Source organism: Aquila chrysaetos, chromosome 3, assembly GCF_900496995.4.
Source record: "Aquila chrysaetos chrysaetos chromosome 3, bAquChr1.4, whole genome shotgun sequence".
Lineage (NCBI taxonomy): Eukaryota > Metazoa > Chordata > Aves > Accipitriformes > Accipitridae > Aquila > Aquila chrysaetos.
In genome coordinates, this window is record NC_044006.1 from 61,633,433 (window position 1) to 61,777,611 (window position 144,179).

The 144,179-nt window shown below is 43.7% G+C and overlaps 1 long non-coding RNA gene across 18 annotated transcripts; it reads left to right on the forward strand.

Annotated features, from left to right (window-relative positions):
* The first annotated feature begins 2,526 nt into the window (after positions 1 to 2,526).
* LOC121233164 lies at positions 2,527 to 87,571 on the forward strand. 18 transcript variants are annotated; one of them, XR_005932014.1, is made up of 15 exons: positions 2,550 to 2,908; positions 4,040 to 4,259; positions 6,345 to 8,384; positions 8,710 to 9,181; positions 14,835 to 15,032; positions 34,924 to 35,165; positions 35,726 to 35,841; positions 54,259 to 54,448; positions 56,831 to 56,912; positions 63,607 to 63,741; positions 66,909 to 67,328; positions 68,951 to 69,125; positions 71,964 to 72,518; positions 86,246 to 86,514; positions 87,187 to 87,564. It is a non-coding gene; the product is annotated as an uncharacterized LOC121233164 (long non-coding RNA). The 18 variants fall into 18 exon arrangements; XR_005932016.1 differs by lacking the exons at positions 86,246 to 86,514; positions 87,187 to 87,564 and having other exon boundaries at positions 2,527 to 2,908; positions 6,345 to 7,724; positions 8,284 to 8,384; positions 71,964 to 74,711; XR_005932013.1 differs by lacking the exons at positions 86,246 to 86,514; positions 87,187 to 87,564 and having other exon boundaries at positions 2,527 to 2,908; positions 6,345 to 7,205; positions 8,284 to 8,384; positions 71,964 to 74,711.
* The last annotated feature ends 56,608 nt before the right edge of the window (positions 87,572 to 144,179 follow it).

The window sequence follows — 144,179 nt, forward strand, 5'->3', positions numbered from 1 at the left end:
CCAGCTGGAAAGCAGCTTGGCAGAAAAGGACACGGCGGTCCCGGTGGACACCAAGCTGAACATGAGCCAGCAATATGCCCTTGTGGCAAAGAAGGTCAATGTTGTCCTGAGTTGCATTAGACAAAGCATTGCCAGCAGGTCAAGGGAGGTGATCCTTCCCCTCTACTCTACTGGTGAGGCCACACCTGAAGTGCTGTGTCCAGTTCTGGGCTCCTCAGTACAAGAAAGACATGGACATACTGGAGAGAGTCCACAATGAAGGGCCACAAAGATGATTAAGGGACTGGAGCATCTCTCCTATGAGGAAAGGATTTGGCAGCTGGGACTGCTTAACCTGGACAAGTCTGAGGAGAGTAATCTTACTAATGTATATCAATACCTGAAGGGAGAATGAAAAGAAGAGGGAGCCAGGCTCTTTTCAGTGGTGCCCAGTGACAGGACCAGAGGCAATGGGCACTAACTGACATACAGGAGGCTCCCTCTGAACATCAGGGAACACTTTTTCACTGTGAGGGTGACCGAGCACTGGCACAGGTTGCCCAGGGAGGTGGTGCAGTCTCTATTCCTGGAGATATTCAAAAGCCATCGGCAACTGGCTGTAGGTGTCCCTGCTTGAGTAGGGGGGTTGGACCAGATGACCTCCAGGGGCCCCTTCCAACCTCAACCATTCTGCAATTCTGTGATTCTGTGATTATATTTGTTTTTAAGTCCTTGCTCATGTTTGATTTTTACATGATTACTGTGTCAGGAAAACCCTTTATTCAGTTGCATCTGCAAAATGTGCTGCAAAATGTTGTCCATGTTGTCCCACTTTGTGCATAGAGGAGAGCAGGGTTTACTTGTGCAATGGATGAATTTTCTATTTTTAAAAAATCTGGCCCATTGTTTTGCTTCTACAGCAAATCATCAGAGCGTCTGAGTCCATCTGCTTTTAAGAATCCTTATTGTTCCTCCGGGAACAATAAACAGCATGCTACCAAGAACCCATGAAACTGGATTGTAGTTTTCATGTATTTCTGTTCCCAAACAGACAAGTAACCAAAATGTTTGTGTGCAGTAGAAGTGTCGCTCAAGAGTTTGTTTGGAGGTGTTGGGTATCTCTGGGCTTCCTGTGGCTGGCAGGGAATGGGGGTCCTAACATAACCTTGTACCTGTCAGAGAGAGCTCCTCCCCACATCCCAGGGTTTGGCATTAGTAACTTCCCTTCTTGGCCCTATTAGGATGGCAAGAAACTCCCTCTGACCTCTGGAGGTCCAAAACACTGTTCCTGGGACAGGTCCTCCCTGTTCCATTTGGCTTTGCCATCTCCAGACAACTGCCCCGTCTTAGCCTCACTCGGGTGACCATGAGCTAACATGAGGTGAAGGTTTATTTCACCAAGGGGGTTCTCATCACAAACTCAGAAAGAGAGTCAGAACCCCCAAAATGTGAATACAATCCAAGTCAAGGCTTAACCCCCAGGCTGCCTAGTGCTGCTCACCTGTGGCTTCTGGGACCCAGCCCAGCCCCACAGATTGACAGCAGGTGGGTTCAGGGGGCTCCTTTCTCCCTAACCCCTGCTAGCTACTGAATGAATGAAATGAACTACATGATCCAAGGGACTGACAAATGCTGAGATGATGTTCTTGTTTTTTTAATACCGCACACTATTTAACCTCAGTGACTGATGGATGTGGGGAATAGATGGGACTGCTGCTGAAGGTCAACACCCTCAGGCCCTCAATTAAGGCGTCTGAAGTCACAATAAATTTTTCCAGGCAAGCAAAATGAGAGACAAGTAGTTCCCAGGTGAGGATCCAAACAAATCAAATGCACCTTATCAGCCACATTGTAGCTCTTTATGCATCACAAGGAAGCAGAAATAGCTCAAACACATGAAGTAGTTTCCAACTATCTGTAGTTACCTGGGGGTCTTTGACTTGGTTCAGTCATGAACGCCAAGAAGTTGTGTTTGTAATGTTGCCAGCCACTAACATGGGAGCAACTCTGCGGGCACAAATTGAAATGTGACCTAATCAGAGAGCTGCGGGAGAAGCAAGATGATTAAAAAGGAGGCACACTGGGTCTGACGGAGATCAATGCTGACAGGAAAGAAAAAAGAGATTGGTAGTCTCTTAAAGCTTGCTTAAAATCAGTCCTGTCCAGTTGGGAATGCTGGCGTGAATGCAGCAGTGAGTTCTGAAATGAGATGAACAGTTTATGTCAAAATAATGCAACAAATTCCAGCCCCAAGTAAATGTACAAACCCAAGTTCTGTGCTGTGCCTGAGGCCCTGATCCTGCAGACAATTACATGCATGAGAAAGCCCAGTGAATGCAGGTCTATTCATGCATGCATGAACACTCACAGGATTGGGGTTTTATTGTGCATCCCCTACAATCTACTGGATGGGATAGACATCAGCCTGAACTGTGGCCCATGTTTTCTCAGGGAGAGTTAGAAAACTAAACAAAACACATAACAAACCTGAGGCACATTTCACATCTGAGTCACTGAAAGTTTGTACATGAAACACATGTATACAAAACTGGACAAGTTTATTTTCCACAAGGCAAGCTAAGGTTTTGTATTTTTTTTTTTTTAACTTATAAGGAAAGGGAGGAAATTCCTCCTCCTCCCTTCCCTGCCCATACATTTCCCTCGTTCGTGAGTCTTTAGAAGGCTATGAAACTGCACCAGGAACAAACAAGGACTTTCTTTAGTGAATAAATATTTACGACAGCCAACTTGGATACCTAAGGCTGAGGCTGATTTCTCTGAAACATGCACCAGAAACTCTCAGGGCTTGATCCTGCCCGGACTGAAACATGCCTCCTGGAGCAGCAGCTGCTCCTCATAACACATGTCTGAAATCTTGAGCAGGACCACAGAGCACTTTGATGGAACTGGGTTGGCCAGTTTGTGCTGGGTAAGTCAAACATTTCTACATGTGCCATCAGAATGAATCTGTTTCACTTTACTTGGTGTCCCGGATCTAATTCTGTATGTAAGGCCACTTGTTTGTTTGGCCAGTGCTTTCCTGGGGCCAAAAAGTTGATCTCTGAAGTGTGAGCTTGACGTCAGTGCCAACAAAGGCGAATCTCTTCCTACAGGGCTGATCTTGATGCTGCAGTATTAGTGGTACCTCAGCTGGGCACCTGGGGAAAATGCTGGGGTATGTCAGGGTTTTTCCTGATGTCCTTGGTCAGTTCTGATTCCTGGGTAGTAAGAGCATTGGGATCAAGGGAAAAAAGAAAATCTTTTTTGTTTGAGGTAGAACAAAAGTTGCACAAATTAAGAACTTGAAATATGAGCCTGATATAAGGCTGCTGGTAATAAATAGAACAGAAGATCATTTGGCAAGTCCAAAACTGTAATGTAATATGTTCCCAAATGAGGCATATTTGTAAGCCTACTGGAATGCCATTATCTGAGGAGCCCTCCTTTTTATTTATGATCTTGACTCTCCACAGCATATAATTTAAGGTCTCATCGAGTTGAGTAAAGGGCACAGGATCAGCATTCACAAAACATGAGATAACTTCTCAGCTCTTTCAGTGAATGACCTTGTCAGCCAACCCCTGTCACTTTGCTCTGTCCACCCTCTGCTTCTCAAGGAGGAGGGTGAGCCCTGGGTCTGGTCTGGTGGGTCGCTCTGTTTGCATGGAGCTTCATTTCAGCTCCCATTGCTAGATATGATGGCAAACCGCTCAAAAACTTACAGTATGTTTCCTGTAGATTCTAACATCCCCAGACTCTCTAGATCTCAAGCCTGGGATCAGATCTGGGATGATAATGCATAAAACTGCCTACATAGAGCGACCACAGTAGAAAAGGCGAGAGGGCTACCTGTCTATGCTGGAGGCAGTCCTCTCTGGAAGGGCTAGTTGCGCGAGTCTGAAGTTTCTTGTTTCATTGTTTTGTCTATTTGTTTTTCTCCTTAGTATAAGTTGAGTTGCTCAATAGTTTAAGCAACAAAGATTTATGGAGAAAATAGATTGTCCCAATTCCTTATGAGGGAAAATATCACCCCAAGTTTATTTCCACCTTTACTTTCCAGCTGCCTCTGTTTTCTGTGCACTCAGATGTTTTGGCCGTGGCTTGGAAGCCCAGCCCTGCTGCCACATGAAAGCTCACAGAGCCAGGAAGGATCTCATCACATTGAGAAACTGAATTCGTAGCAGAGCTGGAAAAGCCTCTTGGTTCTGACTCAAAACGTTTCTAGAATGGGGTTTCAGGGCTTACGCTGGAAGCGGTTTGCTGCAGTCAAGCTGTGCAAGGTGCCGCCAAATGCCTCCTTGTCCATCCCCTCAGTGCCAGCTCATGGGCGCCAGTGCCACGATCACATGCATCTCCATTTCACTGCTGCTCTTTCTGTCCTCTGCTTGTCACTGAGCATTTGGTTAGCATAAAGGAAGGGGCCGCATCTGCCCTCCGTCAGTGCCCTTACGTCCCCCCTCCCCACCCACCCACTCTGGCAGCCGGTGCCTTCCTCATTGCACCAATTATATAATGAAATATAGTGAAAATATAGTGAAAATAATGCTGAAAAGAGCAGCCCCTCCCAAGTTATCACTGCGAATGTGCCTGGCTCCCTTCCCCTGCAGCTAGCTTAGGTGTCTTCAGTGCCCTCCACCCCCACCCTTCACTCCTGGGTGTGCAATCCCTGTCAGCAAAAGCCAGCAAGGTCCCTCCGTGGCAGGGGCACATCCATGCTGCAGCACAGCCCCCTGCCCCATGTCAGGGCTATGCCCGGCCATGCCTTCCCAGTGCACCCACGAGTTATGCCTTTGAGACCGGGCTGCGGATTTCCACATGCATCTGCTGGAAATGTGGCTTAAATATTGAACCTGCCCAACTCCCTTCGCTGAGAGAGCTCCAGTGGCAGTATACGGTTGTGTACACAGGGATAAAATCCTCTGTGGAGGTTAGCGTGTGTGCTCTTTGTGGGTAACAATTTTAAACATTAATTCCTCCCCACTTTGACTTCAGAGGTGCAGGTACCAGCTCCCAGTTGGAGGCTCTGCCTCCCCTCTACCCTGCCCTGCCTGTGACTGCTGAGGTTTGCACTGAGGCTGATGTTCAGTTTAAACTCTTGGTAGAGAAACACTGACAGACAACTTATTTCTCCAATAGTTAAAGGAACATGGTAAAACAGTTTGTTAATCGAAAAATCAGTCCAAACTTTAGAGCATGATAATTTAGTGCAGATGTACCCCTTGGATACCAAACACTGCTTCCCTCCCACAACGCAACATACTTTCTGCCACATTTGTCACTGAAAAGCTTTCTTTAAAAAAGGGAGAAAACAGCTAGGTCAGTCCAAAATGTGTAGTTAGTTCTCCTTTAACTCTGAAATGGCAGCTAAATGACAGAAATACTTTAAGAACTAGAGAAAAGCACTGTAAATCCCCTTCTCACTCAGCAGGTTGTTACTATGGAGTGATACAACTGCAGGATACAAGACCAAAATAAGAAAACAAAAAAAGCCAGAAGATAGTAATGTGAGCCAGCTTGTTCTGTGTATTAGCCTCTGTCCTGCTGTAACATCCTCTTCCTGACATTTTCAAGCTGAAAAAAAATTATACAGTACAATTAGATTATTCAAACTTTCTGATTATTCCAAGTGGGGTCATTGGCTCCCAGCATGAGTTTCACCAAGGAAATTCTCCTTGCCCCTAACTCTACTTATCCTGGGGAAGTGTACTTGAGCTGGATGCACAGAGAGTGCCTTGTTCTGCAGTTTTCAAAGCTTTTTTTTTGTTATGCATGTGCTGCATGCTGGGAGAGGAGTTGAAGTGGGAAAACAGGACACTTCATTTGGGGGTAGCACCCCAGCCCTGCACAGGTGGAGGTGGTCCATGGGCAGGAGTCGCACGGCTTTGGTGCATCTTCTGTGGCCCACTACGCACTGGAGAAAAGCTCATATTGACTGAGTGTTCCTGGCTTGCTTGCTTTCTTACTCACCTATGCAACTCGGATGATTGCTAAGAGGAAATGTGGGTAGTAGCATTTGTTTAAAACACAAAACAAAACCGGAAAGCTCCCTGACCAAATGCCCTTCCCTCTTTTAAGATAACACGTCAGAGTGAAATGTACGGTTAGCTTTACTTTTTCTCAGCTTAAGTGCATACTTGCCTGTTGTCTGCCTACCGACCATGTCTAGTGTAAAAAATAAACCAGCTGTGCTGCCACTCTGATAGGTAGCAGTCCAGGTTTGCCTCTGGGCAGATATTTACTGCTACATCTGGCTTTGCTTTGCCATATTGTTAACCTCCCTTTCCTTTCTACATTTGTTTTTATTAAATTTCCCATCTGAATCCTCTAGTTTGTATTTCTAATGTCAACAATTGCTTTTATCACAGATAATAACTTCCTCTTACAAAAGCTGTACCATCCTACATGCATTTCAAATTACATTTTATGGACAAACATTGAAGTACAGTTATTGGCAGTGCATGCAATTGCATATATTTATAGTAATCAAATTCTAAGGTATGAGAGCCAAGAAGTAAGTTGGTTGCCATTTTCTTAATCATGTATTTAGTTGACAATGTAGTTAGTTCTGCTAAAGCTTAATGAAGTTTGCATTGTGATATTGTGATGTTTATGAAGTAAGTTATGTGGTATGCTTAAGCATGCTATAAAAACAGTTATAAAAATACAAACTCTTCCTTTAACTTGCCACAATAAGTAAAATCTGAAATCACTAGAAAGGATAAACATCTATTGATATATAGATTGGAAAAGGAATCTGGACATCTCCAAATAAAGAAGACAGATTATTTTTATTAAGTAGGACCGAGAAATCGTATCTTGTCTCTTTTACCCATACTGCCACAGGCTTTATGCAATTCATTGACCCTTTTGGAGCTTCATCTCCCACATATACAATACATCACAAAAGGACTGTGAGATGGAGTAGTGCTTGTAAGAAATGTTGAGACCTTCTTTTGGAAGGTACCAGAAAAGGCCTTGTTTATGTGTTTGGTTCATTTTGGTTGGGAATTTAAGGTGACATAGCCATTTCTGGCAATCCTCCTGTGGGTGCTCTTCCTCTGGAATAAAACTGCCTTACCAGAAATGGTCTGGATCCACTCCACTAACTTGTGTTTGCTTCTCTGGCATATACTAAAGTGAAGAAACATGGGATATCCATAATCCTCTGTTTAGATGTAGCATCTGTTAGCATGGACAGCTCAGGAGAGCAAGGAGCATTGCCTGAGGTAAGCATTTAGTTTTCTTTCCAGTTAAACATATCCATGCCTACTTTGCTGCAGAGGAACAGTTTCCTCACGTCACTCACATGGGCTTGACTTGTCCCATACTTTTTTGGCATCTCCAGTAAGATTTAGTGTATTCCCTAATTCCACTGCTCCATATAAAAGTTTCTCAGTGACAGCTCTTTTCTGAGACATTTTAACCACTATCTGGCTTCCTCGTACCCTTTGCAAAGTATTGTGCTCTATTGCTAACGTAGTCACCATGCCTTTAAACAAAACCCCACCTAGCACTGAGGCTCTGTCTGAGCTTCCCGGCAGAGCCTGGGAATGTGCCTCCCTTGGCTCACAGACACTTTCTACAGCATCTCATCCCCAGCAGTCACATGAGCAGTCCTGCTCCATTTTCTCTGTGAGCTGACAGGACTTCGACCATCAGATCATCATGTTTAGGAGGTGCTTTGGCAGTCAGCTGTTGGATGCTCATGGGAGCATGTCTGCAGCCAGCACATCTCCTCTTAGCTTGTATGTAGCTTGCAGAGTTGAAGCTTGCAGCTCAAAAAATCATCTTGCTATTGTATTTTCTCCCCTCAGTACTGTTACAAACTGTGCCCTTTCCCATGTGGTTTTTTTTCATGCAGACATTTTTCACATGCTTTCTCAGATCACCTCTGGAAACCTTCTTTACCTTCTTATCTACTTTGCTCTGTATCAGGTTTTCTGGGAACACCATGGTTTGTGAAATAGCTTAACGTGAAAAACGGTCCCACTGGCTTTCAGGCTGAATCCTTTTGTTGACAGTATCTGGAGTATCCATTGCTCTGATAACTAATTCCTTGTTGCTCTTCTAACACTGTGCTCAGATCACTGCACAAACATTAGACCCATTTGCTGCTGTATGCCACTCTTTGTGGACCCTGATCTTGGGCTTGACATAGTTTTATGCTTTGGGTCCCTTTTCTGGCTATTGCCTGGTAAATTTGAATTGCAGAAAAAAAGAGTGAAAGTCAGTTCCAAGTCTCTGGGCAGTCTCCTGCTCTGAGCATCTTGTCCTGGAATTGATCCCATCCTGCTCTCTGAAAAGGTAAATGGCTCCACTCTGCCAGAGTGCATCTAGATGGCCCAGTGGGAGCACAGGAGCTGAGTGTCATCTTTGAAAGCCTGGCTAAGGAGCGGGTGATGGAGGTACCACACAGCTCATGAGCTTCTTTTCCCTTTTCACGCATGCTAGATCTGTCACCCCACTGTACAGATTGTGCACATCAAGGCCAGCCACACCATAGGGAGCTCCGTGATAATGCTGACATCCTTGTACTCAGCGTACACCTGCCTCTTCCCCCCATCCTTTACAGTCACTCCTGTTCCGTGCATCTCCCCATCTGTGCTGGCTCACCACTTTGAAGGCTGTACTGGGAAGCCATCTGAGAGCAAATCCAGCTTTAGAAAGTAAAAAAAAGATTTTTTTCTTACATTTTTAAAAGCTGGATCTTCTTCTTAATCTGTATTTCAGCTTGCCACATGAAGAGTGGTGCTGGCACAAAGTCAGGGGCTGTGCAATACGGCGCCAGAGTGGGAATGGACACCACATTCGGGAAAACACCCAAAGTTGATTTTGCTGCATGTTTTACATCATGGACCCACGGCCTGTGCCAAGCTGATCTGCACTCTCTCTTCTAAGGTGAAGAAAAGTCTCCATCCTCTTAGCAGCTTCCAGCATTCCTGGCCATGTCATGCAGCAGGATCCAAGGGCTTTTTGACATCACTGGGAAAAAATGAATCCTCCCTTCTAGTGCTTTCTGCATTTCTGTTTCTATGCTCTCTGAAGTCACCGGTCTGGATACTGAAGTGTATGTTCTGCTTTGGCAGCATGTGAGGGATTTACAAGAGGAGCAAACTCTCCATTTTGCTGATGACCTTGGGGAAATGGGAGTGGACGGCAGGTTGCTGCTCATTGTCAGAGAGTTCATGTGTGCCTCCCCAGGGTAGGCTCTGCACGGGAACAGCCTCTGTGTGTTTAGTTTTTGCTTAGAATAGATGCGTAATAGATATTTCAGGAGAAAACACTTGTTAATTAGAGGTGAAGCCAGAGATGGGCAGACTGGGAAAGGTCAGAGCTCTGGAAAATGTTTGTCAATTTGAATCTGTCTAAAATTGGGCAAAATAAGTGTGTGTGTGGGGTTAACTGGATGGTTTGTTTAGAGAAGTTAGGCTTCCAGGGTTTTCAAACCTGGTGTAACTGGGAGGTGCTCCTTTCAGGACGCCACTAGTCCTTTCCCAACCTACACAGGGTTCTGTACAGTGCCAAGACTTTGGCCAGATCATTGCCTGGGCTTTTCTAGCCACTTACTCTCTAAAACTCAGTTCAGAGCCTTCATGTTACAGCCCAAGTAGTGGCAAGGCCCTTTCTGTTATATGTGTTTGAATAACAGTACATTCATTTGGCTTGGCTTATGTGCTATCCTGTCTCTTAGCTTGTGCTGTGTTTGCTGATACAGTCGATTCCTTTATCCAGTTCCCAGACCAAAGATTGTCCCAGCTGAAAGATGCTCCTGAGGTTTGCAAGCAGCCAGGGAAAGATAACTATTTAGAGAGAAGCAGAGTATCAACTCAACAGGATTGAAGAGTTTTAGCAAGTGTTTAAAATTTGCTTTTCTAAACTACCTACATGTAGTTTTGTATGCTCAAAAACTGTTAGGCAGTTATGAGATACATTGGCTGGGTGTAAAGTTAAAATTGTGCTTCATCGTTTCAGAGACACATTAGAAAAACTTGTGTCTAGGCCTTTTTTTGCACAATTTGCACAGTCCTATCCTGTCTGATTTAGTTGCCTCTGGCTAAAGAGCCTAGAAACACTCTCCTGGCACCTCCAGGAGTCTCTCATTTCATACAAAAACTACCATGCTTGGGAAGATCCAAGTGCATGACTTTAAAATCAGGTTCCACAATTGTGTGGTGAAGGGAATTCAGAGGAGGACACAAGGAGCCAAGAACATGACTGAAGCAGTATCACTTTGAATCCAGAGGGAACACTCGTGATATTTGCTCAGTTTTATATTGGAGCCAATCTGACACAGCTTGTCTGTCAGTTGTGATACAAATTTAAGTTTTGTTTTAAAACCAGTTAATTTATTCTACAGGTTGAAAATGCTTCAGCCAAGTTGTCTTCATTATGGAAGCAAATTCTTGACACATCCTAGCTGATGATGGCAAAGAGACAAACCCTTTGCTTTTTTGTTTTGTTTTACTTTGTCACAAGAATGTTTGAGAAATTAAATTCCCGTACCTAATGAGGAGCTAGTTTTCAAACACATCTCTGCCTATCTCAGAGCATTGCTGCTCAGGAATCAGGAAAAAAATTGTGTACACATCAGAAGAATAAAAATGATGCTCTTTTTGTTATTTTTCTATGGCATTTTTACTGTGGAAGTTGAGTTAATATTTTCCTGCCGAAGTGCCCTGCTGAGTCTGGAAGAGCAAAGGCAAGGGCAGGCAGCAGTGCTCCCCAGGACAGTGAGGGATTTTGCTCACTGGGCATTTGGAGGTGTTTGAAGTGCAGGTACGGGTGTACGGGACCCATTGGTATTGGCCAGATTGGTGCCTCTCGCTGTAGCTCCGCCGAGGCTGGTGACAGCCACCATCCCTCGAGCAGCCGCAGGGACGCTGGTGGGAGCGTGCGGTGTGCTGATGGCTGGGGTGGGCAGGGGGAGAGAGGAGTGAGGTGCAACAGCTCTTTAAATTTCCCGTGGAAACCCAAGCCTTCTGCCCCCATGCTCGCCCCCTCACCAAGGGGGTCACCACAAGCAGGGGGCTCTTCATGAAGATCGTTGATTCTCTGAAACCTGCATCTGTCAGTGTACAGCTTGTTTGTGTTTCAGTGAATCCTGGGTCTGGTAAGCATGTTTTATGGGCCCGCTGTTGCAGTTGTTATTGCTAACAGATTTCCCACCGCTGCATTCAAGCAGGGGTATTTCATGTCTCTCTGCAACTTAGGATGATGTTTCCCCTTGTGAAGGCTGCATTTCGTGTTGAGACATTTCCAGCCTGCTGTCAGAAAACATGAACATTTCTAAATCTCCTTGTCAGGATAACAGCAGAGGGAATGCTGAAACGGTGACAGGGGGGAAAAAAAGCCTTCCGGCCAAAGACTCTTGGCTGGAAGGTCATCTACACTACTGCTTTCATAAACAGTCACACGCAACCATGAGCTAATTTAGGTGGATAAGAAATAAAACCATGTCTCTCTTCATAGCCCAAGTCTTCACATCACCCATTGATGCCAATGAACTGGGTGAAGTCCAAACTCATCACTTGGGTGGGCCTGAGGAGCTCATTCAGAAACAGCTGTGCCTTGAGAGCCATCATGGTCTCCTGCCTTCTCACAGTCCCCTCCTCATGAGCCTTTGGTCAAGGCCATTGCAGAGTTGTTCCGTCCCTCTGGTGCAGGACCATGACCTCACCTAATGGTACCTGAGCCTAGGCACTGCATGGTGGTTTCACCAGGACATCTGAGTAGCAAATTAATACTGGTGAGAACCACCTTATTTCATTTTATTACCATGCACTGTTGAAGCTTACAGCTAAGTTAGATATCCCAGACTGTCTTTATCATCCACCAGAAAAACTGGTGCTTCTAGGGAGGTATTTTGGATAGAAGGAAGCATGTGGAAGGAGCTCAGTGCTGCTCGGCCAGACACAGATATCCATGCTGTGACTAAGTCCCAACTAATTTGCAGCTAGTTCTCCATGCATTTCAGGGGAGGGAGACTGGTGACTCCAGTGGACGGTCACTCCACTGTCTTAGATACCTCCCTTGCACTGCCCACGGAGGTAGCCAAGACGACCCCGGCAGAGTGAGCACTGAACTTTCAGATGTTAGATAAGCTCAATCCCACTCCATCTGCTGATACAACTGAGGGATGCTGCCGTTGCCTCGCTGTAGCATAGTCCATGCCAGCAGGGCTCTGCCTGTGCCTTCTGGGAGGTGTCACCATATGAACTCCCCACTGTCCCTTTGGGCTTGAGACTCCTCTGGAGAAGGCAGTGCCATTCTCAGCATAGCATTTATGGTCACTCCTCTGATCAGGATTGGAGAGAGGCGAGCCCCATCTCCAGCCCTCCATGGGAGTTCTTATGTTGCTCTGGGCAAATCCTTCAGCTGGGGATCAGCAGAGACATCTCTCATGGGCTGTCAGCAAAACATTGTGTCAAGGGTCCTCAGGGTCCCCCACAGCGAGGCAGCGCTGGACACCAGGGTACTCCCACGCTGGAAATAATAGATGTTCATATTCAATTAGATGTTAACTTAATTCCAACTAAGATACTCACTCAGGTCTTACTTCTGCAGAGCCAGAAGTGGACTTGAATGTTTTTCCTATCATGGAGTGAGGCAGGTATAGACCAGGAGACATCTAGTCTCCAAAGCAGAGGGAATCACTTAAAAATTGCTGATGGGGGTAGAAGCTGAGGCGGTAGAAAATGCTGGACTTTGCCTCTGGATAACAGTTCCTGTGTGCACTGAGGGAGAAGGTTGTGTGTCAAACTTGCCCTTCTGCTTTAATGAAAAATGCATTAGGGTGGCCAAAACATGAAGAGCTCTGTAAATAAAAGGCAAATAGATAAGATGCAATTTCTTATGATCTCTCCAGAGCCACATTGTCTCATCTTCATCATTTAATTACAGATGTAAAGTTGAGTAAGTTGCCAAAGTAAACTGTCCTGAAACAGAACAAATATTCTGGGCACAGAAGCAGTCTTTTGATAAGGTTTTGCATTTATCTGTGAAAAGAAATTTGAAGAGATTTGCTAGCAGCATTTGTTTTTTTTGTAAACTATGTGCACTTCTTTCGGGGTTTGTTTACTGGCCTGGGTCCACTATCTGTGTGTCAAGAGCCCTTAGCAATATTGTTATATTTTGACAGAGCCTTTATAACAGTCATAATGTAGTTGCTGTATTTTGAATCACCTTGCACGTTAACTAAACAATTCAGAATGTATTTGTCACAGCTTGCAAACATTTCTGTAAACAGTTGACTTAATTTCTGCTCACTCAAAACCATATTCAACAACTTTCCTCATTATTTTTGTCTGAAACTCAGCTTGAAAGTATTGCTCTGAATTAGATGTTGGGGGAATAGGTTTGAAACTTTTTCCTGCTAGTTCATTAACCCGGTTTAATAGATTCCGTGGGAGATTATTTTCTCTATACAGTGGTTATTTAAGCAATAGTTTCTATTTTTTCAAAATATTTATAAACCAGTAAGTTCCTCTGATATATTTATTGGTACCTTGGAGCAACTTATTGCACATATAATGGAGAGGAATGGATAAAGTTACATCTATTATAAAACTAGGGTATTTTTATTTGTACTTTAAATACTTTTGTGCAACTTCTGAAGCTGGTGTACAAAGGAGAGGGTTGTTCTCTTGTACTTGTTTATCTTTACTTTGTTGTTAGTGAATTCTTTCTGGTGTCATGCTTTGTGCGTGGCTGAAAAAAGTCATTAGGATTAGAGTCAAACATTAACCTTGTGACCTTCTTGTTTATATACCTACTGTAAGTCTGTTCTGCTTGTATTTCTGCAGTTAGTAAAAGCAAACTTGTGTGCACAGTCCCTGGATGGCAGTGGGCAAACTGAAATGTTTGTCAAGATCACTGATACCACATCCCTTCAAAACCAAAGCTTCAAAGGCATGTCAGTGGCTGAGATTAACCGAGAAGGTGGCTTTTAAAATGCATGTGTCTCTCTCCTTTCAAAAATAGTAAGCTGACAAAAATAGCATCTTAGCCCAAGGCAGTGATGCACAGTACAACGAATGGAAGACGAACACACATTTTAAGATCAGCCCAGCTTGGTAATGAATACAGACTATACAATTCAAAGAGAAAAGACGTACCATCTGTTCCTGTCACAATCCCAGAGACAATGTACCTGGGAAAAACTGAAAAGGGCTGGAAACCCCAGATGCTCCTGTTGTTTTTGCAAAGCTGTTGTTCTCACCATTCCTTGGGCTTCTTGGAACGTGTCCTCTCCACCTGCAGGGGAGGGAGATCACTGACTGGTCTTAGGGTGGAAAATGTTTGAATGCAGCTACAGTGGGTAATACCAAAGGATGGTGCCTTGGCTTCTTCATCAACTTGTGTAGGTGTCAGGATTTCCTGAAAAACAGTAAATTCCGAAGGTTGTGGAAATCTTTTAGGCTTGTCCATTTTTACCAATAAAACCGAATAGGAAAAGATCAATGTGCCACAGTTCCTCATGAAGCCACGCTGCTGAGGGATGCTATTGGGGCAGGGGTTGGGCACAGATGTTGCTGTGGGGCAGAGGACCGCAGGGTGCTGGGGGACTCTGGTCCCACCACCAAAGGCTGGGTGCTCCTCCCGCTGCTGTCCCAAACAGCTTCACTGGTTCCTTGGCTCTGCAGCTGCAATGACCAAATGTCACGGTCAGGTCTGTCTCTTCTGGGACTCACTCCGGGGTCACGAATTCCCGGTGAGTCTATCTATCTGGCACAGCTGCCAAATTAACCCCTGTTTTTGTTCCACTTGTGTCTCAGCTTGCATCTGGGGAAATGGAAGGAGGAAGACAAAAATCAGACCTCAGCTGGTCTAGCATACTTTTTTTTATGTTGTGGCAGGCAGCACTGGATCATCATGCTCTGGCTTGTCAGAACGGGCTTGCTTGCTGGCTCGGACGTGGCCAGAGGAGACGCTGGTGCAGAGATGCACTCATCAGCCAGCAGCTCCTCACTTGGGGATGTCTCACGTGGACCTGCTGGGAGCCTGGCTCCCACCTGGCTGCTGCAGCTCAGTGTCACTCTGCACACCTTGACTAGGTACCTACAGACACAGGCTGCTGTCGCTGCATTTAATTTCATTGCTTGTACCAGATGCTGCATCTTATCTCAGTGAAAATGAGAGCTAGACTCCCCCTCTGTGTGCCTGTCATTGTGTGCTCAGAATAAAGATTGCTGCTGGTGAGAAGGCAGCTGCAAGGCTGGTGCAGCCAGCCAAACCCCACCAAACATCCCTTCTTCCCTCTTCCCCTAATTTGTCCGTCTGACTCGGCCACCCCTTCCCTACGTGCGGCTGTTGCAGCTGCCTCCTTCCCTGGCTTCCCCTCCCATCCCAAGGCAAATGCATCTTGCTCTCCCCCTTTCCTCCTCTCGTGTGCATGCTCATACGTCAGCTGTGCCAGATTCAGAAAAGAATATTTGATTGCAGCAATGTCCTTATGAGAGCAGAGTGTTCTGTAATTCCATTATCAAACACATCATGTGTTTTGATCACATAGAAAATTAATTCAGTCCATCAGTGCATGTTTATTGTCAGTACAAATCTCAGCAAGACTTTTTTAGAAAAATCCCTAAGAAAGCACTTTCTTTGTAAATTGGTACATTTTAAAATTGATACTTTTTTGCAGTCAGTGAAAGCCTCAGTACTGTTAAGCCCCCAAACACTTAACAATCCTTGCAGATACCATTGATGGCATGGCAAATTTTGAACACATCCTTGGTGGATATGAAATACAGTTATCAATGCAGAAAGTGTTTGAGTAGGGCTCCTCCATGGAAAAGTAGGGTAAAGCAGAGATAACTTGCTAGTAAACAGTAATCTTTGTAAATAATTATTTGTGCTTTTCAATGGATGAGGGATACTGTCTCCAAGGTAGGCCCTCCTTTCAAAGTGCAGATAGACACAAGCCCAGCCTATTCTGACCCGGGAAAAGACCTCAGAAAGCCAGGGGGATGTAAACTCAAACTAAATTTTTGCTCCACTGGAAACCAAACAATGATTTTATATTATTTTCTTGTTTTATAGGACCAGCTTCTGAGACATTCAGACCTTGTTTAATTTCTGCTCAATCCCCAGCAGATGTGAGAGTGACAGATTAATTACAAAAGGGAGAAGTCTTTAGGAGATGACAGATGGCTCTTAACTGTGGACAAATTTCTCAGGGATGCAAAAGAAAAGGACAAAAGAGAACAAAGAGCCAGCCTTGAGTTAAGAAGGTACTGATGTAAAATGGAGCTATGATGGCAGAGCAGGCTGTGCTTGGGGAGCCTATGGATGTGCAGGGAGATGCAGAGATGGAGGGGACAAAGAAGGAAAATTGCTGGAAACAATAAGCCTTGGAAACCACTGCCTGCTCTCTGTCCCTGTCATGTCCTATCCTGCCCTGTCCCGCCAGGGTCCTATTCCTGAGCACTCGTTCGGCTCATGCAAAAGCTTTTATTTTTACTCCTTACTACTCTTTAAGACTTAAATGGTTAACTCCAGTTCTGGGTCAGATGTTTACTCTCCCAGTTAGAAAATGGGAATACTTGCTGTGTGGAGAAAATGTTTAGATTATATAGGCAGACCTCCTGTTTGTGTAAAAACAAGAAGAAAGTTGGTTAAAGAATGGCTGTTAATCATGTGAATGAGATAATGTATAGAGATAGTCTAGGTATGTGTGTATATGTATGTTTGTGTGTAACCCCAATGTAGCCCTCCATTGGGATCAGACTCCTTTGTAATCTTACGGTAACTTTATTGGAATGAGAAAACAAAGGAGAGTATTGTTTTCTAGCAATACTTTAGCATTGTAAAGTAAATACTCCAGCAAGTATTTACTAGCAGGAATACTATTACCATGGTTAATGAAACTGTAATCAGTAAATGGAGCCAGCTGCAAACATTGGGCTTTTTTCCCTTAAATTGCCTAAATGTCCTAATATGCATTTTAATCCCTCAACAAAAAATATCTATTTTTAAGGCTACAGAGTGCAAGGGGGCCTATGAGACCACAAGTGCTGTGCTACAATCAATAATAAAAATGCTATATAAAATGTTAGTGGAAGGTATAAAACTTCACTTCCGATATGGAGGTCTAACATTTTCTAAGTGTTTTGGCTTGTTAAAAAGGAGCATGAGTCTCAGAAGTGCTAACTATTGAGAATATTTAGGGTATGTTGTAAGTGTCTGTCGTATGTTCCCAATAAGCAGGCTATCAAATAATTGACCTGAACACTAATGGCACCCTACATTGATTGGGCAGAAAGGCTGAAAGATGCTCAGTAAAAACACGCAGATGGGGACATCTCCACAGCACTGTCTGTGCGTGGCCCCCAGCCCCATCTCTGCCACCACTGAGGGCAGCCCCTGGCAGCTTTCTGACTGCTCGGGATAAACATCCTGAAGAGGATTTTCTCCAGCTTTCTAACACAGTATTTCCCAGCAGCTGCGTGTGGAGGTGGCCTTGGAGAGCAGGGACCAAGGCTTTGCAGCGCTGCAGGAACCGCCTCCAGGAACTGTCCATTTCAAATTTAATTTAAAGTTTCTCTCTCTCTCCCCCAGCCCCCAGAGTCCCCCATCCTACTGCTGGGATATGTTATGGCCCTATGGCTCTGCAGAACTTTCGTGCAAAGCCTGCATTTACCTGTGTGGGTAATAGCTGGCTGTGGGTTAAATACAAATATTTTTCAGTATTGTCCTAAGTGAATTTGAGGATGGGCGAGGGACCGTTCGCATGATCTAACTTCAGACATCTAACACAAGTGCTCTCTGGAGGAGCAGAACTCTCTCTGTTGGACTCCAGAGGGAAATGAGGATCTTAAATGTAGGGGCTTTAGCCTGCACTCTCATCAGAATTCTATGGTAGGCAGTTGGAGTAGCTCCCTCTGTGAGAAGTGTCCCAGACATCTCTAAATGCATCTCTCTCTGGTGCAGCTTTAATTGCATGCAGACAATTGAGTGCTACATATCAACTCATTAATGTTGCTGGGGAAGGAGAATAAACTTTGCAGCCAAGAGTAGTTTCCCTAAAATTGTTTCCCAGTGTAGCTCCCTGCATCCTTGGTTGTGTTTATGAAAAAGCATTTTTGTTTACATGGAAAAACAAACCACAAGAGTTTTCTCATCTGTCATCTCTCTGTTTCTGCAAGTACACACATGTCCTTGGTAAGAGCCCTGCTCGGGCACTGGCTGGGGTTCAATGACAGCGTCGTGTCTGCGATGAGCAGTTGCGTACCACCAGGCGGAAGCAGCTGATGCAGACAGTTAACAAATAACCCATAGGATTGCTATGGCTCATCCATGGCAAATCCAGCACCCAGCTAAGTCTTTCTACTAACTTTGGGAGGGTTGATGCAAGCTCTTCAATTGCTTGCAGTTAGTTCATTGAAAATTAAAGATGGTTCCAAAAATGGTGATAACAAGGCCAAATTTCCCGCTATACGCAAGTCTTGCAAGTGGGGCACGAGACCCAGCACCATATTTTCCATTTTTATTTCCATGATCTCAGACCTTTAAATATGCATCAGTGAGACATCACATCACCATCACGAATAAAGACGCTTGTTTGTCTGAATCATGGGGGAAGGCTTGCAGGAGAGGCCTCTGTGATGAGAGGTGCAGAGCCCCAGGCGCACGCACGCTCCCCGGCTCTCGGGCAATGGCTGGTGAAGGGATGACCATCTGCTTGTGGGGCACAGCCAGAGCGAGCGGTTGGCCACATACAAGTAGGAGTCTCATGTTAGATTCAGCTAGTACTCCCGGTGACACAAAACCTGTGTATTACACCTCACTGCCAGAGGTGCGGGCAGGGGGCTGTGGCTGCGCCAGAAGCTGGCGGATGCTGTGGGTGAGGGGGAAAGTGGGACAGCAAGGCAGGGCTGGCGCTTAGGGCAGAGCCAGACGCCTCTTCCCTGAGGGGTGTCTCACCAGGGTGGCCCTGGGGATGACACACTGGTTTGATACTGCACTGCTGTGTGAAACTCTTTTCTCGTTCCATGCAACTCCTTTGACAGTCCTCAGCAGCAAGACCTTGAGAAGAGGGACAGAAAATGTGCAGAAGGTCTTTTTTTTATTACTTGATCTCATATTTGCTTAACTAGCTCTTAGGAAGCTGTTCATTGTAACCAGTATGGAGCTGATGTGCAGCAGTGCGTGTCCCTCTGGTCACAGCCTGTGTTGGCAGTTTGGTCCTGTGCGACCTGCTCCTTTCTGTACCCTTACCATCAAACATCCAGCTATGCTGCAGCCTCAGAAAAACCACATACCTTGTTTTTTGTACTCTTCATGCTTTAGAAGGAAAACTGTTTTAGGACTGAATATGCCCAACTGAATTCTAGAAGAATAATTTATATTGAAACAGAAGACGTGGGTAGAAAGAAACTCAAAATACACTAGTTTTGGCTAGAAATTGTGTTGTAAGTTGTTTCAAATCAGAGGTTATATTTTGGTCCAGTTTCAAGTTACAGAATATGGTTTAATGTGTCTTATTCTTTCAAAAATGTTTAAAAGGCATTATTCAAATATGTCATGCAGTTCTTTCGAGTGAATAACATGCATCTCTGATCACCAGGGTATGTTGCAAGAGGACATTTCTGAGTGCCAGCCAGCCATGTTACTTAATGAAATAATTTTTTCTTTTAAGGCTAATTTACATTTCATGCTTTTGGCTCCTCAAGTACATACTGGAGGCAGAACTGGCTGTGCGCCTTTAGCTTTTCCAGACTACAGAGAAATTAAGAGACAAGTGGACAAAATAAAAAGAACAGAAGAAGGAAATATTGATAATATAAAAAACATGAATAGGATGTAGCACGTGTGGAGGAAAGCAAGGAAAGGGGAGAAACGAAGACGGGGAGAAGGAAGGGGAGGTGATAGTCTCCTCAGCGTGGGCAGGGGAAGCCTGATGGCCAGACAGCCCTACCCATGGGAGGGAAGGAGCTGCCTGTGCTGCCGAGGAGGGTTAGCAGGCAAGGAGGGAGTTAGTGTGCTCCCTGGGGTATAAATATCTTTCTGTAGATGTTAGATTCTTTTTCCTCCTTCTGTCACAAGAACTTGTGGCGGTTTGGGACCTTCTCAGGGTCAATTCTGAACTTTCTAAACTTTCTCTCTGTACAGTTGCTGCTGAATTTTGCTGTTTGCCACCCAGACTGTTCCTGTGCCCCACGCTGGTGGGTCCACTTCTGCATTAGAGAGGCAGCGTTTCTGCCCTGCTGCAGCCAGACTCTGGGTCCATGGCATGGAGAGAAACTGGCCTCAGGGCTTCCTCTCCCCACTGCTCCGGGACTTCTCCTCCCTGGGGCTGGCTCCCCCCCAGCAGTGTGCACCAGACCTGCCCACAGGCTTTGCAGCAGATGGGGAAAGGAGCTAGAAAGATGGTGAGAAAGGTCTGGGTGAATATATGTGGGCTTTCACTGTGCAAACAATCCCTGCAATGCTGGTCCATGGCTGCAGCTGCTGGAGGAAGGCACTGCCAGCACCTCTGTACCCCTTTGGACATGCTGGCATTAGTGGAGTTTGCTCCCAGCACTGTCTGAAACTCCACAGCTCCAAAACAATAAGCCTTGTCCTCATGGAGGAACACTACCAACTTTCTCCGTTTTAATTACCCAGTCTTCTCCTTCGAGCCTCCAGCCCTGTGAGCCATGTGATGGAGTCGGAGTCCCAGCCTGCTGTTCAGAGAGAGAAGGAAAAGCTGTAGCCCACATGCTGCAGGGAAGAGCTGGGAATCAGGAACCGTAACAGGCAGCGTCGAAAGGAGAAGCCCTTGTTTATTTTGAAAAATGGTGAGAGCTTCAAAACACCCAGGAACTTTGGGTGTCTTGGTGTTAACAGGATTGTAATTCAATATGGACATAGAAGGCACAATAATCATTAAGGGTCGGGTGTCCTCTGGGATGCAGCAGTTCAGACACAGAGCTTTGAAACTACAGATAATTTGAGGCTCAAAGAGATGGCTGTAGGCAAAAGCTCAGAATAGTCTTTGAGTTGTTGTCATCGCATTTCCTGCATCCTTTGTGCTGAATCCGAAGCTTTGGTGATACATGAAAGAGCCACGTCCTGGCATCGTGCAGGGAGCTCTTATTTCAGTCCGCGGGACGTACTTTCTGGGTGCAGAATTTATCATGATGGGAATGCTGGGCTGGGAGGGCTCACCACGTATCCCCAGGAGGGTCAGCCGCACCCAGCGGATGCTCATCCACCAGAGCTCTGGCCGGGCGTCTCGGAGGAGCTCGGCCGCAGGGGAGGTCACTGCCGCCTCCTTCCCTGGCCGTGCCGGCGGATGGGCTCCGCTCCACGGCCCAGGCACCAGGGCGGGAGCATTGCATCACATCCCCCGTTTTCTGTCTAGCCTCTCTCTTTCCTCACTTCTTTCTCTCTTTCTCTCCCCCGCTGTTCCTTGGTTTCATCAAATCTCAGAGGGACGTCCAGTGAGCAGCGCCGCATCAGCGCCAGCGCTTTGTGGTCTGAACTTTTAGAGCTCGGTGGAAAGACGATGGCTTGGGTTTGGCACCGGTGCTCCCACGTTTTGCAGCCATAAACATGTGGAGCTGATGGCCGGGAATGTCTGCCAAGGGAAGGTGAGCATGGTGAGCAGGCACCCCTGCCGAGCTGCCCACCTGGGTGACGGCAGAGCTTCCCGGCCAGCCGCCGGCGCTCTCTGCAGCCACAGGGGTGAAGCAGTAGGACACAGTTAACTGCTAGCAGGGACATGTCAACACATGGAAGCATTTATGCCCATTCTTTAAAAAAACCCCAAAAACAAAAACTCAACTCTCAGTTCACAAAGTAATACCACATTTTTCCTCTGACAGTGTTTTTATTCAGGACATTTACAGTTAAAATGCTGCTGGAAGTCCAATAGGAAAATCAAATTGAAGATAACTCTAACTTAATTATGAAGGCAAAAATGCTTCTTTTGAAAATGTAAACATGTTATTCTATTTCCTTCTAACTGAGTCAAACTAATGTTCCATTATGTATATATATTTCTCCTTCTGACTGTGTTGTGATCGTTGGTTATTTTCCTGAAGTTCACTGTCACCTGAAGAGGTATTTTCCTCTTACTTCTCTAAGTTATTACACAGGTCTTTAGAGAAGCATTCAATCGCAGCTCCTCTCCTTACTTTTGCCCTTTGAAACTGTTACTGAACATACTTATTTTAAATAATGAAAACCAATAAAGAGAATCTAAACCATGCAAATTACCCCTTATTCTGACATGAGCTACAAAATATTTCTTTTGCCACGAATTTAAAGTAATGTACCCTCTTATTATGCCAGCAGTTGTTACTAATTTGGTGGAAAGAGCTTATTTCATGAGCTGTTTTACAGATCTGGCATCTGCATTTCACATATATGACCATGTAACAAAACAGTCTATGTTATCTCATTATAGCATCTCAAACATGGATTGGGCAGGGCTTGTATTAAACAACGGCTTCTTCATCATAACAGAGCACATATCAAACTAATAAGATGACCACTTGGCACTTAGTTCCACCTGGCAATTTAAATGTGGGGTTAGATAAACACTACCAAACCCATTTCTTTTTCTTCCCGCCATTCTTTTGTGAACGTTTATTTGCATAAACATGAATGCTTTGGAGATGGTCTGAACTGAAAACTGTACCCATGTTTCAGTCCAGCAATTGCCCAGAATTTGTTTTGTGCATTAGTTTTTCTGTCACTAAGATTTGCCTGAACCAGTTGTTATTATCTAATTTTTAGCTTCTTTCATTAAAGCAGTTTCATCTTAATTTTTTATTAAAAGCACTGCTGGTCAACCCCAAGTCCTAAACTTCAAGGTTTCTGCTTTCCAAGAAAAAGGATGAGGATTCTCAGCATGCATCACCATGGTCTGAGTTGTGCCTCCTCCGCAGACCTGCTTTGTGACTCTGAGTGAGACATTCACTGCCATATTTTTTGGCATAGGAGACCTGCAGGAATTCAAACATCACCAGGAAACATTGTTTTGGGCTCAGGACTGCCTGAGGTGATGTCTAACAGCCCAGGTAGAGACTGGGCCCTTGCCTTGCAGGTGCAGGACACTGTTGTATTATCTCTACTCTATTGTAGAGATAATATATTTTTTTGCTCTGGCTCATCACAGCATTCATATTGTGCATAAGCTTGTGATGGAACCATACCATAAACAACCATGAAATCGCTACAGTGGCAAAAAGTGCCCCATGGTTTGAATAAAAGCACATTTGAAAACATCTGTAGGCTTTTTCACAGTAAAGCTTTCAGAGACAGTTTGCTTCTTCTTGCTTTTTTATCAGTCATGAGTTAATCCTACGAGGAAGAGAGGGAGAAAAAGCAAAACAGTTCTACTGCCCGACAAGACAGAAGACCACAGCGGCTCTGAAGACTGAGGTCTTGACCGCTCTTTCATCTGAGGTCTTCTCCAAACCTGAGCTAAGTTCAGTGACCAAACCCATAATACCTGACTCGGCTACCTAAACCACTTGTAGCTAGACTCTTCTCTCTTAATTAGACCCAAGTGCTCCCTTGTTCTCCTAACGAGGTTCAACTCTAGAACTCATGCTTGTACAGGAGACCTAGTTCCACTTTACTAAAGAGACTACTCAGACTGCAAGACTGTACGTGCTGGTTGAGAGGTGCTTATGGTTTTGTCAAGAGAGATGATAAGCAGACTTGCTGTAGCACGTTTACTCTTCTGGTAAGTTTGTAAAGGAAACAAGCTTGGTAACTCAAGAAGTAGCAGTGAATTTACAAGCTAGCCCTTAAATGGGGTGGGTTAGATGCAGAAAGCTTAGTAAATCAGATGCAATCTCTCCTAATATTGATACAAGATCCAGGCCTCTGCTGAGGAAGCAGGTGCTTGTGTTAAGTTCATGTCTTCTCAAGTCAGCGTTTAAGAACGTTCCTTCAGTTCAGAGCCTCTGTGAGTGCTGCCTGGAATGGGACCCCTGCGGCACCTGGGCTGGCAGCACTGCCACTGTGGTCGCTGGTCCTCCCAGGGGACCTGCTGCTGGTGTAGGTGCCAGAAAGCCTTAGAAAGGCAAGGTCTGTCTGGTAACGTTGACAAGATGACCGTTGAGTCAATGACATTTCAGATTCATTGGCAGTGGGATGCTGCAACTGGTTTTTGACAACTCCACTAACTCACTGGTCTCAGGAACATGAGTTTTTAAGACACTGGTTGTGTTACAGTCTGTGGTTACTCGGTAAAAATCCAAATGTTGAAATAAATTTAAAACACCTTCTTTTCATCCTGAAAAAAATATACATATAGTTGAGCATTTTGGGTACTCTCCATGCTGTACCCGTCAGTACTTTTACCAAGATAATGTCCCACACTGAGGGGTGAAAGCAGGGAATGAGTAAGCCATATTAATACACTAAATTACTGGAAAATATGAAAAACGGCAAAATGACTGGATTGAAAAACTCATGGCTGGATCCAGCATAACCAGATTGATATTTAATTGTTTGCATGGATCGTGAACTGCCCATAATTGCCAGCTGGTGTCTTCAGACATGTCTGGGTCTTCATGTGCCTGGCTTTTACACCAGGGTTTTTATTGGCATGCAGAGATGTAGAGGTGGTGGGATTTGGATTTGGATGTGAGAGGGAAGGAAAAGAAAATCACAGATTGGTACGTTTCTTGATACAAGCCTGCTGCTAATTGGGCTTTTTAAAGTAAACTTAGGGATAATGGAAACACTCTAGGATGGGGCAGGAGTAGTTTAATTAGCATCTCCTGTGAACTCTAGTGTTTCCTGCAGCCTACGGACTCCATAACAGCAGATTGTTTCAGACTAAGAATTGCTTCAGATTCATTGTTTCCTTTCTTTCAGCAAAAAGCAAGAAAAGATTGGATGCCCTCAGTCTCTTTTAGGACCCATACGTGAATTTTCCTATTAGAACTATATATTTCAGTGATCCAGGAATAGTCATTGAAAAAAATCTTTCAAGCTACCTTTTCTGTGATCACAGAATTTTTGGGTTTTGACAAAATAAAGCCTCAAGGGAACAAGATAGGAAAGTCAATTAAAAGTAGAATTGTTTTCAATTAAACAAAAAGGAGAGAATTCCCTACCCCCAAGTATTTTTGTAATCAGTACAAAAAATCCTGGTTGGGGGGAAAAGTGGGGAGAAATAACTGTGAGTGATATACTGCTGTTATTTTTACATTTCCTTAATATAAATTCCTTTTTTAAACTCACTACTTTAACTTTTTCTCAGTGTATTTCCCTTCCATGCCAACCTCTTAGCAGACCTTCTTAATGACAGGCCAGTCTGAAAAGGTTCAGATATGCTCCAGATCCATTTCACAAGTGCAGGACTTCTTAGAAAACGTCATCCTTTAGAGCTTGGGGAATGCAGCTGGAAATATCATGAAGGCATGGATTTCTTGTGGGATTTCTTTGGATTTTCCCTTGGTCAGGCAAGTGACAGGAATGAACATTTCTCACTACAAGCTGTAGGGAAGCTGTTCCCAGTCATGACAGAAGCAAAACAGTCAGGAATAACTAAAAGTGAGAAAAAGCAAGGAAAATAAAGCTTAGCTGGATTTCCATTGTTGTGGTACTTATGTTTGAATCTCTTTAATCTGCCCTAGGTCTTAAGTTAGCAACTTTTGAAATTGGATTATTTTTTTTTCCTTGCAGTTTTTATATGATTGTTTTCCTGATAATTTTTGAAGAATACATCAAGCTATCTTTATTAATAAAATTGCCCAGTCTCCTCAGTGCTGAAATAAAGAACATAATTCTCTGCCTTTGACCTGGGAAGTATTTGTGGAGCCAGTTCCCAAGACTTCAAAAAAGAAGACTAAAGATAATAAAAACATAAGTCAACATCTTAGGCTTTCCTTCTACTGCTTCATTGCTACTTCAGTGATCAAAAGGAGAAAAGTCATTATTAATGTTTAATCTAGCTAATACTCTCGTGGTATTCCAGTTTGACTTGGCTCTGTTTACTCTGCTTGCTTTGCCTGGGGTAGGCTGATTTTTGCCATGAATCCGTAGTCACAGAAAGAAAAATTATTTATTGGTTGTGATGGATAATAATAAAGTGAGACCAAACCAGGATGAGGTAAAGAATTTCATTAAGCTGGACATGTTAGAAATAAAATGATGACTTGAGGAAAAAGACTAAGCAAGAGCAAGCTGGAGCCTGGCTATAGAGCTTTGATTTTTATATTATTTCAAAAGCAGCTCCGCTTTCAAAAAACATAAGCAGGGTTCAGCACAGCCATTGTTCTGGGAGGTATCTTCTAGTCCAGATTTGGATGCTTGTAGCTTATTTTGAAACACTGCTGCATTGTTTCTAATGGTGAGGCTATGATTGTTCTGGGCTAGGAAAATCTCTTGTGGTTATGAAGTTTTGAACTGAAGAAACAGAAAGCTTTCCCAACTGAATGCTATGAGGGATGGGCCTGTGATGCCAAGGCTACCTCTGACCCCTGTGAAATCCAGGAAAGAGTGGTTCAGGATGCAATGCTGACTGCCGCTTGTGCATGGGATAATTTTGGGTGAGGTGGCTGGTGCCTTGCCTCAGCAGGATTTTCAGGAGACGTTAGATGAGATTCGTCAGAACATAATTTAGCCTCCTAAAAGCACAGTCCAAACTACCTTTCTGGACTGCCTGTGTGCTCAGGCTAGTGAGACTGGCACCTCTGAAAGGCAAGCACACCCAACTGGAATAGGCACCTGGGCAGGGCAGGGATGAACCGCTTTTCAGAGGCTTTCTGTTTTCCTGGCTGGAGATGAAGCCTAGATAACTGGCTTGCTTAGGTAAGGACCAAAACGTATTTGCTTAATCTGCAGGTGTCTTGCATATGTGCAACTGAATGATTTGCTTTTTTTGAAAATGGGGATGCGCAAGTCAGTGTTTAAGATTTTTTAAAATCCTGACATAAGATAAAATTTCACCATGAGGTGCCTGTTGTAGCAAACTGTTGATGGCCCCGTTGATGCTATGTGGGCATGGTGTGATGGCCAGTCCAGGGACAACTTGTGCTCTTCCTGATGCCAGAGCCAGCTCAGTCTTGGTCACAAATGGCAGATCCTAGCCCAGGGAAGTGTTCCTTTTCTCTGTGGAAATGGAAGATAGCAGAAATATATCAAGTCCTTTAGGTCTTCAAGACTGAAAATGTTTAGAAATTGTGCCAGCTCTGTTTCCGCTCTGCGGTCTGCTTTTCCCCCTTGGTATTCATCTGCTATCACCTCCTCTCCTCTCCTTTCCCACTGACCTTCTCTGGAAGCATAGCCAAGGCCATCAGTTGTGATCCGCAGTGGTGGTGAGTGCACAGCACCACAGGCTGCACAGAGAGGGATGGATACTCAGCACTGCTCAGGATTAGGCCCCTACCATGAAACAGCCTAACAGCTTTGGCATTTATTCTGCCGTGTGAGATGACGCATCTGTCCTTAGCTGCTAGGCTGCAAAATACTTACAATGTTTTCATTAAGATGAAATGTATAGGGAGCACAGGGAGGGAGTGCCTGTGCTCTCACACTGGATTAGGCTAATAACCCTGTACACTGTTTAGGTATTTTGTGTGTTTGTGGCGCTTATGATATTAACTAGAAGTCCAGACAGCAAAGCCCCAAGATTACATTTTGCACTTTAGCTAAGTATTTCATCAGAAATGTTAATAATCTCTCGATTAAGCACTTTAACAGCAGATTAGGTTTAACAATGGGGCTTTTGCAGCCACAATCCTATCATAACTACAGCTGCAAGACTTGTGGCTGGGGGAAAATATTTCTTATTAACCCTCGCAGCAAAACTATTTAGGAGTTACCTATACGATTAACATGTTGGTCCGAAGTATTTTATTTTGAAACTATCTGAAATGACCATGGTATTTTAAATGTGCAGCACTCAGAAGGCTGAGGAACTTGCTCTGTAATTGGGGTCCCATGTCTATTCATTAAGAACAATAAATTTTATATATTGAAAGATTTTTGTCTGAGGGAGTAGAAAGTGATGAGTACAGAGACACAGTTATCATCAGTTTATATAGCATCTTGCAATTCTGTAGGTTCTCAAAGACATCTCACTTGCCAGGCAGGAATCAGAGCTGCTTTCCCACTCAGAGAGTGGAGTAAGTCAGGAAAGGCTCAACTGCCACGGAGGGTCCTCAGTTTGGAGATGTACTGCTGCCAGGAGGGGAGAAAATGCTGCTGAAGGGTGTGCATTGATGGGTATATCCTGAAACACCCACAAACTTCCACTCAGCACCAGTACAGCTTCAGTGACAGCACTGTGTGCCAATGTGGGACATCTGGAAAAGAGCAGGGAGAATGATCTGAAGAATACAAAAATGAACTAGACGAAGGATTAAATCAATTAGTGGTGTTCAGCCTCAAGAAGAGAAGAACTGGGGAATGGAAAGAGGAAATAATCTGCTCTCTATGCCTGTGCTGGATAACACATACAGTAGACCTGAATTACAGCAAGAGATAGCTTAGGTATTGGAGAACTTCTTCAAAGCCATGGTAGCCATCTCTATGAAGAAGTTAGCTGGCTGTCAGCTGTGAGTTGTTCCTGCCTTGAAGCAGAGGGCGGACTCGGTGAGCGCTGATGAGCAAGCCCTGTGGCACTGAGCAGGTGCCCTGCTAGGCTGCTGCTTTTGTCCCCATGCTGCTCTCACCCTGTAGCCTTAAAAACCAGCACAGGCTCCCAGAGCACTCTGATGAAATCAAGCAGAAAAAGAAGTAAAGAAAGACGGATGCCTTAGAAAATTCTCGAAGTCACTGACACTTCTCACAGTATTTAACAGGCAACAGACCTAGATGTCAGAGAAATTAGACATACTACGATTCTGTGATCCTTTTCCCAGAATGTGTCAATAACACATTAAGAACCACTTCAGAATAAGGAAAGAAAAAAGAGGCATTTCTAAAAAGGAAACAACCTTCAAGCTATTTCTTTTACAGAACAGAGGTTGCACATATGCCTCAGGATTTTTCCTAGATCCATGCGGGGCTGAAAGAAATGACCTACTTTTTAGGAGGGCAAAAGATTTTCTCCATGCTATCTGACCTCAATCCTCAATGACCTTTTGAACTTGTAGTTATGTGTCACATTTGGTGTACTCCTTGACATTCTTTTTTTTCCTGTATTTAAAAAAGTGGGGGGGGGAAGTAATGTTAGCTAATGCCCTCGTTATAATGATCAAGAGACAGACAAACTTCATTAATGGATGGGCATCAGATTCATTTGCTGTCAGCATGCATGAGAGAAAAGATTTAATATTTCAAACCTTTAAGCTCTACAAGAGAATGTATCATTAAAACATGGTTCACTGATCATGGAGTGCTTGGAGCTCTGTAGGAGGACTGTGGGTGTTTTAGACTATAGAGAATTGTCTGATATTATTAGTTTTAAGCAGGCCAACACTTACTGTGACTTGAACTGTTAACGCTTCCTTTTCCCTTTGTTTCCCTGTTCTGTTCTCTCTCCAGCATTGTTAGTGACAAAACAGGAGACCAGAAGCTGTAACCTGCTCCCTGTCTCTGGGCATTAATCAGCTTAGGGTAATAAATTTAGAAATTTATCTGAAAATAAAGGAACCAACAAGAGCTATTGACATTAATTCCTTACCTAGCTGCTGCTTTTGAGCTAACATCCAGCTTTGCTGTTGCTTGTTAAACAGCAGTGCAAAAAACCCCACAAGATGATAAAAAAGAAATCTTATTACGTGGACAGGTCTTCAGCAAGTGGTCGAGTGATTTAGTTGGAGTGTTGTGCCTTGATGTGGCTAAAAGGAAAATAATGAAGCCAAGCAGGGGGTCAAGAGCAACGCGAAACAGTGATTAAAGCTGTTTATATCTCTTTGTTGGCATGGATACAATCAAATAAGCTCATTAGACATTTTGAATTGCAGAAACATAGCTCAGAACGCAGCCTGAAATAATATCTGCTATTGCACTTGTGCAGAGCTTCCCTCTGTGCTTTGCCAGCTAGTTTTAGCCTTCCGATAGGTGATACGTTCTTTTAAAGCAATAAATGAAGTGAATGCAGATACGTTCAAAGATTTTTAAGGAATTCAGAGTGGACCTGAGTCTGATGTTAAACAAAATGCATGTCAGATGTTAAGATACTAGGGGGAAAATACTGAAGGTTACCTTTAGGAAAAGTTAGTTGTTTTTAAATGGGGCCTTTTCAAGGTAACTTGAAGAAATGAGATCTTCCCCAAGCACACTCATGTGTGCTGAACTACTTACACCCTGCTGGCAGCCTTGCCCTTAAGGGGTGCTAAATTAAACAAAACTCAGTGCTAACATAGTCACTGTCCAAAGGTTTGCAAAATCTATCCCAGGACTGCTGAAGTACAGAGGGAGGAGGGAGTGGTGTCCGTGTGCTGCTTAGCTGAACTTTGAAAGCAGAGGGCTTTTGTACTATATACTTTAATTCCACTGTAAAATTTGTGCTCCTCTTAATTATGCATCCTCCTCTGTCCTTTGTATGCTCTGTGTGTAGGATTGGGTCTAATTTGTGACTGTTTTTGGAGAGCTGGTGAGACTTTTGCCAGCAGTCATGTAAATGAATAACTTTAAGGTTAAGCTATTGATTGTAAAGACCATAAAGCTCAAACAGTGCGTTCTCTTCATTCATACTAAGCCACTCATGCATCTGAGCTCACTAAGAATTAGACTGGGGACTTTGCTGCTTGTTTCCTTTAACGGTAGATGCAGGCTAACATGAATACTACAGATGGTTGTAAACTGCGCAGTCATGCATCATGGTAAAAGATGCTTTGTGTTTGAAGAACAGCAAGGGGATATAAGGATGAAATTCAGGTATGCTGGATTCTGATGAATGGGGCTATGTCTAAGTCTGAGGAGAAACCGAGACGCTTGTAGGGTTTTCCACAGTGTAGTCTGGGACTCTCTGCAAGTTGTGCAGTCTTTCAGAAGTGTCCACAGCGTTTTGGGAAGGGGCACCTGAGCTCACTGCCTTTTGACAGATTTACCTGCTCTACTTTCATTTCCCAGAGCTGATCTGAAACACAGATTTGAAATGATTCTAAAAAGTGATGCTTACAAGGAATGCTGCATGGACTTCCATTGACCACATCTAAGTTCCTATCCACCAAAAGAGAGCCACAATTTTCAGGCTCTGCAGGAGTGTATTAAAACTGATTTTGACTAACAGCTGCAAAGTGGTAAAAAGGAGGGGCTTTATATACACACACATCTAAACAAAGCAGCTGTATGCTGGACTTATGACTTAAATCAGTTCCCTACACCAGCAAGACCTAAGAACTGTACCTCCTAGTACAGGCTGCCAGGTTGCTATCCTGGGTCAGATTTTCCTCTTTCATGACCAGTAATGGTACAAAGCTAGCTTGAAACACTGTGTGGGCTTCTGCCTAACAAGTTTCCAGATTTTTTCAATTAATTTTTATTAAATATCTATGTGATTGTTAGGCCTGGAAGGCAAATATGGAGATGATTGCAGCAACCGTGAGAGCACTTTCTCCTGCAGAATTTACGGAGACCAGAAACTTCTGCAGCTGTGGGTGCTTGAGCTCCAGCTGCCTTTCTATGACATAAGAAAAGACTCATTTAAAGATGTGGAACCTAATCAAGGCTCAAAATCTCACTATGCCTGCAGGCAACCCTGTGCATCTGACTTCCTTCATCATCTACTTGAGAACGGACAGTGTCACAGTGGCTGATAGCTATTCTTTCAGATGGGACAAGCATTTACAGAGGGACGATCTCCACCTCTGGCAAAAATGGGAGATTCATGTGTTTTTTAGGCTTTGAGAAACTTTCCAAATTTAATACAGGCACTTCCAAGGGAAGCTTGGGACAACCTGACTCAGTGGCAGGGTTTCTGCTGTGCAGAGCAGCTAGATCCCATGCATGGGGTTCTGAGCTGCAGATGGCTCCTGGCTTGTGTTCCTACACCTGTCCTCCATACTGCACTTGTGCAAGGCTGATGCACTCTCACTTTGCTTCCCTGCGTTTGGGCCATTTTCTGCTAACCAGCGAGGTCCAGCCAGCAGGGGAAAGGCTGCGGTGCTGTGGCCAGGGAGGTGTTCACCTCCTGGGACCTGGTGCTCGGAGCACCCTGTGCCTGGAGCGCGCTGCAGGATGGTTCCTGTCCGGTGGCCGGACCGTGCTGCATGTCCAGGAGAGCTGATTGCAGAGAGATCTGGAGAGCCAGAACCTCCTTTCCCAGATGTCAGGTGAGAAGCCAGGGGGAGGTGTGGAGGGCCCAGAGCAGCTCACTTTTTTCCTCCCTTCTGTGGGATCTGAACCCCTTTGGCAGCAGCAGTGTGGTATAACTCTATCTCTGTCTGAGAAGCTGGATATGGAAAAACAGCAGCGTGGTATCTTGCCCTCTTGTAACGTGTGTAAGCTGGAGTTGTAAAGCTGGGTCTTTGGTAGGCACAGAATACATCCAGCTGAACAAGGAATGAAAAAGCCCAGTCTTCATACAAGGACTATGGGAGAACAGTGAAATGCCTTGGTTTGGCTGCCTCTGTAGATGGGTCTGCTGGTAATTACCGAGTAATTACTTCATCCCGATGAAGTCAAAGAAGTGCCACTTTGGGGGGGTTGAAGTCTGCACTCCAGACCTGGCTCAGAGAAGGCAACATAGTGGCCAAGCTCCTGAAATGCGCCGGTGACCCACTCTTGCATTTTGCAGAGGTGTCACGCAGGCAGGTGCAAGGACAGACAACCCGAATGAAAAAATGTGTAATACAGATAGAGACGTAGGCTGGGAAGGCCTTGGAAACCAAATCTAAGCCTGTGAGGTTTCCAATTAATTCAGACTCTTTCTTCAACTGATGTGGTAACTTGTTTCCCCACCATAACTCAGTTTGGATTTTCCTAAACTTGACAGTGTGGCTAATGTGGTCACAGATTTTATATGCCACCATAAGTGTACATATTTAATGCCTCAGCAATCAAATAGGAATCCGCCAATTGCAAGCACGGCAGTAAGCTGCGTCGCCGATGGCATGTGCTAGCGCGCTGAGCACAAACAAAGTGGCTGTGTCGGATGCTGCAGAAATAAAAGGGACCAGGGGGACAAATCAGAGGATTGTGGGACACGCAGGCTAAGCAGCATATGGAAACTGCTGTACCAAGACAGCTTTGCTTTGATGTGTGCTCCTTGTATAATTACCATGTTAACTAGCTGACAGGAGAATGTTGCCGCAGAGAAATGGAATGACTCAAAAAATGTCATTGGTATCACTGGGAGAGCAACCGAACAATGGATGGGGCGGCCAGCGAGGCTGGAGGCACTGAATGCGGCCCTGGCAGCCGCTCAGCAGAGCGCCTGGAAAAGACCATACCAGGAGGGACAGCCCAGCGACATGGGGTAGTCTCTGAGCAGAGGGACGCAGCCTCTGCCCTGCTCAGTGATGGCCAGGCTGGGGTGTGAGTGTCTGCCACAAACCAAAGTCCACCCAGTCTCTTCAGGAGCGTAGTTAGAAAATCCTCCGTCCAGGAGTCAGGGCTGCACGAGGGGTGAGGCAGGATGAGCCGCGGCAGCGAAGCACACCGCCCAGATCAGAGCTGCCTGGGGAGAAGGAAACCTCCCGCCAGGGCAAAGGGACTGTCACCCACCCTGTGGTGGCACCAGCCACAAAGTCAGGCAGCACTGCTGGAGGTGCAGACTGGCCCCACGGTCCCTGAGGGATGATAGCATCTCTCTCTTCATCAGCATCACAAGCTTCGCAGGCTCAGGTCAGGGGGAAGAAGGCAGTCAACATACTCACAGAGAGTTTTCAGCCAGCCTCGCTCCCCCCAGGAGCAAAGAGGTGCCCTGGAGCGTTCCCTGCCCTGGGACTGCGGGCAGGGCTGCCTCGGCAGAGCCACCGCATTGCACGAGTCCCATCCCTGCAGTCATCACCCTCCACCTTGGCGCACCCGCATCAGGACATTTCCTGCCTCCTTTGGTCTCCCCTGCAGCTAGGAATAAGCATCCCCTGCTTTTCTAACTAATACTTTGTGCCCAGAGTTATTATTAAAGTATATTGATTCTTGCCAGAAATAAAAGTAATTACAGGCTTCAGGCTGGCACCTTTCTGTCTACCTCCTACAAATATTTAAATCAGTATTTTGTTACCCAATGCTTTTGGTAATTAGTTGTTCAGTAGTATTTTTCCACTGCCCACATGTAACTGTAGGTTGTGAAGACCAGTTCTCCAAACCCGGCGCTCAGAGGGGCAGATCAGAGCAATGCTCTTAATTCTGGTCTCAGTGCTGGGATTCTCTTGCAGATACTGTTTTGCAGCCTGTGCTACAAAGTGCTGGAAAGAGATGTGTTGTATGTGGGAATGTTCTAGTTTTTTTCTTTTTGCACTACAACATTGGCATAGAGGACTTTGTCTTTTCAGGTTTTTTTTTTTTTTGTTTTCCTGTACACACACACACTTCTTTTTTAACTTGCTGTGAGAACAAGTTTCACATGACTTTTTCATCTGACAGCCTCTGGATGAAAATGCTTTTGGCCAGGGATTAATGAATAAACAATCAGTGGCAGAGATTTTTATATACATATTTTTAATATAGCTTTCCAACTGTCTGCTTTGTTTTCTGATCTGTAGCAGTCCATCTCTATCCTCCCAGGCCAACAGAGACCCAATGAAAGTATCGACGGCAGCCTGATTCCAGCCTGTGGTGGTGCCTCCCTCAAATAAAGAAGCATTTCCGGAGGCTTTCCTCCGGTTCTGCTCCAGCACACTCTGACCTCGAGGAAAAGGATCCCTTCCTGCTCCAAAAAGTGTTGGCTTTAGCCACATAATCATGGATCAACTTCTGATCCTCATTTTGGGTGAAACAGGCCCTTTTCTTGTGCACTGATTCTTTGCTATTAAACACTTTACAGAGGCCAATTAAGCTGTGGTTTCTTTTGCTGTGCAAGGCCCACAACGGGTGTTAGCTCTCCCTGCCACTGATGATGATCTTTCATAACTCTGTGCTGCAGAATTTGCTTTGTAGGACATCTATAAGGAAAGCGAAGGAGATGTGGCTGTTGCACAACCTCCCTGGCCAGCGTGGACACTGGACTGGAGACCTGGGGCCCTGGCCTCATTTTTAACTAGGGCGAAGCTGCACCTTGTGTGAAAAACATGCAAAGTGCAACCTTGTTCCTATCTTGTGACCTGAATTGCCAGATGCAGCAGCCATGGAGAAGTGGACCACTGAACACGACCTTGCCAGAAGCATTAGGCTCATCCCAGGTACATGAGCATGACATGATGGATGACAGCTCTACCTCCTAATCACCATAATTCTTAGTTTGCTGACTCTCAGATTGGAATACAGAGATTTTACAAGTGTTAGACTTTATATCTCTCACCTCCTCCTCAGAGGGAAATGCATTAAAAAAAAATAATCCTACAGATCCCCAAGAAGATGTCAATAACTTAGCTTGGCAGCAAAACACTTCAAGAAATGAAAGCTCTGAGAAATCCTGCCAGCTCCTGAGTTATTTCTAACTTGGTTTCCATCATAGTGTGGAATAGGTTTTGGCAAGGCAGCTCTTAACAGGAGCTGAATTCAACAGGCAGAGGCTGCCAGGCAGTGACAGTGGGTCATTTGGCACCCTCGGAGCAGAGTGCAAGTGTGTTACGTGGAGCCCAATGCCAACTATGGAGAGAGGAATGGGCTGTAGGTGCAGTGCAAGAAAGGGCAGGTGGGACAGAATAACAGGACAAAGTTAACTAGATGTCCAGTCTTCCCAGGTGCCTGCTAGTCTCTACCATGGTTTTATGCAACTGATCTTGGTCTCTCTTTCCAGGAAGCCACCAACAGCCTGCATAATATTGCATATAAAGTTTCGAAGGACTTGTGGGAAGGCAGGGGGAAGAGAAGGCTTTGGAGATCCTTAGAGGACTAGTGGAGCTGTCATGGATGGTATATTCATTCAAACAGTTTCATATTTGCTTAAGAAAACCTGTTTTTCCTTCGAATGGCCACAAAAGGAACTATTAATGGTAAAAGTCTGAGGAGGCTATGCAACTTCCAAATGCTTTCCTAATAATCCCTAATGGGCAGCACGCACTTTCCAGGCTCTAGGTAACCCCACCAGGATTGGAAGTGCAATAAAATTATAATTTTAAGTCTTGTAGTTCATTAAAATGGAAGAGCTTTTGGGTTCATTTCAGAGTTTCAGGGTGCAACTGAGACCCCCAAATGAGACACTTCAAAGCACAGAATCTGGAAAAGCTGCTGGGGAAACAAACACACTGTTTATATCATCTAATAGTGATACTTTTCCACACGGAGTCGGTTTATTCTTCCTTCTGATGTCCTTGCTCTGAAACTCACAAGTCTTATATTTGTCTCCTTGTACAGTATGAAGGCTGTAATTAACAACTTAGGTATGTTTGAAGCATTATTTAAAACAGAACAGCTTTTTATGAAAGAAGCCTGAAAGCAGTGTCTGCTGGCTGGGTATATTGATCTTATTTTACTCTGTCTCACATCAAGGCTCTGTTATCTTTGATTAATGCTGCAGCTCTTGTGCATGGGTTTGTTCACTCTGCTGAGCACGGGCAGCTGACAGAGCTTTGCTTCAACAGCGTGGTTAACTTTTCACTTCAGTTTGGATCCTCATCTAAGCCTGCCCCATGCTGCCCGAGCCTCCTCAGGGACACTGGGCTCTGCCACGACTCGGGGTCCTGCTGTTATCCTGTGCCCTCATCCCTCCCGCAGAGAGGCTTCTCTGCTGCTCATCTTTCTCCTTACTGCCCAAAGCACATTGACTGGCAGACAACTCATCCAAAGAGCGAGCTTGGAGCAGCTACTAAAAACACCCCAGAAAAACCCATCCCACATTTGCAAATGCTGTGCTGGCATTTGTGCAGCCAGGGAACAGCAACGGGCTTATCCCACTGTCCCAGCCTGCAAGCGCTGGTGTCTGGTGAATGAGGAGACATGGCCGCTGGCAGCCCTGGCACATGACCCACCTTAAAGCAATTTGTCCTCTGCAGCAGAACAGGTGACCTATATGAACAGGCACAAGGGACTGACCAGTCTTGAATTTCAGCTATCAATCAGCTGACTGCAGTGAACTGCTTGCAAGGGATACGGCGGCCAAGAATTACTCATGGAAATAATTCCACAATCAGCTTTGAAAAGGCAATAACTATAGGAAAACTGTAAGCTGTTCAAACAACTCAGAAAAAGGGCCTTATGACATGCTATCAACTCAGCTTCTGCCCAGGGCTTCATTTCATGCCTTAATTACTAAAATCTCCAGCTCTGTGTCCTCGATGGCTCTAAACATACACAAAGAAAGGGACAGCCTCATGCTGCTGTTTTCCGAAGTGCTCTTTCACTCCCATCTAACTGCCACCGTCCTCTTAAGCTTTGTCTATGTTGCAAACCACATGTGTGTGTGTGCACCACTGATGCACCTGGGTTTGAACTCGAGAGCTTGCACAATGGGGCCAAACTGACTGCAGGAGCATTTCCCCAGGATGGCAGCTGAGTTCAGTGTTTCATGCTGTGCTCTGTGTTGCTGCAGGTTATTGCATGAGCAGTATGTGAGCTTGCCAACATAAAGGCAGCTTAGCTGTCTTCAGAAACAGTAGCCACTTCTCTGGGTGGTGATGCAGATGTCAACTGCAGAAGGAGCAAAGCAAACTTCATGTCTGCACCCATAAGGCTATCTGCTGCTTTGCCCTACGCTGTCTTTCAGCCCCCATTTCCTATCCTGAAATCCACTCCCACTCCCACTCTTGCACCACTATTACCTTGGTTTCTCCTTGTACCCTTTTCATGCATGGTCCTCTATGCTCCTGCCCACCCTGGTGATCTCTCAGAGATCCCCTGGCAAAACCACAAAGTACCTCCCCCTCACCTGCTTCAAATCCTCCCTCCATACTGACATCTGAGGGGAAAGTCCCATACCGGTAGGCTGGCATGGACATCTTCCTCCTAGAGCTAAGCAAGGCTACATGATCCAGATATCACGTCAACACATTCCGCTTAACATCCCACCACAGAGCATCCCCCTACATGGGGAGAGGGCTGTGTTACCCCAATAGCTCTGCTATTTTCTTGGGAAACCCTATGGGGGAATACCCCACTGGTCTTCTGGGATGTTGTGTTTCTTTTATGCTACTGTTTATCTTGGTCTGCACCTCAGGGTGTGTTTAGACTAGGTTAAAAGTTGTTTTAACTTGTATGGGGAAAAACCCTATTTGGGCCAGCTTTTGGGGAAAGCTAACCCTGAAGTTACCTCACACCAGCAGTAAAACAGTTAGAGGCTGACTGAAAACTGAAGTATTCTTGTTAAGAGTGTCTAAATCCATTTGCCAGACCTGTACACCATCAGACGTTGGAGTATCCTGAGATTTAGCTTTGAGTGCCCCCTTTCCCCTCTTAAATGTCATATAATCTATACAAGACAAGAGGTACTATTATGAGGGTGGTTTGACCTGCCGCATTAAAACACAGATCGTAGCTGAGGAATTTCTGTATGAAGCCTATAACCTCTGGCTGAACTGGAGTGTGCCTTTCAGAAAGGAATCCAGGCTTTTGCTGAAAGACCCCCCAGCCCACACAGTCCACATCCGCTGTAGGTATGCTGTTGAAATACTCAGCTGTACTCTCTCTGTGTTTGTGTGTTTAAAAACAAAAGCCACCAAAGATACTTTTGTCCAGATTCCTGTGAGGGACTTCAGTATACAAAGTGCCACTTATATGCTTAAGACCTGCACGTGCTGGTGCTTCCAGAGCAGTGATCCATTGCTTCCTAAACTTGTCAATGCTTACGGTTTTACTGGTAAAGAAGGTCAAGACAAATGAGCCCTCATATCATAGGCAACAGGCTGGTCAGACTCACGTCCAAGCGCTTGTAGATCTGTGCACCACGTATTTCCCTGCCCATCTTGTCTCTGGAGTTGCTTGAAACATGCATGATCATGCAAAAACACGGAGACCCCACTTCTTCCTTCCTGCTGTCCAGTAGTGTATTAGTGCCTCCATTGGGAGTGTGGGAGGCCAGGTTGGAGCTCGTCTCCCACCTCACCCTGAGTAGAGGTTTGAGTTGTGATCTCTTAGAGATGCCCTAACCGCAGGGTTTTCAGAGATGCTCCCTTCTTGGTCAACTCTTCCCGGTTAAGCATTCATGGGCCAGAAAGTATTAGGAATTCCTCTAATATTCAACTACTTCATACAAAGTAGAGCTGGTTAACTGGGAGAGAATGAATTGCATATTGCAGAACACTATATCACTGCAGTGAACCTAACTGTACTCTCAACATGAATTTGAACCAAATTCCAGCTACTGTCTTTCTTCATATTTCTAAAGTCCAGATTAAAGAACAATTTACTGCTTACTTTTAATCTCATGTAAGTACCTGGCCTGTAGTTCTCTGGTTGCTTTAATCTGACAAACACAAGTCAGAGCTCCCTGTACTCCAGACCTGATGGTTTGTCTGTGGTGCCTCAGCATTGGTGTAGTAGGTCTTGCAGTGAACTGATCTGAACACAGCAGAGGGATTGTTCCTTGGCTGCATGGTTCTCCGCTCACTCATAATGCAGCTGTACAAAGAGCAGAGGCGAGGGGAATACCCAGAGGAGTGGGGAGGAGAGGGGAGTGAAGGTCTGGGCTGACCATTCCAGTGGCAGTGAAGATCCCTTTAGGGTGACGGCAGACTTGTGTTCCTCAGTGGACCTGTCTGAGACGTCGCGCAAACTCCCGTGAACTCTCTGGTAGCTGAAATCCAGGCCAAACACAGACTAACTGAAATGGAAAAACTCTGCAACTCCTAGCCAGAGCTGGGCAAGTTTGGCAGGGCTAGACCTAAATTTTTTTGGTGCATCGCAGTGCTGAAGGACATACTTCCAGTACAGCTAAGGAGAAATCTTAGCTCTGCTTTAATTAGATTAACAAGCACACTGCAGCTCACCATGGGAATTGGGCGGCCCATAAGTTTCACTACCTTTGGCTTCTTAAATCCTTTTCTGGAAAGGAGAGGAATAATCAATCCTTCATTCTTCTTCTGAGGACAGCTAGAAATACTCTGAGGTGTTAAAGGACTATAACGAAAACATGAGACACTTCTTTTTACTTCTGTGGCTATTACAAGGAGCAGAACTGCTGCAAGGACATTTTGTGAAGGATTTTCATTGGTCTTTTCTGCTGTTTTTCAGTGCTAGATCGACTCGGACTTGCCCTGCGGTGTACCGAATAGGCCTGGCACACCTGGTAAAGCCAGACACCTACTGCTTTATTTCTTTCTTCTCTGCTCTCCCACCTGTCTTCTGTGAATACCACAGACCTTTAGAAGATGTTTCTGAAAAGGTCATATCTGTGGGTATGAGGGTTTGGGGATGGGTAGAAAGAGACTTCCTGCTACGAAATTCAGATTTGGTGAAACCTCAGGTTTTCTAAAGTTGTTGCCATCTTCCCAAAACCTTTCCAGTGGGAATAGCAATAATCTCCGTGGAACAGAGAAGGATATGCTGCCTGCCTGTAGTTAAGATGGATCACGTCACATGATTCACATCCATGAAAGAGAGGAATAGCTCCTTCAGGAGTCTTTACAGGCTATGGCAGAGAGGAGTATTTGTTGCTATCGTAGAGTTATGTTGCTCCAGTGCTCTGAAGGGCTCTAGGTACACTTTTAGTGGACCTGTGGCATAAGTCCTTCCCTGCAGTCCAAATCCATGCTGTAAATCTGTAGAGGGAAGAGGATGTGGTTAAAAGTTTCAAGGGATCGATCTAATATCTTGCTGCAGACGAAAGGCGTACTCACACTGTGGCACCCGGTTGTGAGAGCCCTCTGGCTCTGGCTTGTCTGACAGCCTGATGAGCTGATGCAATGTGCCATCTGCTAGAAGACTAGCTCGGCAGAAGGATTGATTAGTTTTCTGCTGGGCGAGTGACCTGAACTGGTCCTGCTGTGGCCTGGGGAGTACTGCAGAGGGTGCAAGGGGAGCAGGAGGTGTAGATGGAGGAGGAGGAGTGGTGGTGGGAGAGGGCTCAGCCGAGCTGCCTCTGGGGGTAGCCAGACATGGGGGTTGTGCAGCTGCCAAAGTCCATGGAGGGGCCTTGATTCTTGTTTTTTGCAAAGCGATGGCATGTTCTGTAATAACTTACTGGCCTAAAAAAAGAAACATAGCCCCCTCTCCAAGTTTAATTTTTCCAGTTTATCACTGAAGCTCTGTTGGAAATGACAGCCACACAAGTGTACTCAGGTCACAAAGAGGAAATTCTTGAGCAACATAACCAGCTGGGGCTCATGAAGGTGCTTTGCAAACCCAGGTCATGTAAGAAGCTGAGAATGTGTGGCCCAGTAACTTCAGTGGGAATCGGTATTCTTTTGGAATATTCTGGAAAAGGGTAATTCTGATTTATGACCAGCTGGTTACATTTCTTCTTTCAGAATCATCTTTTTAGGTGTCCGCACATCATTCAGATTCCTACATTAAGCAATTAATTCCTTGATATTTTTTTAACTCCAACCCAGTGAGATGAACTTTTCTGTTAGTCACCCCTCACTCCCAAATCAATTCATCTTCTTGATAAAATCAGCAAACCAACTACATCCAATGCCAGCAATATCTGAACTTTATTAGGTCACCCAAAGTAGTGGATAACAGAGAGCTGGGCTTAGCTGAGACCTCATGCTGAGTTTCACTCCAGAGTAAGTCTCTGCAGTGGAGCTATAAATCCTTGGACATAGCATAGAAGTGCTAATGGACCCTCAGTTTCAGTGCCACTACCAGGCAATAATATCTGTAATAGCAGCTAACAAAGATACAACCAACCAAGCTCTTCAGGGTTCAGCAACTGCTCCCAGGGTTGGAGCAGAGCTCATTTATTTTGTTCTCTTCATTCCACTAGAGCAGCTCCAAGCCGTGACAGCACATGGGGATAATTGAAGCAAAAGTGCTCAACCCTGACTGCCCAATCTTCTCATAAAACAATCCCAGGATTGTTCTGGGGACCGTTGGCACAACAAACCTTGCACTGCAAATTTTGCTCCATAATTAGCAAGCAGTTGCTGTCATGCCTGTCAGATGGGTTTATGTGACGGAGTGAATAGAACAACAATTGACTGTCTTCCCTTGCAACCAAGGAGAAGAAACCGCTTTGAGTGAAGCTGACAATTATGTAAAAGGAACTAAATGAATTTGGCTTACGGTTCACACTTACCCCTCACAGATGGAAGGCAGGACCTCTGAGGCCCATTTCTGAGTCCTTGCCCCTTTGTACCTGACTAGTCACTGGCTAAGTGCCTAATGAGGCTCAGAGGAAACAAAACCAGTACTGAGGGCTTTTTATTGTCTTTCTTTTCTTTATAGAGCAGGGAATTACCATGCGGTTCGCATCCAAGTTCAAAATCTGATCTTATCACCCAAAGTTGATGACAGACACAACTGTGCTTTCACAAAAACAGAAAGACTAGTGATACCATGAGTTGGACAACAAAGATGGGTAGAAAACTGAAGAAGCTTTGGAAATTTGAGGTACTCCATTTACACATATGCCTTCCCAAGCTATCTATACACAAGGCAGTCGTGTTAGGCGTTTCCCACCCACCCACTGATTGTAGTGGTGGAAGCAGCAAAGTAGAGGGGAGTCCAGATATCTGCTAACATTTTACCATTAGTCATTTCTAATCTTGTCTAGGGCAAGCCTCATGAGGAATATAGAAACTCTGGCTCTCTGTGGGCAGTAACAGCTGGAGCTGCTGCTGGAATTGACAGAAAGACAGGCTTAGAGAATAGGAAGTCTTAGAGATTAATGCATGCTGATCCTGATCTCATTGCAGTAGGAAAGCACTTAAGACCCGGGATGAACAAATTGGGCTACTTTTTGCATTGAGTGGGAATTATTTCTTTTGCTCTGAAAAGCACAGGATGTTGCTCAGGAAATGGTGTCCCAGTACAATACATGTGGGAGCATGGGCCGGGTTGGACTGTAAGCAGAAATGTGTTTTACTATCCTCATGGCCCATAGAATTGCCTGAGGACCAAAGAGCTCCTGTCACCTATACCCAGGCAGCTCCTCTGAGCATCCCAGACTCACCAGAGATAGATAGAGTGCTGTTGTCCAGGGACCTCAGTGAATCCTGACATGCTGGAAAGTGCCTGAGTGAAGTGATTAAACTGGTAAAGGCAGAGTTTAGGATGTGTAAAAGGAATGAGCCAGGGACATGGGGTGAAGCACAGAGATGCAGGAACTGCCTTTTCTTTGCCTGCCACCTGAGTCTACCCTTCTAAATAGCCCTGGCCAGGGAGGATACTTGAATGAGGCATCAAACTGCTTCACTGGTCTCCTCTCTCTGACGCAGGAGAGGTGTACAGAAAATGCAGGCCCCTGGGTATGGCATCCCAGCTCTCACTGCACATTGGCTCTCCTTCCCCAGCACTCCTTGTGGTAAATGCTTCCCTCTCTCAGGGTCTTCCTGAGTTCTGAGTTGCTTGCTGCTCTATCTGGTTACAGCAGTATCCTTCTCCTTTGGGAAGCCTTGTCTAGTTTATCATTAAAAAGTTACTCAATCTGTCACCAGACGATAGTGAATATCTGGGTGAGGATAGCACTGAACCCTACCGGTGCTAACTTTATGTTTTCCTCCTTTTGCATTCATTGGGGAGCTGATATGAAGACTCTCAGATCCTACCTGTGTATCTAATGGACTGGCAGGGTTATAAGCATATTAAACAAGATAGGACCTCACATACCTGTGGACATGTAATTTTGTCCTTTTCTCATACACCCTCCTTCCTGTGTGTCTCTGTGGACTCATGTTCTAAAACTAACCAAAACAGATCCACCCTCTGAACACACCAAACCTGTAAGATAAGTCTTTGAAATTCCTGTTTATAAAACCCTGGTGAAATTCAGCCCCAAATATGTGTGCAAAATCCCAGTGCTTTCAGTGCACAATTCTGTTGTCTTCATTCCAGCTGTATCTGTCTCTTTCAAAGTGACACGACCTTTTTCTAACTGTAAAATTAGCTCATTATAAGTTGCAGTTTTCAAAACTGGCTGTAGATCTTGGAGCTGAAACTGTGTCAAATACTGAAGAGTTTGGCTTTTTAAAACTGTAAGTGTTTGAAAGGGAGAGAGAAGAGAGGATTGTGCTTGAGAAATATTTTCATGTAGTGCAAAAAACCAGCTGGCAGACATGGGCGACTCTGTTCTGTGACTTTACAGAAGCTTTTACCAGAAACTTTCATAAAAGGAAAACCCAAGAGGACATGGGGAAGGGGGGCTACGAATGGTGTTTGTCTTTTCTGCTAGTGATAGCTAATACACATCAGCTCCCCTGAGGTACCAATACAGTGAAGACAAGACACATTAGTTTTGTCATGGAGTAAATTAACTGAGAGGTTTAGGGCTGAACCATCAAATTTATCTCTTGACAAAATGAAAGTGCTTTTATTTTCCCTGTTTACTTCGACTTCGTTAACAGGCGTTAGCTACCCTGAGGCAAAAAAGCAGCTTTAACAGTAAAGTCAAGCCAGAGGGTCCCGCTAAATTCGCTGGAGAATGGAATGTGACATACTGTTTACTTTCTCTTCCAAATGCATTATTTATATGAATGTTGTAGCAATTATGTGATTATACAGAAGTTAATGCACAACAATAAACCAAAGGATCATCAAAGAAATGCTAATGGCAGGGAATGTTTTTTGTTTAAATTGTGGATTCACATTTCTTATTCCCTTTTCCTTGAGGGCTACAAGAAGAGAAGATTTGCAAACCTAATAGAAGATTCTGCAAATGTCAAATCTTTGAGTACAGGAAAGGAAATGAAATCCATGTTCCCATCTCTCTGTCTCTCTCCCGCCTCCCTTGAAATATGAACAGCTTCAGAAAATTGACTCGTTTTTTTCACCTTTTTGTTTTGGCCAAATGGTTACGTGAAGCATAACAAGAATGAGTACATGGCTCTGGGGCAAGGGCCAAAGGTCCAGGGACCAGGTGAGTTTCTCCTTAATCCTGCCAGGGAGGGTGAAGGGCTTGAGGAGATAGATAGATAGATAGATAGATAGATAGATTGATTGACTGATTGATCGATCGATGAATCGATCCTGCAGGTCAACACCTGGTTGCACAGATGGTGTTGGCAACAGGGATTTGGCTTTTACAGCCATGGGCCTCTGTGAATCAAGGACTGCTAGGAAGAGATGAGATCCACCTGATAAGCAGGGCAAAACATCTTTGCTGACAGGCTAGCCAACCTGGAGAGGAGAGATTCAAACCTGGAACAACAGAAAAGGAAGATGACAACTCACAAAGAAGTGGCAAAGTGGCAGACCAGGACGGCAAGCAAAGGGCACAGGGTGGAATGGACAAGAGACCTCAAAGCCAACAAACAAGACAGAGGTGAGCCCATCCCTAACATATGCACACAGATAAGGAAGAGAAGTCTGGGAGAGATGGTTGATTTGCAAGGGCCATCTCCTCTAAACTCATGATCAGTCAATCCCAATGTGCAGAAAATCAAACAAAGGCGGAAGGAGGCCTGTATGGATGAACAAGGCACTCCTGCCAGAACTCAAGCAGAAAAAGGAAGCACACAAGAAATGGAAATAGTCAGGTGACCTGGAAGGGATATGGAAACATAGTCCAACTGTGCAGGGATGGTGTTAGGAAAGGCCATTTGGGGACATCGACAGGCTGGAGAAATGGGCTGATGGGAACCTGGGTCAGGGCAATCCCACACATGGATACAGACTAGGCGATGAGTGAATTGAGAGCAGTCCTGCAGAGGACTTGGGGGTATTGGTGAATGAAAAACTGAACGTGATCCGGCAGCATGTGCTTGCAGACCAGAAAGCCAGTTTATGACCTTTGGAAAAAGGGGGAGGCAACTCAGAAGGACTACAAAAATGTCGTGAGGTTATGCAGGGAGAAAACTGGAAGGGCCAAAGCCCATCCAGAACTTAATCTATCTACTGCAGTAAAAGACAATAAAAAATGTTTCTACAAATACATTAGCAACAAAAGGAGGGCTAAGGAGAATCTCCATCCTTTATTGGATGCGGGGGGGAAACATTGTGACAAAGGATGAAGAGCAGGCTGAGGTACTTTTAATGCCTTCTTTGCCTCAGTCTTTAATAGTAAGACCAGTTGCTCTCGGGGTACCCAGCCCCCTGAGCTGGAAGACAGGGATGGGGAGCAGAACGAAGCCCCCATAATCCAAGAGGAAATGGTTAGTGACCTGCTACACCACTTAGACACATGCGAGTTTATGGGGCCAGATGGGATCCACCCAAGGGTACTGAGGGAGCTGATGGAAGTGCTCACCAAGCCACCTTCAATCATTTTTCAGCAGTCCTGACTAACCAGTGAGGTCCCAGTGGACTGGAAGTTAGCAAATGTGACAACCATCTACAAGAAGGGCTGGAAGGAGGATCTGGGGAGCTACAGGCCTGTCAGTCTGACCTCGGTGCCAGGGAAGGACATGGAGCAAATCATCTTGAGTACCATCATGTGGCACATACAGGGCAACCAGGTGATAAGGTCCAGTCAGCATGGGTTTATGAAAGGCAGGTCCTGCTTGACCCACCTGATCTCCTTCTATGACAAGGTGACCTGCCTAGTGGATCAGGGAAAGGCTGTGGATGTTGTCTACCTGGACTTACAGTAAAGCTTTTGATGCCATTTCCCACAGCATTCTCCTGGAGAAACTGGCTGCTCATGGCTTAGAGGGGCATATTCTTTGCTGGGTAAAAAACTGGTCAATGTAGGGGTGGTTAAAGGAAGAGTAGAATTTGATGTAGCACAAATTTACTAGATTTGTCCACAGTCCAGTGGTACAAAACCTTTCTGTTTGTGGCTCAATAGAACATAATATTAAGAAGTTTTAATTCACTCTAAACTAGGACTTGAGACAGTGCAAGCTGGCATTGTCAGAACTGCATTCTTAATTCATGAAGGTTTATTTGATCTGCTGAAAATTATGAAAGCTATGCAATGTCCTCACAATAAAAAGTCTTTTTTAACTTCAGCACTGAATATGTGTTTTATTAAGGGAAAGTATGAATTATTAATTGAAAAGTTCCAAAACTTTAACATTTAATTCAAAAGGCTTGCCAGTCTGAAATAAAAACCCCAAAGAATTACATGATTGTTGGGCAAGAAAATCTTCTCAACAAGAAGCAATGTTTGTGAAGTGCTAAAGGAAGCAATGGCACAATGGTAAATCACTGCCCAAATAGAAAAAGTCCAATCACGTATCTGTAGCTCTTAAAAGCAGGTGCAAATACCTTCACTTTTACTTGCTTAAGTTGGCCAGTGACCCTATGGCCTACTCGGTTGTCAAATGAGATTTGTAAATCTCTTTGAAATTTTAGACAATGTTTATTTAAAATAAAAATTTCAGGTTGGGCAGACACGACCTGATACTTCTCCTTTAATCATTCTATTGGCGTATTATTTACAGTTATGCTATACAAACTTCTGAGTTCAGAAACCTGTCAAAGTGAATTGGGTTCACCTTGGTCCAAATTAGATATGAGGTCTTTCTTTTCTTCCCTCCTAGCTCCCCCTCAAATATTGTATTTGCTGCTCTTTTCCCATTGAACAGTAATACATTAAAGATTTACAGTTCTCAGTCTGACCAGTAGTTCCATGTTTGGAGCACTAAGAAGGAATTCTTTGCTTCAAGAGAGTTAAAATAAAATGATGAGCAGGGGAAAGGCCTGTGTCAGGAAGGCTTCTTGTACTCCCAGGGCGTTGCAAGAGCTTTCATGGAGCATGTGTTACGAGGAAGCCTCTGCCTGGTCTCAGTTATGCTTTAGCAAGTGCAGCCTCGACCTGCTCAGTTTCCTCAAGACTCATGGGAGGCAGCACTAGTACAACGCTTTCCCTGCAATGTTTTCCAGTCCCTCTGCCTGCAAAGGTAGTGGTGCAGGACTGGGGCCCTCAGGAGTTGTACTGTCTGCTTCAGCATCAAGGTTCAAGGTGAAGAAACAGAGCACGTCTGTCCAGCTGGCTGTACCAACTCAAATGCAAGTTGAATTACTCCCTTGCTTCTGAGCTTTCATAATGCAGGCAAAGGTGTCAAATCTGAAGCCACGGATTTTCAGATAAGTAGGCACAAATGTTACAGCATGAACAAACTGATGGAGAAAACTGCTTCTACCAGTAGAAATACTCTCCGTTAAAAGACCATCAGTTGGGTAGCTTGTGGCCAAGCCTTTGTTGCATGTATCCCTTAGAATGGGATAAAAAGCTGCGCAGACCTTTATTAACGTAAGCCCTGTGTGGTGGTCCTTTAGGCGAAGTACTAGGCTATGCAGCATCCAGGAAACCCAGCTTTGCATCCTAAACCTTGTGGGTGCCTTCTTGATAACGTGTTGCATTGCGGTGCTGAGCACAGGCGTGGTGGGAGGTAAAGGAAGAGAGTTTTGAAAGTCAGTGGGAGTCTCACTGCCTTGAAATCAATGACGAGGGCTTCAGTCTGGAAATGTGCTGCTACTCAGTGGGAGGTGGGAATGATGGTGATGGCTTTGAGAGTGTGGTTCTGTTCCAGCCCCTTTGCCCTGTGCAGTGCAGTTGTCTCTACCAGACCAGGGATCCCTGGGGTACCTCCACCCTTGCGCTGCCTTGATCTGCTCTTTCCTTCCATGCCATGCAAGGTAGCTTTGGGACAGTAGACACAAACTATGGGCTGTAAAGCAGGTTCTGTGGTTTCTCTGGACTTTTCAAATTAAGTGAGACAGTCCAGGTTCGTTGGGGAAATCCAATATAGAACAGGGTTTTTCAGTGGTGACTCAGAGCTAAGTTATTTCTAAACAGTGAAAAACATTATGCCCTGCAACTCATAGAAGATAAGTAAATAAAATGTTATGCATATTGGAATGTGTTGTCTCTGGCACTGAAAAGATCACAAATTTTGCATCTGAAATAGTATCAATGAATGTTCGAGGCAGAAGTTCTGCTCCTATTTTGAACTGTACAACCCCAGAGAGGTTGCTCTTAGCTGTAAGCCATAATTTTTTGATTAAGAGTTTGCTTTGTTTCTGTTTTATATCCAACTACTGTTAACTCTTTGGGGCCTATTCTGCTCTCTGTTGAAGTTAATTAGGATTTTCACATTGAGTTCAGGGGAAGCAGGACTTGACCTTTATTGAATGTCAATTGAAAATGGAAGCCAAGCCTGTGTTCTGGATACTATTATCCTATTTGTTGTTGGAGACTATGCCTGAGTTATATGAATACTAAAAACTTGGCAGGAATATACCCTAATAGCTTACTTTTTGACTCTGAGAGGAGTTCAGTGAATATTATTACAATTCTACCACTAGCCTTTTTGCCTCTGGCTTCAAATTGGTGTCTTATTCTCTGTGGGCATCAGTATGAGACCTGGAGACCTTAGGCAGCTGGGTAAAATAGTCTCAATTCTGTAAACTAGTACTAGACTTCCTGTGACTTGGACATGTGCCAGAGAGGAGGCAATGCTGCTACCTGGTGAGCAGCGGAAGCATGATAGCCTGTGCATATAGCTAATGCTCAGCCTGGTAGAAAGAGCTCTTCTAAAGATATGCATCCACATTTTGGCTTTACTCTCCTCTTCATCAGCAAAGATAGTAGCTTAAACATCCCCTTTGCTGGAGAACTAGCCTCATGGACAATCTGAATTCAGAAGCTGTTGCTTTATTGAACAACCACAGGTAAGGAGGGTTAAAGAGATCCAAGAAAATTCTGAAAACTATGAAATTAAATTAATTTTACTATTTTGGTAGCACAGGAAATATGCAGATGTAGGCAAAATAACAAACATGTCTACATGAATTTCTTTTTCTTGGATCTCTCACTGAGCTTGAACATCTTTTTTACTGGAGTACAAAGGAATCCCTGTTTTCACTTCCTCTCCTCCAGATCCTTCTTCAGGTGAATCCAGGTTATTTCTGCCTCACTAAATTACAATGTCTATAATGTAAGATGTCTCAGAATGTGGCACAGTGATGCAGAAAGGCCAGTGGGAACAAATAGAAATGTATTGAGGAGTATTGATTTATACTCTTCCTCCCCACCATTACCTCCCATTTCCCCCTTGCCTCCCGAGTGCTGGTTGTCCAGTTGTGTCAGCACTTGTCAACTGTGCCCAGCCTTGGCTCAAACCCCAAACCAGCGTGAAGGGACTTGAACCCGTTTCAGACGCTCTCTGGGAAAATGCTCAAAAACTTTACCTGGCTAGACCTCTCTTATGGATACCTGATTTAGACTAAATAGACTAAACAGTATTTGACTCTAGAGAATGGCAGTTGAGGTTCCTGGATGACAGGGGAAGGAAACATGGCATCCAAAGCCTCCTTCAGGGCAAGGTTAGCTCCTTCGCTGTATATGAAGGGCACAATTTGAGAAGCAGAAACTGGGATGCTCAGAAATGCATGCCCAGAAAATGTATACTTATGCATGCAAGAGCACTTTACTCTTGGATACTTATGTGGTGCTGAATGAGGGCTCTGAGAGTCTAAATTTTGGACTTTGCCACCTGAAGTAGTACTTAGACAGCAGCTACGTATTTATCTTACTCTGTGGAGAGAGTCCATAAGGAACTAAACGTGGAGTTGCGGAGTTTGGGGTTGAGGTTATAGGAAGTGCTGTATTCTAAATTTGAACTGAAATACTTTCTAACTTTGCCACCAAACATAAAGCCCCAAATCTATGTTAGGCTTGAAACACTTCATATGTAATGTGAAGCCACAGATTTATTTTTTCTTTTGGAATGTTTAAGGCAAATTATCTGAGTCTTTTGGATTTAAAATGCAGAGAAAAACAGGCACGTTTCTGACTTCTAAAAATACACTTTAAGAGAGGAAAGTCAGTAGGTTCAGGACAAACTCAGTGACCCTGTACAAAGGACAAGGAGATCCTGATAGCCAGTCTAGCCAGTAGCGCTATACTGGATAATCTGAAGACAGTGTGTACAAGGTGCCTTAAACCAAAACCTCTTCTTTTAGGGCCTGCTTTGCAGTCAACAAACCTTCCTGACCAGGAGTAGCTCCACTTTGCAGGGAGTATGCTTGTTTTCAGTTTATGGGCACATTGCTATTTTTCCTTTGGCAGGTCTCCCACTCTTGCCTCACCACATTGCTTCATACCTGTCAGCTTCTCTTTGTACCTGGGTGCCCTCTCTGCTCCTTGGTCATCTTGACCAGATGTCATCTCTGTTTAAATGGTGGCAGGCAGCCAAGGAATGCTCCTTTGCAAAACCAGAAAAAATAGCGAATTCACAGCCGACACAATAACCCTACATGGACGTCTTCGGAGAGCCTGGAGCGGGTTGCCCTCTTCCAAAACTGGCATGTTCAGTCCTGTCTGGAGGAGAGTCACCAAAATCCTAGTGCACACCTCAGGGCAGTCGGTGGATAGGGCGCTGCTGGCTGTGAGTCAAGGAAGAAGAACGTGGTGGGGAAGTACCTGAGATCTGGGGACCAGCATGCAAACTCCAGGCAGCCTACAAACAGGAGCAGTAATAAATATGCCCTGCACTGCCATCCAACTGCAGAGGGAGATGTGCGCTGAAATGATTGCTTATTTTGGAAAGACAGCTGAGAGCTTTTCTTTTTCTGCTTGGCCAATCTTTAAAATGTTAATTTCCCTGTGATATCAAATCCCATAATCATCGGTCACCCGGATAATCTTGATAATTTTCTTTCCGGAGTTATTTCCCGTTCTTTCTCTCTCTCGCCCTGTTATGTTCCCCTTCAAGAAATGGGTACCAGAGAAGCCAGAAAGTTCAGTGCGTTTCATGTCAGGCATGTTTATTGTAGCAGAACAATTACCACAGAATCCTATTAGTTTTATAGTGTGTTTTTAATGCTGATTTGAAGGTACCAGATGAAAGTGTAATGCAACGATAGCACTCCGATTTGACATGGGTCATGAAGGGCAAAATTGCTCACTAGGGACTACCCTTTGAGCCCCAGCTCACACCACCCAGCTCAGTGGCAATATTGCTCCTCCTCTCACCTGCTCATTGCCTTTTGGAGTCCAAACCATCTTCGTGTGCCAAAGATCTGCACTGGGCTGACACTGCGAGAGCAGGAGGACAGCTGGGAAGTGCGATGAGGGCCATTGCTTGCTGGCTGAATGCTGCCACCTAACAACAAAGTGCTCTGCTCCCATGTCAAGCATTAAAAAAGGTGGGAAGTGTTTTCAAAGCCTCCTCCTGTCCTGAAGCAAACTCAGAAGAAAAGGGAAACTGCCAGCTCAAAAGAAAGGAAAAAAATTAGCATTTTATCAATGGCTGGGTTAATTTTCTCAGACTCCATCTATTTTCAAAGCAGTTGGTCTAAACTATCCCTATACAGCCCCTGGAGAAAGACTGGCACATCCACAGAGGTCATGATCTTGTCCCTGTTATACACTTCTCTTGGGATGGGAAACTACACTAAGCAAAACCACTCCGAATCAAGGTCTGCTCACTTTCCTCCTCTGGCTCCCCAGTTTGCCATGCAATCAAAACCTCCAGGAAGCTGCTGCCAAAGTCTACCCGCTTGTACAGCCACAAACATGCAGGCATCACTGTGCTTATATTAATCATTACCCTTATCACAGTCATGGCATTTGTACTGAGCAGATCAGAGCATGCCAGCAAGGCTGAGTCCCACACACACTTTCCTTGGTGACAAAGCCCATTTTAGAGTGGTTGTAGCTGTCCTTTCCCACTGACTGCCACCGAAACAGATCCACTGTGTATTGAAATAACATGATTTTTGTCTATTAAAATACACAGTTTTAATCTTCTCTTTCATTTTACAATATTACGGCCCACCTTCTATCTCATAACTAGGCTCCCAAGGTTGAAAGGGCAGACCTTGGATTCACGTGATACTTGAGTGAAAGACACAATGAGCCTTAGCAAAGAAGGGTTGAACAGTGAGAACCTCTCTTCTGTAATCTGGGTGGCAAAACACTGGGTCAGAGTGGCAAAATCTCAACACTGGGCAGTTTTATAAGTAGACTTGCTCCACATCAGTCATGGAAGCTCTGTTTTTACTTGATCCGGGCACTCCACAAGTGGTCAGATTACACAGTCTCTTGCAATCCCTTCCAGTTCTTCTTTTTTCCAAATACCATCTGTAAACTAATGCAGTGCTATCCAGCCTGAAAAATTGGAAGCCTGGCTATGGTTGCTGTGCAACTGAGGTAGTGAGGTCCTTAGGTAGTGACTGATAAGCAGCTGGATTTCAGATTAAGTCAGATGTCTGTAGTCCATTAAAGGGCCAACACACATCTATGCAAGGTACTTGTGGTGTTCTACCAAGAGGCCATGCAGATCAGGAAATGTCCACGTACATTATTTAGGCATTAACACCATAAACTGAACATGTAACAGTGCATGCAAGTGGAGCTCTCAGATGTCTTGTGTATAGATGAAATAACCCACCAGCTGAAAAGACACATAACAGGATGATAACAAAACCCAAATGCACATGCCTGCAAAAGGAACTGACTGCATATGTATATGAAGGGATGTATTTTGGGTTTTTTTTGTTTGTTTGTTTTTCTCAGTTAAGAACCTCATCCTCTTTTTAGGTGTTTGATCACATTTAGCTCCCCATCTACCTGGGAGCTATGTGTGTAGGTAGGGAGCTGTAACTGTGTGATGAATCCAGTGCTGGGCTCTACGTCTGGGAAAGGTTTAAGCCCTATTAAGGCTCAATTCCTTAATCTGTAAAGAAAGGAAGATTAGAAACAGAGCCTGGAGCAGCTGTGGTTCTGGGTGAGCAGCTGTCCTCAGGAGTGCAGTTGCATGGTGGGCTTCCCAAGGCTCTGAAGGTGGTAAGGAGACAGGGCAGCCAGAGGGAGGACGGCCAAAGGTGGCAGGCTCTGCTCTTCTGGACTTAGCCAAAGTCTGTGAATATTATGACTCCTTGTTCCGTTGGGCCCAAGTTATTCATTTAATGGCTATCCACAAATGTTTGCACAAAAGGCTGGGTTGCCTGCTTGCACAAACTTTTTGGAATAGTTAATCTTCAGTCAGTAAATCATGGTTTGGGAGCAGAAATGAAATAGCCACTAGCAAATAAGCAGTGAGCAGAGCTCTCCCCAGCTGTGCCAGAAGATGAGCTGAAAACTGCATGTTCTCCTGTGGCCACGGTGGATATGGGCAGATCACCTCCTCCTACCTCCTGGCCTGTGACACAGCTCCTCCTGGTCATGTTCAGGCACGGTAACTTTTTCTTATATGGGTGGATAACTGTTGCAACTATAATTATAGATAGTAAACACACTAGAAAAGATAAAGTCTCCTGGTGAGTGACTCACGAACAGGAAAAAGGACACAGCTTGTCAAAGGCATCCACAGCAAATGGCTAACTCTGTTCTTTCCTCTGCTCCAGTGAGGCTGTGATTTGCAGCTCCCGAGCTGCACTTGGGCTCAACAGCGATTCAACTGCAGAAGCTCAGCTCAAGGGATAATGTCAGAAAATTGTAACCTGAGAAAAGATCCCTTGAACAACGCTGTCAGGCACTGTGCTGCTGGTCTTTGTTCATCCCTCCTCACCGATTTGTTTACACTGGAATGGAAAGGTAAAATAATATTCAGTTTTGTAAACAGATAATCAGTAAAATACCATTTGTTAATATTAATAAATAGCTTGCTTAAGAAAAACCCCCAAGTCCCTGTGGTAGGTATTAGCCTTTGGTTTCCAGTTACTCAACCTCTTTACAAGTCTTAGAGATCTCATAAACTTTGAATGTTGTAGTAAAAATATTTATAGGGTAAGTCAAAGAAAAACATAAAATTGCATTCAAGTTTTGACAGGAGTAAAACTACTTATCCTGCTTATTTTTTATTATAGAAAACTGGATGCTGTGACCTCACTAAAAAATGATAGCTATTTAAGCAGAAAGGTTGGAAAGGATTTTGTGCATGTTAGTATTTCCTTTCTGAAGTATTAATATTTACCTTGGGAAACTCTTAAGTGCTTAATTGGAAAAGACAGACAAGAGGTGCTTGTGGTGTCCCAGGCTATTTATGGAGTCACAACAAAACTCTGCATGATAATTCCAGGTGATACTTCAGTCAGAAGCTACGTTGACCTACATTTTCACTGGTCTAAGATTTGGGCTTGGTAAAGGCTAGATCCACCATGAACACCTGAGTTCCACCTCAAGTGCTTCAACTCAACAGTCAGATCCCAGAAAATCCACTTTCAACTTTGTCCAGGCCTGTAGATGCCTAAAGCCCCTATGGCAACTCCATTTCCAGTGGCACCCCACCCTGATCCAGACATCACCAGGCTGCAGGGAACTACAGATAAGACTTTGGCTACCTGACCGCTGCCTTATCTTGCTTGTGAAGCGTGAGCCAGCTGGCAGGCTTGGAGCATGCCTGGTGCCTCAGACTTTGCATGGCAAACAGCACAGGGCACGATTTCCAGGACTGGGCTGCCTGCCTGCCGCTCTCTACTGTATCCACCTGTACTGGGAAAGGGAGACCTGTTTTTAAATTCTCACCTGGTTTCATGTCCTCTCAGATCCCAGGGAAGTGCTTGAGACAATCCGAGATGTGTTTTCCTCCATCTCTTTTGTTGACTTGGTTCTGTGTTATAGTAATAGTTAGATATTCTGGGAGGCTGCAAGTGAGAAAGAGACACTGATTAACCTCTAGGTTGTAAAGATACTTACATAAGGCATGGAAAAGCTGTGGTCAAGTCAGACCCAGGCTGAGAGAAATAAAGGACGCTAGGTTCCTGCTTTCTTGTAGTCAGGCTCTTTAGGAGAGCTGACAGTGAACATCCTAAATCATTAATCATCTGGCTTAAAAACTCAGGCCTAAATCCCATAAAAGAGATGTAAAGTTTGGTCTGGACTGGGAAGAGAAGCAGGAAAATGGTCTGCAAAAACAACGTGTTAATGTTGAGGATTTCTATTCTGCAAGAGACTGTCCAGTTGAAAAGCTGCTTAATGGGGACAGGGACAGCCTAATCACAGCTCCTGAAAAGCAAGTGTCACGTAGCACATCTAGTACAAGTCTAAACACTAAATTATCAAGTGATCTGAGCTGCCATTTAGGCACTAAAATGAGTGGCTAGGGTTTTTTTAAGATCTGAAGTGAAAAATTTGATCATCACATACCAGAGCACTTGGGTTGGTGGCACCTCTGATCATCCAGCTTTCACCCGGCCTCCTCCATGGGAGAGCAGCTGAGGAGCTGCTGAAAAAATCTTTTTACAAACATTTTCAACAAGAAATTCCTTGTTATCACTTTCCTGATGAAGATTGATTCTTCTCCCTCAGCAGCAGGGTTTCAGTGATGGCTCATGGTGGGCAGGATGCAAGGCACCTCTTCCCTAGGTTGAGAGCTGAGGGCCAGGCACCTGCTGCAATCTCTCCTGTAAAAACAGTTGCATTCCTGATTCATCCTAGGTTTTGGATTAAAAATTATGTAATAAAAAGTGACGTTTTCTTTGGGGCAAACACTAAAACCCCCCTTCCTCTTTAGCCTTGGCAATGCATCCCTGTGTTGCTCTGCAAACCAGGCTGCAAGTGCAGCTTCCCTGCAGGGAGCCTGGCCGAGGGGTTTGCTCAGCCTTGCTGGGAGGGGGTGAGGTGGCAGCTCATACTGCTGTACTTAACACCCGCAGCTCTGACAGTGTTAACACACACCTGGAGCTTTTTATTGCTATTATAAAATGGGAGTTTAGTTAACTTAACTGTCCCACCATATTTAGACACAAAATATCCAAAGGTTTCAAGACTACAAGCCAAAAACTTAAAAAAGAGGTGCTATAATAGTAAGTCCCTGTCTCTGTTTTAAGACCTCTTTTTCATTAGGTGGCGACCAATAGATGACTGTCCTTTCTCTTCCTTTGTCTTTCGTAGATGCGGCATTATGACTTCTCTTAGGGATGGTTTTTATGGGTAACAATAGGAAAATAATTTCATAAGAACTCTCATTTCTTGCAGCATCAGCTACAAGTTACAACATAAAACCACCAAACCCTTGAAGATTATGTGAGAGCTATAGTTTGATGAGCCATTAAATCAGGTAACCATTATTCTGGATATTTCAGTTAAAAAAATGTTTTAATGCTGCCTTTTTACTGCACTGCTTACTTTGCATGATCCTGTTTTTAATCAGCTCCCTTGGTAAGAACCATGGATGAATACCACCTTCACATGTGCGCACAAGTTCTGAACTTTGAACGAATGCAGTATGTTAATACATATTAATCTGTTTACTTACTTAGCCTGTGTCTGGTCACAGCCAATAAATCCACAAATCCAGGCGCTGCTGATTGTACGGCGGGCATGTAAGCACACAGTACACAAAGAAAAACCTGGAAATTTGTCAGCTCATGGAAAGCTGGACCGTACTCTGTAAAATGGGACAGTGCATATGCTGAAGCTGTCTGTGCCTTCAGAGGTGTGCTGCTGTTTACCATGTGCTGGTAGCTTGTTTAGTTTTACACATGTTGCAGAGCAGGATGCTGCTCTCACCTCAAGGATGTGATCCTGAGTTCACTGACTTGCTGGATGTTACCTACAAGCACAGCCTCAGTGAGTACACCCAAGTCTCGTGCAAGACATCGCACCAGGTGTTATGAGGGATTTATGTGATTTTTTTTTTCCTGCCCTTGATAGAACCTGAAAGGGGCTGGGTAAGACTCATGTACTTTGCATGTACGCAGAATTGGTTTCTTTGTGGGATGGACACATAGATGTTAATTAGGTGCAGAGATATTGTGCAATCTTACCAGGGAGGCATGCGGTACTGCCTTGCTTTGGGTGTGTTAGTGCTGAGCTTGATGTTGTAATGACTGCGCCTCATTTGAGGGCTTAGGGGTAACTGGCCACCAGGGATATTGCACTTTGAGTTTGAACTGTACACTAAAATCATCTGACTTCTTGTTTGGAAAGAGAAAAAAAAATCCTTGCTGTATTTATGTCACCTTCTGAATGGGACAAAATGCTGAGAGGGAGAATCCAGGTACAGGTTCCTCTTGGCACAATCTCCCCATCTCTCCTCTGTGGTTGTCTTTGATATTAAGGCTCCCTGGCAAGCAGATCTGGGACAGAGCTGTCTGGAGTAAAGCTGTACCTTAACTTGACTGAAAAAGTGCTACTAGTTGGGGGCCTGGAGGACGTGGGTCTCGCCCCCTCCCGGAGCTCTGCTTTCTATAAGCGCCTCTGGAGCTTGCTCCGTGTAGTGTACTGGGGGTCTAGTAACACTTTAGTGAAGACAGATGTTAATGCTGAGTGAGCAGAAGCTAACAGACTTGCAGAGCAACCTTGGCAGCTCGCCCCATTTTTCAGATTTCAGTGTACCTACAAAAACTTAAAAAAAAATGCAGAAGAAAGCCCTCTCTACATTTTGGCCTAGAGCAAACTCTGGTGTAAGTAGTTCATCAAGACACACTCTCTTTAGCTTCTTAAACACACAGCTAGATCAAAATAAAGTATGAAGAGCATAAAGTAACTCACAGACACCGTTTATTAACACTGAGGCCTGCTGCAGGAAGAAAGTGACCTAGTAAATATCCTCTCTGAGTAGTAAAATAGCTGCTGTAAGGAGTTATAAGAACTTTTGTGAGCTGTAATTCCCTAAGGAAAAAAAAAAAAGAGAGCTTTTTACAATCTTTCATCTCTGCTTGAAAGCAGAAATAAAAAGCCTGCTCCTAAACTACTAGGTGCTTGTGAGCAGCCCGCTAATAATGACATCTTCTGTCTGGTCTTAAAGGAAAAGGAGAGATATGGAAAGAAAACAAACCCACAAACAGCGCTGGTCAGCTTTATGAGTGCTACAACTTCAAAGACTGGAAGAAACGCTCCCCAGACTGGCTGTTTTGGGGATCAAGAGTTCAGGAGCTTTAAAGGGCCTTTATTAGAGAAAATTCTGCATGAGAAACTAACAGTCCCTGATAATACTGCAAATGGATATCTTGCACTGGCAGTCTTGCGTGTAACAAACCTACTCTGGCTCTGAGGAAAAGCCAACAATATGAGCCTACTTATTTTTTGCTTGTATATGCTGTATTTTAAGCAAGCATATTTTACACAAGGCTGCAGTGTGGTGATGTGTGTGAATATCATCCCCTTTTTACTGAAGACTAAACTGAGATGGAGGGGAAGTGCAGCCAAAATTTTCATAAGCAATCTTAGGTTTAGGATCCTTCCATCTGGGTTGCTGAGTGTGAGATACACAGACATGTCTATCAGGGTGCTCCAAATCAGCATGATGGAAGATTTGGAGGGTACTGCCCTGTCCTGAGTGGATGCTTTATGTAGAAAGGAGGAAAGAATTGCAGGATGTTATGGGGAAACAGATTTTGTAATCCTCATTAAAATATCCATTCTCTGTTTTGCAAACAGGCAGGACTGTGGCAATTTAGTCCTTTTGGTTTGCTTTTTTATTCTTGCAAAGCGTAATGCATTAGTTTTACATGGCACATGCAGTACTTTTGGCAGTGTAAGAATAATGCAGATGTGCAAGTTCCTTAGACGCTCTGTTATCTTTATCAACACCAAGCAGGAAAACCAAGGCAGAAAATTTATGCTGAGCTATGCGCAATTAAATGTATTCTTGCTTATCATCAATCTGTACGCATTTTTTTTCCCTGTGGCAACTGCTAATCTGAGTTTAGCTGCATAGTGTCTAAGAAAGTTTACAGCAAATGTTCTAGCAATCAGAAACGTGATCATCCTCACAGGATTTAGGACAGTAAAGGGAATGCATATCAAAAGCAAAGCTAGAACGTTCTCTCCATTTGCTGCACAAACAACAGTGAAATATGTTGAAAAGAAATGCAGCAGATTGTGTGCTAGATACCAGCACTCCTCTTGCAAATAATGAGTTAACCAGTAAGTTGACCGAAATAAATGTGCATTTTTTTTTTCTTCTGCGGACAACTGAGTCTCTAACAAGAACCACGTCTGTAATAAAAGTTATGATGTCTCTAGCAGGAACTGGTAGTGCAAATCAAACATACCATTAGCTTGTCAGGCTCAGCCAAGTGAAATAACAAGCAGCTGGGTAGTGCTGTACACTGAAATGGAAAACTGTTGCCCCTTAACAGAAGATTTCCTCAGAGAAAATTAAGCATGAGGGGCAGTGACAGACCTGGTTATTCATGAGCACGGTGTCACGGGGAGGTCAGTGGAAGGACCTTACTTAAACCATCATTCTGGTTCAGGAAATGCTGCCTGACTCCTGAAGTTAGCGGAGTAAACTCTCCCCAACACCTCAGTGAGTAAATCAGGGTAGTGGGGAAGCGCCTGGCACCAGGGAAAATGGAGAAGGAACGTGCAACACGCGATTTCCCATCTGACCGGCCATGCTTGGCCATGAGACCCAAGTGTTTTTAGCCCTGAGGAGATGGACGGAGGGGAGGATGGAGTGTGCCTGGGTAACAGGGGAAAGGGGATCTCTTCCTGTTTCTAAGGGTACTGAAGAATAAACCCGGAAAGTGAAACATTTCCCTATGGCAGATGGGGAATTGGATGCAGACTGCGCTGGGCTAGATGAGTTTTTGTACTTTGGGCTTTCAGCTAAACCCAAGCTGTTTATGTTGTCGCATGCTCTTTTACAAGCTTTTGGCTGATGGAGCCTGGGTGGCAGAGTGGAAAATTGTTTGGGAGGTTTGCGTAGCCGTGTGTGTGTTCTGCGGCCCCAAAGCCAGACATTGTTTATTGAGTCCTGTGAGGGATCCTGGTAATCACAGCTGATTTGCAAAAGCATATCTGTTGCCCATGTGTATCAATTAGATTGCAGTATTTGTGTACAAATCACAGACTTGATATTGATCTTGCAGCTCGCAGCCAGCTGAGAGCATTTTTACGCTTGTCCAGAGGGAGGTACTGCTATAAAGCCACGGTACTCCATTTCCAAAAATTTCTGCTGCCCCTGCAAAGGTGCACCCAGCTTTCAAATGCAGGTCTGTGTCTAGCAGCTCCCTCCTGTTGAATTCCAGCCCATGAAATGTCCACAGACATCTCCTCATCACAGCCACCCACCCGGCCCTCCGAGATCCCTGGCTCCTCGCGTGGGTCACGAAAGCCCTCTATCCATTTTCAGGCCAGTGGTCCATACAGGAGAAGGTTGAGCTGCTCTTCCCAGAAGTCAGCTCTTGAAAGAGGGAATTTTAAAGGAGATAAATGTGTTTTTTATGGCTCCGAGTGCTGTTGGTTCCCATCCTTTTCTTGATGCTGGAATATGCCCAAGTCTTAATAGAAAATAAAGGAAACAGCATTATGACCAAAAAAACTTTCTTTTCACAGAGCAATTCTAAACCACTTCGATGTGCCAGTGGTACGTGTAGGCACTGCTTCCACTGGCGACGTGTCTAACCCAAACCCAAGGGAGTGTAACAGCTTCTCTCCTGAAGAGGAACTGCCAGGCCATTTCTGGGTCGGCAAAAGTCCCCCAGTTACTGCCAGGCACTTGAGCGCTCAGTCTCCTGGAGGGCAATACAGGCCTCGAAGGCTCAGCCCTGACTGACACTGCCTAGGGCAGTTTTTGAGCTCTAAATTTTCAGAATGAAATCTGGAGTGTAAATGCATGGCAAGCTTTTGCCCCAGCTCTAATGACTAGAATTGGTTAGAAAAATGCTACAAGTATATTGCAAAAGAAAATCTCCAAATGCTTTTCTTTGCAACTCTTTCATTTTTTTTTTTAATTTAAAAATACAGTTGTGTTAATTTTGTCATTCAGTAAGAAGAAAGGAAAACTCCCTCTTCCCTTCATCCTTCCCTGCCTCAGGAAAAAGGGAAAAAAGGGAGGGAAAAAGAAAAGAGGGTTGCTGGGATGATAATGAGTTGAAATGTTTTTTCTTGAAAAGTTAAAACATTTTGGAAATAAATTTTCCACATTTCTTTTTGCTTTTGAAAGATCCTTTTTAAGAAAAATGCTTTAAACTCCAAGTATTGGCTAACTTTATAAACAAAATTCTTTCCCTGTTTTATTAATGGAAGTAAACAAGGCACAAGTGATGGCTGAAGCAACAATTTCCAAGATGACTGACACACGGGAACTTTTATCTTTTCAACTATAAACTTTGATTGGTTTTCGTCCCCCCCGCCTCACTTCCTCCTTTCCTCTTTCTAAAAATTATTGCCTTTCAGTTTGTTTTAATGGTGTTTATGTAATGTCATAAATATTCTTGTTTAGAACTGTAATTATTCCTTATGATTAATTTTGTTCATTCTGAGAGGTTGTGCAAGTTTTTCACTGGAGGGTATGTCTTTTATGTTTGTGTGTTTCTCCATGTAAAATGCAATGCATCCATTACTAAAGCCGTGCCTGGGAAGGCAGGGTTAATGCTTTTCCTTTTTCCCATGGCAATGTTTGGAAGCATTTCTGTGGAGTGTTTAGTATCAGTCCTCTTTGGGTTGGGATTAAGGTAATTGACAGGGCGTAGGGCCAGGGGTCCTTCAGCTGTCCAACCTCGACTGCATGGGGTGGAAGCATGCCATGGCCAAAGTCACTTCCTTTCTCTTTCTTTTACATCCCATTAGTCTGCCTGTGTTTTCGATTTCAGAGGAATTCCTATAAATACATCGACTGTAGCTGCTAATTGTGGGTAAAACATCAACTATGTGGAGGCGGTGGGAGTCTTCCCAAATTAAGGACTACGGGACTCAGCCCTCTGTATTCTCTGAAATGTATTTGCAGTACGTGGAGATAATGATCAGCATTTTTGTGACAACTGTCCTGTGTTACGTTAGGGCAAACAGTTGAAATCAGACCTTAAATAACAGACTGAGTCCCATCCAACACTGCAGAAGTGACTGACAGTGCATAAAGGCCAGGTGCGTGTACATGGTGTCCAGCACGTTTACCTTTGGTGTTGTGCCTCACATAATGAGTTAAAAGAAGATGGATAGCAGGACTTTCATGCCCCAGAGCAAAGGAAAAAAGCTTGGAGGAACAGAGTAAAAGTTATGCTTTAAAGAATCCATAGAATATATACTCAAAATACATAGCTTGTCTGCTGCAGTATATTTCAGGCATATTTTTACATGGCATCATTTTTTCCTAATGTCTCAGCAGCTTGAAAAGCCTAATCTTCTGGCTGTCATCCTCTTAGACGGTTTCGCAAACAATCATGTTAATGCCCAGATGAATCGACTGTGATTATTCAGCATAAAATGAAAGAAGTTATGTACTATTTGGAGAACTTGTAGAGTTGAATTTTTGTTCAATTCATTTCAGAAGCCCTCTAGGCAGCTTCTAGTGCTGGCTGGGGAAGGGTTTGTAGCCAGGGATCAGCATGGTGGTGTTTAACACCCGAAGGAGGAATAGGCTGAAAGTACAGGACCTTACTCTCGGCACTGCAGGAGTCCCACAGGGGCCCCTCGGTCCCCGGAGGAAACCCGCTCGATGCCATGGGGGTCCCGCGGTCACGGAGGGGGTCAGCCGGGCCAGTGGGGAGAGGACAACCTGGCGCCTGCAGAAAGGAGAGAGCGTCGGATGCAGCTCCCACTAAGACAGACCATGGTTTTGCCATGCTTATTCAGTTATATCTGTATCTAAAAAAGAAAAGAAGAATGAATAAGTGACTAGAAATGCAGTTTAAGTAAGACAGTTTATAAAACCAGGCAGGAAACCATTGGGAGACCTCAGTGGAAAATCCCAGAAGAGGCGGGTGTCCCCACACGTTCCCTTTCCAGGCCCCCATCACAGAGGTGGGGATCTCATTAGGTCATGTTTACTGAAGGCGCTTGTTTTCTGTCTTCTGATTCAGCCAACGACAGGACATGGGGAGGACAAAGCCTGTCCTAAGTGACCACCGATGGAGCCAGCCCTATTCATGGATTAGGGCTGCCATGGAAACTCGGTTTGCAGAGCTCACCACAGCAAACACGGAATGAATGGCCAGGTCAGCACCCAAGATTAAAGGGGAGGGAAGGAGGGAGTTGAGCAACTGTTTGCTGAACTCATTTCAGGAGCTTTCCTGGAATAGTCTAATATTCCAAAAATTGGAATGAAGAGTTTTTAGTTAAAACCAGAGTGAGGATTCCCCTTGTTTGAGAAAAGGACTGTGTCCTTTGGATGCATTCAATGAAGGACAGCAGCAGAGCTGAGCTAAGTATTGATTTGACTTCAGAATAACCTTAAAAGACCTAAAAGAGGTTTAATGATCAGCCGTATGCTGAAGATGAATCCCAGAGGGCTTATCATTTAACGTAATGATTTACACAATGTGTTATCAGGCACTAGATTAGGAGCTCTGCTTGTGATTCTGATTTTGATCATTGTGAGACAAAACTCATATCCCGGTTTTGACCATATGGATCTATCAGCTAGCTAAGCCTACATGTATTAAAAGCATGATTGACTGTTTCACCACCTGGAAAATAAAACTGCTCTTACAACCTCAAACAATGAAGTTAGCAGCAAAGTATATTTTAACAAGCATCTCTGCTTTTCTTTTTTTTTCATATCTGAAATATTATATTTTTTTCCCTCCAAGCCCCGTGGCTGGGGGATAGCCTGTGATTTGGGAGACCTAGATTTACATCCTACTCTCTTACAGTCTTCCTTATGACCTAGAACGAGTTCCTCTGTCACAGAAGTTCAGAGAAATGTAGGTGTGCTCTCTGCAGCCTGGCAGTATCTACCCCAAGGGCTACCTGTATGTTGTGAAATGCTCAGCTGGAAGCTGGGCACCTGGGAGCCAGCTCTGCTCTGAAACCCAGTGCAGATGCATGGAAAATACCTTAAAAGCCAGGAGTGCGATTCACCACCTCAAACTTTAGACCTGGAGGGAGCAGAGATGGTTAATGTGGTTTTATTAATTTCTTGCTTAAACCATTGCTCTTAGATGCAGCTGTCAAGGCACACTCAGTCAGGTTAGAAGAAAAAGCTAGTACATGAAAGCCTGGGAGATAGCTGCAGTGCTCTGATAGGTGTATATTCCTAGTCGGATACTTATGTCCTGAATGTTATTACTTGACTGTGTTTTTCAGCCAATTGGGCACCCATTTTGGAGAACTTTTTAAAAAACTTATGTCCTTAGCAAGGAAAATGTCAGAAAACACATTATTAAACTCAAAATTGAACCCCTGGATCCTTTTCCAGACAGTAAAACATTTTCTCTCTTGGTGGAAGAGACTGTGGTTTGACATTCTTTGTTCTTCACAAATTCAAGTTAACCAGTTCTTTTTATCAGAGTTATTCCTATTTGCTATGAGGGAGTTGCTTAATACTGTGTTCAAGTATCTTGCCAAGGTTAAACTGGTTGGTCGTTCCCCAAATTTTCCATTTCTGCATAAGATAGCATGTCAACCTTTCTCTAGTGCTCTGGGGCCTCATAAACCCTCATGAGTTTCTAATGGCTCAGCAGTTGTTCTGGTTAAGCTGAAAACTGAATTTCCTCATTCCTTCCTTGTGTTGGTCTTATGCAGAGAAGTTTGAGGGTTTAAAACTCTGCTGAATGAAAAAACTGAAGTAGGGGAGAAGTGCTGGAAATCAAGCAAAGGCAATGGCAAAAACTTCAGTTTTTATTGGAAGGGAGACCTGGATCTGTGCACATAAAGCTTAAGAGGGACAGTTTGTGGGTTACATAAAACTAGGCACTAGCAGTAAATACATGAAAACATCCAACTCTCATACAATGCCCTCTAAATTATCTGCTTTTAGCAGCACACTGCAGAAATATCAACTAAAAGAAGGGAAACTGCAAAAGTTTGATCTCCTAATGTTAATGTTGGAGCAACTGGAGCCATCTGTGCAAATGTAGATTTGTAGGTTCTGCATGGGCATGCTCATTTCTGCAGAGCTGCCATGGGATCTCACTTCACACGTGCACATGCAGACCTCAGTCACCCTTGTTGCGCTGATTCCCCTGGGAGAAGTGACCTGAATATTTATTTTCTTTTTTCAGAACCAAAGGGATCTGAACAAAATTTCTCTTTCAGCCTGTGGCTCTATATATAAAAGTCCACATGTGTGTGCATCTGGCTCACTCTGGCTGCCTTTTCTGCATATAGAATTGTTAATCATTTCTTGCTAAATACACTGAAGAGGTTCCTTAGATCCTCATTTGCATATGTTTTGTATTATCTGTGTTTTTGCTTTACACGGTTTATTCTTCCCTCCCACAACTTGCCACTATCCCCTCCATTAACCCGCCTAACTGAAAGCTGACATTTTCTGATTTATTGTTCCAAGTCCTCTCAAAGTCGCCAGTCAGAAGACTAGCTGTGCCCCTTTTTGGTTAAAGGAAGACATTTAATACCAAATTTTGTCTTTCTTGTGCTTAAAAACATTTTTTACTCTGCCCTCAGTAAGAGATGAAAAGATGACCCTGCAGAGCAAAAGTCTCCATTAAATCAGCCATAGGAGAGGAGGCAGGCTGGGTTTTTCATTTGAGTTTATTTTGTTTTGTGCTTAAATATATTTTGTTAACCCATGTTTGAAAAAAAAGGGGGGGGGGAGAAGTTGCTAAAAGAAGGGCAATTGCATCCTCCCACTGGAGTTCAGCCTACAAGCTACCCTTTCTTGGGAGCTGGTTTGATTTCCCTTGGATTTTGCTTCTGAAGGCAGGGTGTTTTATCTGCTTTTTAGCCTCTGACCCAGAGGTGTGACCTTTCCACTTTTATCTCTTTCGGAGTAAGCCTGGGCCCTGTCAAAGCTCCCTGAGAGACTAATGGTAAGTGCAGAGGAAGAAGGGTCATTTCTGACAGTGAAGAGGACCGAGTGCTGCGGTGGGTGACGGTGAGGTGCCTCCAGGCTGCTCTCCGGGACAGGTACCCGCGGTCGTGCAGCCCGAGCAGCCGTCTCTGCCGGCGCCCCTGACACCGAGCAGCAGTGATGGCCTGAGTGCAGGCAACCGAGGGCTAATCCCCGCTAATCCCATCTTTGCCTCCCACCCTAGCACTGCAGCAGCAATAAATAAAGGCATAATCAGTTTCAGGAGAGATGCTTGCTTATCTCCTTTTGTTTAAAGCAGACAGATTCAGTCCTGGTATAAAACAGCTCATGGAAATAATATTCAGCTGTTGCTATTAGCCTTTATGTTTTTAAACTGTCCCTTCCCTATAGAGAAGTCTTTTCTGTGTCCCTGAATGCAAGATGAGTTGAGCTTTAAAAATGTACATTCAGTTCTTGTACTTTACATATCCAAAAACCTGGGTTCTGGGATGCCTTACATCAGCAACTCCAGCAACAGCGTCTCTCAAACTGCCCAAAGAGGACAGGGGAAACCAGCACAAGAAAAATGTATCTGTGAAGCAGAGTTGCCTGGGAGGTCTCCTAGCAGGATCCTTCCTGATGCTGGAGCAGGAAGAGAAGCTGCATAAGTGATGTGATTGAGTTTCCCCTTCGTGGTGCTGGTATGTGTTTCGGAGCCTCGGCAGTGACTGCTGTGATGAGTCCTGCTCGTCCTGCTCGAGCATCGAGGGAGGGCAACCGTGGAGGAGCAGCGGAGGCTCACCCTGCCTCAGGCTACTTCGGGATGCGCTGGTAAGTGTGGAACAAGCACTCCTTCAGGCTGCTTTATTTCCTGACCTCAGCAGAGAAGAGGGAAAGGAAAAGGCGAATAACAGCTACACGCTGTGGGATTCCCTCCTTCTGTTTTGGAAAAGAAAGTGCAGAAGGGAGTCAGAGAGCCAGGGAAAATGAGTGAGGTGTTTTATGTGCTTTTGATTCAAAGCCTGCAGCAGTCTGCCTGCGTGGTTCCACTTGGTTCCAGTGGGTGTGAGTTTGGACCAGAGCTTGTTTTGAAAAAAGGGGTGCAAGAGGTGTGCAGAAAATTCCTTTACAAGAGAAGGTCCTGCATCACAGGGAAACTTCTCCACCACACGTTGTGCGGAATGAAGTCCGGCTGGAGATCCACAATGCAGGGAAGCGTGGGGATGTGACATATTATGTTAGGGAAAGGGAGAGGTTTCAAATATTTGTTTTTTATTAAAAAAATTCCCACATAAATTTTCTGTGGAAAGGAAGGATTTCTCACAGAAATTCCCCACAAAGAATAGAGCTGCTCTCTATTAAAAGCTTTCCAGTTTTAAATAGAAACTTTTCCATCCAGCTTATCCTAGAGGTCAGGGCTCTGACCCTCAGGTAGCCTCTGGAGGGGGATGTGGATCAGGAGTGCAATCCTTATAGACATGGCTGGCTATAGCTACGAAATGGGGCATAGCATGTGTTCAATATCCTGTAAGAAACACAAGATTAGGGAGTCCTCCCCTCTCCAGCTCTCTTCTGCCCCAAAGCCACTTTGTGAGTGTGCAGTAGCTCTAATGGACCAGAGCCCACCACGGTAAAACCAGTCACCCGTTAATAACACAGCCCAACAAAACCAAGATGCTTTGCTATAAACAATGCTTTTGCTTTTTTCTGCAACACAAATGCTCCTAAGCACAAAGATGGGTCGTACACTCTAATGCACATGGCTTGTTTCTTCATTGTATTTCGAGTGTGTGCGCTTTGGTGGAGTCTACTCATCTGCAACATCTCTGCTCTCCCGCCAGACCAGCCTGCTGCATGCCGGAGGCTGGTGCTCATCCCAGCTTCCAGCATGTGCCACATCAGTGGAACATGAATCACGGCTGGTGTTTCGGCTGGTGTTTGGGCTTTGCAGACGAAGTTTCAGATTTCCAGCTCTTCTCTTTGATTGTGACAGTGCTCTTATTTACCTTGCTGTTTTTTACTAAAAAAAAATAAATGTTAAGGCAGGAAAAAGAAAAGTTCACCCAGAAATGAACCATGAATGTCCACCTCTCAGTTGTACAGAAAACCCATTCTGCATTTATTTCCCAAAGTAACTTTTTGTCAAGAACTTTTTTTTTGCCTGGGAGATTAAAAAAAAAAAAAAAAGCTTATTGAAACTCATGGACAGAGAATTCATTTGGTTCCCATTGATGGTCTCCTTCAGGCTAAAGGCTGAACTCGGCTTTAAAAAACCACTGCATTATTGTAAGGAGTTTGTCTTGTATGAAAAGTAAATAGCCTTTCAATGGTCAGGATTCGTTGTGGTAACTCATCATAAATCAGTGTAAAGAACAATATCAAACAATAAAAATCATATTTTGCCATTGTGGTGGATCTTAAAGTTTTCAAATGTCTGATGTTGATTTTATCAGCTCCTCCCTGGAAGAAAAAAGCTATTCAACCTCCCATGGAAGCTGCTCTCCAGGACCAGAGCCAGCTGCGCTATACAATCTCTCCTTCTAGTTCTTGTATCTTCTTTCCTTGGAAGTTTCAGCCACCACCAATCACAGTAACTTCTGGCAAAGTCTCTAGTGCCACTTCCTCAGGGTAGGATTCAAAGCTGGGTATCTACTACTGTTCTCTAGCTGTACATATGTATCTTTATGATGGGCTGACCCCCAAGCCCACAAACCCACAATCCTCCCTCCTTCCCCACCAAGTAATTTGTTAAAAGTAACCAACTCCTGAAAACAAAAGTGTCCCATGTATCAGACAAAAATAGAGGAGGGTCCAGTTTGGGTCTGGAAAAACCTGGGTCCAACTCTCAGCTCTGCCACATAACTTCTTTGCAAGTAATTATGCTTCTTTGCACCCCACACATAAAATGGAGATATAAAAATGGTCAGTCACAAAAGTGGTCTCAAGTCTTGCCTCAAAACTTGTCACATCACTAAAATGTCATGATTTTTTTACCCTCTGAATTTGAGCCTGTGGGATATGAGAATTTGAGCCATTTTCAATCTTTTTTCTGAAACCACTTAGTTAAAAAGATCTCAGGAAACAGGCTTTTGGCAAAACAGGATTGTACAATGAAATTCCCAAAGTTGGCTCATGGGACATCTCTGCCCATCTTCAGGCTTTAAGCTTGACATGTTCTACCTGACAGCGGTGTTAGCTGCAGTTCTGATTTTTGGAAACATTTTTATGTGAAGAAAGCCAGAATACAGACTCTGTTATGAATGCATTAAAGTGCTTTGCCAGGATGTTATCCTTCATTTGGGCATATACCTGTTACCTGTTGGCAAAATGGCTTTAGCTGATGCCCACTGCCTCTTCACCAATAGACTTTATTTATAGCAGTGCAACGGTGAACGGTGAATTTCTTAAAGCAGAGAGGCTCCTCAGATTCATACTCGTTCCAGCTTTGTCAGAGACAAATATTCCAACATCACAAGCGTTTTTGCAATCCCCATTGCAGACATTTAATTGCAGGATGATTCAGGGCACTCTAAGCAGCCAAATTTCCCTATACAGTCAAAGAGGAGCAGTCTCTCCAAGGGTTTTTCGAAGCACGGCTATTGGCTGCCCAGTGCTAGACAGTATGACTGTCTCCTTCCCAAATAATTCAGCCTCTCACAAGAAAATAATGAATCAGGCTGAAAAATCGCAGGACTTCTTAAAAACAGAAAGGGTAATTTTGTTTGCTTTTCTAAGTGCACTTGTGTCAGGTTTTCAGGCTGCTTCTCTCCAGCCGTGATGGCAACACATTTACTACGTGATCGAGCTCCATGTAGGCTCTTGGTTCCTGAGTCTGGGCCTCCTGCAGTAGAAAAAGTAATACATAAAGGTAGAAAGGCTCAGAAAACAGCTGATGGGGAGGCCTTCTTGCTTCACTGCAGGCTGTTCACCTGCCAGCTTGGCAGCCTGTCAGCAGGACTGGCTGGGAAGCCTTGGGGCCACAGCACCAGTGGACAAGGACCTCTGCTTCGGAGTCCCTCAGGGTGCAATGAGCAGGGACCATGGGGCTTTGTCTCCCTGGGGCCGTGTCCCCAAAGTTGATATGAAACAGGATTTTTTTTTGCATGGAATGGAGGAGTATCTCATTCCTTTCCAGCTTTAAAGGGATCCCAGAGGGCTGGATCCTGCAGGGCGCTGTGCACAGATGAGGTGAGATCCAAGCAGCTGATGCACACAGAGAACAGTGTCGAATTTGGTCTTAGCTTATTGTAGTTACAGATTTTCAGCTGCAGTGAGCACACTACTGCCTTGTTCTTCCTCAAGGCAGGTTTCTGTTCAGTTATACCAACTACTGCTTGAGGAATGCAGATTGATTTTCCAATCCTGTCCTTGGAAATTTGGTGTCACAGCTTTGGTAATGCTAGTTTGCGATGTTGTCTCTATTATGCCATATATTATCTTCTCTTGATGATATTCAGAGTGGTGATTAGCATATGCAGTCTGTATTTCCTGAGATATACAGTGATTTCAGGCAAACAAAGGAAAAAAAAGTGAAAAAAAGTGGTTCTGGAAATATTCATTCTGTTGCCTGAATGTAAAAGGTGGCAAGAGGCACATGAAAATTTTCATTAGCTTGTGGGAGGGACACAAAGGTTTGGGTTATAAGGACCTATTATTATTTCAGATTACATAAGGCTAAAAAGAAATCTTTTATGAGACTTTTAGGATGTGGTCATCTGTTCCCTCCCCACACTACAAACTCTCTGTCTCCCTCTTTGATGTGAGTACATCTGTAACCTGGCTTCTGTAATTCCTATCAAACCTCCTTATAATATTGTTCATTCTAATAATGCCACTGATAACACTAAAACCAGCCAGTCTCTAGGATACAGTACAATAGATGTTTTATATAGAATCTTCCCTATAAAGTATCCTGAGGAAAACTTGACAACAAGAAGTGGAGTAGACAGGAAAAATTTGGGGTAACATAACTTTCATATGGGCCGTGGGAGAAAGTTTTGTACATTATAAAAAAGTTAAATATAGGCTGAATCAAGACAAAGAGAGTGAACTGTGGTAGAAGTGGGAAATGTGCAATGAGAAATGGTTCTTTTTCTGGTAAGCAGAGAAATGGAGAATGTATTTTGAGATTTAAGTTCAGAAAGGTGATAACTGAAGAAGCAAAAGAAGTAGTGAAAGAGCAGATCAGGGAACAGACATGGGGCAGGACTGGAAAAATGTCAGTGTATGGGGACTCAGAAGACAAGGCAAGCCTAAAATTTTGAAAATTAAGGAGGACTTTGGCACTGGAGGGGAAACCACTGAACGGGAGCAAAATGTTCTGCTTCCAGCAGGCAACACTCAGGCAGTGCACCAACCATTCTCCTCTTTGAGATACAGGATGATAAGAGGGTGTCTGAGCCTGTCTACATCAGGCAACTCACTGAACACACTAACGTGATGGATCTGATCTGTTTCATTTTTTAGATGGAGGAGACTCAAGACGAGACGAACCAGCTGGTGTTTGCTGGCTGTATATGACTGCATTGTCCTCATTTTAAAACTGGACCTTGTCTCAACCACAGGTGCTTCTAGCAGGTGCCTTAAAGAGCATTGAGCCATCCTCTTGGAGGAAAATCTAAGGTCTTCTCAAACACACTTTGTTTTACTGCACTGAACATGAGGCTCAGCAGACATGATTGTTGGCAATGTGCTGAAAGACAAAAGAAAAGGTGGCTATGAAAAGCTGTAGCATCTGGGATCCTGTTTACAAACTGCAGGCAGCCTCCAGCGTCTGGCCTCATGGGGAAAAAGGCAATCTGAACATTTTACACCCCAGCAGCCTCCCTGCAGCAAACAGGCATGAGCCCACAAGGATTTAAATACAGAAGTTTCTGATTTTCACCTGCCTCTAATTCCTTAAGACTAAACTTTGTTCTACTCATACATGTGTCGTGCTGGTGCTGTAGAGCTGCTCTTTTTTGGAGGACTAAACACAGCAGCACTCAGGATGTGTCCTGGGCCTGTCCTCTATTTGATAAGGTACAAAAACATCCTGCTGCCTACTCTGTTAAGGGCTTGTTTCTCTGTGAAAATCCTTTCTCTTAATCCTTGGTTTATGACTGTCTGAGAAAATATTCTAATGAGCACTGAAATGCTGAATGGGACTCTCCCTCGAGAGGGATGCTGCTGCCCTGATGCTGCAGTCCCTGTGCCGTGCCCTTCTCACACCCTGACTGCTTCACGTCAGGAAATCCTGGCTGAAAAGGGGAGTCTAGTCCTCAGGAGAAGAACAAAACCTGAATCATGAAGTGCTCTTAATCTCATAGTAAAGTTAATTTATATTTTCCTTTTGTCCCACTTAGCTCCTGAGTATTCAAGTGACCTCTGCCTCTAAACATTGAACATTTCCATTTTCATTCTAGCATCCCCATGTCAAAGACACAATTGAGCTTTCAAGGGAAATCTGAGAAACAAAGCAAAAGAGATAATGGAGGCTTCTGAAGAGGTGGTGGTGACAGCCCAACCGGCTTCAGTGCATTTGAGTCCTCCCTATTGAGAATTTTTCTCACCTTCACATAAAGGGCCAGTATCTGTTACAGCCACATGTGTCGGCTCTACAGATGCACCCTGTTGATTAGGTGAACTTTGTGTACCTCATCTTGGTGGTGTTCAGAAGCCCAGACACAGACAAGATGTTCTTATTACTCATGCCTCCCCTACTCAGGTGCTGTGTGTCGCTCTTGTAACTCAACCCCTAAAGATTTAGCACTGAAGACCCCATCCTGTGTGCATCTACCACCAGCTATAATGCTGGTTATTGTAAGCTTCTCTGTGGTTGCGATGGGGTTGCCTACAGAGGCAAGCTCTGTGTGCTGGTTGGGGGCCCACTTTAAAACAAAAATGCAGTCAGTAGGAATTCAGAATATGGTAAATATTTTGAAGGATGCCGAGGCTTTTGAAAGGCTGAGACTAATCACGCTTTCTAGTTGAAGGTATGGCTGCTTCTGTTGCAAAACATTGAAATAGATTAAATTCAGTTATCAGACTGTCATGGTACTTGAATCATAATGCATTGATATATTCGGAAACAATCTGGAGAAATGGGCTGAGAGTGAGATGACAATGTTCACTGATGGGATCATCTTAGAGAAAGCAAGCTTGACTGGCAAGGTGCAGAGGGATCTCACAGTCCTGAGTGACTGGGTGACCAAGTGATAGCTGAACTTTGTAACCCTGACAAGTGAAAAGACATGCACAGGAGGCTGTGTAAATAACTCTATAAATAGCTAGTGCAGCATAGCCAGCAGATTGAAGAAAGTGAGGTTTCCCCTGTACTTATTAGACCACACCTGGAACACTGTGTCCAGTTTTGGGCCCCCAGTATAAGGAAGGCTTTGGTAACTGTGAATCCAGTGGAGGGCCACCAGGATGGTGGCAGCTGGAGCGCTTGCCCTGCAAGGACAGGCTGGCGATCGGGGCCTGTCTAGCCTGGAGAAGAGATGGCTTTGGGAGTCTTCCAATATCTCATGGCTTTGAGCAGGCTGTTGGGTTCAATGACCTCCCAAAATCCAGCCTGAGCTCTTCTATTATTCTATAATCCTTAGGAAAGTTGGTTCCAGTAAGTAGTTTTATCTAAACATCAACTTCATGGATGGGAGCAATCACAAGAAGTAAACAGAACATTAGGAATTATTAGGAAGGGAGCAGAGAAAAAGCAGGAATTATCAACATCAAATAGTACAAATACAAGGTGTGCCTGGATCACGAACATCATGTGCAAACCTGTCTCCCACTGATCAAAAAGGATAGAATAGAACTAGAAAACGTAGGTGGAAGGGAAAGAAGGGTAATTAAGAGCTTGAAAGAGACAGTAATTCAGCTAGGACTATTCTTTTTGGAAAGAAGGTAACAGAGGAGGTATAATATAGTAAATAAAATCATGATTCTCATGAGAACATGGAGGGGAATTAGGTGGCAGGTTCAAAACGGTCAAAGTGAACCATATCTGCATTGTAGACAGGATGTCTCAAGAAAGCAGCTGGCTTGTGACTGGATAAGAGAAAAAGGCTGGATTTTATACATGACATGTTGTCAAGATTTCCATGCAAGTTTTTCAGAAAATGAAGAAAATCTAAATAAAAATATATTACAGCAACACTGCTATTCAAATGGATCTGGACAATGCATGTATTTAGCAGTTTACAGGTTTATTAACGAATGGCTTCACCTTCACTTACTGTTAGTCCTTTCTCTATTCCAATAGAGATTCCTGGAAATAACAGGTTAAAATTTTATTCTATAAAAATCTGAGGCTTTGCTACAGAACTCAGGACTAATTTATTACTGTATCTAGCACATATCTATTTATATGCATATAGCAATGTACCTTCCAAAAGGTGTTTTGCATTTACCTGGTATTGCTATGCATGTATGGGGCAGACAGGGTAGCTGGCCAAGTGGGGTGTTAGCCTGTGGCCATGCTTGCAGGCAAGGGGGCTGCAGTCCCTCCTGCAGCCCTTGGGGCAGACACTGTTGCTGCTCTCTTATCAGCGGTACTCAGTGTCATGGCTGCCTGATGGAACTCACATGCCATCACTGGAAAAGCCAGTGGTGCACGTGGAGATGGCTGCATCACACGCGTTTTGCCACACCATGAGCAAAGACATTCCCAGTCCCAGCAAATGTAAGCCTAAGTCCTTTGATTGCTACTGTTTTCCCGCTCTTTTTTCATTTGCTCAGGGTTTTCTTTTTCTGTCCACACCAAATCAGTTTTTAAGTCCACTCAAAATTTTGTATTTTCTTTTTTTTTTCTGAAAATTTCCGCTTTATATAATTTAAAAATACTGCCGTGTGAATTTACTGGCAAATTTTGTCTCCATATTTTGGAGTAAGCAGATCAGACCCAACACTGAAATTTAACTAATATCTCTTTTTCCCCCCTGAAATCCAGCTCAATTTTTCATGTAGCTGCCCAGTATACAGTTCACATACTGATTGCATTTTGTTGAAAGTCTTATAAAAATCTCTGATGTTAACAGCCATAAGAACACCCATAAAAGAAACAAAACTGATCTAGGAGAGTTTCATGAAAACCTTTGGTTTCTGATCTACTTGGTTGCTCTCATATGCTGAATATTCCCAGTTTCATCCAGGACCAGGTATAAATGGGTTTATAAAATGAGTATGTTTTATTACTCACACATTCCCATTTCTACAGACTGGATTGGATTGAATTCAGTCCCCTTTGGTGTTATGCCCAACATCAAAAAACCTCAATTTGAAGGTAGATTCTGCTTCTTAACTCAGCACTGGGAAACTTACGTTAAAGAAAAAAAAAATCACCATTATAACTAGACCTTTTAATTTTATTCCACATCTTTAAAGTTCCTCTTCCAGCTTTGAATAGGTTCAGTCTCAGATAGAGCTGATCTTCTCATTATTACTGGAAACTTTGAAGCTGTTTATCCCCAGACAGAGAGCTGAAGGTAGAGAGTCTGTAAAATTTTCCACATAGCGCAGGAATATGGGGAGAAAAGAATTCAGAAAGGAGACGCAGGGCCTTTCTCACAAACTCAAAACCCTGGCAAGCAGCTCCTTGAAGTTGTAATTGAAAATCAATCTGATATATAATTAAATTCTAGTCATCACATATGCACCAACTAGTCTCTTCAGCTCTTAGCCAAGGCAGCGGAGGAACGGGGCTATCGATCAGGGAGGGCTCCTGCGCCATCAGCAGCACTAAGTGGCTCCGCGCGGGGCTGTCCTGATGCACGACTGGCAGTCAGCGCCGCGCAGCTCCCAGACTGGAGGACAAACAGCCGACTCCAGCGAAGGTGTCCAATATTCCCTAATCATTTAAGTGCATTGCACAGCGAGCCCGGACTAGTCCCGCAGTCTCTGTGCTGCCATCAGTCTTTCCAATAAATGAGCTCTGAGCAGGCTCCAGAGAGAAAAGGAAAGAAGGCTGATCAATTCTTTCCAATATTAGGTTTTCATTTTAACTTCTCCCACTCAACTGCTACTCGGGTTAGGTGCTCTGTAATTATATTCGTCAAGGTCTGTCAACATAAATTGACAGCCCTGGTTTAAGGGCATAGCTCTAGTTCCTTTACTAAGTCAGAGAAAGAGAACTAGCACTGATTATTTCTTTAAAGAAGAGGATCAAGAATGGCGTTTTCCAAGTTATTTAATGTTTTTAAAGCCAAGTTATGCAATCTATGCATGGCCCTTACTGATCTCCCTTTATTCCTGACAAAGAGAAAAATTATCTTGTCTGCTGCTCTAGACGCTTTTGGTATTAGCATTAATATTAACTGACTTGTGTTCCTCTTCGGTGCTACATTATTAATTTGTCTAGGTATTTACAATGCCCTCATCACTGTATGCGTTGAACCCTGCCAAAGTGTGCATGCTCACACACTGCCAATGCAGAAAGCCTTGCTAACTTAGAAGCAAAATAGCATCGGTAAATATCACTCTTATACAGAACAGGAACATTATATCTAAATGGAAAACTAATCATGTCTAACAAAACTAATGGAATTCTTAAAAAATGTCACTAAATAGCTGGGTGGGGGAACTGATTGACATAATTTATCTGGCTTTCCAAAAAAGCCATTGATAAACTCCCTTAAAAAGCCCCTAAGAACATAGGCGTGTGGCAGAGGGGGGAAGAAATACCCCAAGTCAAACAGTAGCAAGAGCCGGGCTGATAGCAAACCCTGAGAGGCCGGGCCGGTGGGTGGGGGCTGCAGGCACTTGCCTGTTTAGACGCCTCCCAGTCCTAATTACAAGGCTGTTTTTCATGCTTATAACTTTAACTGTTCGTGCAGAAATTTTCCCTGCTGGTGCCTGCCTCGAGCTGGCTTGTTGTCTCTAGAAGAATTGCCTCTTCAAGACCAATCCAGCTCCCTTAGCAAGAAAGTCGTGGAAAAAATGTATTCCTTTGCTTCTTGAAAGAACAAGCAAACAAACTCCAAACCAGTAACTTGTCTGAGACTCCAGTGCCCCCGTGCTGTGTCCGGCTTGTGTGGGATGAGCCGCCATGGCCATGCTGCAGCGGTACCCAGCCCTCCTGGACCTTTGCGCCCTCCTTCACGCCTGCGCCCTGCCTCAGGCTGCCCTGCTCGCAGCATCCCACTCCAGAAGCGGTGCTGCTGGGCACGGGGAAGCCCCCCAAAAGCAGGAGAGAAATTCAATGCAATGTGGTTGCTACTAAGACAGCTATGATTCAGTGGAGGGACAAACTCGTCCTCGTGGTGAGCATGACTCTGAAAGCAAGACAGGCCACGGGGTCCAGCTGGGCAGCCGAGAGCGGAGAGAAGAAAAGACCTTGTATGTGTCCCCAGGACAATGAAAGGATTCAGGAAAGGACAGCAACGACACACAGCAATTATTTTATTTGGGTGTTCTCCTTCTGCCGTGCGTATAGCTGCTACACTGTGTCCTTGGACAACAGCCAAACCTGGACTTTTTCAGGACATAGGTCTCATGTGGGTTGTTGTGCTAATCCTCTGCCTTTAGGAGGATAGATGGGCTGCCCCTCCCCCTGCATTTTTTGCTGTTGTCCCCATAACCGTTTGCCTTCCCCAGTTTTCTTTTCCTGAGTTTCACCACTCCGTATCTCAGGGGCAGCTCTGTGGGGTTTTTTTTAGGGATGGGCTAAACCCTGCCTTTAAAGGGACCGGTTACGGACAAGTTAAGATGGCTAGGCAAGAGCAGAAATGGCAGAAAAACAGAGATGGGGACAGGAGGCCCAGATGGGAGATGCTGGGACTGCAAATCAGACAGACTGATGCTGCGATGGGGTCCTGGGAAGCAGGGCTGTGGTCAGCAGACGCTTAGGGAGACAGCTGGGGAAAAGGCAGCCTGGATCAGAAGGGGTCAAACCCCACCTCAAGTGGGCTATGGCACATTTCCCTCGAGAAACAAACCAAAGATTGTTCAGTCTCATCATTCGTCTGACATCCTCATACAAAGCACTGCATGCCCTGCCTCTTTCCTCTGCCATATTAACGCTAACAGCTTGCCACTGCTGCTTCGTTTTCTCAGGCAGCTGAAATCCGTGTACCGCATCCAGCTGTCACTGGAGACTGCACCAGTGTTACAAGGATGCAACCCAACTGTTGTATTTTACTGCTTTTTCCAGAAGGTCCCTGATGAAAAAATCAGCCTTAAGAAACACAATGTAAAAATGTTACCTGAAGTGTTAAATTAAATGGTTATGATGCATAATTATTTCTTAGCAACATGTTTTCAGGACACGGAATAGTTCACTAGTTTGTACTGAGGTCAGCGAATAGTTTCTGCAAGAAAAAAGGTAAGAGGAAAACTGGAGCTATTTCATTTTGCCATGTTAAATATGAATTTGAAAGATTGCATTTGCCTATACTTTCCTACTTAAATTAAAATCGTAAGTATGCACAAAGTATTTTGATTTGGATTGAATAAAACGATCTCCTGGTGGCGGATAGCCCCATTTTCCAGCTGGGAACCTAAGGCACAGAGGCTTAGGTGAGAGACTACCTGCTGAATTTGGAGCACCTATCTTAGACTCCAGCACCTTGATTTTCTATCATTTGGCATCAGACTGTACTACGTATGTGCAAAGCATAGTTTGCGTTGACTTGATTAATGACTGAAAGCTTGGGAACTTCAGCAAGTCAGATCCCAAATCGCATTGGGCAGCCAGGAAAAGGTACAACCCCGGGTTCTTCTTCAACATGCGTGATCACTCATCACGCCTTGGGCTTCCTCTGATCACTGTCCCTGCGGTGGGGCACTACTCCTTAAAAAAAAATCATATTCACATTTGTAAACAAAAACCAAGGAACCTGAGGGCCTGATGCCATGTAGTCTATTTTGCTACACAGTGAGGATCCCCCATGGGCAGCTGAAATGCCATTCCTTTTTCTTCTCATTAAAGCAATGAATAGCACTTGGGTATGTGTAGGCTGCGTGGAAGGAAATGCGCAGAGAAATAAGAATTTCTATTTTGACCCTTCCCAGCAAATTCAAGTCCTCAGTTACAAATTAAAAATGAGCCCAGGGCTATGGAAATACCAAAGAAAAAGGTCTGTAAAATTGTTTTCCTTTAGAAGGAATAGAAGACCATATGCAAACCCTCTTGAGCATTCTGTAAGGCTTTCTTACATGCTCACTAGAAACAGGTCTTTCCCTTATTATATTCAGAAATGAGAATTTGTGTAACTTCTTTTATTTGGTTGGAACTGCTGTTTAATGTGCTTGGAGGGGACTCACATAGAGGCAGTGTGACTTCTTGGGCTCCAGTATGATCACAGAATCATAGAATGGTTTGGGTTGGAAGGGACCTTTGAGGGTCATCTAGTCCAACACCGGAGTATTTGGAGTAGAGTCTTTTGGATTAAGTGATACCCACAGGTACAATTAGATGGGAGACTCTCCACTGGAAAGAGCCATCTTTTTGTCTTGTACTTGCTGTGCACCATTTCAGTATGGGGTCCTTTCTTACATGTTGGTAATCATGTCCATAGCCCTGTGGTTTGTTGTGGTTCTCCCATTGTGCAGTCCAAGAAAACCCTGCACCAGTAGCTCCTTAGTGTGCACTTCACAGTCACCAGTCCCTGGCCAGGTATCTTTTCCCCACTTTTGATACTTTTTTTCATTGCTAGCTATTTTTCTTTTTACAGAATATGATTTCCTCATGACAGAAGCCAGGCCTTTTGGAAATTTGCTATCAACTCTTGGCGCTCCTTAAAATGCTTAACTAATAAAATCATGGAGCCTGGTGCTTTTCCTTTTGCAGTGAATGGGAACAGAATATGAATTACCTCTTTCTCTCAAATTCCTCTACCTGGCTCAGTAAATTTTTGTTCTGATGAACCTTAAAAAGCTGGATTTGAATAGGGTTCTGTATGGGAGTTGCTCCATTTTTTCAATGCAGCATGATTCCAGGTTTAATTCTAGCCTCTTCTGCCCTCTCCCAGCACCATTTCTGTTTGCTTCAACTTCACTTGAGTCATTTGTCTGCCTGTCGCTTTCCTTCTCCACTCCTGGAAAGCCATTAAAATTGATTTCTGTAAGTATTTTAAATACTTCTGCTGGTCCCTGTAGGGCTGTCTCAGAGTCTGCATAGGTTGCTGTCAGTTGGGATGGTACTGGAAGATGTTGCATTCACACCAAGGGAGAAATCCCTCTTCCCACATCCTTCTGTTTTACATTTCTTTTCTGGGCTTCTAAGCAGAAATTTTTCCTGATGCTTTGAGATAGTCAGTGGAAATAAATATGAAATCTTGGCTCCATGGAAATCAATAACAAAATGCCTGCTTGACTTCAAAGCCCTGACCTACAAGGTTAATGGCACTAATTTAATGCTGCACATAAGATAAAATCCACTTGTGAGCCTTGTACTGTACCTGAGGAGCTGAGGGTTAAAATGTGACATTGTTACTAGCTGGTTTAGTTGAAACAGAACCTCATTTTTCTCATGGCTTGGACAATTGTGGACTTTGTCATCCTTTTCCTATAAGTAAGCTAATCTTTTTATTGATATAGTGCACACCAAGTACTACAGTGATTTGCGATGTGGGAAAGACTTTTGTTGCCGTTTCAGCATGGCCCTGAAAGCAGCTTTAATGACAGAAATGGAAAAAACAGTTACACATGCCAAATCATTATTCCAAGAGTTCCTCCAAATGATATGAAGGAGTACGAACTCTACAATACAAAGAGATTGCGGAAAATCTGTAGGCAGCATGTGAATCACATTGTCATGCTTCTTTATGGCACACATGGCATCACACACGTTATTTAAGTCAGCGTCCGGCAGACCAAATCCATTTGGAAGAAAGGTGATCGGTTCTGCGGAGCTGCTGGGCATGAACCAAATAGGTGTGGGAGACATGCCTGCAGTCATCTGTGAAAATGTCGGGGCAAAACAGGGGCATTAGGAAGACTCCAGAAGCTGGATGTGAGGTTTTAAGTTTTGTCCTAACTGGACTTGGAAAGGTATTTCTCTAGATTTAAGTTAACCAGTTCAAAGCCTTACTGCTTTGGGTCACATTTGCACAATGGAATTATAAACACATATTTGAGGAAACCTGAAATTAAGTAGTTAATTACTAAGTTTCAGGATTTTTTTTTTTTCTTTTTTTCAAAAGAGGGCCTAGAAATAAGATCTGGGTGGCGAAACAATTCATTGAAACATTTTTGACATTCAGTCAAATGTCTTAAGTAATCTGACAAACTGGTGGGATTTGAAATTGCTTTTGTTCTTGTTAAGGCATTGTTCATCTCTGCCTGCATAGTCCTGCCTGCCCCACTTCTCTCTCCACAACAGCCCTGGTTTGTGGCACAGCAGAGGAGTGCAGGAGAAAGCCATGAGAGGGCCCAAATGGCTTTCCTGCTGAAACATGCCTGCACCCCACCCAGACAGAGGGATGCCTCAGCCAATTTATTAGCCAAGTTAGAATAAGCAGGTGGTAATGTCCATCTTTAGGTGCATTTCAGCGGTTTTGCAGCCTGAAAAGTAAACAGAATTGATGTCATACTATTTACTGCCTTACATTAGCAGCCCAAAGAAACCTAAGGCCAGCATCTCGATTTGGCCATACTAGGACCCCTGTCTTAGAGCTGCCTTGAGTTTATTGTCGTTTTGTTATTTGCACAAACTGTACTGGGATATCAGGCTGGGCTTTGTAATAACTCTGTCTTTGGGCAGAGGTCATGGGATTTGCCGGCAATTATGTTCTGTCCTTGGTGAACAGTCACACTATGTGCAGGGAGGTTTCAACATAATCTCCCTCCCTGCAAAGGGAATTTCTTCAAAGGCTGCTTCCTAGCACAGCTCCTGCCAGTTGTGAGGGGACTATGTGAAAGTATCCAGAAGTGGAGTGGGTTGCATTAAGCCTAGAAAATTGCAGACTTTTCCAGCTAGAGTTTTGAACTCATCTTTTTCTGCCACTGCAGCATCCAAAAATCTGTTCTCAAAATATTTTATCCCAAAGTCACTGTTAACAGTTCTCTGTACTACATAATTCAGCTATCGCCCCTGTGTACGTTTTGTTCTAAAATCACCCTATTTTAAAAAACTTTATGCAGGAAAGGCAACATCAGAATAAATGATTAATAAGTATGTATACTATGGTAATGAATACTCTAGTCAATTTTTAGCCTAACACAATTCATATAATTCATATGATTTTTCATATAGTGCTATGGGTGTCACAGGTACTATCTGACAAGGGGTTGTCAGAACTCATTATTACATGGTATGGAGCAGTTGTGCAAGTTATACTGCAAAATGGAGAAAAAAAGTACTAAATTCACTAGCAAAACATGTTGCTTAAATATTTGCTAAACTTCACGCTTATGAATATTTCCTGTGTACTCAAAAATCATTACGTGTTTTTGACAGCTTCACAGCATCATAGAAACTTGTTGAAAAACTTGTTGAATTGGATCTCAGCTGTAATTCTTACAATATGATAGTGGATGAGTTGGTAAATCCAAATTATTATTTAATATCCCTTTCTTCTTTGAATACAAAGGAACTGTCTCCTTAACACTGTGATCTGATTAGCTGGACACAGAGAGTAAAGTCTTAGTTTATGTAATTACTTTATTTACATACACATATGTTTACCTAAGTTTTTATGAAGGAGGGCATGACTTCTTCTCTATGCTGTTCTGCATCCTAAATTACTCACAAAATGGCAGTTTCTCTTGTTCTGAGCAAGGAGAGATACCTTCCCCAGCCAGCTTTGGACTCTGACAGCACAAATGAGTTCATGCAAACAGCTTTATGTGGACAGGCATTGTACCTTTCTTGTTGTAAGCCAGCAAACAGTGTAATAACATGTATTACCTGAAATCTCATTAAAAGCTCATTTTTTAATGAACTGTGAGGGAGAAAAGAAGTGATTCTTCTTTCCATGTGTGGCACTTCGACCTGCCCAGGCTGCAGCACTCGCACTGTGTGCATCCCCCACTGGGCAGCTCTGCAGAGGTAGTAGTTGTGTGACCACATTTTCCCTGTTCATGTTACTTTCCTGTCTGCACTGCCGTGAGAAGTCCTTTAACACCATTATACTATGGGTTCAGTGGAAAAAAACCCCTGCAATTCAGCCACATATGCACACAAGTGCTTCCACTTCTATTGTTTGATTGAGCCCTGCCGCCTGCTCTTCCCCTTGAAACTGACCAGAACATTTAATCTGTGATCACAGAGCACTCCTGAGGTAACCACAGCAATGGGAAAGTGATGTGCAGAAACTATTTAAAGCATTTAAGCTTATTTTCATGACATTTAGCAACTGGAAACAACCAAAATCTCATGCAATCAGTGTGTCCTCTGCAGACCATCAGTTACCGTGTCCCCAGCTGGCAAAATGCCACTGCAGTACTTGCCTTGCCCCACTCCCCAGCTCTCATCCCTTCCCCTGTGCAGGGGGCCAACAAGCAAAGATTTGCAGCTGTCAGAGTTTCTGCCTCTATTAAGGATGTCTCTAAGACCAGGCAGCTTGCAAAATGAAGACATAGAAATTAATATCATTTTCTCTACCTTTCCGAAGCTAATCATAGTTCTTTGGGGTCTCTTCAAATCACAAAGTTTCATCAACAGCAAATAATAAGGGATGTCTTGTTTCCATTAGGGTTAATATCACAATTTTGCCTGATTATTCTTACTGCATAACTCAGTGGAAACAATGCATCTTTTGTAATAAAGCTTCTACCAGAAACCTTGGATGTTTTACAAGAAGGAAACATTGGCTAAGACTGCAACATAAAAATGTAGTATATGATTCCCATATAGATGTGTAGTATTAATATAAGCTGCCATGCCAAAAGCTTGCTGGTATGCCACATTCAGAATGGGAGGGATGAGGGAAATGTATTTTTCTGCTGCCTTTCCGTGACTTTTTTTTTCAAGTGAGGGATGTAGTGCAATATATTCATGTAATAATACGCTTAAAATCACTTGTGTTCAAATGAAGCAATGAGCTCCAGAGCATTCACTGCATCCAAAACTATGCCCTTACGGTTTCAATTAAAAGGAAATTATTTGCTTTGTGAAACTTTGCCTGGATCTTTAATTCTTCCTCATTGTTTGAATACAGCTCTAAAAAGCTACTGTACTTGAAGTTGCTAATCAGATTTCATTGGTAACAGTCATATGTCATGTCATGTCACACGAATATTGGTGATTCAGTCCAGTTTGCAATAACGAAGATTTCATTATCGTCTTCTTTCTGGCCTTTGTAATACATACTTTATGCACTCCACTGCCCGAGAGTATTTTCAGGTTTTCAGATGACTTTTTCTGATACTTCCCAACAAAACTGCAGTTTAATCTTTCAAAACATGGCGTTGATTACATTAGTTTTGTGCTGAGCATGTGCTATTGATCTTTCCTTGACAAAAAAGGAATGAATATAAAAGCAAGCGGCAATGGCCAACTAGTCACTAACTGCGAACTTTCCTATACTCCTTAATTGTCCAGTATAGTAAGTTCTTTCAAAACAGAGCATGAAAGGAAACTACATCCAACCCAAAATGCATAGTGTACATACATCACTCTGTGCCCAAATCCCTGGTGTGTAGCGGCGGTTTTGTTCAGTTGCAGTTACACAAAGCAGACTCAGTGTACATAGCTGGTGGGTCCAGAGGCTCCACCTTCTGTTTGTTTGCTGGTTTTCTTCTCAAGAGCTCAGTCTACCATACCTTCATCTTCTATTGTTTTTCTCTGGATCAGCAGCAGCTCTGGTGATCCAGAGTACTGCATCAGCCAGTCAAGGGAAGCAGGTATTTACTGTATTGTCCCCCAAACCTGCAAGATGCCACCATCCTTGAGCCTCAACTTCATGTTGAAGTAAGCACTTGTCCCTTCTGTGGTCCAGGGTGAATTACTGCATCTGCTTTCAGAAGAGGTCCACTTAACACAGCATACAGCAGTCTACTCCTGCTTTACACCATGCTCCTACCTACTGAGGGTGGGAATGCTCTTGTTGGCTTTTTCACATAGTGGTATTTTCCGCAATTCCACATAAAGAAATGAACTGTTGCTCATTTACATATGGCGATATGAAGTTGTGAGTATCAGCTAAGCAGCTGAGTAAAAGAAGGAGAGTTTTATTCGAAGTGCCGAGCAGGAGCAGATGCATATCTTGTCAGTTTCTCACTTTACCTTATGATATTTCGTTGACTAATTGATAGTGCGACAATGAGGGAACTGCTTCCAAAAGAGTCAATTACTTAGTCCAAAATGGCTAATAAAAATGTCCTATGAATTGAAACGTAGCTCAGTTTGAAAGGAAATTATATCTCCCTGGAGACTAGTAAATGGTTTGGGAAAAATGTGTTCCACTGTTCTCTTCTTTGTTGCAACAATATATGCTGGAAAATATCCTTTTATTACATTTGGTTCACTTTAAAGACATACTGGTTCAAATAAATTGATGGGAGAATAAACCAAGAATGACTTCTAGTGAACGCTGCTAAATTAAAATCGATGAACTGTAGGCACTCAAGGCAAACGAGTCTTCATCTACTCAACATGTCCTTGGGCATTTTGCTGGCCAATTTTGCAGCCATGGGCAAACCAGGGACTTTCTTTTCCTACAGGCTAGTTGTTGTTGCTTTGTGTTGTTGTCACCCCTAATATTTTACTAGCTTCTGTTTTATTTCTTTTTCATCCACTGTCATATCTGATCACATCACTCTAAGGAATCTTTCCAAGAGCAGTCAGGCCATCAGTAACATCTGGTTTATCTCTATATTTTCCCTAGGTTTGGTGTCTTCAGCATGATAGTCTATGAGTGTTTTTCCACCTTCATCAGTCAGATCACTTTATGAAGATGGGTAAACAACATTATCTCCACTTACCAGCTGGGAACAGGGATGCAGAGAGAGAATGAGTGGCTTCCCAAGGCCACAATGAGTCAGTGCCGAGCTACCCAAAGATCCCGGTCTCCTAATGCCCAGCCCATGTCTGACCTGTTATGGCATGGCTCCTGCATCTGTGGAAGAAGTGAGGCCAGACACTCATGCAACACCGGTTGGTTTCTTTGGGTCTGCTGGGCATTGGTGTTATGGATGAAGGAAAATAGTCGCTGTCAGATTCGCAAAAATGGAAAAAAAAAAAAAAAAAGAGGAAAAAAGTGTTTATTAAAATGTTCCCTAAAAATATTTATTGACTATTATCAACAAAACTTTTGATGTGAGAACTAAATGCAGTTCAGCGGCAGTTCAGCAGAGATTCCCCAGCTGGTTTTGGCTGAGAGAGCCTGGTGCCAGCAGCCATCCGGCTGTTCCAGTGCCTTGCCAGGACACAGGGCATTGGATCAGCTCAGCTATTTCTAAGTTATATTGATGCCATTTCTGAAGATGAGCAAGCCTGCCTTCCAAACTCCCAGGATGTGTTGAGGCATTTCTTGCCAAGTAATATGCACAATGGATTAGTTGTGGTGTGCTCTGGGAGATGCAGACTGTGTAGAGACCCCAACCTTTATTCCTAATTGCAGGGGAATCCCCTAAAAGCTGAGATGTGGATGGATTTTATACTTTTCCAAAAGCAAGAGAAATCTACATTTTCCTTCCCCTCAACCTAGATTAATGATTTCATAGCTTGTCAGTAGCCTTTAAATAAGGTTAGCCTCTGGCCTAAGAAGTTTCTTATGGTTCCTCTCCAGTGGAAGAACTGATCTATAATCTGTTGTAATCTTTCTAGAAGCATCTGCTCCTTGCCATGGTCAGAGACCTGAAATTGGAGTTAGATGGACATTTGTCCTGTCCTGGTAATAAAGTAATACTGAACTTTTTTGGAAACTTCCATGCTCATGCACATAGAAGGACAGAACCAGAGAATAAGTACAGTCTTGTGGTTCACCTTTGGTAGACTATATCATGTATTAATGCTCCAAGTGTGTTAAAATCAATAAATCCCATCTGAAATCCAGAACAGTGAATGGCCTGGATTTATCTCATTTGTTTAGGCTATGGTGAAGAAATGGAAGCATAGCATCCTTTGATGTGAATTTCATTCCTAGAATTAAAATTTCCTGTTTTTCTCTGCTGCTGGTGCTTTTGATCTTGAATTGTTAGAAGACATCTCATTTTAGGGTGATATAGTTTAACTGAAATACTTAACTATCGTTCTTGAAAATATTAATATAAAGAAATATCTAGTCCATTGTGGTTGCCCTGTCAAGACCCCCTCTGCACAGATTGCAGCCAGTTAAACAAGGGCAGGAATTCTTCTTACAAACGGTTTTGGACAGAGAAATACCCAGTTTCTTATGAACATGAAAAGCATGTTCAGTATTAGTTGATAAAACACCAAAGAAGCAAGCTTGTTTTTGAAGGGTGTTGCTGCTGCTTGTGTAGGAAAATGTTGCAGTTCTGTGTTTAGAGAAAATATGCAAGTGTGCTAGGATTGTAAGCCTGACTGTCCAGCACGGCTGCTACTGCATTTCTACATGATAGTCCTCTTTCACAGTTGCTGTAGCAGCACTGCTCTGCAAGTATGAATAAGTAATAAAAGTTATGACTCCAGTACAGAGATTTTATATGACAGCGAACAACTGGTTTAAAGTTCATTCCGGCTACTGTCACACACAGTCGGCTTTCTGGCTCCCTCTTCTCGGGCTGATGTCTTTGGTTTGCAGTAAGCATCCATTTTATCACCAGTGATTTGTGAGCCCATGTAAGAACCCATGACATACAGCAGAGCCCTTAGAGTGAAAAAGCTTTTTGTTTTCTTCTCCTCATCTTCACTGAGCATCTGTTTGGCTGTTGCCTGATAAGATGAAATTAAATTAATGAAACCAATGCCTTGGATGCAGGAACAAAATACACAATTGTGAAGTAACTGATAAAAATGACATAACGTTATATGCAATTCCAGCTTAATATATGCAATATGGTATCTGCAAGAGTCAAACGGTGTCTTTCAAGTTAATATTTTAATGTAATACAAGGTCTTTGCCCTGAGAGAGTTTAACTGGTAAAATCCCAGATGGGCTCCACTCTGTCTGTTGCTTATTCTCACAAGACTATCATGAGGGCCATTCAGAAAGATGTCTTTTCTCTTTCAAATTAACCCGTCATGAATAAGCAGTGGAATCTTACTATCACATCCCTGCAACCCAGCCAGTATCATCTTTCTATTTCCTTTTCATCACTAATCTAACTAACTGACAAGATACCAGTTTTAAAGAAGAACTGTGGAGGGAACAGATCTACTGATTTTGGATTCTGTTGCTTCTTTACCCTGTATGTAAAGACGGTCTAAAAATGTGTTTGTTTTGGTTTTTTTTTAATACTTTGTCCAATCTGCCTGCATGGTTTTATTGGGTGATTTGTTGACGTGACAGAGAAGCTCTTACTGGCACCCTCCTGACGTTCCTTTTCAGGCCATTAGATAGAGATCATCTGCAGTGGGATTAGGCTGTGCTTGAGGGCCGGGAAGAGTTAAGGTTCTCTTGGGGAACTTGAGTCTGAAAACAAAAATATCACAAAAGCCAAAGCATGAATTCCATTTCCCTTTTACATGAACACCTGGAGTGGTGAAAATAAAAACATAAAACCTCAGTATCATAAAACCTCCTGAAGAAACTGGTGGAAGGCAGCAAGCTCATGGCATTTGAGCATGCCCTCCCATACCCACAGTGGAGGGAATGGCAGGAGAGGAGGATGGATGAGCAGAAGGGCTATATCAGGGCAGGGCACAGCCCGCAGTGCCTGACGATCTCCCACTGCAGTTACACACATGGTTTCTCTGAGAGCAAAACTGTTTAAAAAATCCCTGCTCCAAGCTGCCATTCTTCCTGCCTGCACTGAAGTTCACTGTCTCCTTCGTTATACTGTTTGCAGGGCTTTCTCAACCAGACATGGAAATGATGCATTAAGGCAAAAACAACCCCCGCAAGCCCACAACTTTTTCTTAGAAGGTTTCTTAATTCAGATCATTTCCATGATTTGCATTAAGGCATCGTTTGACAAACAGTTGCACTGGTGCAAGCAAAAAGATGCTGAAATATAGCACAAGGACAGAAACAACAGGCCGAGGGCAAGAGTTTCTTAAACAAGCTTTACTGTTACGGAAAACGGTCTCCTAACTGCAGCCTGGGGCAATGCTGTACCAACTGGGCAGCTGTGGGAAATGCTTTTGCAACCGAAGCCTCCTTTATTCTTTAAAATGTTGTTGTTCCCAGCCCCTTCTGTAATAACAACACCAGCAAAAGCTGAAGTGTGGACACAGTTAGAAAAAACCCATGCAAACAGTGGTTCAAAAAGTTCTGGAAAACAATTATTTTCAGCAGTCCTATAAACTGCTTTTTTGCTTCCGGGGGGTTGGTAGGAGAGCTGCAAAATGGAGGAAGGGCCTCTGATGGGAATACAGAGCTCTCTACCTCACACTGAAACATTTTTCAATTTGTATGTTAACTAGGTAAAGTGATCTTAGAAGCACCAGATTCCCTTCCCATTCACCATGGTGTAAGACAGATCTCTTCCCATGCCGTGGTTTCACCGGGGTCCTGGTCGGGGCTTTCCCAAGCTCTGCTGCAGCCCCGTACTGACTCCTTCTCCCATAGGGGACATGAACAGTGGTAGAGCCACTGTTTCGGTCATCTCCCCTCATATCTATGGCACTGGAGGAAGAGGAGGAGGTGCAGGGAATGGGGTCAGTCTGGCAATGTCCCTGCTAGCATCCCTACTCTTTTGCCTAGGGGGTACTCAGGCAGGTGATTAAGTGTCTGCACGTCTTCGCTGAAGGGACCCATTTCAGGTTTCCCATTTTAGCCTTGCCTTTGCTGACTCCAGGACATGAAAAAAAATGTTCCTGTAACACTGGTGATTCCAACAGCTGCAAGAGTCTTTGCATTTAAGATAATGCTTTGCTGATGCTGCTCGGCATCTCTGCCACAAGCGCAACATATGCAATAGTGAAAAAGAAACCCCAAGGCTTGTCAGCCCTGATATGGATAAATTGCAGCTCTGGGCAGTGTCTCAATACAAGCTGCAAAACGTTATTCAGCCACTTGAGTATGAAGTACTTCCCCTCCCGCCTGCTAATATCTCTCAGCAGTTTCCTGAGAATAAGATTATAAACTGCGTATATGGAGCAACCCCACGTGGGTGCTGTTCCAGCATAGCCCTAATCCTTCCTGAAGACACTTGGAGTATTTTTACTCCTCATTTCTCTCCTGTTATGTGTCCATCCTGACAAGCTTGCAGCATTTGTATTTGTTCTTGAGTGACATGATTAAGAAATAAAATCAGATGTCTCAAAATTTAGAGACTGTGAACAAAGAGCTAATCATAACTGTTCAGTCCTCACATAGTATTACTCTAAGAAGGATTATTTAGGTGTCTCGTGCCTTTGAGTATCTTTTTCTTTTTAGTTTATTTTTTAATGTTTAATCACAATTTCCTAGATTTGGATTGCCTGTCTGGGGCTAATAATAGTATTTCTGTAATATTTTACCCCTAAGCTATGATACAGTCTCAGACTTAACACCATGCTAATACAGATTTTGAGAGCTAAAGTGTCTTCCAAAGTATCCACATTGGATGCAGGAGGGGCTCCAAACTGTGATATCCCATTTTTCCAACATATGGGAATCACATGTGGGGAAAGCCCAGCATCAGAGTTAATATCTGCTGGGCAGTTTGGACAACTATTCTTCTGTAGCCTATAGAGTTGCATCACAGATATGTTGTAGCATATAATTAAAAAAAAATGCAATAGAGGTAAAACTGGTAGCTGTGATTCAGTTTTAGTATTACTGCTGACATGGGAGAAATTAGGTTGTGATTCTGGCTGTTTAGGATGGTGAAAGCAGTCTAAGAAGCTAAATCAAAGAGGATTTGAGGGACTGTGAGGGCAGTGGATCAAAACAAAAGCAATTCTCTTCTTTCCCCATCTCCCCCTCTACCCTCTTTGAGCCTGTTCTAAGTCGCCCCTAGCAATTATTTTTTAAAAAGGATAGTCATGCTTAGTAGGACAGTCTTCTTCTAAACTAATGCCAGTGCATTGGTAATAGCAGCTAGGAAACAGGCGAAACTCTGAAAAATCTGTTCTTTGTTTTCTGCAGGAAGTGATTAAGATCTGATGGTAGGGATTTTTCTTAAGCAGCAGCAAGTAAATAAATTTATTAAAGATTACTTCAAAGCCATGTATATTCCAGCTCTGTGTGTAGTTGTATTCTGTGATAAGGACTAAATCATCTGCATTGGGAGCAATGGGATTTGGATTATGTTCTTTAAGGATTATGTGCTGTATGGTTTGAAATAGATGAAGAAGAGCCACTACTTCATTGTAATAAAGGGACCAAAAGTGTAACTGTGGGATGATGACTAGGTGTGACTCAGTCTGCCAGGACTCTGAGCCACCTCAGTCCTGCAAATCACTTAAATGCATGCTGAACTTTAAGCAAGTGAATGTTGCCCTTCACCCCTACGGCCTTCAAGGTCTGCTCACCTATAAACACTGATGTAAAGAAATATGATTATCTACAGCCCAGAAGAAGGCGAAGATCTGCCTTCGCTCGCAGAAGGACAGATTTGCTCATGGTCTGGGGCATGCTGGGGTTCCCAGCAGATGCAGCTGAATGGGCTCTAATGCTGCTACCATTTTCCCAGCAGAAGAAACTATTTCCACTTTCAAGAGTTTAGAAGCAGATTTTTATAGGAATTTGAGCTTTACCCTCTTCCTTCAGAGGAAGTAAGCACCTTTAAAAACATTCTCTAGGAGAAAAAAGGTAGTGAGCACAACTATGGGAGAAATTGGACGTCTGGGGTCTCCCTGCAGCTCACTTCTGCAGTACAGTATTGAGGTGATAGGGGAGGGAAGGGCACTCGCAGCCAATTTGTGGTGTTTGAGATGCGCTGCTGTGATATACTCTTGCAGGATTCATTCTTTATTAAGGTATGTTGTACTAGGTGTGTTATATACCTGCTCTGACATGTTCCTGCAGAAAATATTCTAGTCACCAGTGACTGACCCCATGTGAATTTAAAAACTTATTTATTAGGAAATCAGATGAAAGGTAGCTTTATGCAAGCCAGCTACAGTTGTGAAAGGAAGCCACAGTCTAGATGAAAGGGAATGCTTAGTCCAAAGTAAAACATGTACTGTGTTTGGTCACATCCCTGGCGTGACGGAGGACGGCTTCCTACCCACAAATGATGATATTGTCTTCAGATAATTGCTCCCTTATCAGATAAATCACTGAATTTCTCATTAAGAAACGGGTATATTCTTCTTGGGGACGCCGTGGTGCCAGTCCGCGACGTGTGGGTGGGGACAGAGCCCCACTGTGCTGCCGGCAAACCCAGCCAGCTCTGCCGGGACGCCAGGCTCGGCACTTCCCAACAGTTTCCTTTTGTTCGCCTTGATGGTGATTTCAGGCAGCGCTGCAAATGTCCCGTAACCCCAGTGCCTCTCGCTTGTTCCTACTGCGGCCCTGGGAGCTGCGGGTTTTGGTGATGCCAGCTCTCCCTCTGCACCCAGCGAGGAGAAAACCACAGCCTTGTCGGAAACTGCTCATGTTCATTTGGATAAAGGACATTTGTGTCTCTGCATTGCACATTTGTACGTGTGCACAAGTCAAAATGGGGCATCTGAAGCTCTTAGGGAGTCCTGCAGCCATGTCCAAAAAGTGCAAGTGCACACTTCTGGATATTTTGGAAAGCTCTGCTGTTGACCCTCATAGATGTGCCTGTGCATGTATGATGGACACCCCTCTCACACTGTGGTCACATGTGGTGTCACTCAGTCTGCATCATCAGAACTTCAGAAAGCTCCCCACGAGGATGAGAACTGGGAGCTCAGGGTAATTTTTAATATCTGCCTGCAAACAAAACACTTCTACACCCAGAAGTAAGGCTGCAACTGTATTTCTGTTGTGTATGGCTTGTTTCCAAACTAGAAATCAAAGATCAGAGACAAGAACTTCATACATTAATACTTCCCCCAAAGTGGACGCTGGAGTAGGTAACACTAAGTGGCTGAGGAGGTGGCCTGTAAGGAGTAAGGGAGGCAGCCAGGCGCTCCGGACTGCCATTTCACCCATGTGCCCAATGTAGCATTCCAATGAGAAGGTGCAGAAGTATATATATATGGATCAAAATTACTCAGAACTTAGTGGGAAAGTGATTTTATAAAGACCTAGTAGGTCAGGCTGGTGTTGCATTTGTGTCTCTAACATGCCCTTGTTCAGATGGCTTTTATCACTCTAGAGTACTGCTTTCACAGAAGAGCATTTTTGCAAGTAATGGTGAGTAGTACTAATGAATGAATACATTTCTGGATTTTGCTGTTTTCAGATAATTCACAAGCACACATGTAAAATTAATCCACTCAATGACTGATTGTCAACTCACCCAGCTGCAGTTGGGTTGATTGGTGATTCTCTTTTTAAATAAATAACTGAATAAAAGTAGATTGCTGGTTTTGATTTTGTCAAGATTCCTCAAGAAAGAACCAGGGAACTACTGTCCATGGTTGGCTATTTCTCCAGAAAGCTTTCAACACATCTTGTGGCCTCTCCTCCATGCCAAGTACAAAGTATATGTGAGCCTTGCCATAGTACGCAGCTTCCCAGATTAATTCTGGTGGGAGGCTTTACATTTATTGTTACAACCTTTTACTCTAAGCACTGATGGGGAACCTAGAACAAATTATTACATGCTGAAGCTCACATGCAGTAATTTGATCACAGAGAAAATATAACGAAGAACTTATTTGTATGAGCCTAACGCCGCTGATTAAAATTGAATTTGTCCTGATTTACACCAGCCTGAACTGAATTAAGTCAATAATGCTCATCTCCATTCAAGGAAGTACTGTGAAAAGATGCCTAATCAGTATGACTACTGGAGGGAAGGTCATTTCTTTCTTATTAGTTCAAACTTTGTCTATCATAAATGGTATGGTAATTCCTCTTTGTGCTACAAATGAACTGTCAGCTTTTCTAGCCCCTGCAGTAACTTTCAACACTGATTATACTCTAGATCAGCTGTTCATCTTGACTTTTAGCACTTAGTGTTTGTATGAGAAGTGCCATAAACTATCTGGATCTAATGCCCTTAATGATTGTAAAGGAACTGGTAATTCAAGTCTTACTTTTTAAATAAAATTTTTATCCTATTAGTAGGCTTCAGAGATGAATGTAGCTGGAGCATATTATCTCATTTTGAATGGCCAGTTTAAAGAGGGTTTCTCATTTAAACAACAAAAAAGGTCTTTTCATTGACAAATATTGTAAGTCTTTGGATATCTGCTTTGTGCCCTTAAGGGACAGCTTGCTGCAACTGCCCAAGTCTGTAAGAAGAAGACAGGATATTGTCCACATAAATTTAAAAAAAACTTTGCAAGCCTTAAATCAAAAGAAGAAGAAGTTTTGATATTTTTCAGAAGAGCAGCTAAAACCTCTTCAGGCATAATTTATGCTGTTGACAGCCGTTGCATATATAACACCAGGAAGTCTGGTTTTAATTCATGTAATATTCCTGGGGAGGTGGGTGGCTTAGTTAATAAACTTGATCTTTCACCTTCGGAATCAGATTAAGTTCCCTTGTTGAAACATGTCTGTCTTTAATTTGGATGCTCGTTTACTTATGAAGGTTACCTGCTGACCTGCGAGAATCAGAAATTGATGTCTAACACACAGCACCAAGTCCACAGGCAGACGTGCAGTGAGAGGAGCACAGAAGCGGTCATCCGCGCCAGGCAGAAAGACAGAGGGGCATCCCGTGGTGGACCAAGAGAGCTCGAGGCATGGGTGGAGGGGGGGAAAATCATGGCTTCACCAGGTTATAGCAGTAAGGAGACATTTGTTGCTACCTACTTCCCGAAGTGTCTAAGGCTGGAGGCATATATCCTGTCCCATCTCCGCCGAGCTGCCATGGTTGGTCTGCTCAGGGGGTTGCCAGCACCCACCTGCTCCAAAGGGAGCAGTGAGGCTGGGGAGGCAGGGGGATGGCTGCTCCTGAGCGGGTTGTTCAGGGCTGTCAGAGGTACCATTGAAGACACTTGCAGACAAAACAATTCAGCATTTATGGAGCATGCCCCTTGTAAGATGGAGGCGATCAGAAGCAGGTATTTTTTTAAAGCAACTGACTCCCACATGCTAACCTGAACCCCAGCCTCAACTGTACTATAACCAGGAAACAAAGCCCTTCAATACCAGAGAATGTTCAGCCTTGATGCCCACACACACCCGGTCTCTTCCCAGCTCTCATGTCCCTGGGGCATTCAGAGTTAAAAGGTTCCTGCATGCCTTAGATTCCTTGGCTTTCACTTAGATCCATCGTGAAATACTCAGAAAACAGTCCCTGAAATAAAGGACAGCATCAAGTTTTGACTCCTGTTAACTCAAGACACTTCAGTGTCCTTAACACAGTCCCTGACCATAAAGACAAGGATACCAACCTCTACCCCTGCCCTAGCTGGCTGTGCAGCAAGGCACCAAGTCACATTGTCAGGGGCTGAGAAGGTCCTCCAGCTCCCCTAGCAGCAGAATTATATGTTACTTTATAGGCCCTGGAAAGTATTACAATAATTATGACTTGAAATACAGTAGATTCTGGATCACTAGGCTAATATCTTCAAGTGCTAGACAAGGACTTTGCCTACCAACAAGTCTCTGCTCACTGACTTTCTGTGTTCTACCTGATACAGCAAGAATAGCCTGTCTGCCTGCTTTAGATTTTGAAACCCTAAACCTAACCCTAACCCCAACCTGAAATGTACCTGGGTAGCAGGTCAAACAGCAAGAGACCCTCTGCTCGATGTGCTACAGTCCCCTTTTACATCCCATCTCCCTGTCCAGCCACTGCAGGATGCTGCAGTAATGAAGTCCTAAAATGCTTTAGGCTCCAAACTCCTAAACAGCTTTAACCTCAAATGTACTCAGAGGACCAGCCACTTCTGTAAAATCATGACGTGAATGCGAGTGCCCCACTAAAAGCATCTCTCCCCCTGCCTTCATGGGCTCTGCAGGTTGTGACAAGAATAACCTGTCTGACTGCTTTTGCTTCTCTGACAACTGATTTCAGGAATGGGATGGCCCCATGGGCTACATATGACTTTAGGGGTAGATTTCTCATTGCAGAAGTTAATGCATTTAAAGACATTTTTACTGAGGCATCCTGTAAAGCCTAGGCAATAAACTATGGGCGCTGAAGGCTGTTGTGTCCTGCTATATAATTACATTTCGCAATACATTTCAGGTTAGAGTTAGAGAAAATGAGGCAGCCGAACAAGTTATACTAGCTGTATCCTGCACAGACCAGAAAGATAGGGAGAGGATTCATACTAAAGGGAATCAGGGCTTTTAATGTAGCTTATGGTCCCCTGGGAATTTATGATGTTAGGGCTGGGATTACAATTAGGATATGGGGATATAAAGCATCTAGACAGTGTTTTTATGCAGGGCACAGAGAGTAAGAGAGACAACTGTTTATGGGCTTAAGGCTGGGGCTGTCTTGGAGTATATTTACTACTGTCAGGGTGATGGTTAGAACTAGGGAGAAAACCTAAAGCAGCCAGAGGGGCTGTCCTTGCTGCATCCTGCAGCTCCTAAAAAGGCAGGAAAGAACAGAAGTTAGAGACACTCAAGTAAGGCAGGGCATGGTCCTGCCTATAGAACTGCCTTGGTTGTGGGGTGCAGATGCCAATGCATTTAGAGACATTTTTCTTAAGTTCCTCTGCAGCAACAAGGCTTTGGGAAAGAAGACTTCTGCTCTGGAGGTTGAGGTCATTACATCATTGTGCATGACCCAGTGTCTTTCATATTCCAGGAAAAGGTCCCATCAGGAATGAGGGAATATGCTAAGTTAATGTCAGGTTTAAGATTTGAGTTGGAGGAGCGAAAGAAAATATTCTTGATGCCTTCTGCAGAGCTAGGAGGGTTTTAATGAGAGGAGTGGTATTTGAGGGGCAAGATCCTTTTATCATGACTTTGGGTAGGTACAGCCTTTTGTTTTTTTCTGAGCTTATGGATAGGGATTGTTTGTGAGACCCAAATGCCTTCCCTGTGGGTGTTGCAGGGGCCAGGCAGAAGGTGAAAAACTGCTGATGGGCTGAAGGCGTCCCTTATGTCTCTATATGCATGGAGAGTCCTTGTACATCCCAGGCTGGGACTTCTGGCTAGGAGTAGGGATGAGGAGCTGGAAGCAGCCAAACATGTTTTTCTCACTGTGTGTGCAGAGCTCAGAAGGATGAAGTGAGAAGACGTGTTTGGCAGTCCCGAGCCCTTCTGCGATATTTCGGGGAAGGTACTGCTCCCCATCCACCTGTCTTCATGGTTCAGGTCTTGATGTACCATCTTGCATGCTACAGGCAGTAAGGGGGAAGGCAGCTGATATAAGGATTGAGAAGTGTAGCTTGAGTGTGAAATAACTCCTGCTTAAGCGCATTTCAGGCTGAGTTGAGGGAGCAGAGTGGTTTTACAGAACCAGATGCAGCCAGAAAGTTTATTATTCTTCAGTACTGCAGAGCACAGAAAACTTTGTTGGGAAGAGGAGCTCTGCTCCTTGTATTGTTATTTACTGTTTGGGATAGACAGCTTTTTGGTTATCTAGATCCTGTCCCATCTTCCTAGAATGAATAAGGCAGAGCAAGAACAGACTTTCTCCCTGCTATAGTTTCTTAAAATGCAACCCTCACCCCCCACCTTGGTTTAAGGCATTTTGTTATGACAATCACAATATACTCTCAAGGTGAGATGTCTCCAGGAAGCCAAATGGTACTTGAAGTCGTAAACAAGCTCCTGGACCTCACATACACCACTCCTCCCCATAATGCTCTTCCATCTGCAGGATGCAACAAAAATAAGCTATCTGGCAATTTTGCCTCTGTAACCCTAACCCTAGCCTGAAACGCACCCACATAGGAGTTCAGAAATGAAGAATCAGCCCAAGCTCTTCAACTCTTAGCTGCTTCTCCCTTAGTGTCTGCAGGGTGTATACTAATACTTTTAGCTACAGTAATCGCCGGACCACAAAACATTCCCTCAGTCTGGTAGGTCATCAGGGAACCAAATGCACCCCTCTCTCTAGCCCACTAACACTCATCCTTGGGTTGTCACAGCTCTGTGAGAGTAAGTTTTGAGTCTATTAGTTTCTCTAACCCTAACTCTAACCTTAAAATGAGATTTTGTCATGGGACAAAGTGCTACCTTAAAATGTAACATATGAGTTCAACTTTGAATTTCACAAGTCTTTTCTTAAAAAGTTGCCAACTTCCTAGACATAGACCTATATAGTGAAAATAATCCGCCTGGCTGCTTTAGGTCCTAACTGTAACTCTAAATCATAATCTTAGCACAAAATGTAGAAGAACAGTAGCTCATAGCCTGGAACGCCACAGAAGGTCCTCACATCACCAGTAATCCCTCTTCCTTTTTCATCTCTGAAGAAAGTCACAGTAATGATAGTGCTAGCTCTAACCCTATCCCTGGCCCTATTTACCCACTCAGTAATTCAGATGTTCAGAGGTAGCATAAGGCCTTCACCTCACAAAGTTCCAGTATTGTCTTACAGCGTGGGCCTTGGAGGACACCACAAAAATACAGTCTTTAAGTGCACTAGGTTGTAGCACCTGAAACCTCCAACGCGATACGAAGCCAGGTCATTTCTTCTTCTAACTCACAAGACAAACCCCGGAACCACCCCCAACGTCAGTCCTATCCCTAAGTTTCCAGACTTTTCAGGATGCTGCAAAAACAAACTGGCTGTTTGCTGTAGGTTTTCTAACCGTAACCCAAGTCCTCACTGCCTCTGGGGTAACTGTAAAACTGCACTAACACCAGTCCTGTTCTGTGTTGCTGTGCCCTGCAGAGTGCAAGACTAACTTGTCTGGCTGCTTTAGGTTGTCTAACACTAACCATAACCTGAACCTTAACCTGAAATGTACTCTGGCTCATGTAGCAGGTCACCCAACAAGACGCAACACAGGGCCTTCAGCATCACTAGCAACAGCATTGTCTTGTACTCTTTTTACTTCAATACATCCCAATAACAATGCTGACAAATGCATTAGGTCCTAGAACTGAAACTTAAACCTAGCCTGTCCATTGCATATTGTCCTGGTTTCGGCTGGAATAGAGTTAATTGTCTTCCTAGTAGCGGGTATAGTGTTATGTTTTGGGTTCAGTATGAGAAGAATGTTGATAACACTGATGTTTTCAGTTGTTGCTAAGTAGTGTTTAGTCTAAAGTTGAGGATTTTTCAGCTTCTCATGCCCAGCCAGCAAGGCTGGAGGGGCACAAGAAGTTGGGAGGAGACACAGCCAGGGCAGCTGACCCAAAGTGGTCAATGGGGTACTCCATACCCCATCAGTACGGAGATGTCATGTCTAGTATATAAACTGGGGAATTGGGGGTGGGGGGATCGTCGCTTGGGGACTAACTGGGCGTCGGTTGGTGGGTGGTGAGAAATTGCATTGTGCATCACTTGTTTTGTATATTCCAATTCTTTTATTATTATTGTCATTTTGTTATTGTTATTATTATCATTATTAGTTTCTTCTTTTCTGTTCTATTAAACTGTTCTTATCTCAATCCACAAGTTTTACTTTTTTTTTCTGATTGTCTCCCCATCCCACTGGGTCAAGGGTGAATGAGTGAGTGCCTGTGTGGTGCTTAGTTGCTGGCTGGGGTTAAACCACGACACCTATATTCAATGGCAACACAGGGCAGAGAACCCTACTAATACTAGTCTTCATCATATCTGTCTAGGCCCTGTGTGATACTGTTAGATTAGTGTGTGTAGATCCTCTAGCTTCTCAAACACTAAACCTAAGTAAGTTCAACATCCACCTATTTGGCAAGGCTTCTGGGTGAGAAACCCCATATTATACAGCATTGAGTAGTACCTCTTTTCTCCACAATGATCTGGGATCTGAAAGATGCAGCAAATGTAGCTTGTATGTGTTTTCTTCTACAGTAAAACCAGATCCTAACTCTAAGTCATAAAGAAAGGAAGTGGCTTACACAACAAAAACCAGTATAAGATTCCCAGAGCCCCTCTGCTTCAGTCTTTCTCCTGACATTTCCATCTTCCTGAATGCTTACCAAATATAGTTTGTTCTCCAATATGCTTTTGATTCTACATCCCTAATACAAACTTGTAGGGTTCCCAGGGACCTGCCATTACATAAAAATGAAACAAGGCTGAGGAGTACTTATAGTACTTAGTATATTAGTTGCTTTCTCGACTCTGCAGAATGCAGCAATAATTAATTTATACAGTTTTACATTCCATAACACTGATCCTAATCTTTAAAATTACCTAGATGTTGATTTATATTGTCAAAGGCAATGTAGTATCTTCATAGTATCTTCAGTACCACCAATAGCTGTCTTGACCCGTACCATCTCATTGCTTCAATACACTAAATTAGAAGTTTCTGGAGGCTTCCAAAGGTTCACTCATACCATCCTCCCTGCCAATCCTTTCTGGTTTCTGCATGAGGAAACAAGAAGTGCCTACCTGTGTCTTCAGGATCTGTATTACTTGCCTCAGTCCTAATCCCAAACATAAGTGCACTCATGGGGCCAGACACCACTTTAAATCTTAATATAAGGACTTACAACACTAAAATGAGTCCTCACTGCACTTTTCTAGACTTTTCAGGGTGTAACAAGAATGACCTGTCTGTATTTTTAGGTTCTAGAAGTCTAATCCTAACTGTGATACTAACTTTGAGTTAGAAACTGCCAGCCCTTCATTGAAAAGCAACATAAGGTGGAAGACTCCACACTTTTTCTATAGTTATATTCTGGGGCCCTGCAAAGATATTTCAATAACAACTATAGATGCTTTTTAGATTTTTAAATCATTAAAATGCTCTAGTCCCACTCCTGTGTGACAGGCTAGCTGGCCTGGAGTCTAGAACCATGAACTAACAGGTACCTGGTAAACTAGTCTATGATACTTAAAAAAAAAAAAAAAAAAGCAGCAACCTATTGGGTGTAAATAATACTAATCCTTTACCTATCTTTTCTGGCCTTTAGTTAAAACATTTGTCTGATATACTTTCTCATATCCACACAACAAAATTAAACAAGACCTTCAACGCGGCTAATATTGGTCCTGTCCTTAACTCTCTGGGCCCATCCTCATGCATGCAGCAATATGAACAACTCTAGATTAGTTTTATTCTGAATCCCGAACCTTAAACCCTAATTTGGTATATAGCCATACAATGAAAGAAAACGTAAGGTGTCTGCTAAACTGATTCTGTATCTTCTGCTACCCTTGTAGCTGTTTCTGTAGGCTATATTACAACCATTAGTCCTAACCCCAAACCCAACTTTCCCCTAACTATACACAGAGGAGTATCCCCCACAATGACGGTGACTGTAATACATTGACTGATGTCTGTCAGGTCTTGTCCTCTTTTTGAGTCTGGGGGGTCTCACAGAATTCTGTTGTAAAAGAAGTCCTTTAAAGTTTACATAAACCATCCACTAACTCACTACAGCCTAACTTTACTTTTGTCCAGGAACGCATTCCTCAAGTCAAGGAATATGTAAGACCACGATCTTTCCAAATCACTTATCTGTCTAACTCTGTGTGATTGATGTCATCGGACAATATATTGGACTCTTTAAGCTTTTGGGTTTGGAGACTGCATCGAGGAGACAGCCCAGTCCCCAGGTCAACTGGCAGTGTCCTTTCCACTCAGGAATACTAATAACCTTGAAGTGGCACATGGAAAATGTTGCACCCGAGACATAATAGTAAGATTTCAATTTTTCATCAAGATCTTGAGACAGACATGGAACAAGTTGGAGAGGACTCTGTCCTGGCAACCATGGCCAAGTGTTCTCTTGGAGACATCTGGACAATGAGAGGATCATGCCTTAGTGACAAATGAGGAGCAAACTTCACTGATGGTTTGGAACACTGCAAAGGTTAGAAAAAGACTTTAGATGTTAAAAACGTGCCATGAGGAAAAAAAATGCTACTGGTAATTCTGATATTCTTGTAACCAGATACCTAATCAAGGGCGAGGTGGAACAGACAAGATGCATCTTCCCAATGTATTGTACCATCCTTCCTTAATTCTGGAAAAAAACACCTGCTTTGTTGTTTCCTGGATCTCTATGACCTGCCAACGGAGCTATTCCCCTTCACACAAACCAGCAGATGTTCTCCGGTATTTAACCCTACAGCTGACTTGTGCAGAAAATTAATTTGGGAAGCTCTATTGGACAGAAAGTGTTTGGCAGCAGAACCGGGAGAGGAGAGTTGCAGTGCTCAAATGTTTCCACTTCTCTGTGCCCCACATGTTCCTCCTCCACTGCAATTCAGCACTGCCATAAAGGTAAGGACACAGACATCACTGCTTTAGCATTCCTGGTACCTCCAGGAGTCAGAAACTCATTGTTTATGTTACTTTTTTGATTGTCAAGTCGTGTTATGCTGCAGGGAAATTTCCTTGCATCTCTGTTGGTTGGCCATAGATTTCATCACAGTAGGGAAGAAAATGGGCCAAGTTCAAGCAAAGAGAATTCCTTATCTCCTGCAGACTGTCTCTGCTGGGGGGTGCAGCTTTCAATGGTCTCTACTGTAGCAGAGAGGATTTCTCCTTATTGGTATCATCTGGGTTCAATTAAATTGACATTCTTCATCTGGAGATTTCAAGTGCAAACTTCGAGCTACTTTTGGCTTGTGTTACCATAGGCATGGCTGGAGAGGTAATCTATAGATGTCTGTAACTGTAATTCCACTGCTGTTGCTGAAGTAGGGCTTTTCTAAATTTTATTCAGAATTTAAGGAGATAGGTTGATTGAGATTTAACTTACATTAGTCATGAGTGCTGTTCAGTGTGGATATTTTGCACACAGTGTCTGTTATACTGAAGTCAGTATTCTGCGACAAAGCCAAACTTTTCAGCACCAGTGACTTAAAATAATATGGAAACAAAAGTGGAAACCAGCTAGAGAGTAGAAACAGCATTTGATCATGTAGATCTACATAAGGGCTCCAACAGCACTCTAGGCCTGGATCCTTACATGTCTGAAGGCATCCTTTCACAAGACCAGATCAACTCCCGCATGTCCCATATCCTATTGCACACAGAATCATAGAAAGGTTTAGGTTGGAAGGGTCCTTAAAGATCGCCTAGTTCCAACCCCCCCTGCCATGGGCAGGTATACCTTCCACTAGATCAGGTTTCTCAAAGCCCCATCCTGGGGTAGGGAGGGATTTAGAAGAGTGACTCCATCTCACACCCCAGAGGATGCAATAGGCACCATGCTGCCAACATCTAGAAGCCATTACAGAGGGGTGTGAGCCTTATTCTTCACATTTCAAATGGGTGCCCTCCCTTCTAGACTTTAAAACTGGGAATGGACTGTGTTTAATTAAATGGGTGTTTGGATAATTCGACTAGTGTCAAATTCCAGCTTCAGCTGGAGTAGTCTCTTAGCTCTTAGACGTTTTGGCTCCAATGGCTTCAGAAAGTCTAATGGCCAAACAGGGGTACCCACAAAGTTAGGCAGTGACTTAGCGGTGCCTCGGGTAGATGTGGTCAAGTAACAAGGCAGCTAAAAGCCCGAGCATTTCTGAAGTCATGTGTCTTTATGGGTTTTGAAAAAGTTGCCCTCCTTCCTTTGTCTTTGGAAATGATCTCACATATGGCAAATACTACTCTGACTTAACCAGAAATTTGTAATAATCCCTGGTTTATAAAAATGGTTCTTCAGTGTTTTCCCTTGCCCATGCCTAGTCCAGAGCTCTACTCTGGGAACTGGCATCTTCTGAATCTTACCAAGTTGAGACCAAGCATGATGTGTGCAGAATTCTTACAAAGGAGTAGCAAATACCACTTCTCTGCTGTTTTCTAAGGATGGAGGAATTACTTCATTTATTCATATTGCTTCTTTCCTTTGCTTTTTTTTTTTTTTTTAAAGACTATTGCACCTGTAAAAAATCCAGTACTTTTGTTTTGAACTGGTCTAGTAGAAACGTATCGAGGAGTGCACGATGACTACATAAAAGCATGTCATGGCAAAACTCTCCATAATATCCAGTAGAAGTTTAGTTATTGGTACCGTGAGGTAAAAAGTGTCAGCTCATACGAAGTAACGGTTCAAATGCATGCTTTAAGCTGGTAACAAATGCACAGTGTATTGAGTTAACTTAGCCAGCAATGAAAAAAAGAGCTGCATTTGTGTATGGACAAAGTCCTGGGAATTCAATTGAGGGGTGAGGTGGACCTTTGGGTGGAACTTGCTCTCCCATAAGAATCAGTGCTCCAAAACCCTGTACTCAGGACTAACCAAGCACCGAGCCAAGTCCCAAAGGGCTACGGAGACTGTTTCTCTGAGTGTCGCGGGGGGAATTTAAAATTGAGAGAGGTTTGGATTGCTTAAAGAATCACCTCCAATTGTATTAACAATAGAAAAATGATTTAATAGAAATTTGTATAAAAGTGCAACTTCACAGAATTTGTTGGCAAGGTTCACTCTATTACTTAGTACATGGCTAAAATGCACACAGGAAAATTAAATCAGAATCGGACTAAACTTATGTATATAGGGACCAAAAATGTAACAGGGTAAAAGGAAATGTGGGAAAGGGTAAGGGAGACCCTCCTGTTGAGTCATGAGGTTCAGAGAAGATCCCCTTGCTTTCTAAACTCCTGTCAGAGTCTAGATGTGGCTGGATCGACTCCTAGTCCCAGACTTGGTCAACAGTTTATATTTAAAGGGATTATGAGTATAATAGCAGCCTAAAATTCATTCACTGTTGAATAAAAATCACAACAGTAATTTAAGTATAAATTTGAAAGTAATAACTTATAATATATCTTATAATGTACTTGCTGTAACTTACTTAATATCTTTTACTTGCTATAACTTACTATACACTATTCAAATTAGTACGCATGCATGCATAAAGACACTGAGAGAATACATATAAGAGAATAAAAGAGAATAAAAGAGAGTAAAAGAGAGAGAAAAAGAGGTATACCTGTTAAAAATTCCCCTCGAGGTCAGTGAAAATATTCAGGTCAAATGTTTCTGCATTTGTCTCAGTGAGCGAAGGGTCAAGCCTCAAGGAGCGAAGAGAATCAGCCCAGGTCGTGTGGGCTTTCAGTGACAGACCTCCAATTTTCACAAACTGGAAAGTTTGCGAGCTCTGAGACGTGTCCCACTCAGCGGGAGATGCTGGTCACAGCCCGCTGCGGACCAGGAGAGCTCAAAGGGCCTCACTTAGTACCACTGTTCATAGGTTCGGGAGATGATTGACTTTCATCATTAACAAATTTCTAGAATCCCAGCTGCACTGGAAAATTCTGAGACTGTTGGAGAATAACTCAAAACTTAGATACGGGATGCTCCAAGATTGTCAGGGGAGGATTGTAACGTCTCAAGGTTGTTATGAGAAAGAACTGGCTGCAGGTTGTTATGAGAACTGGCTATCACTACTCCCGTCCCCCCGCCTTCGCTGGGCAGCAGGAGTCCTTGAGACGCACAGCGTATCTCCCTGTCTTAGCTGTGTATGGGTTCCTGGCACAGTCAAAGGTCGCTTAACTGCCTGACTCTTTACACTTACGCTAAGGCCTGGCGAGCCTTCCTGAGTTCGTAAATCAGCCTGGAGAGGGGGAAAGAAAGGCACCACCACACCGAGGCACGACTGGAAATCACTTCAACTTCCAGTGACCGCTCTGCACAAGGGCAGTGGGATTTCCCAGCCCTGGCTCACCACAGCCGTTCCCCCGCTGAATCCCAGCTGCTCCCTAAGGTACAAGAACAGGGAACGACTAAGCAAAGGAGAGAGGTCTTGCCAGATTACCAGGAGATATGTGGGCAGAAGGAAGAATTTCTCTAACCCTCTATTGAGCGGAGACTTTCTTCCTGTTAGGGAGCAGAAGGACGAGCATGTGTGGGAGGGAATAAAGTGGGTATGGAGGTGAAGGCAGATGGGAAGGAACGTTGGTATAAAACCCAAGTCTGAGTGGGTGAGTGTAAGAGCAGCCTGTGTGTCTCCTCATTTCCTGCTCTTGATGGACAGATCAAAACAGGGAAGTTATTGGCCCTACTGCTAATCTGAATTACAGTCAGTGCAAAGAGGGCTAGGATTACAAATACAGCTTGCTACCAGGAGATAAGTTTCTTTGATATTTAAAGAGGCTGGGTACTATGCAGCAGACAAGAGCATCCTGGTGTCTCCCCATGGGACTGAAAGGGATCTTCCAGGTTGAGCCCAGTGCCCAGCTCTAGCAGCAACCGACTGTGTAGTCCTGTTCATAAAATTACCAAACCTCATTTTAAAACCGGTTAGGTTTTGTGCCTCCACTATTCCTACTGGTAGGTAGTTGCAGAACTACAGTCCTCTGATGGTTAGAAAACAGCTTCTAATTTCCAAGCCAAGTTTACAGCTGGTCAGTAAGAGTTACTTGGAGCAGAGTCTTGCTCTGTCGCTTTCTCTAAGGATTTATGTTGTTTGTGAATGGAAGGGACAAGGGCTTGGTTTGGGAATTGTGAATGAAGTGATTCCATTATCTAAAGAAGACTGATGTCTTCAGACTCAGCTAGACCCTGAGGAGGCTTACAGATACGATATATACAACCTCTTGGCAATGGGAAGTGATATATGGCATCCCTTAGTTATCTCAGGTGGCTTGTCCATTGAGGTACTAAAAGCAGCTGGCTAGGGATCTCAGGCACTTACCACACAGAAATAAAACTTGACCCAAAGCTGGCTAAGACTGTATAATTTGGCCAGCTCAGCATGAGGGCAGTTTGATCTATGAAGGCAGTTCCCTGTCAGAGGTAGGACTACACCAGTGACTAGTGCTGATGCTGTGCTTGTCTTCATCTGCTGTTCTTCTTTATCATGCGACCTTCCCATTACCTGGTGACACAGCTGGCTTTGGGGACATGGCTGGGGACATTTGTGTTATAGCTTAAATGCAAACCTGTGTGCAAGCATTAATCTGTCTCACACTCTGATTTTTTGAACCCAGGCTCATGTTTATTTTGGAGCCTTTGGAAGAGATCAGAGCATGAGTTGGGAGGGGCAGTTGGACAGCTTGGTTGATTTTGCCTTTAGCTTGTGGCAAAGTACAGCCCTCTGCAGTGTGGATGGGACAGATCCTGCTGTGGTTACGGCTGTCCAGATAATCCTCTAACCTGTATATACGGCTTGTGGCAAAATGGCATCCCCGCGTCAGAGGGAGAAGCTGTCTGGGGCCTTTGCTAGAAGTACTTCATGTTACCTAAGGCAAGGTGCTGTGGGATTTGCAGACACAGCATAACGGGCACAAGTGCCCTCTTGGGTCTACGATGTTAAATCAGAGCTTCTGAGTGATGGCAACACAGTGCTCTTCGCTGCTTCCTTTGGACATAACCTGAGCCACCATCATCGTGCTGCTGTATGCAGAGCACACAGGGAGATGGGACTGTGTACCTTTGGTGCCTGGGACGTAGGGCTGCCCCGCTGCCGGGGATGTTTCAGCCTCTGGTTTGGGATAGCAGCTGCTGGCACTCCTCAGTGAATTGTGTGAGCAGCTGCATGGAGCCACAGGTTTTCCAGGGGTGAAGAAGATTTTTGGTCCATGACAGTAACTGGTGAATGCAGTGCATAGTCCTGGGATGACTGTTAGTTTCTTGCCAGCCTCCCAGAACAGAGTGAGGCCATTTCCATCCCTAATTAGCTCTATGTGAACTGGATTTGCATAAGTCTCCATGGAGAGCAGAGCAGCCTCAGGAAGCCATTCTGCTGTGGCCCAGGTGCTAACCAACATCTGTGTTGTCTCAGTCTTGCCTGGGCTGAAGTCGGATACCATGTCAGTAAATATGTATTTATTGCTTTACACACATATACCTTGCACAGAGCACAGCCCACACAGACATACACATTTGTCTTTCTACTGTACACATATGAATTTCTTGTTTTCCGAGGACAACATTTTAACTGGAAATAATGTCTGGAAGCAGATGGGCTGAGCAGCCTTTGATGAGCAAATGTTTATTGTTAGCTTCAGCAACAAGAGCAGTCATCAGTTAGGGCGAGTGCCACTACAGTTGAATGATGATGGCTTTTAGTATTTCTTTGTACAGAAAAAGGCTGGGTCGACTGAGCTTTATAATCCAGTATTGTGCAAAGGTTTTATCTGCATAGTCAAGTTTCATTTATTGGTCTAGCTGGAAAAAAAGTCAGATGCGTGCAAGCTTTCAAGTGCCTCTGAAGCATTTGTTAGGGCTTAATTTGATTACAGACTTCATAAATGTTTTGTAGGGTCAGTTTTGAATTTTTAGGAGCCTTTTAGCTTATTCTCTTCAGATTTATAGATTAATATTGCTTTCTGAATGGGACACAACCTTGTAACAGGCAGAAAACTATTTCTTTTGGCACACAATAGGTAGCACAAGACAAACTTGATATATAAGAAATAGTTTAGCTGAGAAACAAGGTCAAAACCATTGGGCAAATCACTGGGTATGTGGAAGAGGGGATTCCACCTGTGTCCATGGTGTGGGGTCACTGCACTGGATGAAGAGACACCAAGCCTGTGGGGAAGGGTTAGCACTTGAGTCCAACCAGTCTGTGAGGACCAGCTCCTCAGCAGCAGGAAAACTGTGAAAGAGTTGCCAAGTGGACTTTGCATGTTGTGAAGTCCAGAATTTATTTTCATGAAAGTATCCTCTTTTATTTTTTTTTCTGAAATCTGATTTCAACATATGATTTCATTCCTGTTTCATTCACTCAAAGCCCTATTTAGAGAAGTGGGTCCCTAATTTATCATGTGAAATTTTCAATAAATTTCTAGAGATCCATCTACAGTTATGTCTCCTGGTTCTGCTCTATATTAATCCTACAAAAAAAAGGGTAATTGGGTTAGTCAAGTGTGATTTACTTTTTACAAATCCATACTGGCTCACAGGATTTCTGCGGTATGTTACAACATGTACCCTCAGAGGATTCCTAAATATAATTTCTAATATATAAGTTCAGTCTTAGAATATAAATCTCTCTGAAAATAATTTCCTGATTTTGTTTGGTACTAACGGTGAAATAGAAAGGAAAACTCTTGCTTTAGAGATTTTTTAAAATCTACCCATTTTATAACTTTAAGACAATTAAAAAATCTCACTAGCTGTGGGATTTTTGTGCTGCAGTTGCCAATGCAATATCGTGATAAAAAGAAGTGCAGGTTCTTTTTGGTTGTATTAACATTTTGGACCCTTGTACGATCCAAGTCTGTGTATTCTTTGACACTGGACTGACATGATGTACTGCCACAGATGGAAGGTGCTATGAGGTGATAGTTCTGATGTGAAGTTGGTCAAGAATGAAACAAGTTTCTGAGTCCCATGACTGGGTCTCCTCTCTTGCCATGTGCTCACGCTGGCCCACTCTGTGCCTTTTGGGACTCCAAGGCGAGCAGGGATGAGCCTACAAATATTCCAGCTTTGTAGGGAATATTTTACTCACAGAGCTCTCTCATAACCTTTTTCTTTGAAAAGTTCATTGAAAGTAGCATATGCCTATGAACTCCTACAGCAGCTACCTACAGGAGTGGAGGTGGAAAGAAAGAGTGAAAGAGAGGACTATATAGGCACGGTGCTTGCCTCTGCATATTCACCTTCTCTTCAAATGAGACTGATTTGCTGCCTCTCGATTCCCATGCATCGGCCCCAGGAGGCTGCAGCCGTGCAGCCCAGCGCGGCTCTCCCCATTGCACCGTGCCTTGGGCAGCAGGACGGAGCTGGGCGCAGTATTTCGGTCGGCTGTGCTCGGTGCCCTGCCACGAATCTAGGCAGCCAGCCAGATTTTCTGCCTTTACCTCCAGGATTTGTGCTACCTTGGAGGTGCAAACCAACTGGAAAACCTGCAGATAGGATCAGTGGAGATGTTTTCCATGCTGAACAGAGAAGGGAGCTCACCCCCAATTCAGATGAGCTGCAGTGAGCTCTGGCTGCCAGACCTGCCTGGCGGGCTGGGTTCTGGTCCCTGGTAGGGGGACAGCTCCAAAGGGTTCCCACTCTCTGGACACACCTTTGTTCCGCTCTCTGGACATACTTTAGCTGTTGCTGGGGATCTAGCTGCCCAAGGTAAAAAGATCACAAGCTCACATTGTTCCTAACTAGCAGCATTTCTCTGTAATTCTCTAATTCAAAGCAGGCTTTGCTCACTTTTGTTCTCTCTTTACAAGGCACGATGATGGTAGGATTTTCGAAATCAAAGCTGAGTGCTGAACTGAATTAAGAGAGAAAAAGTGGCATTGCCTGGTTCAGGAGAGCAGAGGATAGTTACGGAAGATCCTCCCAGCCAGTTTGGCAGTGGTGGTGGGGGAATGGTTTTCTTCTATCAAACTTGTTTTATTTTTTTTTTGTAAAATAAACATTTTCTGGGCATCAAATGGCAATTACTCGCTCTGCCCCTCCAGGGATAAGGTCACACCAACTGTACATCACAGAAGAAGGCAGAACTTTCCCATTTAGATTAAAACTTACATCAAACAAAGTGAATATCGATGAAGCAGCTTGGTGTTTGTTCCTCTCAAGACTGGATCACACTATTTCTCTAAACACTAAGTCTATATTAACACATTGGGCTTTGAACTTTGATTTGATGGATAAAATGCTCTTCAACTTTCTGCCCCAGTATGGCAATAAGGCTTATTCCACACTCCTTTACCTTCTTCTTTGCAGGAAAACATGTTAGCTGGGGCAGGCTAATCCGTTCAATAACTCCAAGTACAGTATTACAAAAAGTTAATTAAACAGGGTAGTAAATTTATTAAAAAATGACTGATTATTAGCTAAGGTCACTCACCCGGGCAGAACATAACAAAAAGAGTAATTAAATAAGCTATTTGAAAAATAATGTGAAATTGAGCCTAGAGGAACAGTTATCTTTTGGACTGATCTAAATTTAAACTGCACAGTTCTGCACACAGACGGGATGATTGTAAAGTCAGAAAGATGTGATTTCTTAGCTCATTAAGGTTATCCTTTCTAAATGTCTTCAACCAACATTGAAAACAATCAAGTGGTACCAAAAGGTATGTTAAAAAATGGAGCTTTCCATGAAGTTACATCTGCCCTGTTAACAATTGTTTCCTGCTTCCCAGGGAGAAAGTAAAGCAGTTTAAATGCCTCTTCAGGGTGACTGGTTTCCTAGTGCCGCCTAAGTAATGGTTACCATTTCTCTTTTATTGTGCTCTTGTTAATTAACTCCCACAATTAAAGAAAACAGAAATTCAATAAGAGGAAATAAAGAGTTCTCAAGTTATTAAATGCTATACATCTGTGAAATCTGGCCGAGAAATATGGTTTCCATACTTGATTTAGCATTGAATAGTTCTTTATTAAGCTTGGGACCTGAAACAAATCTTCTTTGACCTGCATAGCCAGGATAAACCTATTTTAAATGTTGTTGAAGATAAATAAGGAAGGAGAAATACTGTCTGCATCTTAGACTTAAAATGATATGTGCAAAATCATGGCCTGTTAAAGTCAGTGGAAATTTAGACTTGTACTGGCTTATGATCAAGATCTGTGACCTCTGATGGTACAGCGGGCTGCGCAGCAGCAGCAGCGCAGAAACCATTCTCACTGTCTCCTCGCCTGTTTGTTTTGTCCTGCCAGGGCGGCTGTCTCCCATTTGCACAGGGGTGAGTGCTTGAGACCCGTCTCCGAACAGGCATCGCTCACACGCGGAGCAGGTGGGCAGATTGGGGGATGTTGCGAGGCAGCCCAGCCTGGGGCAGCATCCATCAAGGAGCAGGTTCTGCCATGGACCGTACCCAGCTCACACCTACCTGCCAGGTTAGCCCTTGGTGACGCCTTTGGTCACCCATGCAGAGTCACTACCGTGACTTGGTTACAGCTTCACTTCAGGTTTTCTTGTCCAGTGCAGGTGTTTATGAAATCTGAAACAATAGAGCAGAAATCTATTAAACACTTAAACAGAAAATCATAAATTATCTTAACTGTCTAATTAAGCAACTTTTTTTCTTTTACTTTGATGATCAGGCAGGTGTATTGGCCTATTTATTATCCAGGCTGCCAAATGTGTAGCTCTGCAGATTCCCAAGAGTGAGGGTGTGACAGCAGTGTGATGTTATTTGGGTGCATGATGGTCACCTCAAGCATATGTACTTTGGCTGTTTGGTTCTGGCACTGTTTTATTTTATTTTCCTGAAAGTTACATAGGGTAAGCATTTTACTCCAGAAACATTTGAACAGTGGCCCAGTGGAACTGGCTTCTGTTACCAATATGAAAAAGTATATTAAAAATTATGCTTGGATAGCACATACTGAACAGCCATGAGTGAAATTCTCTTCCAGTGAGTTTTTCCAGCTTTCTCCATGGCAAAAGGCATCCATTTACTCCCACATTCTTCAAATTCCAATGTTTACTTCCTTTGTGTATTAGTGAATTTTTTAAACAAAAGTATTTCTGGTTTAGGTTGTAAGGTTAAGTATTATTTGTGCTCTGTATGTATTACCTGGATGCATCTCTCTGACAAAAGTTGAAATCTGCATCAGCTTACCTTGCACTCCACCTGTTTTTGACTATTGGAGATGACCGACAAAGCAGAAAAGTAGTGAGGTTATTTTTTTCTCCTCTGTGGTTTATAAAAATGTTCTCTTTGCATTAGAAATCCAGGCCTAATCTGCCCTTGAAAATGCAATAGGTTGCTGTAGGAATGAAAAAATTAAACATAGCAGTCCCAGGAAATAGGAGATTATTCTTCTCCCACTGTGTTTGCAAATACAAAGCCTGGTGTGTAGGACAGCTGTTCCTTAAAATCTGGAATAGTGGAAATCACACTGTGTATTGTTTTCTGTTTCATGTGTTATTTGATTCAGCTATGTTCACATGCCTTTTTGTTCTATTTTTTTAACAGTAACAGTATGTGAACTGTGAAAATGTGTATGATGTTTCCATGGCTAGTTCAAGTTTATCTGTAAGTTTTCAGCACCTATTTTACTGACATTGTAACTATTTGGTGTAAACAGAAAGGGCTGTAAAAACGCAGTCTTGAGTGCATCAGGCTAACCTGTGCTATTAATGCACCATATTTAAACATGAAAGTGACAAAGATTTCACCATTCCTCTATACATACAAACGTATCTTGTAAAGTTAATTGTTTACATATCTTTCTTAGGTCTATGGTAATTCACAGGATTAGAATATGTAAATTAAAATGCCAATTTAAAAAAAAAAAGTAATTTCTTAGCCTGTATGGAATACATCTGTTACATTGACTTTGAGTTACAGTTTTTTAGACCTTACATGAAATGTTTCAGACCTCATTACCATGTGCAGTTACACTTACAATTCAGCCTGTGAGAGCATTTGAGATAAAAGCCATCAGGACTGGGGAAACAATTCACAGATTCAAAGAGCTGGTGCCTGCAAGGAACCACTCAGGCGATCTGACATGACCTCCTGTATCCACAAGCTGCAGATTTCTTTCCTCTTAAAAGCTGACTTCATGCATGTTTCTAACACACACAGACAGAGATACACACACTGGCCCAAATCTCATTGCAAAGACCCCAAGCGGTGATGAACCTACCACCCCTAGTAAGTCAGGCCAAGTTTAGTTACTCTTCCTTGTTGGCAGCCACCCGTTCTTACTTAGTGAAAAGAGTGAGGAAGCCCTTGGCTTTCTTATACTGTCTGTGAGCAGCATCAAAAAGTGTCCCCACTTTTGAGTATCTTTGCCATGGATGACTCAACCACGGTTGAGTCCCCTTGCAGCTTCTTCGTTCCTGAAGTGACCACACCGACCTGCTGTGAGCCTCCCTGGTCACTGCCTCGTCACTGCCTGCATCGCTTCAGTATCTGCCCTGCTGCCCACACCATTGCACTGCATTGGTAAAAATACTAACATAGCAAAGATCATAAGAGAGCCAGATTTTTAATCTCGGGTGTGCCCATTTATTTCTGTATAAATATTTGAGTTAAAATTTAGTGTAGCACCAAACCAAACACTTCGGAGAAGTTCAAATAAACTGCATCAGTCAACATGGTTGCCTTTATCAACAAGAAATGTCATCTTCTCCAAAACAGAAATGGTTTGTTTGACAAGATCTGTGCTCTGTGAAACCGTACACGCCTGTGGTGGTTCTGTATTATTCTCATAATCTTTTTTAATAGAGAATATGTTCCATTATTTTGCTTGGGTAGAGAAGCAATGTAGCAGTTCCTGGGTAGATCCTCTCCTCCTTTTTCAGTCTTGGAAAAGTAAGAATGTATCAAAGCCAGGGGAAATGCCAATGTGTTTACTCCTAAAGTATTAATTTCAGCAATTCCCCAGCCTTTAGGACCCTTTGGGGTAAGTTATTTGGTCCCTTTGATTTAAGAACATTTAATTTTAATAGATTCTGGCTTGAATTCTCCTTCAAGAAAGATGATTAGCTTTCCAGTGCATGTACATCTTAAGAGTTGAATCAGTTCTCCCACTTTGTTCTGAAGGCAAAAGCATCTATTAAATATGCACAGACCCTTTGTTTGAGCTCCTTTTCGTCCTAACACATTTTACACACCGCATTATTAACACCACTGATGACTGAATTTTCATTAATTTCTTTACCTTTTGTCCGTTCTATCAGTGGGCTCCAATTTCAATTTGTACCTCACATGTTGCTATTAACTTGCCTTTTATATTCAAACGTAAATGTTTCACTTCTGTTGTTCTGTTCAGATCTCCTTCTAACCAGGATGTTTTTGTGGCCAGAATAACTGTTTTTCCCCTCTCTCTCCAGATTGTCAGTCTGGGTGCATCCAGTAGTATGTCCTTGAGCAATTTCCAGCTTTTGCTAATATTTCCCACTTCAAATAATGTACATTGCAATGGCAATGAATCAGGAACTGACAGACAGAATTAAAACCAGTGTTCAGCCCTCCTCAAATTTGTAGAAGAAGTAATGGAATAAACAATGTCAGAATAATTTAATACTGAGAGAAGTAATTGAATTAAATCCCTTTTGTGTACATAATGTCAAAATGCATAAAAGAAAGTAAGAAACCCATATGTGGAAAGGAAATACAGATTTTCAACAAAATCAGTTTCAGAACATGCAATTTTCCTACAAATTTGCCTGTTTTGTAAATGCAGACAATTACTCACTTTCTTGCATAAGACACAGCTGACGGCTAGATGCTCCCCCTCTGATTGAACTAAAACACAATGCTCAGTCTGTACTGCTGCGTTTGGGTTTTAGTGCCCAAAGGTCTTGGAAGAACCCTCTTTTAGGATGCAATGAGTTACTCCTGGAACTGGCTTCCCCAATGAACTTCATTGTATTTTGTTATTTTATTTGACTCCCAATAGCTAGCCCAGTTTAGGTGCCTATGGTTGGCTGAGAGGAGTGCCATCTGCAGGGAATGCTGCAATGGAAGGTGGCATAAGGCCACTGGGGCTGGGGACTGCCAAGCCACATCGTGCGTGAGCACAGCACCAAGCTCGCAGCCAGGCTGGGAGGCAGCATGGGGCTACACCTCAGGCAACTTGCTCTGAGCCCTCCAGATTCTCAAGGGATCGCTCCCCAGATCAGGAGGAGCTGAGATGCCTTGGAACCCATAGAAGTGAGGCTAAAGCCTGGTGGGAGGCTTTGGAGCAGCTGAACTGAGGCTTAGGGATGCCACTGATGCCACTGATATTAGACCAGGGACCCAGAGAGACATATAGCATCCATGCTGTTGCCACTTCGGTCCTTGAGGCAGCCTCTCGGCATTGGCTGTGGTCAGGCTGGCACCATGAAAAAATATAGGCTGCTGAATAATTTCATAATTATTTGTAAGATAGCAGGCGCTCTCACCTCAATATCCAGGATCTAAACTCCAGCCTGCGAAGGGACCTGCGGGATACTCTCCAGTTCCTCAAGGATGTCCCTCCACATCATGCAACATGTTGGTCGCCTGAGGTGCATATTGCAGCCACGCACAGGATGTTTATCTGGGAATGTCACCTTTCCCTTGTGGCCAACTCCAACACAGCAGTAGCATCGTAGGCTGAGGTGTGGGAAACCACCCCAAAAGCACGCCTGGAAGTCTTCCACCAGCTTCCCACCAGTACCCAATTTACACATCCTTTTTTTACTTCCCTGTGAAAGTCCAGATATTTTTCCTCACCTGTGCTCCCTTTGGTTAGAATTGGGCGAATATTTTCATATAGGCAAAGGTCACATATTGCTGAAAAGAGACCAAATAGGAAGAATGGAGATAAACATGACTAGAAATGAGAATTTACCTATATTATTATAAAGCATGGGTCATCCTATGGCTAGAGGAGGCCTGGATGCTGTGAAGGAGCTTGGGTGGAAGAGACTTTAGTCTGGGGCAAACACAGAGCAGAAATTATGGATTACATCTGATAACACCATGATCAAAAGGGAACAGAAATATCACAGAGGTTCTTGGAAGCAAACTGGAATATTACTTTTGCAAAACCTTTGGAAATGCCTATGCTTGTGAGGAGTGTTTGTGGTTAGAGTCGTATTAAGAATAGTATGCCTTTTTTCCCTCTTGTAATTTATAGTTTAGTGGATATCTCTGACCTTTTTTTCCTACTGCTTCATTCTAATACTACTACTGAGATTAAACTGGCATCGTTTCTTTTAACATAGGCTATTATGTGTTTGTAGCTTTTTATACCAATTTTTCTATAAATACTTACTGATGTTTGACATCTAGCTTTTCAGAGTAATGCTTTCCTTTCTATAATATTATGCATCTGATGATGTAAAAAATCTAATTCTTAAAAATAAAAAGTATATTGAACAGATTTAATGATTTTATCATCTTTCCTTACTATTTTTTTGTGTTTAAGCATTAAGTTATGGTGAATTTAACTCCGTAATTAAAATATTTTACTATGTACAAAAGAAATGCCATAATCATTAGTGTAATACACATGATCCATACACATGATCCATATCTTATTTTCCGGTAAAGTGTGGTACATAAAAACATAGCAAAGTGGGTTATTTAATCAACATACAAAGCTTATGGATGGGAAATGGGAACACATGCTTCCAGGACCCTCACTGAAACTTTTCTCTGTATCTTGTGAAGAAGTTACAGGCAACCCCTGCCCCGCCCCCAGTTTTTAGGGAACTTTTGAGGCATATCAAACCAGAAATGCATACTGTAGAATGTCAAAAGACAGTGCCAATTTGACTAATGGCAGGCGCTTTGTTTTCAGGTTTTCTTAATACTTTAAGAACCAGAGAATACATTAAATACTATGTGCAGCTTGTGGCTACAAGCCAAAAGGAAGCCCACATGACATTTAGTGCCCTTGTCTGCAAGCTGATAAGAGAGTCTGGATTCTCTAAACTCTTTAAGTGCTCAGTGTCAAGCTGGAATTCAGTAACTGCAGCCTGAACAACTTACGTTATTTAAAAATGCACACTTAGCTCTAAGAGGTTTCCAAGCACTCTAATGCTGGGGTATTTGAACAGAGTAATAGGGTGCTTTTAAAAAAGCTTTTTATTTTGCAACTTTATGTTCTTCATCTTGTTCAAATATTATTTACTTTAGAATTCATCTGATTGATAGACTCATAAAGTTAAACATGCTACTCAATAAAATGGGACAGGGCTCTGACAAGCCTCAGGAAACTTTAAAAATGTTTGAAGTGTTTAGACTTTATTATATCACAAAGTAAATTTTGCACAGTTTGAGTGTGTGCTCTGAGATCACATAAAAATGCTAGACAGAATTATTCCTACCCAGTCGTTTGACCTACCCAGACCTGCCAGTTTGTAATGTTGTGCTAATGAGCCTGTGTGTTTGCTCCTGCCTAGGAGCTCCAGAGTTGCGATAACTCTGCATAAAAGTGTGCTGGAATCTCTCTGCAGGATAATCCCGATATCACTGTAGCAGGCTCTTAGTCCATCCCAGATAGGAACTAAATTGCCTGGTCTTTGTCTTGCCTATAGACATGCAAGTACAGCTCCTAACTCACTACAGGCACTGCTACATCTTGCTTGCAAGGGGGTCACGCTCAGTTTAGCTCCTTTCCTCGCCATCTGCTGTTGCGGAGCCACGGCAGGGAGGGGGGGGGTCACAGCCGCTTCGTAGGACTTTGCACACGATTGCACTGCATCCCTAATTCCTTTCGTTAATGAGCACTTAAGTGAAACATGCTGTGCCCACGGGCTGGACTGAGCATCTTCCACCATCTTCCACTGAATTAATGGAAAATTGAATTTCCAAGAAAACAAGCTATTTTTGTGTCTGATCTCTGCAGGAAGAAGAGGAGAATTTACAGCTAAAAATTAAAAATAAGGCACCCTCTGAGACTGAAAATAATTTATTCCTCAATGGAATTCCTGAGTTCCTAAATCCAGGGAGCTGTAACGGATGTGCTTTGTACCTCTGTTTTTACCCGAGGAGGGTTGTCTGTCAGCAAATTTAAGTCATCTACTTCCCCTGTCCCACACCAGTGAGACTCAGGGCGCAGGGGGAATTCCTCTGGCTTAACATTAGCATCTTTTATGAATCACACAAAATGGAAGAGAATTTTAAATTACTTTGCCTCCACTGTAGTAGCATCCAGTGCAGTGTCTGAAAGACAAACTCCATATACCGAAGTGCGTCAAATGGTGCTACAGAGGGCATGGGAAAGGTTCATCCATCAGGGTTGAAGCTTTCCACCTCCCTGAGATGTGGGTGCTGGCAGCTGGGGCTAGCGGTTAGCCAGGTGGATCCACCTGGGAGTTATCCTATGACTCAACCAGCTGGTCTTGCCCAGCTGAGGAGCATAACGAGTGAAAAACCTGTAAGGAAGAGTGTAGACAGAAAAAAATGTGAGTGGATCCTGGGATTTCTTTAAAAGGAGCTGTTTAGATGGACAAAATAAACACAGCTAGGGAAGTCAGTCAGTAGAGAAGGCAACATTGGGTTAAAGCTCATTCTGGTGCAGTGGTGAACTGAGAACAAGTTATAAACAAAATAAATAGCAAGCATTCCCCCAAAATGCCAATGAATAGAAATTGCAAGTTCTGTAGTAGAAAACACTGAAAAGGGAAGATGAAAACATCACTGGCGTGGCAAGCTGGCACCAATGTGACTAGCGAAGCAAAGGACACTGAAAAGAAAAACTTTCTACCTGTATCAGGAACAAGAGAAATGGAAGCAATGATATAGGACCATTATTTGAAAGAGAGATAGTAATGACATAGAATAAAATATTCAATAAACCCCACTATTTTCCATTTAGGAAAGAGCAAGATAATGGGCTACTACCACATGAGGATGAAAAATTACTGCAGTCTGTTAAAGACTAAGTAGGCTGTTGGACAACAGCTATTAGAAAGAAATATTTTGAATAGCTGGCAGATTAAATCTTTCATTTGCTGATGCTTATTTGTTATAAATCTTGAAATACCATGTTAATTTCAAAAGTGCCAAAGAAAGTGAAGTTGATGATATTTTAAAGGATATTTGGATGGGTTGGACAGCTATTAATCTGAATTTCATATCATGGAAAACTCCATGCTAGATGCAATTACAAAAATTATCCAGAGCTGTTAGTCTGTTTTAATATGATAAAATTTGAATTTTCCAGTTAGGAGCAAAACTATACAACAAAAGCAGAGGCCATGTCCTGAAAGCAATATCTATGAAAATTATTTAGGGTTTCTGTGGTTGAAAACAACTCAGTATAGCAGGGCTGTAGAGCAAGAAGACCTAACGTGACCTAACATGACATGAGTATAAGGGAGAGCAGTGAAAAGATTAGAAAGGGGCTTACAAATCTAAGTAAGTATAGCACTGATCATGCCACTCCTGCAAAGCCCTTTCCAGGTCTGGTGACTTCACAGGGTGCAGAAAAGAGCCAGAAAAAGATTTTGGAGAGTGAAGCAATGGCTTATACTGAGGTACTTTAAACTGCTCATTGTGGCTGGTTATTCAGAAGAAAGACAGAGATGGCATGATCATTTTGTGGAGTTACATTCATAGGATATTCAAGGTCTCTTCCAAAGCAAAGAAAGGCATTGAAAGGGGAGAGAGAGACCTAAATTTCTATCCGTGAGGATGATCATATTGTAGAACAAACTCCCAAGGCAGATAGGGTATTCCTATGTCTTGATGTCTTCTGAACATCAGCTTTGAAGTAGAGGCAGTAAATGTTAATGCTGAGTGCGAACCAGGAACAACCTGTTCATGTTTCACTAGATACGGTAATTGGATGACCCACCTGCGTACAAACATCATTTGTTCCTGTGGAGTGAAGGGTGGGATACTGCAGACGGTGAGGTGATAATGTGGTTATCTCAAGGGAAAAAGAGAGAGCAAGAGCCAGAGTGAGGATAGAAAGGGGAATCATATTGAAGTAAATAACCAGCTAAATGCATGATTTGTAACATCCAATAGAGTTCCACTGGTTTAAAATATTTTATAGCTTTTTCTTGAGAGCCAGGATTGAAGGGCTAAACAGCTGTTGCATGAGAAAAGCTGTCCTCCTGGTAAGAGGTCTATTCATCATACGTGTGAGTTCATCCCAGTGCACGGTGGTTGTTCCCTTTCCCCTGGGTGGTTTCCACCAGGTCAGGCGTGGGGTGAAGCGTACTGCCTCCAGGGGCGAATGGCTGTAGGATGCAGGATGCTTATGGTGTGGTCGTGGAGGGCCTTTTGTGTGGGTAGGTTTCGTTCTTGTTGCTCAGGCAGAGTCAAGCCATTTCACACATCCAACAGGAGCTTTGAAGCTCTTAAGTTTTACAGTCTCCATTTCAGACCTAGTGAAGAGTTTGCATGCCCCAAGCTCTTTCTAACTAGACCAGCTGTTCTGATAAAACATTATTTTTCCCTACAAACATCACTTCACTTGCTTCCAGCTCTTTAAAGTGTATATTGTGTGATGATGTGTATCACATACAGAAATTGCATACAGAAATTTGATTAAAGCTACCAGGTTTTTCATCCTTTTGTAAATTCTGTTGTTGGGGGCTTGTTTGGGGTTTCTTGGGTTTTTTTGGTCAGAAACCATGAAGTAACTCCATTTTTAGAAGAATTTTGTCCAGGTTTCCTGAAAAATGTGCAGACCTGAAATATACATCTGGATTGAGTTGAGACCTTGGAATGAAACTGCAAACCACGATAATTTATTGCGGTTTCTAGTAGCACTGGTATTAATATCACCTTGAAGGTATATAGCATACCTCTGAGTTGCAAAGGCCGATCTGCAGCAATACTTCAGACTGCAATCAGACCACCAGCTGCGCAGTAACCTCTGCTCTAAGCACAATTTGAAGCGAGGTGTCCCAGAAGAAACCACCAGTGATTCAGCTCTAGAGAGCGGAATAAATGCTTCTTTAACAATATCGAACACTGTGTAGTAAATAGATGGTTCCAAAAGTAAGAGACAAAATCTAGAACAACATGGAAATCCCAGCATCCTTAGCTAGCTGCTCTAAGAAATTCCTGTCAGTGTAATTTTATTCTGTTTGGTGCTGTAACTTCAGAAATCTTGCTTCCCATACAGTTTATTTTCTTGCTCCCAGGCTTACAATGTGGGCCTTATATGGAAAACATTTCTTCTATTTCTGTCTGTACTAGAATAGCACAGGCTTAATCTACAAGTCTGATCCAGTGACTCTTACATTCCTTCATCATTGCATAGAAAAAAAAGCATAAGGTTTTGATTAAACAACAACAAAAAATTAAATTGCAATTAAAAATCCAGCAAACAAAATGCATAAATAAAATAAAACATTAAAAGAGAGAGGAAGTAGTTGTATAGTGTCTTGTGTTCATGCTCTATGACAAGTTCTGGTTATCTCCAGAGAAATAACTCAAATACTGAGTTTTTTAACATGCATTGAAGGGGCTCAATGAAAGCCAAACTGTCCTCTGGAAAACGGGATTCCTAAAATCACATCTTCTAGAAAAGAGGTAGGATACACTTCTTAGGCACTGCCATAATAGGCTTTTTGACTAAGCTCATTCACCTGGAATCCCTACACAGACATCAGTTTTAGGATTGACTAATTCACCCCTTAGTGACACCTACCCTTGCTGTAGAAGGAACCTGGTGAACTAGACACTCTATTTTAGATAGCTGCTTTTAGGTGTGATGGATGCTATCAGACATATTTACAGGCTTGGACCAAACTTTTTCTATCCCTGCTTCTCAATGTCCCCCTTTCTAGGTCACTAATACTACACAAATGAACTTGAGATTTTTGAAATATAAAGTAACTAATGACTGCTGGGGTCTTTTGGTAGTGTAAATAAATTGTAAGACTATTTTTGCATTGGCTATAGTCGAAAAGCCACAAGGTAAAATTCAAAACTGCTTGTCAGACTGAAAGCTGTGCTATAACTTCCCTAGTTCTTACACCTGAGGGAAAACTCACCTAAATGTGTAATAGATTCGGTCTGCAGTGAGTATTCAAAGACATGCATCTGTGTCACACCTGCCAAAATCATACCAGTGCCAATGGCCACTTGTCTGTGCAAACTGTGTATGTTGGCATGCAATAAGCCACTTCAGAGTCACCAAGTGCCAGTCTCTGTTTTCATACCAGAAGTACCTCTTTCCCCTTAGGTGGCAGTTTTAGAAAACAAAATAAATTGTCTCTGTCTGCAACATTATTCTGGCTAAATAACTGTACCACAGTTCAGAAAGAAAATTAGAAAAAAGCAAACTGGAATTTGGGATGAAAATAGAGACTTTCAGGACAGCCTTAATTCAGTCACTTCTGCCACATTTTTTTTTTCCCAATTGCATATCTGAGTTGTAAAATTATTTCTTTATCCCTTCACTGCGCACAGGTTTGATCTACCCCGTTTTTTTCTCATACTACAAGGACATCTCAGATTAGAGGATGTGGGATTACACTACTGACAAGCCGGCCAAGAACAAGCCTCTTCTCGTCTGGCAGGAGAGAGGTGTAAAGAGCTCTGCGGTGCTTCTGAATGTGAAGGAAGCACGCAGCAGAGGAACGGCAGTGATGTGGTGACTAGATTTCATCACGTCAGAGGGCTGCAGTAGTTTATTTTTAAAATGCAGACATTTCAGAGCAGACAAAGAGATGCAATAACTGAGTTTCTGATGGAGACCTCCTATTTTCAGAATTATACCAATACTGGGTAATGGCTTGCCAAAGAAGAAAAGCATTCCTTATTTCCTTCCATCTTCTGTAGCAAATTTGAAAATTAAACAACTCTAACTTTTCTTTCCTGGTCACAAGAGGGTTGGTTTTTAATGGTGCAGAACAGAGATATAGAAATTTTCTGAGCTGACAGATATCCTCTGTTTCTTTAAAAAATAGAGGTCTCCAAAGGAATAAGTCTCTCACTTTCCCCAAACATGCCAGATTATTTCCTCTATTAGTTTCTAATATCTTCCCTGATTTACCAGCACAGCTTCACAAATTAATCATGAAAGAAAAATTCCATGTGGATTCTCCATGTACAAAAATACCATTTTTCACCAATCTTTTTTCACCCTTCCCAGAAACTCTGTGATTTTTTTTTCCTTTTTTCTTTTTTTTTTAATTCTAGGAATCCATTTCAAAACTCGTTCCATGAAGCATCAGTTGTAAAGCTGAGAAGCACACAGAGAAAACATTTTGCATAGTAGTAAAACGTGTATAAATTGCACCCTGATGTTTAGGAGGGCTGCTTTGTTGCTGGACTTGGCAGGTACTGCAGGGCACTGCTGCTTTCATGACCCTGCTGCCATGTAATGGCCTGGACTCTGCTCTGGGATGACCACAAGAGCCGATCGATAGTAACACAGCTTTGGTTCTCCTTCTTTCTCACTCGGTCTAAAAGACTAACCAAGCATGGTCTTAGCTCAGGGAGTCAGAACATCTGACTTCATTTCTGGCCTTGATCTTCTTTGATCCAGAACAGACAATGGATTTGTGCTTCACTGTTCCTTCACCTGCAAAACAGAGGCAGTGTCGCAGAGGCATGAGGGCTTCAAAATGTTTATGTTATAATGCTGCAAAGGTGCTCTTATTATTTAGAAGTACATTCTCTTCTTCCACAGGTGGATGAAATTCAAGACTCTTCAGACATGCTTTTGCAGTGCTGCAAATGGAGGAGAGACTCTTGGCCCTAATGGAAACTTTGGAAGAGGCCTTTGGCTGATGCCTTCTGGGAAGGTGTTAACATCTCTCTGTGAAACATCAGCAGTGTGGGACCTCTCTCAGAAGACTGTCATCTGGGCAGAAAACCTGTTCGCTAGCTGCAGAGACTGATTCTCTGGTGTCTTACATCAGGTACGACTTTTTAGTCACCGTGCAAGTACATGTCTTACAATACTAGTAGTATGGGTTGGCAGGCAAGGCAACTAAGGCAGCAGAGAATGAGAACTGCTGAGATTTTGGGCTGGTTTTACGGCTGCACCCCTGGCAGTGGAATTGCATTTCTACAGCCACTATATAGTCAGAAGTACTTGGGAGTGTTTCCAAGTATGTAGTAGCTGGAAACAAGGAGTAAAACCTTTCCAGAAGCCAGAAACCATTGATTTCAGTCAAAGGATTTCTTCATAAAACGTACAGCCTGCTAGAGAAGATTTCCAGTAGTCATTAAAGGTGCCCTAGAGGTTACCAGAAGTGAAGTGTGAATTAAGACTAAAATGGGGTATTGCATCAGGTGAGATAAAACACAGATTCCCTCTGGCTGAAGTCATGATAAGCCTGTCTCCTAGGAAAATAATTCTCCCTGTATCTTGCAGGTGTTTGCTTCAACCAAGTAAAAGCTTGGAGAGAGATTTCTTTAGTGTTCTGAAGATACTTGAAAGCAATAACATCTAGGTGATGTAAAATGCCTAATGAAAATCTCCAGCTCATGCTCAAGAAAGTCTTTGAAGTAAGAATAGCAGCATTTTATGATTCTGGAGGTGTATAAATTGGTATAAATAGACATCTTGTAGAAGCACAGGGACAGGATGGTATATATATTTGGAAAGTATATTTAATAGAATATAATAACATATTACACTACACAAAGAAATCCTCTCTTTACCATGTGCTATAAAAAGTTGTTCTTTGATGCCTTCTGAAGCAAGAGACTTTCATTTAACTCACAGCCTTTCTTGTCCTGCTAAACAGAGAGACGTCTAACTGCCTTACAGAGAAGAAGTCATTGCTCCTGCCATTAATGAAACAAGATTATTTGAAATAATAATGAAACATGATCATTTCCAGACCAGGAGGAGGCCAGTAGTTTTGATGATCTGTTTTCTTTACTTACAGACTAAGTAATTTGGTTTAAAAATAGTTAAGTGTCTCTTGTTGCTGTTTTAGTTTGGATTTTGTCTTTTGGAGGAGGATGGTTAGCTACTGTGAGTGCAGAACATCTCCAGCTGTTGTATCTCTGAAACCAGGGAGCTTTTTTCATTTTATTTATTTATACACCCTTCCTTCCACCCTGTGCTCCTGCACTGAGGAAGAAGGGAAGCGTTGCATCCGTGGGGGGAGCGGATACCCTCGATCCTCACCTCGGGAATCAGATTGAAGATGCTCAGCATGACGAAATGCTGGTGGCGTGAGAAGTGGGAAACAAGGGGAGAGTTTCCCCTCCAGCTGCCTCATGTTGTGTCCCTCCTCCTCCTCATGCCCCATCCTCTCTCTGTGCACAGCCTCACGCACTCACCACAGCGTGGCTTGTCCAGAGGAAGCTGAGTCAGAGCGAGGCACTAAAAGCGGGGATTTATCTCCTCTTTCCATCAAGCCTGCCTGAAAGAGGGTGCTGCTTGCCTAGTGGTCCTGCAGGAAACTTTCTTTGTGGCAGCTGCTGGTTTTAATGAAGCAAGTCAGTACATTGCTTTGATGGCATCTGCTTCTTTTTTGCTCCCCGTGCAAAAGCTGGTAGGCTCAGCCCTGAGTAGCAGACATCCTCTGGATAGAAGCAAGCATAAATTAAGGTTTCTGCCTAATCACAGACTATGAACCTCAGCGTCCCTCTGGTATTTTTTTCAATTTATAATTGATAGTACAGCTGCGGTGTGCTGCTTCTGAGACAGCCCAACTTGGAAAAACACATTTCTCCATATTCCTTGCCTTTCCACCAACTGTGTCTTTAGGGAGGCTCTCTGGGAGGCTCCTGGGGCACTGGGGCTATGTCAGGCCTAAGAGTGAACACAGCGGCTGAGCCCACCAGGATTTCTGAACTGGGACCTGCAACACTCCTTGGAACTGAGATGCCCTGGAGCTTGTCGGGTTGTGTTTGTGCCCGTGTGACCAAGGGGAATCGGCTGGGACAGGGACGTATGCAGCATCTTCTGCACAGGGGACTAATGCTACAAAGCTTGTGAAAAAAATGAAAGTCCCAGTTGTGCTGTTTACCAGAAGCTTTCACACAAAGTGAGTCTGATATGTAGACAGAGGAGTGAGCTAATATATAGCTGGGTATGAAACATAGCAGATGTGTCCATAACACGTCACTAAAATCAAACACAGTCCTCACCTGTGTATCTCTCACTTTTGCCTCCATGCCCATGCTTTACTTCATGGACTGTAACTCATCTTTTAGTTTCCTAGTGCCTGTTACTTTCTTTTCTTTCTTAATTCTTTAGGCTGGGTCTGTCTTCACTATGGACTTTCTATTCTTGTACTTTTTCTGAGCCTTTCAGTCCTAAAGACTCTTTCATTCTCTTTCCATCTTTCCTCTCTCTCTCTCTTCCCCCCTCCACTTTATCTCATCTGGCTACTCCCATCAAGATATTTTTTAAAGGAAATATAAGATTAACTGCTTCAAAGTCTCTTCCCTCATAGACCTCCTCGTCCCTATCATTGTGTTTGACCCACCCTGTGAGGCAGGCCAACTGCAAGTGTCCCTGTTCCCTGCAGTGCAGAGCTAGCTCTTGTCCCTTGTAACCCTGCTCAGGTGAGAAATGCACTCTCATCACTTGCTCCAGTCAACTTTCTTCCCAACCGGTCAGCCTCTGCCTGCTTCCCAGCCAAACCAGTTGAAACCTTTTTGCTAATTCTTGGTGCAGACCTGCAGTTTCACTGGGAACAGGTATGCCTTTCTGTCTCTTGTAATTATTGGATACATCTAGTCTTTGTTCCATTGCCCTCACATATGGCTTCATGAGCATATGAATTCATTATCTCATACCATTGTTTTAAAATCCCTAGTCAGTTTGTGAGGTACAGCTCCAGACATGCCATGTCTTAAACATCATCTTCGCCACAAGTATGTAGTGTAAGACAGAGGCAGTAACCCAGCTGCTCTGTATCAGCTGTGTATACTCATTCCTCCATGCAGTCATCATCACCTCATTTCCACCTTGTCCCAATCTCCTCTTAGCCTTCTCAGAGCTCCCATAGGCTCTCAGGTGTTAATCCCATTTGTGGTTTCACCCTCCCCATAAGCCCCTGAGGACCACAGCAGTAAGGGGTTCAAAGCCAGCCCTGTCTGTGGGGCAGGAAAGGAGCGAAGCAGAGGCACTAGGCTTTCCTGAACCCATTGCAATTTGTCAAGTGACTTGCAATGGATTTCCTTCCAAGTACTTCTCCAGTCTCCCCTTGAACTGATGAAAACTACTTTTGTCCTTTGCATTCTTCTGCAAGGAGTTCCATAGCTTTGCAGCACTGCAGTTGTGTCTTTATGGAGTCATCTGTCCCAATCCTCCCTCGATAGGAAATGGTCAACTCAAGGACCAAAATCTGATGTGTGAAACTAGAACTGATTTTCATGGTGTTTTATTGTTTTATCTTTAGCTACGTTAAACTTCACCTGACATTTCATAGTCTCATAAGATGCTTCTGCAATTTGTCACAACCTGCCCTTATTACTTTAAACAACTTTGTATCATGTGACCTTTGTCTCTCACTGCTCATGCCCTTTTCCATGTTATTTATGGGTATTTTGAACAGAACAGACCTCACTGCAGATCCCTGAAATTTCCACTGCTAACTTCCCTCTATTGAGTGAAATGACCATTTCTTCTGTGCTCTGTTTCCTAGCTTTCAGTCATTTCTCTATGCCAGTACTTCCCCCTTCCCCTGACTCCTTAGTTTCCCTAAAAGTCTGTAGGGAAAGACTTTACTAGGTAACCTTTACCAACGTGTTTGTTACTCCTTTCAAGAACTTCGAGAGATTGGAAAGGCAGGATTTCCAGAAGCCATGTTGGCTCTTACCAAGTAGATCATATCTATCCAGATCATATTTTTTTAAGGTGTCTACTAATTTGATCACTTTTTTATAACTTATTATTTTGGCTGGTACAGACCTCAGGCTTACATGCCTCTAGGTCCCCAGATCCTCCTAACACCTTTCTAACCTTGGTGGCACATTTGCTTCCTGACCAAGAAAGTGTTCAGCAAGGTGGGCACTATCTCAGTAATTGAATTCAGCCATCCTTAAGTTGTCTTGAATCTCTTGCCATCTGCTCCTGGCAGTCTGGTGGGCCCCATCCCATCTATTTGTGCCATGGCTTCTTCCATGCAATCCCCCCAAATTTTGGAGACACCCTGCCTGAGTCCTCTCCCAAGAAGGTCCCTGTGTGGGAATCTCCCAGTTTCTGCTACAAGAGACCATGGACACCAAGAATTCACCTTGCTTCTCTGCAGTAGTCTTGTTCTCCCTGAGCATTGCTGTTAGACCCTGGGCTTCAGCTGGCCCCACAGACTTCTGCCAAACTTTTTGATCCTGATGTACTGAAGCAGTGTTTAGAAGCAGCTTTGATTCCCTTTGTGCAGTTGCTCCTTAAACTATTTTATGGCCTAATTATATTTTTACATTTAACTCACTGGAGTGTTCCATCACCATTTGGATAAAGCTTCTTGAATGATGCTTTTGGAAATCAAACAACTTCTTTCACCTGCCATTTCACCTCACCACCAAACCCTTGCCATTTCTTAAGCCTCTTCTGCTGGGTGCTGTGCATGTCACTCCACTCCCAGTGTGGTGTCTGCCATCCAGCAATGTCCATATTGCAGGAAAGGTTTAGCTGCCTTAGCTTCCATTTTTAGTTTCCTCATTTATACAGTTTACCTCTTTGTATTTTATCAGGTCTGTGGAAGAGTTTTGGGACTCTGTTGTTCAAGTAGAGATGCTGGATCTAAGAGTGTGATGGTAAAAACACAGAGGGATGTTTCCATTCTGAGATCTTGAACTAAGCCTGTACATCGCTCTGTCCTGAGGACTGGGCAGGATTTTGTCTGTGGAGTCACTAACCTACTAATGCCAGGATGCTGTCAGTGGTAGCATCCCAAAAACTAACCTGCACTTCATGTCCCCCTGTGTCAAATAGCCAGTGCACATGAGAGTGACTGAATTTGTCCAGTAAAATCACTTTTCTGCTCTTGCTACCTCTCTGATTTCTCTCAGCATACTGCAGTCAGTGCTGCCGTCCCTGTAAGACAGGCAGTAATATAGAACCAATGCCACATTATTCCTTTTTAGGCCTGGAAAATATAGGTTTAACTGTGCTTAAATATATGTTTGAGTAGTCTTCAACAAGGTTTCTGAGAACAATGTAGCTGGTACTGGGGTCCCAGATATTAACCTTTATTTATTCCAATTAAATTTATAGTCTAGTTTTTGGTCTTATTTTCTGTAAATGTTCTTGCTGGAAGAGCAATCAAGATACACATTTTTAATATGTCCTTGCCACTGTTTTTCTCTTAGATCAGTAGGGTTCGTCAACCTAAAAATATTTCAGTTCTGTTTCCTGGTCAGACACGCCTTGAAAATTATATACTTTCAACATAAAGCATAATTGTGTATGCGAAACCAGTGCTCATTTTGCTTTATAACATGCTTCTCATAGCCTGTGGTCTCCTGTCATCTTTACCCTCTCCCCTACTCCCTTGCAACTGTTTCGAGAACGAAATAACCTCAGAAGTCTGGAAGTGTAACATTTAACTGCCTGTGCAGTTTCTAAGGCAATCACTGCCCATATTTCAGCCAAGATGCTGCAGCATCCACTGCTTCAGCACTGAATGGCCATATTTTCACAGACGTCCCGGGCAGAAGAGCATCCTGGCCACCCTGTCTGCCCTACAGCACACAGGGTCCATCTGACAGAGCAAGTCCTGCCAAGCTGGGTGTGGGGGGGGACCACACCACCCTTCAGAAATTAAAAACAAAATGAATATTAGAAAGAAACTGAAGTAGAGAGCATCAAACAAGCACCTCCTCTTCCATCATCTCCTCCTGTTGTCGCTGTAATCCAAAATACAAGCTGGCTGGAAACGCAGAGCACCTTTCACAAGATTATCTGTATCAGTGCAGGCTTTGAAGTACAGGCTGCTGGCATCTCATTACGGACAGAGATCAAAACCCTGAGATTAACGTGGTCCTGGGCCTGCTGGACTTCATTCACACATCACAGAAGTGCTAAGCTATCAAAGCGCAGGGCACTGCTTGTGCGTTAACTTCTCAGCCATAAATCCAGCAGCACACACCCACTGCCATTCATTTTGTTAAACAAATGAAACCTTTCGGTCTACAAGGTGCCTTTTTTTTTTCATGGAGCTCAATGCAGTTTGGGAAATTGAAATAGTCTAAGATGAAAGATAAATTGAAGTAATATCCCTGGAATATTTGGGCCGGATGCTGACTATATCTTTTTTGGGGGGTAAAGAAAACAGGAAGCCATTTTAACCACAGACTTGCCCACTAACGGGAAATCCCAGGGTATAAAGGGCCATCCTGGTGCCAGCTATTTTCTGCTCTCTTCTGGCATTCATGGCTGTGCAGGAAGCACGTCAGCCAGCAGGGTCGGGGCCTGCAGATACTGGTTTAAATTAAGCTTAGAGCCAGCGTGTCCCCTTCAGCCCATCCCACCCCAGGCCATTAGATCCCTCAGGCAGCAGATGTTGGAGGTACAGATGGTTTTGCTTCCAGCTTGAAATGAGCTGAAGATGGGAGCTGACTACAAAGACTTTCTAGCTCCTGTCCCGCAGCTGCATTTAGGACATAGTTGTGCTGCAGGCACCAGAGCTCAAAGGCTCAGGTACACCAGCTCTCCCCAGCCCTACAGCAGCAGCTGGGATTTCACAGAGGCCAGAAACTCAGGCATTTATACTGTTTCTGAGCTGGCTTTTGCAGACCATGCTTAGCCTTCTGCTGCCATTACCACATAGCAAGCTTAAAACAAGCTGTGAAATGCAACAGTAGGGTTCAGAGGCAGTTTTATTCATGAAATCTACTTGCATGCTCCAAAGCACTGGGAGAGATGGATGCTTGCTTGGATGGAAATTTTCCTGCGGATCCACAAGTGCACCTTGCTGAAGGACCGGTGACCGAGCTCTTAGTGGATCATGCTGGGAAGGTTGTTTGACTTTTAAGTTACTGTCACCCCCATGCCTAGCAAGCACATTAATATCACATGCAAGATTTTCCCACCCAAGAGAGAGCTCAGATGGTCAGGTTTTCTGAAGCTAGTCAGAAAAAAAGGAGAATCAGCTCTACCTGCTATGGCCCCATGGGCCAACACAGTCTTGAAGATAGCCAGGAACTGGTGGAGAAATATCAGTATCTTAACAAGATGAGCTTATGTTGCCTTGCACCTCAGCAGGGTGTAGTGTGGCCACCAGCCTCTAGTTTGCAGCTGGGCCGTATCCAGCTGACCGGTGTGTGAGAGCAAGGTCTGCAAGAAGCCTACAGACATGCCTAGTTGGATGCATCTTTCCCCAGGCACCTCTGACATAGTTCCCTTGTCCTTTCATTATGTGACATGGAGAATGCTTTAAAACACTCATACCTGCAACTTAACAGAATTTTGATGAAAGAACCACAGGTACACCAAAAAAAAAATCAGACAAATTTGCCTGTCTCCCTCTCTCCTCAATATGTGAAAGAAACAGTCATCTCCCTGCTTCCTGGTGGGTGAAGGAAATAAAAACCCAAGACTTCACTTTCTACACAAATCAGAAAGTCACTGTGGTTTCCTTCCCAGCTTGTAGATGTTTCAAAGGCATTTTGAAGGAAGGTGTAGTACACCTAGTTGTGCAAGCTATTATAAATTTCTTGGACTATTTATCAGCCTCCTGATAGCATACCTAGAGGGACTGTGCAGGAGAGGGTACAGGGATGTATGCTGTTGTCTCACATAACTCACATTTTGGTTCCAATTACACCGTAATTGCTGGCATCACAACATTAATTTCTGCTGTTGAGGAAAGTCTGTGAAAGGAGCAATGGGAAGCAGAAATGCTGGAGACTGCTTACTGCTGGGAAAGGACCAAAGAATGCAGGAAAGAGAAAAGGGGGGGAAGAAGGAAAGTATGAAGGCAAACATTGTTCACAGACATTTAAGTATTATTTAACAGAAAATTCTTTACAGTAATCTGGAAGGTTCCTAAAAATATATTTTTATCTCTTCTTATTGTTTGAATTTGGCAAAAATGCAGAATGACCTCTCTTTGGGCCAGAGGAACCTGCATACCCTGGGCCCGTCCCACCATGGTACCTGAGATCTTCAGAGGATTTGCTCCCACGACCTTCGTGGAAGGGACAAAGGTATTATTTGCTGTTTCCCAGTGGGAGACTGAGGCACAGCAGGGGCTAGAGGTTTATCTTCACGGGCAACTGCATGGCATAACTACAGGACCCTAACTCCCCATGTGGGCCCTTACCCTCCAGGGTAAGAGCACACAGATGAGGAGGGTTAGCAATGTAGCTACAGCATTAACAGCACCCTAATGACTTACTCAGGAGCCTATGAGGCAGCAGGGACTCGAAGCAGAGTTTCCGACAGCCCAGGATAGTGCTTTATCCACTAGAGGCTACTTCTGTGCAAAACCTGAATGTACTCTGTGCTATGGAGAGATACCTGAGCTAGTTTTCAATTCTAGGGTTCATTTCATGCACCGTAGCCATGGCCTCAGCCTTGGGACACCCTCTCCAAAGACAGAACACCTTTTTTTTTTGTTCCCTCCCAGCTGTGCTCTATTGAAGGGGAGACCTGCTCTATTGAAGGGGAGATTGACATCACCCAAGCTCAGAGCAGATATGCTTGCTTGGATGGGAATCATGAAGTTTTAAAGTAGAGCTGATATTTTAAAGTGGAACAAGAGCTGGAAAACTCTCAGGACATCAATATCCAATGTCACCCAATTCCAGGACAGAGGGTAAAATGGGGGAGGGCAGATCCTTTAGGTTTGCAGCTCTGCTACCTCCAATGTTGCTCCCAGCAATGACAAATATCTTCTTAAAAGTCCTGACGAGGGAAAGCCAAGCCGAGCCGAGTGCACTTTCAGTATGCTATTAGCATAAATATACTTTGTGCTAAACTGCCCAGAGTTAGAAACAAAGAGCTTGTGAAGGTCCTAATTGTTTCAGAGGGAATACATGTCACGGAGAGAAAGACAAAGGGGAGCCATGTCCAAGAAGACATGAGAGAGAGGCCAAACCAGCAATTGCCTGAATCCAAAACAGCCCCAGAGGCTGTCTCTGAAGACCTGCCAGCGGAGTCAGCAGTGGAATTTGCCAGGGACTTAGCCTAAATCCAGCCACAAACCTTGCTGCTCATTGCAAACGATACATCTTGGTTGGCATTGTGAACCTGCCACACTTACTGTCTGAGTGGCCACAATTACTGACTTTATTGCTGGAGTCCAGCAGATGAAAGAAGCAACATCAAGCACATCACCAGAAGCACCACATTTAAGATGAATCTTTGTAATTGCAAGATTTCTTAGGAACAAAAATGTTTGCTTGGAGCTTTTTTCTCCTAGCTCGTGGTCAGCATAGCGAGTGGCAGTAAGTGGCAGTATAGCGAGGGCAAAGGGGAGACCTTCAAATTGAATCAAAGAACAGTGGTTAACTGTAGCCCTGCTCATTTCTGAGTCTGCCCTCCCTTGGGGTTGCCAGTGTTTACTCAGACCTTCCCTCAGTGGCCAGCCACCAGGTGAGACTCAAAATACAAACTCCTCCATCTGCAAACCCCAACCCTCCCCCCAGTCAGTATGTCCATGCTTTCTTGCTGCTGTCAGGCAACACCACGATAGCCGTGATCAAAGAGCCCCTTGTGGGCCAGTGCAAAGCCTGTGCAGGCAGCGATGTGCAGGCAGGGCAGCAGGTGGGGAAAGCTCACGCTGCCTTTGATCCCTTCCGCTTGTATCCGCTGGGATTCGATGCTGCGCATGCTGTGGATTTGCCGAAGTGCCCTCTGGCTCCACAGTGCTGGGTCAGGTCTATTGTCCTTAGGCTTTCAACATGCCCCAAGCGTTCACAGCCAGGATCCTGACAGCTTTCTGTGCCAGGGCCTTTTATACGATGCTGCAGATGAGTCCTTTGTCCCCAACTCAGACTTTCAGACTCCTCTGGATCTAAAGTTTCAAAATTGTCTCTCGGACCAGCTTACCGCACTTACTCCCCCTCCAGATAAACAAGGTTTATTTGACTTGGAAAAGAGACAATAGTTTTCTTCTTAATTATGAAAGATGCACTGTACAGAATACCTCTCCTAAGACTGTGCAAAACTGTATTTAGCAATGTTAACAATGAAGTTACAGTGTTATGATCTGAGCAGGAATGTAGCTCACAACTCAGGAGCCATTTGTCTAACCTTCAAACTGGTTGACGGTTTTCATCACTTTCCTTTGTCACCAAGACTTCCTTTATTTGTCTGTATCTCTTTCTTTTATACAAGATGTAATCTTTTACAATGTAGGCATGAACATAAATATTTAGACACAGCCGTTGAAGCTTTCAGATGTTTGCTCAGGAATAAATCTTTCTATGAGTCCTTGGTTCAAGATGGAGGCAGGAAGTAATTGCCCATGAAATTCCCTGTGGGTTGGCAAGAGGAAGGGATACTTCATATCTGTCGAAGGATGGCTTTGGGTAAATGGGTTGCTGGAAGCAAAACTGCTGCTGAAGAGCAAAACTGGTGAAATATTTTGTAAGATTTTGTTTTATTACCCAACAGCTTGAGAGCATCTGAAAACGAGAAATATCAAAAAGGTTGTGTTCCTGTGTTGAGGCTTTCTTCCTGTATTACACTAAATGCAAAAGGGAATGTGTGTCTCCATGTCAGAAGTACCGTGTAGGTGTAACGGTTCAGTAACTGTTGTGGCTTTCCTTTGACTTCACTTTTGGCTTGGGCCAAAATCCACTGAAGTGAAAGGAGGGCCACTAGGAGCTCCTTACAGGCTTTGGACCAGACACATAAACAGCAGCTGTGGCTCTGGCTCAGTCGTTACTGCAGCTGACCACGTTACCATGTCAGCTGAGGCAGAGATTGTCCATGGGTATATGCAGGTTAGGCCATGGAAAATACAAAGCAGTCTGATTTTCTCAAACCTTCTTTCACTTAGGCTATGTGTAGTTGCATTACTTGGCATTTTGAGAGTACATACAACTCAGCTGATGCTCAGCAACCGAAGTCTCAGAAACTTGGCCTTATTGCTGGGCTTTTAAACTTTCAGACTCATCCCATTTTCAAGAGTGACTGAGTCTCCTGTTTCAATGGCATAACTTGCTTGCTCAACTTTCCTACATTTCAATGGGTCTCCATTAGAGACTTTTTTCCTTTCAGGTTTTCTGTCTTGTGAGGAGTAAGTAACTTGAAATGGTTGGAGAACATCTGCTTTGATGCTTATTGTCACTCCAATTTCCAGGCATCTGATGCTCATGCTTCCAGAGTTAGCTGGAAAATCCAGAAAGATTTTTTATAAAATGGCACTGAAAAATGTTGAATTTGAAAATTTTCCATAAAGGAAAAGTTACACATACGTGTCTTTTCGTTGACTTCCCATTTTCAAACACTAACAGTTCTGTTTAGGAAACAGAACAGCATTTAAAAGTATTACAATTCCAATTTCAGTTTGCAGTGGTATATTTATTTTGCTCCAACAGAATAGGAGGAATAGCTTCCACCCATGGCTGCAAGTCATTCCTTTAGCAACCGAAACTGCAATCTTTCACCCAAGTCTCTTGTGGTTCAGGTCTCTGGGAGCGTTCCTCCTACCTGCCCTCTGCAAGTGAGACTCATCGCTCTGCTTTGCAGTGGCCAAGAGGCTCAGGAGATCTCTGAGAACAGCAGGGTTGCCTCTGAAGTGCCCCTATTCAGAGATGAGACCAACTCATCACTCCAACTTAGGAGGTTGGGGCAGGGGTGGGTTTGTTGGGGTTTTTTAAACCCTTTTATGTTATTTGGTGTAGAAGTACAACAAGGTCACCTCCTCCTGGATTCCTTGTCTGCACGCCAGCACCTGGTAGCTGAGGACACAAAAGGTATGGCAGCTCAGCTTCAGGAAAAACAAAATTAGAAACAGCAGAAGCAGATGCCAAACAGTAGCTGCATCTGGATTTTGGGTGATCGACTCCACATGTATTTCCCTGTTACTGCACAATATCCTAAGCAAACATTTTAGTCTTCCTTTGCAGCACAGGATCTCTTCATGTCTAAAACCTGTCTTAAGCATACTGAGTAAAAAATCTGCTAGACCACAGCTAGTAAGAAATTGGTGGTGCAGCAGTTACATTGCTTATCGGAAGCACATCCCACGTGATAACCATACAAAGACATTTCACAAAACGTGTGCCCCACAAGCCAGGGAATATAAGGCAAAGTGAGTAACTTGAGGAACAGTGTGCCCACATCCCAAGGATCTGGCCCTTGCTATATTTAGGTTATTGAAATTAGGAGGTCTTGGTCACTCCCAGTTTCAGCGGCTACCAGACAACAAATTGGACATGAGGCTGTTCTCAGCTTTTCATTTCTTTCTCTTTTAAGGCTATTTTTTCCTCTATGCAGATGTTTTTAATACAACATCCTGAAATACTTACAGCTGTTAGTGTCTAATGAGCCTCTAACATGCCATTTTGTACTATCGCTTTATGTCATTAAACCATACCATTTACAGGAAAAAAAATGTTTATTTGTATGGCTAGCAGTATTTCTGGAATAATATAATTCCTGTCTGTCAGCATTTATTGTCAATCTTTTTTATACAAAGGTTTGCATTTGTGGGTAGAGATATACACATACATATACATACTTTGTATGTTTTTATTGTTACAACTCAGTAGGAGATGAACCAACAAGAAGCTCTTCTGAACTTCTGGTAATTATTGCAGTGAGCACGTCTCTATGACTCGATAAACTGATTACACAAATTCTTGCACAGGAGTTCTTGGTCCTTGGATCAAAAAAGTGAGGAAAAGGCAATTTGATTCCTCACAAGAGTAAATCTGCTCATAAATATAAGGGCTGGATAAAATGTGTGTGTGTACATTTACCATAATTATTTTTAAAAAATCACATCAAAGTGTTTTAGTAAACAAAATGTGGCTTTAATTTCTTTTAATGATAATTCCGGATATACAAATAAAAGCAGTTATAAAAACCAAAGGAATAATAAAAAATACAGGAAAACCCAGATTTTCCAAAGAGCAACATCTCTCATTTCAGCATGGCACCAAAGAAGCTCTCTGTGCAAAGCACTTAGCCCTCAGCAGAAACCACTGCTCTGTAGTTTGAAAGCACAGCCATTACAGCTAGACTCCTCAACTGGGTGCACTAAAAGCCTGGGACCAGAGCAGGTTTTGATCAAGTTTGAGAAATATGGCCCTAAATGCTGAGCGGTCCCTCTTCTGTTACCAAGCAGTCGGCTTTACTGTGCAACTCTTGGCTTAGGAAGATTTGTGCGTGTTCCCAAATGCTCCCTTATAACCATGCTGCTGGTCTGCCCCACAGACCAACGGGGTTGTGATGTGGCACCCTGGGGGTTGACAGACATGATCTTTTTTAAAAAAAGTCGTTGAAATGCCCTTTTATTCTCCTCTCCTTGATGACAAGGTGCCATCGCACCATGCAGAGGGCATACAGATCTTGAGTGTCCAACCCTTTCTTGGAGGAAAACTCATTGCTGCCTCTCCTTCCTCACTCTTCTCTTTTCCCTCTCTGAGGACACCTGCCATGGCCTCCTGTGTCTCCCCAGGGCTGTCCCTTCCTCCCTGCCCCTTCTAAACCCCAGAGTCCCAAAAAGCAATGGGCCAGTAGTCTAAGGATGCAGTGCGGCCAGGATGGGACAGCTTTCAGCCAGTACCATATCATCTGGAGCTCAGCATTGCTGCTGGCCTGGCCTGGTTTTGAATAATTGCTTAAGGTGCTGAAAAGTAGGAGATGGGCTCCTCCACATCACTGCGAATCAGGGGAAATACTAAGCAGCACTTCAGCTGCGTGGGAGCATCTCTGGCGCTGGTGCCCAAGCAGAAGCAAACCTCTGGGAGTCGTAGGCAGTTACCCGTGGCGTAACCTGGCTGGGAAACGGCGACTGTGTGCCTGGAGAAAAGGCACCCAGATAAGTCCTTGTCACTGTGATGACAGTGCTCTGGAGGAGTGAGCCTGACTCCTGGCCCCAGTGGATGTGACAGAATTGCTTGCTGTGTCCCTGCCCGTCCCAAGGGCTGCCCCACACTCAGGCAGCACCACAGGTCTCTTGAGCACCAAAAACTTTATTAGTTATTAGTTTTTGCAGCATCCCTGGCATTGCTGTGAGCAGTCTGACCCAAGCACACAGGCTGATGTGGCAGGAAGAGGGGTGATTTGTGTGTTTCACGGTGTCTGGTATGGTGCTTTGCTAGCCTGCGACAGGAACTATCGGTGGCCCTGGCAAAGTACATTGCAAGCAAGAGCAGACACCCCAGCATGGGAGAAGAGCCAGAGCAGACATGCAAGTCCCAGCTAAAATAGTGTGTACTGCTTGTCACAGCAATGCATCACATCCCACATGGGCATTTCGTGGTGATCCCTTTTCTGGAGTAACCATAAGTTGGACTTGAGTAGGGACGACAGAGGCTTTGTGGAAAGGGGTCACTGCTGGGGTGGCAGCAGACAAACATTGCGTGATGGAGGGCTCTAGGCACCCAATGCTTGAGCCTCAGCTTGGGAAGACCAGCTCACCTGGGTTCAAATATATCGGTAGAAGAGGGAACACAGTGCCACAGCGGTAAAGGCACACTTACAGCTACACGTGCACATACTCACACACTCATGGCATAATGACAGAGGCCTCATCATGCTGCAAAAACGGGCTAAAACCCAGCCACAACGGGCACCTTGGAGCAGAACCATCTCCCTCTGATGTACGCAGGAGCTCAAGCAGCGGGGAGGCAACAACTTGCTCCCCTCTTCCCCTGGGCAGGACGGGGAACGAGCTGAAGGCATGGGGCACCTTGGGTGCCCTGAGTTTTCCAGTGATGCTGCAGTGAGTTTGCTCAAGGCCATTTCAGGGGACCATGTCAACATGTGTCAGGGGTCATTTATTTTACGAGACTGACATATCGAACTGAGTGATGCATTTGACCACACAACCTCTTCTTTGATGGTGAGGAGTTGCTCTTAGCCTGTACTGAGCACAAAGTTTCTGCTTCTGCGTCAGGCTTGGAAAAGGGCATGTGTGCCCGAAGGGCTTGTCCATTTTTTCCAGCTCTGTTCCCTCTCTCCGCAAATCTTGCCTTGCAACCACAGCTCCCACAGTCCTCATGCCATACGTGGATGGTCACCAGGGATTTACAAGTGGGAAGATGTTCTCCACCAGCCCTTGGAGTGGGTCGGAGCTGGGATTCGCTCTGGCAAAGAACTGCCCTTCTTTGAAGGTCTGGCTCCCTACGGCTGAGAGAGTACTGGTAGTTCATGGAGGCAGCTAAATCGTGGGCGTGTTTATTGGAATTACAAATAGCTTTATACAGACGGGTTAGCCTGGTCACTGGGAATTTGTATGGGTAATTATGGGCTCATTATTATCTTCCCTGCAGGGAAGACACATGACCCAGTAGTCTGAGGAAAAAGTTGGGCGCCAGGAACTCCTGGACTCTAATCCCAGCTCCGACACTCCCTTCTTTGGCCCCGGGCAAGTGACTTAACTTTGTGCCTTGGTTTCTCTGTCTGTAAAATAGGGATAATATCTCTGAGGAGTGTTGTGAGGATTAATTAGATAATGTTCACTTAATGCTTTGAAGATATGAAATGTGAAATCTTATTATGCAGCTTGGAATGCTTTCCAGGCTCTTTTGATTTCTGACCGCACGCTTTCATTAGATCACCTCCTTCCCCGCGGAGGTGGATTCGCTTGGGAGCCACCCCAGCTAATTTGGGAGTTGTTTTTTTCCAATAGCTTGGAGCGGTTCCCAAACGCTCTGACTCACACTGGCTCACTGGAGAAGCTGCCTCTGACACCTGACCCTGGCTGGGGAACGCCTCGGTGTGCGCTAGCTTTCAGGAGACAAGTCAGGGAGTGGCTGGAGACAGGATGAATCAGGTTTAACTGTCTCTAATGAAGCCAGGGATTGATTTTGCCCTCTGGCCTTCTCCAAAAGCATCTATACTTCTGGGATTCCTGGCTGACCGGGGATGCGAGGAGCAGATCCTTTCCCGCTGTCCCGCCAAAGGTGCAGATGCTTTCTAAGCATCTGGTTAGACCTTATTTTTGTCTTGATGTCGTGAGGCATGGATGTGTGAGATAAGGGGTTTGGGTTTTTTTTAAGGAATGAAATTATCTCCTCAGTGATTCCCTTTACATACAGTCAGCTTCCTTAGAAGTGATTCTTTGGGAAAATGCAGACTTCTGCAGTGCTAAGTCATTATGCAGGACACAGTAAAGTCAATTATTGCTCATAAAGCAATAGCCAAAGCAGGCCTTATTCCTCAAGTCTACTTTTTTTAATTGTTCAGTGGTCCTATCAGCCTTATCAGTCTGCTCCACAGTGGGAAACTGAGCCTTCCCGCACAGCCCCATGCTGCACACCTTCGTCCAGCAGCACTTGGGCCATGGCAGCTGCGGTGACAAGGACAGGTGGGAGTGCGCCGGGTGCCATGGCCACCCCAGCCTCTGGGATGGGTGGCAGGAGCCCCGGACACCCTGAACTGAGACACAACAGGCTTGGAAATGCTTTACCTTACCCAGGAGCAGCATAGGCTCTGGCACAAGCATCTCCTCAGCCTTTCAGGGGGAAAGAAGTCCTCCCTGAGTGTAGCATCCCCTGGCACTGAGGGTTTGTCACCCGCAGGATTTTGCCTGAAGATGCTGCAAGGGTTTAAGTTCAGCTACTCAAAAGCATGAGCTCCCTCGAGTGGAGCAAACACCCCACTGCAGCATGGGGCCCCGCTCCCTCCAAGCGACACTGTCCCCCCATCGCGTGCTCTGCAGGGACAGCGGCTTTGCAATGCACAGGCGGTATCCGCTTGGTGAGCGCCATCGAAGAAAAAAATGTTGGAAAGAATAAGCAGCATGGAAGTAAATGATGAAATACAGTAACTTTCAGAGCTAGATTTTGCTTCCTTTGAAATCAGGATCTTCCTTAAGGCAGCCAAACTGCTTAGGAAACTAATCCCCACTGCAAAGTGTGGAAAAGCCACAGAATCACAGAATTTATTTGCTCATCCCTTACCTTGAGAGTAAAATTCATGTTCAGAGTAAGGTCCTTTCTGCTCACTGTTGTCCCCCCACAACATCCTGAGAAGTTTAGTGAGGACACAGGTCTTCATACAGAACTTGGACTCTAACATTTGTTTGTGGTATGCCCTCATCTCTAACACCTGGGAAAAGAGCAATTCTTTGCCATACATCTCAAGTTTCCATATTGCACCAGGTGAGTGAAAGAAACCCGAACACAAAGGTGAACCCCTGGGCAGTAGGTTTCAGTCTTCACTCTCTAGCTCATGAGTTATGATGAGCTAGACTATTACTAGTTCACCCTCTAGTCATGAGGGTGTTGGTGGTGGAAAGGGGGAGACAGGTTCTCCACTTTGAGGATGCAGATAATTTAACACCTTATCAGTCACAAACAGCATAGGCTATACCTAGGAGTTATCAAACAACTAGAACAGATCACGATATGGTGCAAGGAGCTGCTGGTGTGGCACTCTGCTCGAGTGTGTTGCCATGTTCTGCATCCAACAGATGTAAGCTGTGTCCCTGGCAAAGGCACAGGGAAAGAAGAAGGGAATGAGCCAAGTCCCACCTGGAATCATAGAATCATATAATACCAGGTTGGAAGGGACTTCAGGGATCATCTGGTCTGCAATAAACTTTCTGGCCAGCTGACGGTGAAAAAAGTCTGTGCTGGGCATTGCTGAAGGATGATCAATGAACAGCAAAAAAGGAATCCAGTGGTACTTCCAGACTGCAAAAGCACATGCCAAGGTGGACATGGACCCCCACCACAGGGGCTGCGATTTGATCCTGGGAGCATGGCCGAGACTCATGGGCTTTCCAGTCCCTGTCCTTTGGCTCACCTGTGTTCAAAATGCTGATACCATTTTAGGCGCATCCATGCAGATACATGCACAGGATGCTGTAGTCAGCACCCAGGTACAGGAGCAATTTGTCTGTAGAAAGCAAACCTGTTTCTTTAGCTAAGCTTTGATTATATATGCTATCTGCTAAGTCATTGAAATCTCTTGGAATGAATATATAGAAGAATTATTGTAATTGAATCTAAGTAGTGCTCAAATTAATGTAAATATGACGCATCAGCCTAATAATTAAAGTTGTCAGGTATGGGTTTTATTCAGAACTTGAATTAGGTTCGTGCTTGAACTTGTTGATTTGCCTTGAAGCTTGTAAGGCTGAGCTCAAAAGGCAAAGTGTTGTGGGAAAGCTGAAAACAGCACAGCAAGGCAAAGGGCTCTTCTGCTCTGCTCTGGGGACCTTTTCTCATACCATCTGCGGCACCCCTCACCGGGTTCTTTGCAATATAGGCAGCAGCCCCTTTGTTCTGTTTATGGAGGCATTTCACAACCTGTATGTGACAGCTACAGCCCCTAAAGGTTGTCTTTCTCCCAGCCCACGGCAGCTGAGCCTCACTGGAGGACCCTGGTGGAACTCCATGTCTCAGCCCGTCCGGCTGCAGGGGCTGGGAGGCACGGCTGGAGCAGGCTGGCTCTGCCCAGGGACGCTCGGGCACCTCCCCAGTGCTCCCAGCTCCAGTGAGCAGTTAGCAGAGTTTATTCCCTAGGGAACCACTGTCTCACCAGCTGGGAGCCACAAGGCTGGGCTCGCACAACCATGAATTTCGGCTTGAATGACCCCTGGAAGCAGCCTGGTTGAACTTGCTCTGCTATGCCTGGCCTCAGAACAGGGTGCCTGAAAAAGCACCATTTAGGAAACAAAATGATGCTATGGATATACCAGCTCAGCATCTGGCTCCAAGTCCTCTTATTTTCAAGGCAGGGTTAGGAAAAAGATGCTTAGGTTCAGGTTTCAAAGTTAAGAAAATACACTTAGTAAAATGGTTCCTTTGGAGAAAAAAATTGCTAATCAACTGGACCACACCTTCAACACATAAAAGCCCAATTTAAAAGAGAGAAAGAAAGAAAGAAAGAAAAGCTCCTCCCCCCCCCCCCCCCCCCCAACCCCAACAAACCAACCCTGTTCTTATTTTTGTGGGCCATTTGTACTTGCTTTGTATGTTTAAGTCAGGCATTTGGATACAAATGTAGATGATGCATGCCTTTGTGCACACATACATCTCAATATGCGCACAAATGCTCACATGAATGAGGTCCAGCCAAGCCCTTACTCCTAATATCCCATGCATAAGTTAATGGGGGAAGTGAAGAATTCAGAGGGAACTTAAACCTCCCTCCCTGCAGCCTGCTGGATTGCGTCCACAGGTAAGCTCTCTCTGTGGCCTATTTCAGGGTGCTGTGAGTTCTCTGCTGTAGCCTTGCCTATGTTAGTGACCTGCTCTGTGTTTGGAGCACATAACAAGCCCTGCAGAAAACCTACAGATATGCACACACTTGCAGGTACATGCAAGGGGAAAAGAATGTGTTCTTGATCATTCGTCTCAAT